At 41.6% G+C, this 124,440-nt stretch overlaps 4 protein-coding genes across 11 annotated transcripts in view; 2 read left to right on the top strand and 2 right to left on the bottom strand.

Moving 5' to 3' along the window:
- Positions 1-6,157, bottom strand: part of UBR1 (ubiquitin protein ligase E3 component n-recognin 1) — a 165,138-nt gene extending 158,981 nt beyond the window's left edge. For both annotated transcript variants that reach the window (XM_082834706.1, XM_082834705.1), the window contains exon 1: positions 6,022-6,157. In XM_082834706.1, coding sequence (XP_082690832.1) covers positions 6,022-6,102 — 81 coding nt within the window. In that variant the 5' untranslated portion in view covers positions 6,103-6,157. The remainder of the gene's footprint in view (positions 1-6,021) is intronic.
- Positions 6,158-50,295: 44,138 nt separating this feature from the next.
- TMEM62 (transmembrane protein 62) lies at positions 50,296-83,077 on the top strand. 6 transcript variants are annotated; one of them, XM_082840371.1, is made up of 14 exons: positions 50,296-50,626; positions 50,900-51,011; positions 52,178-52,315; positions 54,555-54,600; positions 57,965-58,106; positions 60,596-60,720; positions 60,868-60,990; positions 64,141-64,296; positions 67,163-67,322; positions 71,842-71,955; positions 74,385-74,469; positions 77,664-77,768; positions 79,803-79,921; positions 82,271-83,077. In XM_082840371.1, the coding sequence occupies exons 1-14, from the start codon at positions 50,447-50,449 to the stop codon at positions 82,595-82,597; spliced, it is 1,932 nt and encodes a 643-aa protein (XP_082696497.1). In that variant the 5' UTR covers positions 50,296-50,446; the 3' UTR covers positions 82,598-83,077. The 6 variants fall into 6 exon arrangements, with proteins under 6 accessions (XP_082696497.1, XP_082696498.1, XP_082696501.1 ...); XM_082840372.1 differs by lacking the exon at positions 77,664-77,768; XM_082840375.1 differs by lacking the exon at positions 50,900-51,011 and having other exon boundaries at positions 50,350-50,626.
- A 202-nt stretch (positions 83,078-83,279) lies between these two features.
- CCNDBP1 (cyclin D1 binding protein 1) lies at positions 83,280-100,652 on the top strand. 2 transcript variants are annotated; one of them, XM_082854240.1, is made up of 11 exons: positions 83,280-83,445; positions 83,614-83,673; positions 83,967-84,046; positions 86,730-86,811; positions 87,747-87,843; positions 88,016-88,083; positions 88,670-88,746; positions 89,091-89,371; positions 90,503-90,563; positions 99,660-99,706; positions 99,962-100,652. In XM_082854240.1, exons 1-11 carry the CDS (start codon positions 83,337-83,339, stop codon positions 100,074-100,076), a joined length of 1,077 nt encoding a protein of 358 aa, XP_082710366.1. In that variant the 5' UTR covers positions 83,280-83,336; the 3' UTR covers positions 100,077-100,652. The 2 variants fall into 2 exon arrangements, with proteins under 2 accessions (XP_082710366.1, XP_082710365.1); XM_082854239.1 differs by lacking the exons at positions 99,660-99,706; positions 99,962-100,652 and adding an exon at positions 91,539-91,901.
- Positions 100,653-102,635: 1,983 nt separating this feature from the next.
- EPB42 (erythrocyte membrane protein band 4.2) lies at positions 102,636-120,279 on the bottom strand (the record flags this gene model as incomplete). Its single annotated transcript, XM_082834200.1, is given in 14 exon segments — positions 102,636-102,798; positions 104,627-104,760; positions 105,896-106,050; positions 109,013-109,312; positions 110,358-110,600; positions 111,460-111,563; positions 111,851-111,989; positions 112,584-112,761; positions 113,618-113,722; positions 114,648-114,766; positions 117,591-117,821; positions 118,783-118,968; positions 120,181-120,183; positions 120,186-120,279. Coding segments are annotated over 14 exon segments (2,154 nt in total).
- Between the last annotated feature and the right edge of the window lie 4,161 nt (positions 120,280-124,440).

Genomic DNA, 124,440 nt, shown 5'->3' on the forward strand with positions numbered 1-124,440 from the left:
TTAAGCCTTGTGTTGTTTCGTACATAAGTCTACTATGTCCTCATGGCATTGATAAAATTAGCCAGAATCAAATATAGAGTAGTGTGACAAATAAGGCCCCTCTCTCTTCTTTCCTGTTGAGATAATATATATATATTCATGCTGTCAGAATTTAGTTTTCGAAAGCATACCATCCCTTCTAAGCCTTTCTCTTCCTTTTCTGCTCTGACCATAGGCTCATGCTCCAATTTTCTAAGCTCTCCTTTAAGTCTCTGGATGAATGAAATCTGGTTTCCTACACTATGGGGTACATATCTCATATTCTCTTTCTACTGTATTGAATAAATATTTCCAATACAACTAAAATTCTTTCTTAGATTGCAAGGCAGAGTATGTATATATAAAAACATAAATGCATAAATTTACAGATTTTTCCCCCTGTGGCTAAAGTCATTTCTAGCTTATCCAACAATATCAAAAGTTCAAAGGACTTTTAAAAGGTAGTCCATAAAAACACATTAAGTGGTTATAGCCCCACTCCTCCAAACAAGTCAAACAGACTTCGTTCTGAAGAATAGCATCAAGTAAACTATTAGAAGGAGAATTACATTCAAGTGATCAAAAACAAACTCCATTCTGGACAGGGCCTATGTCATTCCTGAATATCAAGTAGGCACTTATGGAAGCACAATAACTCTTCTGGGGTCTTTCAATAGCATTATTTAGTAGAGCGTATTTCCATAAGCACTTAGCTTACTACAGGGTGTAACAACATTAAAAAAAAAAAAAAGCTGTACCAAATGCTTTAAAAAAACAAACTCATGAAATAACTTTTGTTTCTTCAACAGGAGGCATGTTAACCAGAATATCTTAGAAGAACACATAGGAGTTCACAGAAATCACTCAGGACTAAAGAGGTCTTAATAGTTTGTTTTAAGCCATCTGAGTTAAAAGCTTAAAGAAAATTGTTTCACAGAACACAACATATGATTAACACCTTCAAAGAAATCTGAGGTAACCCTCAAAGCCAGCACACACGAAGAAAGGACGGGCAGGATACTGCATTGGTTCATCCTACATCACTGATTTATATAATATCTACCCAGACAGACACCCTATGCAGTACTGAGGACAAAAACCTCTTTATTTGCAAGACAATGTCTGCTATTAAACATAAGCAGTCAGGCTCAAGCACCAGCTCATCTAGATAAATTACTAGATAAATTACTAGTAGGACTGAAGCTGTCACTCTTTTTTAATTTTTATTTTTTATTTTAATTTATTTATTTATTTTTGGCTGTGTTGGGTCTTCGTTTCTGTGCGAGGGCTTTCTCTAGTTGCGGCAAGCTGGGGCCACTCTTCATCACAGTGCGCGGGCCTCTCACTATCGCGGCCTCTCTTTTTGCGGAGCACAGGCTCCAGACGCGCAGGCTCAGTAGTTGTGTCTCATGGGCCTAGTTGCTCCACAGCACGTGGGATCTTCCCAGACCAGGGCTTGAACCTGTGTCCCCTGCATTGGCAGGCAGATTCTCAACCACGGCGCCACCAGGGAAGCCCGAAGCTGTCACTCTTGACTTGCAGTTTTAAAACTTAACTTCATCAGACTCTACAGAATTTGGTACTGAAAATCAGAATTTTCCCTAGCTGCCTACAATAGAAATTAGGAGATGCTGATGAAAAAACAACTGTCACTAGGTTCTGCTATGGAATCCGCCTGCCAATGCAGGGGACACGGGTTCAATCCCGGGTCCAGGAAGATCCCACGTGCCGCGGAGCAACTAAGCCCGTGTGCCACAACTACTGAGCCCACGTGCCACAACTACTGAGCCCGTGTGCCACAACTACTGAGCCCGCGTGCCACAACTACTGCAGCCCGCATGCCTAGTCAATAAGAGAAGCCACCACAATGAGAAGCCTGCACACCGCAACCAAGAGTAGCCCCCACTCACTGCAACTAGAGAAAGCCTGCACGCAGCAACAAAGACCCAATGCAGCCAAAACTAAATAAATAAATTTATTTATTTTTTAAAAAGAGAGACTTTGGTTTTCATCCTCGTTTTCTCACTCTAAGTATGTTCTTACTACAGAAAGCTGTGCTCTGGCCTAAAATAAGAGATACAGATTTCTAAGGAAAATCACCTCCACTGAAAATAGCATATAACGTCTCATTCCTTCCTCTATATCTCAATATTTTAAAGTCCACTATAAAAAGACTATGTTATCTCTTAAAGATCCCCTATACACATGAGATTGTAGATAATTTTTCCTTGACATGATCAGGAAATGATCATGATCAAGTCAGACATGATCCTTGCCTTCACGGAACTTACATTCTGGTAGGAGAAACAGACATTTAAATAAATAAAGACAATACAGTAATCACAGATTGTAATAAGTGCAGTGGAGGAAATAAACAGGGTGCTTTGACAGAGAATGGTAAAAGGAACCCATCTTTTAGACAAGGTAAGTATCAAGAAAAAACAGAGGAAAAACACTGTATGAAAAAGAACAGCAAGCAAAGGCACAGGCCCTGAAGTAAGACAGAGCTTCGACTTATTTTGGAAGCTAGGGAGGCTAAAAGTAAATGAAGAGAAAGTAACAGAAAATGAGGGGAGATGGAGGGGCTGGATCAGGCCAGATCTTGAAGAACATGTAATGAGTTTAGATTTTTTTCCAAGTAGATGGGAAACCACTGAAGGATTTAGGCAAGAGATTGACAATGATCTGATTTAGTCTTACAAAGATTTCTCTGGCTGCTCTGTGGAGAATGGACTGGAAGAGGGCAAAAACAGAAGCTAAGAGACCAGTTAAAAGGCCACTGCAGTTGCCTAGGCAACAGATGGTGGCTAGGACTAAAGAGATGGAGTGGAGACAGACAGAGTTGTTTGTATTCAAGAGCTATTATGGAAGTGTCATCTACTGAGACAGGGATAACAAAACTTGATGTCTCCCTTCTTTGCCCTCCCAAAACCTGGTCTTTCCTCTCAGTATATGACACAGCCACAATCATGAATACTTAAGTCAAAAACTGGGGATCCAGATGTCATCTGTTTCTTCCCTTTTCCCTCATGCCTAAACCATAAACAAATCTTTCTACTTCTACCATACTTCCAAAATCTCTCCCCAATCCATCCACTTCTCTTCATCTCCAGTGATATCGCTTTAGTACAAGCCACCAGCAACTATGGCTTGATTACTGTAGTAGCTTCCTAATTGCTTCTCCGTTTGAAACACTTTTCAGACATCCAAGTGGATATGTCAAGTAGGCACACGGACTTGTGACTGTGGAGCTCAAAAGTGAGATGACCCTGAGATACAAATTTGGGAACTGAACGAATACAGATGGTATTTAAAGCCACAGAACTGGATGAAATCACATGGGCAGAGGATGTAGACAGGGAAAAGAAAAGAGTTTAGTACCATACCAGGAGGCATCTTTTGAGATGGACTTAATGAAGAAAATCCAGTTAATGAAGACAGAAGGCAGAAGTTCTGTCAGACCACTCCACATACTATGAATTCTCAATTTTTCTCACTCTTCACCTCCCTAGACCCAATAAACTACCCTCTCCTAGAAACTACACCCTATGACACTGCACTACTCTCACCTCCTACCTGCTTGTCTGCTCCCTTTCTAGCTCCTTCCTCCACTGTCTATCCCTGAAATTCAATCATTCCTGTCTTCCTCGCTTCTCCCTCTCTTCCTCCCTCCCTCTCTGTGTGACCGTCTCTTTCTCTCTGTGTATGTATAAACACACACACAAACACAGATTTTCCCCTCAAAGATCTTATCCATCCCCACAACCTCAACTTTCAACTCTATACTGAGAACTTCTAAATGTCTCTGGCTAAATCTTACTCTGTGGCCCACAGACCAGGACTTCATTTGCAGTGCATGCTTGTGAAAATGCAAATTCTCAGATCCCACCCTAGACCTACAGAATCAACTCCCCTAATTATTCTTAAGCAATGGCTCTTCTAATAAATGTCCAATAATTCATACCTATTACTTCACTCTAATTGCATGTTATGTGATGTCAGGAATTTGAGAGACTTCATGCCTGTTGATTGCAACATGACAGTAAAAAAAGACCTGGGCTCTAAGAAGGAAGTTTGATTTAAGAATAACAGAAACTATATAATACCCAGGGACAAGACTCTAATGGAATTGGTAAGATTTCTTAGACCTCTGTAACTGTTCCATATTTACTATTTTGTTTTCCCCTGCCTCCCAATGGTGATTTAAGATTCAAATCATTCAAATGTTAAAGAATCTCTGAGATCACTTCACTTAATCGAGAAGAAGAAGTAAACTGGAAAAGCCAGTGTCTTACTCCATTGTCAGGATAAAATTGAAGGTGGTATTTTTAAAAAGAATAGGAAACTAGGAAGATGTCTGGAGTTCTAAAATAGAGAGAGCCAAGCCAAAAAAGTGATCAGGAGGCTCACCAGTCACAAGTCTTCATTCACTTACATCACCCTATCTTGTATTAAAATTTGAGCACTTGTCCTACCTGTGTCTCTAGAGTGTGAGTTACCTGAGGCTTTTACACTTCTCTTGTCATCTACCTACTATCTTGCAAAACCCAAAACCTTGCCCAAAGAAATCTAATATTGAAGAGTTTGCAACATAATTCTAGCTGAATTCCTGTACCATTATCTCCAATCTCAAATAAGTAAGATCCAGATTGATGAGGTTTTTTGGTACCACCTGGAAGGAATTAATATATCAAAGCTTTAAATAAACACTAGTCATCTTTAGCAATACAAAATTACGATAACACTTCTGACCACAGCACAGTTTCTCCACTCCTTAGAAAATGTAAGAAGCACAGCTTTACATTAAGACCAGATGTTTCAGCTGCTTCTAAAGTTTCCCTGTCTTCTCATTTCTTATCATCTCAAACACATGCTTCCCCCTTCAATACGTGAAATGAGGTTGAACTGCTACTTGGGGTAGAGGATGGTTGCAAGCACTGCCCTAGTTGATGGCCAAACCCTTAGTCCAACTCCTTCCCCACCTGATTTCTGTCTCCCAGCCAGTCTCTTCAGTCCCTGAGGTGGACTCTTTTCTGGAGCTCACTCTGTTCTCTCATAAAACAATGCTCAAGTGTCTGCAGGGTTAAAATACTTCAAAAATGATTTTATTAAAACTACAAACCAAAGAAACTTCAGAAAGAGGTGTAATCCCACACCTTTCTATATGCACCAATAAAGATAAATTAATAAAACTCTTCACAGCATGCAGTGACCAATATTTGAATATTTTCTATATACCTCCCCACTAGGTGCCTGGGGACATCCAGAACATTCCCTAATGTTGCCCCCCTACCTCTTATCCTCCTCAGTCAGCTTTCTCCCTGTAGTCAGACTATTGACTCAAATTTACTCACTATCTCTGCCTTCCCTTTTTTTTTTTTTTTGGTTTTCAAAATACAAGGGCAAAGTATAGATTCCGATATTAATTAATGGTATCGCTCTGACTTGAAATGTCTGAAAGTCTGTTCTTCACCTGTAAAAAGCAACGACAGATGATAGGTTTCTCCACGGAGGATTCGGCCTGGGTTCTCAAGATGCTACAACGAAGGACTACAACTCCTACACCCTATATCTTGACGTGAGTTGACAGAGGCAGCATTCCCTGTCACTATGAAGCCCCACCCAGCCAGCTATGCAATACAACACTAGGTGCTGCGTCCTGGACGTCTATCGTCTAGGAGGGGTTAACACTACGTCTGTCGGAAAATGGCTCTTCCTCCAAACCCCTACACCAGACCATCTAATAACATTACCAGTTCTTTCTATTTCAGGATAGAGACAAGCTTGAACTCGTCACGGCTAATAAATGACAGTCATTATACACCGGAGACTTGGCCAGCAGGAATGTGGGTGATGACTAACTTTATTCTGTGGCTTCCTTTCTGATCAATCCATACGACTCCCGCTCCCCAGAGCCACCGTAAGGGGTGAAGCCCCACATCCTCCTGAACGCGGTAGGGAAGGACTCGGGGGGACAAAAGCAACTAGCCTACACGGACTTACAGAGGCCAGTCGTTGTGGAGTCTGAGGCAACTCCGTGCTGACTTCCATCCTCTCTGCGTCCCCAGCCTCCTCCTCCGCCATCTTGAGGAAAACTGACACCCGCAGATCCACACGCCCCGCCGGAGGCGCGTGGGACCCTGTGTCCGGTCCCAGAGACGAAGGGCGACAGTTTTACGACGGCCCCTGAAGTCGGATTTGACGCAGAATCAAACAGCGGTTTCCGGTCCGCTTCCGGAAGCAGGCGTCACGGCCGGTGCGGCTGTTTCTTCCACTTGTTTTTTAGTCACAGTGCTTGGTGGCCGAGTGGTTGTATAGCTGGTTTCGGTGCTGGGAACTGTTGCATCTACGAGGTGAAAAACAAGTTCAGCGTCCATTATGAAAGGAAGAAAACTGTCGGGGCTAAGTGAGAACCTGCTCTGAGTCTCTTTCTGGTCGGGCGGTTGTTGGGTGTGTTTTGCCTTCCTAAGTACCTGCATTGGTTCCCCAGAGCCAACAAAATGAAAAAATACTCAAATATAAGCTCTCTTTAAGAGCGTAGCTTGTGGGAACTTGCACATGCGCGCAAGAAAGCTTGGGCCCCAGCAGCTCTTGGGAGAGGTGGTGAAGAAGTAATGAGAAATGGGAAACCTAGTCATTCAGCGGCAGAGGAAAGACGAAATAAACGTGGTACATCTGCATTATGGAACATCGTGTAGCTCTTAAAGAGAACAAAATAGCTCTGTGTGAAAAGATAAAGATAAATTAAGTGGGAGGAAAATGCAATCAAGTTGCCACAAACTATGGTTTGGCACTTACCTACCTTTTAAATGCGAAAGTAACAGTCTTGAAAGGGAACAGAGCAAACTATTAATAGTTAGCTCTGAGGTACAGGAGAGGAGGGAGGTGGTCTAGAGCTACTTTACCTTCTGTATTGTTGTAAATTGTTTACAAAAGAAGTAATTTTAAAACGTATTTTTTAATAAAAGGAAAAAAGCTAACGTTCTGGAAAGAGTTAATAGTAGTTAACTATTTGGGGAAAGATTAAGTTAGGTCTTTACCTCAAATAGTATATAAAAATAATGAATTGAGGCATTAACTGCTTTAAAAAAGTAAAGGAATAAGTAAATGTATTTGTATAATATTGGGGTGGAGAAGGCTTTTTAAAGCATGACAGAAAAGGCAGAAAATATAAAATATAGAAAATATTAAATGTCAGAAATATAGACAGATAATATAAAAAGACTGATAGGTAATTTCATCAAAATTAAAAACTTACATATAAAAATAAGTTACACAAAGTTAAAAAGTAAACAAAAACTGGGTAGAAATTTCTGTAACACTCACTCATGACAGACCAAAGGATAAAATCCCAAAGAAGACTCTTCCGATTTTAAAAATGGACAAAATACATAAATACGCATCAATTTGGGGGACTTCCCTGGTGGCACAGTAGTTAAGAATCCTCCTGCCAATGCATTGACACGGGTTTGATCCCTGGTCCTGGATGATCCCACATGCCGCGGAGCAACTAAGCCCGTGAGCCACAACTACTGAGCCCGTGAGCCACAACTACTGAAGCCTGCGTGCCTAGAGCCCATGCTCCACAACAAGAGAAGCCACCACAATGAGAAGGCTGCGCATCGCAACGAACAGTAGCCCCCGCTAACCACAACTAGAGAAAGCCCACGCTCAGCAACAAAGACCCAACACAGCCAAAAATAAATAAATAAATAAATTTATTAAAAAACAAAATACTCATCATTTTTTATAAATATATGAAAAAAACCTAACTAGTAAGCAAATAAGTGCAAATTAAAGAAAAATGGATTCCATTTATTGCCTGTAAATTTGGTGAGGTTTTTTTGTTTGTTTTCTTAAAGATAATCCCTGTTGTTGATAAGCTGGAAGGATACTCATATATTGTTATGTAAAATGCAAGTGTAAATTGGTAAACCTGCAGGAAAGCAATGTGGCAACCTTCCGGATCCTTTTTTTTTTTTTTTAATGCATACACTTTGGCCTAGCAATTCCATTTTTAAGACTGTATCCTAGAGAAATAATTCAGGGTGCAAGTGAAGTTTTAACTACATCATTACTGGCAATGGAGAAAAATTAGAAACAACTCAAATGCCCGCAATAAAGGACACTGGCTAAATAAACTGTGGTCACACATACAGTGTAGTACTCTGTAGCCTTTAAAAATATTTTAGAACATTGGTTCTTAAAGTGTGGCCCACAGACCCCATGAGAGTTCCCAAGATTCGGAAAGTTCGTGAGGTAAAAACTTTTTATGGTAATGGCAAAGAAGTTACGTGTCTTTTTAAACAACCATGTTGGTATTTGTAATTACTGCTGCAGAGGCAATGGTGGATGAAACTGCTGGCTGCAGCACAAAATAAAGGCAGTGGCACCAAAAACAACTAGGCACCAAAGTCACTGGTAATTTCTTCACCACCATTCCCTTGCACTTGAAAAAGTCAGGGGGCCGGGGCGGGGGGGGGGCCTGTTTCTCTTAACAATGTTCTTGATGAAACAGTAAAAATTATTAATTTTATTAAATCTCAACCTGTGAGTCTTTTAAATATTCTGTATGATGAAATGGGAAGCACACATAAAACTTTTCTGCTGTATCCAAAGTATGATTGTTGACTTGAAGAGAAACACTTCTGTGATGGAGTTGCTAGCTGAACCAGCCACCATTTTCATGGAACACCATATTTACTTAAAACAACTGACAGATATTCTAGGGTTATGAGATTCTGGAGCAAGTAAAAGATAGAATGAGAAGGCAGGCATTTTCTCAAATATGAACAAATAAGCCATTCTCATCAAAGAAAACAACAGTTTTTGTCTACAATAAAATTCAAGCTTTCAAGTGAATGTTTTGTGGAGAACTTGTATCTGCCACTGTGAGTTTGACAAAGTCCCAGTGAATTTGGTAGGATATTAAAACATGTGGTTTTGGGGGGTATTGTGTAATGAAAAGTATTGACATTTGGAAGATCTGTATAAGTCAATGAACCAATATTTTCCAAATGACAAATGCAGGATGTTATGAAATCCAGCATGGGTAAAAGATCTGTTCACATTGCTAAATAGACCAGTAGAATTTAATGTTATGGAGTACAAAAATTTCAGATTCCGTATTGAATTGATTTTTAAGATTTTACTATTGGCCCAGTTCTGATGTAAATTCAAAGAATAATATCCACAGTTATCTGAAAACACTTAAAATACTCCCTTTTCCAACTAGGTATCTGTGTGAGGCCAGAGTTTCTTCATATACTTGAACCAAAACAACATATCACTGTAGATGGAATGAAGAAAGAGACACGAGGGCTTCCCTGGGCTTCCCTGGTGGCGCAGTGGTTGAGAGTCCGCCTGCCGATGCAGGGGACGCGGGTTCGTGCCCCGGTCTGGGAAGATCCCATATGCCGCGGAGCGGCTGGGCCCGTGAGCCATGGCCGCTGAGCCTGCGCGTCTGGAGCCTGTGCTCCGCAATGGGAGAGGCCACAACAGTGAGAGGCCCACATACCGCAAAAAAAAAAAAAAAAAAAAAAAAAAAAAAGAAAGAGACACGAGAACCCAGCTGTCTTCTGTTAAAGAAATTGGCAAAAATGTAAAACATTGCCACACTTTTTGTTTGTTTTGGATAATCTATTTTTCACTTACAATTTTATTTATTTTAACATGTATTGGGTTGGTAATTGTTATTTTAGACAAATTGATATTTTTAAATTTTCCTCCGTTTTAGTTTCTAATACAATAAATATAATAGATATAACCCACATAAACAGAAGAACTTGGAGTTCCCTAATTTTTTTTTTCTTTTTAAAAATTTATTTATTTATTTATTTGGCTGCGTCGGGTCTTAGTTGCAGCATGTGGGATCTTTTGTTGTGGCACACAGGCTCTTCGTTGTGGCACGCAGGCTCCAGAACACCGGCTCAGTAGTTACAGCACGCAGGCTCCAGACAGCGTGGGCTCAGTAGTTGTGGCACACGGACTTAGTTGCCCCTGTGGCATGTGGGATCTTAGTTCCCCCCATGGCGTGTGGGATCTTAGTTCCCCGACTAGGGATCAAACCCACGTCTCCTGCATTGGAAGGCAGATTCTTAACCACTGGACCACCAGGGAAGTCCCAAGAAAAATGGCTTTAATCTTTGCCTGGCAAAGGGGAAAACACAGCAGGCTAGCACCTCAAGAATCAAGTTCCCTAATTTTTAAGAGTGTAAAAGGACCTTGGACTTCCCTGGCAGTCCAGTGGTTAAGACTCTGCGCTTCCACTGCAGGGGGCACAGGTTCAATCCCTTGTTGGGGAACTAAGATCTGGCACACTACGTGGCTCAGCTTAAAAAAAAAAAAAAAAGGTATAAAAGGATCTCGAGATGACAATTTGAGAACTGCTGTCGTAGAGGCATTCTTATTGACTTAGGAAGATTTTTTTTTCAGTATTTATTTATTTATTTATTTGGCTGTGCCAGGTCTCAGTTGCGGCAGGCAGGCTCCTTAGTTGTGGCATGCGAACTCTTAGTTGCGGCATGCATGTGGGATCTAGTTCTCTGACCAGGGATCGATCCCAGGCCCCCTGCATTGGGAGCACATCTTAACCACCGCACCACCAGGGAAGTCCCAGAAACTTTTATTTTCTACTTTGTGTATTTTCTAGTTTTTCTTACAATTAATATTTCTTACTTGTTTAAAAAATATTTTAATCTACCTCTTTTTTAAGATAGAAAAAATACTGAATACCCAGCTAGATAGATAGTAGATGGATACCCAATCTATCCAGATCAAAAAGCTTCCTTGATAATGTCTTTCCTGATCTAGCCAGTTGTGGTGGATCTTTCCCTCCCCTTGGAGGAACTAGTAGCTATACAGCTCTAATATGTTAGTTCCTTAAGTGCAGGAACCAAGACACATACATAGAAATGTCAACTACTGCGTGAAAGGTTTTAGATGCATGTTAAAGTATGTTAAAATAACTCTCAAAACAATCCCATGATGTTGTTCTCATTATCACCATTGTACAGACAAGGAAATTAAAGTTTGAACAAGTGAGGTTGCTTGTTCAAACCTGCAATTACTAAGTAATAAAACCTGTATTCAAAACCTAGTTCTGACTAGCTTCAAAATTTGTGCCTTTAGCCACTGCACTCTCCTACCTCCTATTTTTTTAAAAAAAGAAACTTAAGTCTCTTTTACCATTTTATATAATATAAATGTCTTCATCAGGTATCTGGCAAACATTTAACATCCTAGCACATTTATATTAGACATTTTACAGGGCATGAACCAGATAAAATAGATACAAACTTATGATTTATCATTGCTCTTTTCTTATCTAGACCAAGGTGTGGTTTGGCCTAGTTTAGAATAAGATTATTAATTTCTTTGATTCTTATGCAAAGACACACTTTTTTCAATTAACATCAGTTCACAGTAACTTTTGTGAGTAAGTAAGCTACAAGGTCATTTTTCAGGTGCCATTTTACTGTTTGACACATTAACAACTGACACTTTCTGGATGCCCCAGGATGACACAGTCAGTTGGGACAGCCATGCTCAGAACTGTTTTCCTTAGAATACTCATATATGGGTTATGCTGTAGGCTTTCAACCCTGGTTAAACATTAGGATCACCTGGGATCTTTTTAAAACTTCCAATGCCAGGCCTCATTCTAGTGATTCTGATTTAATTAGAAAGGGGTGAGACCTGAATTTTCATTTTTTTAAACCTCCCCCACGTGATCCTAATGAGCAATCAGAGTTAAGAACCCCTGGGTGATTCCATTTTAACTGATCTCATTCGCTGGGATTATTTTCGTATATAGGATGATAGTAGGGCCTACATAATTCCTCCTGCCTGGTACAAACCCTTGATATTCCTCATCGAGATTAGGGAAGAGCAGCCTTCCTAGTTGGTCTCCTTATTTCCTCTCTCTTGCTCATATCATCCTCTGTCCTCCTGCCAGAATTATTAAGAATAAATCTGATCATGTGACTCTTACCTAAATGTATTAGACAACTGCTCTAGGATAAAACTTAACCCTTAAGCATGGCATTCAAAGCCCTTCTCAACCTAGCTTGAAATGATTTTTGCTAGTCTTATCTCCCTTGCCACCCCTCTTCTTAAACTATCCACACTGTGTTTTCCACACACCATGCCATCTCATAGTTCTGTGCTTTCACATAGGTTAGTCCCTTGGCCTAGAGTGCCCACCTCCTTCACCACAACTCTTTCTATAAAGAGATTTTGACTGCTTCTTTAGGGATCAGCTTATATATGACCCCCTCTGAGTTTTCTGATTCTCTCATTCTCCAACAGGTGGAATTGTTCTGTGTTTTCATGGCACTTTAAATGCCTCTGGCCCTGCACTTATCATGTGATGGAGTTATTTCAATGCCTGTTAACCCTACTAGGCTGTGAGCTTCTTGAGAGCAGGAAGTCTGTCTCAGCTTTGTATACATAGCACAGAGTGGCTGCCTGCCATATCATGGACGCTTAAAATTTATGGAAAAAACTCAGAAAAGACTAAAATACTACACGATACAAATTATTGTATTTGAAATTTATAAATGGTTCTTAAAATACAATCTTAAAAAATCAAGTCACAAAATATTCATTGGTCCCACAATAATTTAGAAATCCAGGTTAGAAACTAGCACTTATATTTATTTCATAATCAGAGGCTTCTTTCTAGGGATCTTAGAGTTTTCAGCCTGAGGCCTTCTTAAAATGCAAGTTATATTTGAGGAGGATAACTTCCTATCAGATTACCTTGTAGTAGGGATTAGTTTAACAGATGCCTGAAATCCAAGTTCTATGAATTGTACATGGTGTTAGAGGTTGGGTTTCAAATGAAACTGACTGAAGCAGAGTTTAGCATACAGGTTTATTAGGGAGATTTCTTGGGATCAATACCTGTAGGAAGGGGAAAGAATGGGAAAGAAACATCACTAGGCTGAGGGAGAAGCTGAGCTGCAATGCAATCTGAATGAAGGACTCAGCCAACTCCCTGGGGATTTCTGAAGCTGGACTCACTCTTCAGAATTGGGACCAGGGTGGCTAGGCCTTTATATCCTCACATTGATCAGTCCTTAGATGTGGCAGCCATGGCAAGAGGGGTCACCTTGAACAAGGCAGGCCTCTTCAGCAGAGGCAATTATTCCCTTCCAGCTGAGGGAATGCAGCCAGCAGCACTGCCAGCAGCTAGGGAAGTAAGTCCTTCATTCCTGAAGGGGGATTTGGGCTGCACATCATGGTTTCCAACACAGATAGGAATGGTGAGAAACAAAGGGCTGGAAAAAGGCAGCTAAAAAAGCCCAAAGACAAATCTTATCTTCTTCAGTTTAGCCTATGCTCTTGGGAGGCTGTGTGACACGTGGAGACTATGGAACTCCGAATGCCAGCGATTTGAATCCTGATTTCACCACTTCCTACCTGCAAAGTATTAGGTAAGTCTCATAGAGTCTCTCAGCCTTAATTTTCTCATCTATAACTGTGATGAAAAAATTTCCCTGATTAGGTAGTTGCAAGAATTAAACAAGAAAGTATATGTGAAACTACTTTGTCGATTATCAAGTGCCATACAAATACATGGTGTTGTTACAAATATTTGATTTATTGATTAAGTTAACTAGTTCAAAAATTAAGTATATGTTTAAGTTCTCTGTTCAAAAACTAGCAGGTAACAGAGAGGGAGTACAACTCTTTTGTATTGTTTCCTCTTTAGCTCTTGCTCGGTATGCTCCATTGATCCAAGAGGCTGCCAAGATGCCTACCTTAAAATTTCTTTTACTTTTAAAAAAAATTTTATTTTTTGCTGCATTGGGTCTTAGTTGCTGTGTGCAGGCTTTCTCTAGTTGCGGCGAGCAAGAGCTAGTCTTAGTTGTGGTGCGCGGGCTTCTCATTGTGCTGGCTTCTCTTGTTGCAGAGCACGGGTTCTAGGTGCATGGGCTTCAGTATTTGTTTCACGCGGGCTCAGTAGTTGTGGTTCACGGGCTCTAGTGCACAGGCTCAGTAGTTGTGGCACAGAGGCTTAGTTGCTCCGCAGCATGTGGGATCTTCCCGGACCAGGCCTTGAACCCGTGTCCCCTGCGGATTCTTAACCACTGTGCCACTGTAGGCAGATTCTTAACCACTGTGCCACCAGGGAAGCCCTACTATTTTTTTTTAACTTTTTAAAAACCATATTTCAATGCAATAACTTCCTTACCTAACAATGCATGTGGATTTGGTAGTATTGTCTTGGGCCAGCGAAATTGTAATTGAATTATATGTGAGCTATTTCTATATTAACATGTTCCAAGGATATAATTTATGGCCTTTATACATGAAGCTCTAAAGGTGGGGACTGATGATCTCAGAACAGAAGGCAGCTCAGGAACTCAGGAGGAGAATGGCAGAGGATAGAGATACAGAGGAGCTTAAGCTTTTGAGAGATGTGGGGAATGACAACGCTGAGCTGCTGATGATTGAAAGGGCTTAGGCAGTGAGCCCATGAGAAAATCCATTAACCCCAAATGTATTATATCATTTACTCCTTAAAACAGTTTTGTGAAGCAAAGACTGCTATAGTTCTCATTTTAGAGGTAAGATAACAGTGGGTCAAAGAGGTTACAAGATTTGCCTAGTCACACAGCTAAAAAGTGACAGAGCTGGCTTCAACACAGATACGTCTGAGGTTCTTAGCCGCAACAGTATATTGCCTGAAAAGTGTGGTTTCAGCCTGAAACCAATGGGTACTCCTGGAGAAGAGATAATGACAAAGGGAGGGTAGTAGAAGTGGGAAAATAAGTCTATGAATAAAGTAATAAAGAATAGTGACCTAAAAAGACCTGGCTAGGTGGGGATAATCATGTGGATAAAAAAACAGGGAGACCCAAAAAAGGCTGCGTGGGATTGAATGGATGTGCTATCTTTACCTAAAATTTCCAAAACTGCCTTATTGTTTCATTAAGGCCACAACTGAAGGTAGAGAGTGAAAAAGAGGAGAACACAATAATTGTGACTTTGGGGGAAGAAAAAAGAAGAAAGGGAGAATTGAGTGAAAGAAATGGAGACAAGGCATGAAGAAGGCAAGGACTTGTGACCTCTGTGGAAGGGCAAGTGGAGTTGGGTTATAGAAGAGTCTAATGACCTTCCAGGCACGAGACAAAATAAGAAGAAGGGGAAATGAGCAGACAAGAGTGAAAGGAAAAAGGGGATGAAGGAAAATTAGTGGAAACAGAGAAGATAAGCTCTTAACATGATGAGGAAGAAAAAAGGAATATTACATTAATTTATTTTCAGAGTGATAAAAGGGTGACAGAATTGAGTAAATTTACTGAAAGGTCCTGTTCTTGTCATAAATACACACATACATACACTTTTTGTCACACTAATAAAAAGGCAGCAAAACTAAAACAAATTAAGTGACATAGTTTAACAATCCCAGGAACTACTTTAACCAGAACCTATAAAGGCAAGGATATTGTAATAATTTATCTTACACCATGTCACTTAAGTTATACAAGTTTTTCCTAGGCATCCAATTTCCCAAGAAAAAAACATATATGAAAATCTTTCTTTGAGAGTACAAAGATGCTTTAAAATTAAAGATAATTTGTCTTGAATGTAATGCTTTCATTCCATATCTTATTAACATATATCAGGGTTGTTTTGTCGGATTTTTTTTTTGTTATTTTATTTGTATTAGTTGGCTATGTCAACATTTTCAGTAGCTATTAAGGGTAAACTGTTAAGTTTATGTGTGTGTGTGTGTGTTGTTGTTGTTGTTTTTCTATTTTCACTGTACATTTTTCCTGAATGGATCTTGTAGTGTTTGAATAATTAGGTCCCAAAATATTGCACTTCAGATATGGGCTTTATGTTTTGAAGTTCAAAATAATTTATCTTTGAATATAACCACCTCCATGTAATGAAAGATACTTTTTTGTTCATAGAGATTCACAGTAATTTGATGAGATAAAGCGATCTAAGGCAATAATCTGCTAATAGCTTTTACTAGTAGTCAGCAAACTATGGTTGTCCCAGTGCTTGTTTGTATCACTCTGACCTAAGAATGGTTTTTACATTTTTAAGTGGTCATAAAAATCAAGAATAATAATATTTTGTGACATGTGAAAGTTATTTGAAATTAATATTTCAGTGTCCATAAAGTATTATTGGAACTTTGCCACTTGTCTCTGGCTACTTTCATGTTGCCACAGCAGAGCTGAGTACTTGCTACAGAGACCAGATAGCCCACAAAACCTGAAACATATATTATCTGGTCCTTTACAGAAAGTGTGTCTACCCCTGTCCTAGAAAATGATACAGCTCTGCTCCGAGTAGAAATTACATAGTTACACTGAGGTCAACCCTGAATACTGACTTAACCAAAATTGTGATACAACTGTTTTGGGAGGAGGGGTCTGGGTATGAATTAAGGTAGTCCTTGTGGTGGTTGTGAAAGAGGGTTTGTTCCTAGGTGGGAGTCAGTAGGATATCACTTAATCCTGAGAGCCCAAAACTATCATGATTGGCATGTCAAGAGAGATATGGAGGTTGATAAAAAAGAGTGAGCTCCAGAATTGAAAGTCTCCTCTGGAATTGTGAATGGGGAACACTTGGGACCCAACATTTTCTTGGTAGTAAATGCCATTTTCTTAGTCACAAATCTGTTGAAATATTGCTTCCTTAAACTGAGAGCATGTATAATTTTGAGTAAAATAAAAATTATATTAGAAAATAGTGCCATGAAGGGAATCAGTATATAACACCCCAAAATATGCCATTTTAGCATAAGGATTATTTTGAGCTAAAGGCAATTCATAATCAACAGATATAGGAAGGGTTCTCTGCCTTTCTCTCTCCAAAATCACGGCATATATTTCCTTTTGTGAAGGTGACATACATTTCCTCCCTCCCTCTCCTGGACCAGGACGAGGAGAGAGACCTTATCACCAGAGACAGAGCCAGCACCAAGATGAGCCTGCATAAACAAATCTTACTAAAATAAAGTAGCCCCTTATCTTCTATTAGTTCTCCCATATATTTCCTAGTTACTTCCCCACAAATGATCTCCCTTGAAGCCCAAGCCCTTTCTTCGTTAAGAAAGGTATATAAATTCCCAAGCCTAATGGCTTCTGTGAGTTACCTCTTTTCTGTGAACTCCTATGCATGTAAAAAATATTAATAAACTTGTATTCCTTTTCTCCTGTCAGTCTGTCTTTTTTCAGTTGAATTCACAGGCTCCCAAATACCAAACTTAAGAGGGTAGATGAAGTTTTCCTCCCAGTCCCTCCACACCAGGTGGCTTAGTCCCATTAACAGTATTCCTGACAGGAGAGCTCAGGTGTCTCTTCACATACCTCCAAAGCCTCGGTTGGGCAGGAAGGGCTATTATTATTTTTTAAATTTATTTATTTTATTTATTTATTTTTGGCTGTGTTGGGTCTTCGTTGCTGCACGCGGACCCTCTGTAGTTGCGGTGAGCGGGGGCCACTCTTCATTGCAGTGAGCGGGCTTCTCACCATGGTGGCCTCTCTCGTTGTGGAGCACGGGCTCCAGGCACACGGGTCTCAGCAGTTGCAGCACTCGGGCTCACAGGCTCTAGAGCACAGGCTCAGCACTTGTGGCGCACGAGCCTCGTTGCCCCACGCATGTGGGATCTTCCCGGACCAGAGCTCGAACCCGTGTCTTCTGCATGGTCAGGCGGATTCTTAACCACTGCGCCACCAGGGAAGCCCAGGAAGGGCTATTATTTTTATCCAGAGCTCCCAAAGTACCTAAATAGAGAAAATATGAAGAAGTTTGGCCTGTACTGCGTCCCCCCAGGTCCTTGGTCTTCCCCTAGTCCTGGCTCTGTCCCTTCTGCCCTACTCAACTCCCAACTCCTTCCCTAAGTATTAGTGTTTAACCCCCAACAGTCCTTGGCGCCTGGGGAATTTGGCTTGAGGTCCTTTAATTTGGAACTCCACCTCTCTTTGGGTAGGCCACCCAGGACCACTCCCACCCCAGGCACCGACTTCAGACCCCATTGCTCGAACTCCGGCTCACCAGCACTGGCTCCTCACACTCTGGTTTCCAATGCTCAGGGGATATCATCATATCATGGGTATGACACGGGTAACTGAAGTGACAAAGGAAAAAACTTGGCGCTGTTTATCGTCCCCATGGAAACCGCAGCCTCCCACCACCGATTGGGCGGGGCTTTAAGGGGCACGGCCAGCGGCAGAGGGGCGGGTTCCACTCGGAACGCCCCGCCCCGCCCCCATAACGTCACTGAAGGGCTGGAGCTTTTGCCAGGAAGCGCTTCCCTAGGAGGCAGAGCAAATTGGTTAATACTGCCTAGTGTCCCTCTTGTGGCTCAAACTCCTGATCACCGTGGGCAGGTCGTGTTGAATGAGGGCTGTCCCCTGGCTGCACATTCAGGGCTTGACTAGACTGTCAAGATTTGAACGTACCTAAAGGAGAATCATGGCCAGGTTCCAAATTCTTGGGTAATAAGATGAATTGTCCTAGATTATGGGAAAAATATATTTTGTGTTTTAAGAAAAGACTACTTCTGGGACTTCCCTGGTGGTCTAGTGGTTAGGACTGTGCGCTTCCACTGCAGGAGGCACGGGTTCGATCCGGATCCCTGGTTCCGGAACAAAGATCCTGCATGCCACGCGGCGGGGTGCGGTGGGGGGAACCTGGGGGGATTCAGTAGAGGCCAAACTTCTTCATATTTTCTCTGTTCAGGTACGTTGGGAGCTCTGGATAAAAATAATAGCCCTCCCTTCCCAGCCGAGGCTTTGGAGATATGTGACGAGACACCTGAGCTCTCCTGTCAGGAATACTGTTATTGGGACTAAGCCATCTGGTGTGGAGGGAGTGTGTGTTGGGGGGGAGCAACTTCGGAAAGTTGGGAAAACAAAAAAATCATGTGCAGGCAGAACTTGAATAAATATAAAGGATGTAAAGCTAATATATATGTTTATGTATGTACAAATTAAGCATCTACATTGAATTGAACGTTTCCATTGTAAAAATTGTCAAATTATTTTTGCTATTCTAGTAAGATTATCCCAGCTTCCTGTTAGTCTGTAATTTACATGAGTGGTTATTCTTAGCCTTTTATTTGTCTTGTTCATTGACTAGAGTTCCTGGATTGTCTCAGTTGGGTCATCATGTTCCTTGTCAAGAAATATTTCCTTACTTTTTAACATTAGGGACTGTTTTCTTTCTTTCTTTCTTTTTTTTCTTTTTGGCTGCACCTCGCAGCATGTGGGATCTTAGTTCCCAGACAAGGGATCAAACCTGTCCTCTGCAGTGGAAGCAAAGAGTCTTAACCACTGGACCACCAGGGAAGTCTGGGACCAGGCATGATTTCTTAAATGCCAGCAATTTGAATGTTGCAGAGTTGGAACACAGGTGTAAAAATGAAACATGTATGGAAGCAAATCCCGTATACCCTCTGCAAATTTGAAAAGGCATTTATTTACGTATGGTGAATGCTTAGTGGTTTGAATGATGATTATTTGCTCTGGGGTGGAAAAGTTAGCCTGTCTTCAGAGAGGGGGACTCGTCTTATCTCATGATCAGTTTAGAAAACAAAACAATATGAACCTAAGCTGAGTCTTGTGTGTTGTAGTTTCTTAGGACAGGGCCGAAAGTAAGCTCATCACAGGAGATGAACTGTGCCGAAGCACAGCAGGAGAGGGCTGCCGCTCGCTCAGGCAAAACAGCGCCGTCTGTCTTGCTGTGGTAGCTTTTATTAAAGCATTATCTAGATTTACACTTTAAGACTTGTTTCCTTAACATTTCAGAAGTGCCAAAGCAGCAACCTATGTTTTTATTAATTATACAAGCAATAATTGGCTTTCGTGAGCACCTGCCGTGCTTCGTCCTTGAGCGCAAGAACAGCATAAAGTTCCCACCATTATTTTGATTATACTGAAGTAGCACAAGGACATTTCCTTGCGTTCCCACCACTCTGATTATACTGAGGACATCTCATGGATCAGTGCCCAAAGCACTCAATGCTTCTTTTGCAGGCCCCCGGTTTGCCGGGGGGGCGCTCGAAGCATTCAGAACTGTTCACAACTCTGGCTTATTCGCATGCCCCCGGTTTGCCGGGGGGGGGGGGGGGGGGGGGGGTGGGGGGGGGTGGGGGGGGTGGGGGGTGGGGGGGGTGGGCGCTCAAAGCAATCAGGACTGTTTGCAGTTCAGCCCCCAGTTTGCTGGGGGGGGGGCTCATGGGTCACGTCTCCTTTCCATGTCCTCAGTTATCCCACTACATTTCCCCCTTTTTGTTTTACAATTTTTGTAGCATCAAGGAGAACACGGCAGCATTACTCTCGGTACTAAACTACATGGAATTATTTTGCAGCTTGTGCAGCATCAAGGAAAACACAGCAGCTTGTTGCGATGTTGCATAGCGGGTAGCTTTCACTCGTCGTCGAACTACAATTAAACATATGATTATTATTATAATGAGCATTAACAATCCTGCAGTAGAACCAAATAAAGCATGTAATTTAGACATGGGATTTAGATTATTAAGTCCTTGAATAATTCCAGTCCATACTTATTGCGAATTAAGTCGTTTTAATTTCTTCTGGAAAGTTTGTTGAATTTTCCCTTGTAAATTTACAGTTTCTTCTGTCAAATTTTTGTGATGTAATAAATGCTTTTTTATTGTTGTCCAGGGGAATGCAGACTGATTATATGGAACTGAAGTGACACAAAAGGCACTTTGATTCCAGTCACAACATAGCTTCATTTGTCTTTGTAAATTTACAAGTTGGTCCCCCAACATAACCACAGCTTGTTGTAAGTCCGCTATTTCCGAATATATTTCCGAATCAATTTGTCGTTGATAGGACCAAAGCATTCCAGAATTTTTATGCCAGTCAGTTATATAGTCAACGGTCTGAATAGATTGTTCTAAAGCAACTCCAGCAACTGCAGCAGTAGCTGTTATGGCTATACTACCCATGACAGCTGCAATCAACATTCCTACAAATCTTTTACTTCTTTTTAATGCATCAACTAAATATTGCAAAACAGCCATAGGAAGAGATTCTTGCCATTCCCTTCCAAGATTGACAGGAAGCCAAAGACCTGTCCGAGCTCGTAAGATATACAAACTTTCAGTAGATATGTTAAAAGGTATACTAGAGTTAATACAGGTATACAGAGAGCAATTTTTACACATTATAATACCTTGAGTCTCATTCCATACAGCTGGTCCCTTTAACAATATATAAGGTAATTTCACACAACTACGAGTATACCGAGTAACATCTTTATGAAAAATCAAACTATGATTTTCAGATTTATTAACCATATGTCCTACCCAGGCATTAATCTTTCTCAGAGCTGCCGTAAGCTTCCACAAGTCCTTTTGGATAGGATATCCATTTAAATGAGGACCAGGAGGAGAAAACCCTCCAGCATGCCATACTATGGTATCATTAATAGTATCGCTATAAATAGTGTTATCTTCTTTATGCCAGTATAAATCCTTCAAATCCTTTTTTCCTTGGGTGGAGCCAAAAGGGCTCCAATCAATGACGCTTCCCCAAGAAGTATTAACAAGAACCCGAGCCATTTCTCCTCGGCATCGTGTCCAGTGGACCCAATCTGATAATCGATCCACAAGAGGCACCTGGCATGGAGGCAACTAAGGTGCAGAAACATTTTCATTAAGAGTGGAATTAAAACTTTTAAAACTATAAACACTCAAAAGATATAACCCATGATATCTGCTTTCATTTTTGACAACACTGAACCATGCCTGATAATTCATTTTAAGGCAATGATCTCCCTTTCCCATACAAATAGGAGGTCCATTAACACCCACAGTGTAATTTTCTATTATCCTTCCTTCTTCTTCTGGCTTCAAAGGGCCTCTATCATCAAAAGGACCAGGCAACCATCCAGACTCATTTACGTATACAAGAATTGGGGCATCCCACCAGCTAACCCCCATATTAAGAGGAGGGTTAGGAATATAAGTCCAATAAGTATGGTTAGTACAATTTATCTCATTGGCTGATATGCTTATTACCTGTGCAGACAACATTGCCAACATAGCTACAAAAAGATTGGTGCTAGTGAGGGGTTTACCCTGTGAAATGACAAGATTTTCAGCAGTGCCTGCAAACTTTTTCATTTGCGCCCAAGTCAATGGAGACGCCTTCTTTGTTTGATCCAATGGCACATGGAATGCTCTCTTGCTCAAATCCATCTCCGCACATCCCTTCGTCATTCCATCACATCAAGGCTACGCTTAGTTGCCATCCCGAAGCTTTATCTTCTTAGCCGGCACCCAATAGGATTCAGCTCCTGCAAAAACAAAAGCATATCCTCGGCCCCAACGAAGAGCCTCGCCAGGTTCCCAAGTGTTAGTATTTTCGTTTAATATAAAAACAGGCTGTCTAAGTTCTTGTGTACTTGTTTTTGTCCAATGTCTGTCAGCTGCACTAAGATCATCTTCTCCATGATTCAAAAAATTAAGAGTAAATAAAGCAATATGTATTCTTTTCCTAGGACTTTGTACCTCATCTCCACCTTTTTGTTTTATAAGCATGTCCTTCAAAGTGCGGTTTTGTCGTTCAATAACCGCTTGTCCCGTACTGTTTCCTGGGATACCTGTAACATGCTGTATATTATGTGTGGCAAAAAAAGTCTGACATTTTTGAGAATGATATGCAGAAGCATTATCAGTTTTTATGCTGTCGGGAATTCCCATAACAGCAAAAGCTTCTAATAAATGAGTTATTACAGCATCAGCTTTTTCAGAAGATAATGGAGTTGCCCATGAGAAATGAGAGTAGGTATCTACAGAATGATGAATATATTTTAACTTCCCAAAGCCAGGATATTGAGTTACATCCATTTGCCAGATAGTATTAGCAGATAAGCCTTTAGGGTTAACTCCAATATTCAAACAAGGTTGATTAATAGCAGCACATTGCGGGCATGTACGGAGAATAGTTTTTGCTTGTTTCCATGTAAGATTAAATTTATTTTTCAATCTTCTGGCATTAGTATGATATCTATGATGTTCTGTTGTAGCTAATTGTACAGTACCCATTAAAGTATCAATAAAATAATTTCCATCTACCAATGGATCGGGTAAATGAGTATGAGCACGAATATGAGTAATATAAAGTGGTGTAGTACATAGTCTAATTATATGTTGTATTTGTAAAAATAAAGAATGTAGTTCTGATCCATTATCTGGGATAAAAGCGGTTTTAATATTTTTAGCTGTAAATTCCACATACTGAGAGTCTGTAATTATATTAAGAGCAATTGGATAATCTTGTAACATTAGTATTACAGCAAATAGTTCTGCTTTTTTTTTTTTTTGATTTTTAAAATTTATTTATTTTTTGAACTTATTTATTTTATGTATTTATTTTTTTGGCTGCACTGGGTCTTCATTGCTGTGCACAGGCTTTCTCTAGTTGCGGCTAGCGGGGGCTACTCTTGGTTGCGGTGTGCGGGCTTCTCATTGCGGTGGCTTCTCTTGTTGCAGAGCACGGGCTTTAGGTGCGTGGGCTTCAGTAGTTGTGGCTCACGGGCTCTAGAATGCAGGCTCAGTAGTTGTGGCACATGGGCTTAGTTGCTCCACGGCATGTGGGATCTTCCCAGACCAGGGCTCGAACCCGTGTCCCCTGCATTGGCAGGCAGATTCTTAACCACTGCGCCACCAGGGAAGCCCCGAGTTCTGCTTTTTGAACTGAAACATATGGAGATTGTAACACCTTATGATCATGACTGTTAGTATATCCTGCTCTTCCCGTTTTATTGGCATCAGTAAAAAAAGTTGGTCCTATAACAGGATCTGATTGAACTATTTTTTTCAAAATCCAATTAATCTTTTTCAAAAACTGTAAACGTTTATCAGAAGGATAATGATTGTGTATTTTACCTATATAATGAGCACAGGCAATTTGCCAGTTATCCTCTAGTTGAAAAAAGAGTTTGTATTTCTTTGTTTGAAAAAGGGACTATAAGTTCATGTGGGTCCTAACCACATAGTTGCCTTAATCATAACCTACCTTTAATAATAATATCAGCTATTTTTTGTACATAAGATTGCAATTTCTTTTGAGCTTTATGAGCTAAAAATATCCATTCTATGAGATTATCTTGTTGTTGTAGTAAACCAGTAGGAGAATGAGGAGTATGAAATACAATAAGTCGTAAATGATCGAGAGATTCAATTCGATCCAATTGTGCATCATGTATATGTTTTTCTATCCATTTAAGTTCTTGTTCAGCCTGGGGAGAAAGTTCACGGTAACTATTCAATGCTGGATTGCCCTGCAAGGTGTGAAATAAATTCTGTAACTTATAAGTAGGAATTCCTAAACTAGGACGTAACCAATTAATATCTCCTAATAATTTTTGAAAATCATTTAATGTTACAAGAGAATCTCGTTTAATTTTTACTTTCTGAGGAATAATCTGAGTATTGGTTACAATTTGTCCAAGATATTGCCAGGGAGCACATTTTTGAATTTTTTCAGGAGCTATCTGTAAACCCCATTCTTTAAATTTTAACTCTGCTTGTTGTAACATCTGCTGTAATGTTTGCTGATGAGGATGAGCAAATAAAATGTCATCCATATAATGAATAATACGTGCCTCAGGATACATGTGACGTAATTCCTCCAGAGGCTGATTAACAAAAAATTGACACATAGTTGGACTATTTAACATCCCCTGAGGGAGAACTTTCCATTGAAATCTCTGAGCTGGATGTTCTTGATTTAAGGCTGGTACAGTAAATGCAAATCTTTCACAATCTTGAGATTGTAATGGTATAGTATAAAAAAGTCTTTTAAATCTATAATTATAAGTTCCCAATTGCGAGGGAGCATTGCAGCAGATGGAATTCCAGGTTGCAATGCCCCCATAGGTTGAATAATCTCATTAATTTTTCGTAAATCTGTCAACATTCTCCATTTACCTGATTTTTTCTTAATTACAAAAACAGGTGAATTCCAAGGGCTAGTGGATACTTCAATATGCCCTGCTATTAATTGTTCTTGTATTAATTGGTGTAATGCTTGTAATTTTTCTTGAGTTAAGGGCCACTGCTCTGTCCATATAGGGGTATCTTTCAACCATTTTAATGGTAATGCAAATTTTCGAGCAGTGGCCCCTACACTAAATTTGGATATCCAAGCCCAGTATAATCTTTCCCCGTTTTAGTTACATATTGGGGTTCAGTAGCATTTAATTGTGAATAATCACATTCCTTATTTGACATCATTTGCATTGCTTCAGGGGAAATTGTTGGTATGGAGATAGAGGTTCCCCATTGTTGTAGTATATCTCTTCCCCATAAATTAATTTCAATATTGGCCACATATGGTTGCAACATAGTTTTTTGTCCTTCCGGGCCTTTACACCCCAATAATTCCTTACTGTGCCAAATCATATGCAATGTTCCTATTCCTGTAAAAGTAACTTCCACCTTTTCTAAAGGCCAATATGAAGGCCATTCAGATTGTTTTATTATAGACACATCAGCTCCCGTATCAACAAGGCCCGTAAATTTCACATTATTGTTAAAAGTAATCGTTAATTGAGGACGTTGGTCATTGAGAAAGGATTGCCAAAAAACATTTTTTCCCGTGCTGCCGAACCCCCCTGTACGCTTTACAGGGGCGGCTGCTTGTTTTACATATGGTAACAATAACAATTGAGCAATTCTTTGTCCCTTATTAAATTGTATAGATTTTGAAACAGAAATCATAATAGAAATTTCTCCAATATAATCCTCATCAATAACTCCAGTATGAACTGTTACACCCTGCAGAGTCAAACTACTTTGTCCTAATAATAGTCCCACAGTTCCTGCAGGTATAGGGCCATAAACTCCTGTAGCTAATTTGTGTATTCCTCCTGCTGGCGTAAGGATACAATCTCGAGGAGCAATTAAGTCAACGGCAGCACTGCCGCTGGTAGCATGCATGAGATCAGTAACTAAGAGCCGAGGTTGAGACTGTCCTGTAATGTCTGATAAAAGCTGTCATTGCTTACTGGATACTGTTGAGAGTTTACTGTCACTTTTCCCGTATTGTTTTTGCGGCCCCGGGTTGGGCCTAGCTTCCCGTTTCCCGAGACATCATCTCGTGGAGGCAAAAGATTTCCTAACTTATCCCTTTTTGAACGGCATTTATTAGCCCAGTGTCGTCCTTTACCACACCGTCGACACATACCAGGTAGCTGCTCATTCTTAATCTGTTTTGATATCTGGCCTTGCCCTTTTCGACAATCTCGCATCACATGTCCATACTTTCCACAATTGTAACATTTAATACGATTATCTTTCAACCCTTCATTTATGGCAGCTGCAAGTAAATTGGCCTGATAAGTAGGAGATCCAATATCATGGAAAGCTTTTGTATACTCCTCAAGTGGTGCGTTTACAGCCCGTAAAGGCCGCAATGCCTTCTGGCATTCAGAATTTGCATTCTCAAAAGCCAAAGATTGTAATAATAAATCTTGCACGTCTATTTGTGCTACAGCTCTTTGAATGGCTGCACGCAGTCTAGACAAGAAATCAGTGTAAGGGTCACCAGGCCCTTGCATTAACTTAGTAAAAGATTGTGCTGTTTTTCCAGGGGGTTCCACTCGTAACCATGCTCGTAAACAACACATACGTATTTGAATGATTCGTAAATCATCAAATTGAGCTTGAGCTTGTAGATTACTAAATGCACCTGCTCCTATTAATTCATCTAAAAGTGGCCCTGGAGGATTGCGGGCCGCATTAGTCCTTGCCATGGTTTCAGCTTCCTCTCTCCACCAAGTTTTAAACTGCATATATTGTCCAGGTTCAAGAACAGTTTTGGCAATCGCTTCCCAATCATGAGGAATTAACATGTTTTCAGTAGCATACCCAGACAAAAGTCCTTGAACATAATTAGAATGCATCCCATACGCATTGATGGCTTCTTTTAACATTTAAAAAATTTTTATATCATGATGGTTATAATCAACATTTACATATCCATTCGGAAATTGATCATTAGCAGGCATAGCTTGTCTAACAATAGGGAAAGCAAAAAAGGATTCAGAATATTGCTTTCCTTGTTTATTCATCTCTTCTTCCAACAATATTCTATTAGATTCAGGTTTTAGAGGAAAGCGAAACTGACGAGAGGCTCCAACAGGATAAGCTGCTAATTCTAAAGGAGGAGCCGAAGGAATAGTAGGACATGGCTCCTGATATGAAGGAGTAGTAGTATTGCTTTTATTTTCTTCCAGTTTAGTCATTAAATTTTTTAACTTTGAAAGTATATCAGAAATCTCATTCTGTTGAGAAAGTGGCATTTCATTTTGTTTGCTAACCTGCTCCTGATCTTCATTACCATCAGAAAAAGCCCCTTCATCACTGGAATCCGAAAAATCCTCTCCTATCTCAGACACAAGGGGAGGAGGGGGCGGAGGAAGGTCCTCTATAGGAGACTCACGAAACAAAGTACGAAAAGCAGCAGATTGATCGGGAGCAGAATTCGGACGCTGAGGACGCGCCCCATTGTCACTTTCCGTTTCAGATTGTAATGGTTCCAGGGCAAGGGAAATTAATTTACAAAGAGACCAAACACGGACAGATATAGGGTCTCCATGCTGATGAGCTCTTCTTAAGGCTCGCATAACCGGTTTCCAAACTTTTAAATTTAGCTGGTTATGACCAGTAGGTTGAAACCAGTAACAATGTTTACGTACCAGCGCAAACAATTCATCAAAAGATTCCTGTTTCACTTTTACTCCTGAACTCCATAATAACTGTTTCAGGAGTTTACTATATTGAAATTCTACTGAATGGGAATTCCCCATTACAGTTACTCTACTGTTGCCGAAGGTTTCGCTTACTCTGAGCGGACCAATTTCCCCTTCGGTCCCGCGATCACGCGATTACTTACCTTCAGGTCCCTGTTCGGGCGCCAAATGTTGTAGTTTCTTATGACAGGGCCGAAAGTAAGCTCATCACAGGAGATGAATTGTGCCGAAGCACAGCAGTAGAGGGCTGCCGCTCGCTCAGGCAAAACAGCGCCGTCTGTCTTGCTGTGGTAGCTTTTATTAAAGCATTATCTAGATTTACACTTTAAGACTTGTTTTCTTAACATTTCAGAAGTGCCAAAGCAGCAACCTATGTTTTTATTAATTATACAAGCAATAATTGGCTTTCGTGAGCACCTGCCGTGCTTCGTCCTTGAGCGCAAGAACAGCATAAAGTTCCCACCATTATTTTGATTATACTGAAGTAGCACAAGGACATTTCCTTGCGTTCCCACCACTCTGATTATACTGAGGACATCTCATGGATCAGTGCCCAAAGCACTCAATGCTTCTTTTGCAGGCCCCCGGTTTGCCGGGGGGGCGCTCGAAGCATTCAGAACTGTTCACAACTCTGGCTTATTCGCATGCCCCCGGTTTGCCGGGGGGGGGGGGGGGGGGGGGGGGGTGGGGGGGGTGGGGGGGGTGGGCGCTCAAAGCAATCAGGACTGTTTGCAGTTCTGGCTTATTCGCCAGCCTCCAATTTTCTGTGGGGGGGGGGGCTCATGGGTCACATCTCCTTTCCATGTCCTCAGTTATCCCACTACATTGTGCTTACTAAAGGAAATACAAATTTTAAAGAAGAAGCAAAGAAAGAAAGAAAATTATAGAATGGTACCACTGTCCTCATTTTCTGATTCAGTTTCTTCGCAGCTTCTACTCCTGCTACCTCCCAAGAGTGCTGATTTCTGAGCTGAGAAAAGTGGGGCAGGGGAGGGGGGGTGGCTATCTGTCCTCTCAGGGAGGCTGTGGACCATAGCAAACCGATTTGGGGGCAGATTCACTTGAAGAAAGAGGTTCCCATATTAAGCTAAGAAGCAGGGGTCATTGAGGTCAATAGGGTCAAAGGATGTGGAGAGGGTGGTCCACTGTAGTCTTTAGTCTTGGACTAAGATCATTCCCACAGCTGGGATCAACCCTCTGTTAGAACCAGGAAAGTCCTGAGAATGTGGAGAAGTAATCAGGGTTGGAGACATCAGCACCAATTTTGGAAGAATCAGTCCTCAGATCAGAAATTTCATTTCTGAGTTTGGCTTGGCTTGTCAGGGTTAGCTTCATTTTAGAGATAAGGATTTCCACACTCAGGGAATCATTCCTGGAGTGAAACTCAGATTGCTTGTTCAAATTGAGTCAGACATAGGTTAGGGGGCATAAATAGACCTGGATCTTGGTTTTACTCTAAGCCCTGGATCTAAGCCCTGGATCATTTAGGGCACTGCTGGTCAGAGGATGCTGGCACTGCAGGTGATGAAACACAAGAGCATTTCAGCCATAGTGGAGGGGAAAGGGTGTGGAAAAAGAGGATCAGACAAATAAAGAATTTGCCAAAGGTAACACAACTAGGAAGAAATAGAGTCAGGATGTGAATCAAGATCCATAAGACTCTAGGGAATGTGCTCTTCACAGAGGCTCCTGGGCATGGAGATGTGGAAGTGATTGGGAAGGAATGAGACTAAATGCTCAATGGAAATAACTTTGTTAAGACATGCAGGAAATAGCTCAGTCTACCAGGAGAATAAAGTCTAGTTTGGAGGACTTCCCTGGTGGTGCAGTGGTTAGGAATCTTCCTGCTAAGGCAGGGGACATGGGTTCGAGCCCTGGTCCAGGAAGATCCCACATGCCGTGGAGCAATGAAGCCCGTGAGCCACAACTACTGAGCCTGCACTCTAGAGCCCACAAACCACAACTACTGAGCCCTCATGCCACAACTACTGAAGCCCATGTACCTGGAGCCCGTGCTACGCAACAAGAGAAGCCACCGCAATGAGAAGCCCTCACGCCGCAACCAGAGAAAGTCCGTGCATAGCAACGAAGACCCAACACAGCCAAAAATAAAATATAAATTTTTTTAAAAATCTAGTTTTTTGGAAGGAGTTATATGCCCTAGTTTGCAGATGACTACTTCAATCCTGGGGTTCAAGTGGTTTGGTGAACACATTAAATAGACATGAGCAAATTTCTTTGTCCAGGATCTGAGTAAATTCTAGGAAGAGGACCCACATGGGACCCATGATGGACCCACGATGGTTTGAGAACCTGTCGATGCAGCTTGCCAACCAACTATATATTCTATACAGGCATCTTTTCCCTTAAAATGTGGCAGTGTTCCAATAAAACTTTATGTGTGGTAGGACTTCCCGGGTGGTCCAGTGGTAAAGAATCCACCTTCCAATTCAGGGGATGCGGGTTCAATCACTAGTCAGGGAAGTAAGATCCCACGTGCCATGGGGCAACTAAGTACATGTCAAAGCTACTGAGCCCGCACACCTCAACTAGAGAGCCCGCGTGCAACAAACTGCAGAGCCCATGTGCTCTGGAGCCTGCACGCCAAAACTAGAGAGAAGCCCGCACGCCCCATTGAAGATCTTGTGCACCGCAATGGAAGATCCTGCCTGCCGCAACTAAGACATGATGCAGCCAAAAATTAATTAATTAATTAATTTAATTTAATTTAAAAAACTTTCTATGTGGACACTGAAACTTGAAAAAATGGAGGTGAGCTGAGTATAAGCAATACATGGAGCACTGTATTACTAACAGAGATAAAAGGCAAAAGAAATCCCTAGGCACAGAGTGAAAGCAGATACCCAGACAACAGCTGTGTACCAGACATGGTGAACAAACAGGCCAGGTTAGAAGTTAGAAAGCTCTGGGAGACGCTGCTTCTGAAAAATCAGACTGACACAATACTTGAAGTGTTTAAAAATGCCAAGTAGAAGGTCAGACAATTAGTGCTAAGAACTTGAAAAACAAAACATATAGAAAAACCAAGATAATTCATCACTGTAGGAAAAGGAGTTGTGCAAGATAAGAATAGTTGTCCTAGAGCAGGGGTTAGCAAAATGTGGCCCCCAATCCACCTGCTGCCTGTTTTTGTACAGCCTTCAGGCTAACAATAGTTTTTACATTTCAGATGGTTGAAAAATAAATCAAAAGAAGAATATTTCATAATACATGAAAAATACATGAACTTCAAATTTCAGTGTCCATATGTAAAGTTTTATTGGAACGCTGCCACTTCATTAATTTATGTATTGACTCTGGCTTCTTTTGGGTAGAGTTGAATAATTGCAAAAGAGACAATCTGGTCCATTAAACCTGAAACATTTACTCTCAGGTCCTTTATAGAAAAAATTTGCTAACCCAAAACAAAACAAATTTTTTTTTCTCTTTACATGGTCATTGTTAACAACTCAGAAAATATGTATAAGCAAAGAGAAGAAAATATAAATAACCTATAATTTCATAAAATCTCACTATCCCAAGATAAGCATTATTGACAGTTTGCTATACATGTTTCCAGGCTTTTTTCTGTGTGTGTGTGTGTGTGTGTGTATGTGTGTAAAATGACATTATACTGTACAGCTTTATAAAATACTCATGTTATTAACATATTTTCATAACATTAATATTTTTCTTCAAAATTGTTTTAAGATTATTACATGTAATTCCCTTATATGGCTGTGACATTTTATTTTTAAGACTCTTATTGTGGAACATTTACTGTAGTTTGTTTCTAGTTTTCTCCTATTATAAATTTTGCTTTATTTTTAAGTTTTAAAAATTATTTATTTATTTATTTATTGGCCACGGAACTTCCAGGGATCTTAGTTCCCTGACCAGGGGTTGATCCCTGCCCCCAGCAGTGAGAGTGCCAAGTTCTAACCACTGGACCACCAGGGAATTCCCAAATTTTGCTTTAATAAACATACTTACTGGTAAATTTCTATAAACATCCATATTTTTCCGTAGGATAAGTTGTAAGTAGAAATACTTAGGATAAGTTGTAAGCTGAATGTACATTTTAATATTTTTTATACTTTGATGGATAAAGTATGAATTTATTATATTTTTATTAAATGTATCTCATAAGAATTTTGTGTTAAATATTTTATACTACTAAAGATTACATGTAACATGTGTACAAGTTAAAGAATAACGGTAGAGGGCTTCCCAGGTGGCGCAGTGGTTGGGAGTCTGCCTGCCGATGCAGGGGACACGGGTTCACGCCCCAGTCTGGGAAGATCCCACATGCCGTGGAGCGGCTGGGCGCGTGAGCCATGGCCGCTGAGCCTGCGCGTCTGGAGCCTGTGCTCCGCAACGGGAGAGGCCACAAAAGTGAGAGGCCCGCATACCGCAAAAAAAAAAAAAAGAATAACGGTAGAATGAATACCAGTGTATCCACCACCAGAAGAAATAAAGGCTAATTTTTAAAATTATTTATTTATTTATTTGGCAGCACTGAGTCTCAGTTGCAGCACGTGGGATCTTTGTTGTGACATGTGGGCTCTTTAGTTGCAGCATGTGGGATCTTTCATTGCAGCATGCGATCTCTTAGTTGCGGCATGTAGGAGCTAGTTCCCTGACCAGGGATCGAGCCCGGGCCCCCTGCATTGGGAGCTCAGAGTGTTAGCCACTGGGCCACCAGGGAAGTCCCAAAGGCTAATTTTTAAATATTAAAAATAAATAATAATAATGTGACCAAAATATTTTTCTGGTAGTATTTAGTTTTAATGACTGATTTTGGTGCTTTTTCTGACTTTTGATGAAGCCATTAGTCCTCTGCATTTTTTTTTTTTTAATTTAAAGCTTGTGGATTCATGCTTCATTGAAGGGATGGCAGAGTGGCATTTGTATCACAGGAAAGTGAAAGCTGACAATCTTATGATTGTTTGTAAATCTGTTTCATACATTTAAATAGATGTAAAGAATAGATTTGAAGTTAACTAAACTTGCCTTGATTGACTCATTCCAAAGTGGCTATCTGGTCATTGTCTCTTTTACTCAACCGTAAAATGACTTATGAATGGTGATCATTTTAATAGTGACCTAGGTTCAAGCCTCCCACCTCTATTTTTTTTTAGTTTACTACTTATTCTTATTTTAGGAATTGTGGTAAAATATAAATAACACAAAATTTACTATTTTAATTTTTAAAGTGTACATTGTGTACATTTTTTGTTGTCGACCCCAAGTCTGTGCACCTGACAAACGGTGATGCCAAACAAACAGAAATGTCAGAGTTCTGAGGAGAGAAAGGTTTATCGCAAGGGCCAAGCAAGAAGTAAAGGTGGCTCATACTCAAGAGACCTGAACTCCCTGATGGTCTTCAGAGAAGGGTTTTTAAAGGCAAATTTTGGGGGAAGGGCTGCAGGATGTGTGAATTTCTTCTGATTGTTTGGTGGTGAGGTAACAGGGTGGTGTTTCAGGAATCACAATACTCAGTCTTCTGGTTTCAGCCAGTCTGGGCTCTATGTGCTTGTGCTTGGTATGTAGTCACCATCCTCTACCTAGGTGGGGACCTTAGTTCCTGTAGAAGAGCTCAAAGATATGTATCAGATTGTTATCTATATCCCTTCAGGAGAAATGAGGACTGCTTTATCACCTCACTATTGTTTCTTGACTTCTTTTCCTTTGTTTCTTCATCCTCTCACTTCCCTAATTAGTAACGGTTTGAATATGCCCTTTGGAGCTCAGGGAAGGTCTAGGCCTGCAGGGACCTACTTAGTTTTAATCCCCCCTTTTCTTTGATACTCCTCAATCTTTTTTTCTTTTTTTTTCCTGTTACTTTATTTTTAATCTCTTTTAACATTTTTATTAGAGTATAATTGCTTTACAATGTTTTGTTAGTTTCTGCTGTATAACAAAGTGAATCAGCTATACATATACATATATCCACATATCTCCTCCCTCTTGCATCTCCCTCACAACCTCCGTATCCCACCCCTCTAGGTGGTCACAAAGCACAGAGCTGAACTCTCTGTTCTATGCAGCTGCTTCCTACTAGCTATGTATTTCACATTTGGTAGTGTATATATGTCCCTGCCACTCACTCACTTTGTCCCAGCTCATCCTTCCCCCTCCCTGTGTCCTCAAGTCCATTCTTTACGTCTGGGTCTTTATTGCTGTCCTGCCCCTAGATTCTCTAGAACCATTTTAATTTTTTTAGATTCCATATATATGTGTGAGCGTATAGTATTTGTCTGTCTATTTCTGACTTACTTCACTGTGTATGACAGTCTCTAGGTCAATCCACCTCACTACAAATAACTCAATTTCATTTCTTTTTATGGCTGAGTAATATTCCATTGTATGTATGTGCCACATCTTTATCAATTCATCTGTCGATGGACACTTAGGTTGCTTCCATTTCCTGGCTATTGTAAATAGACCTGCAATGAATATTGTAGTACATGACTCTTTTTGAATTATGGTTTTCTCAGGGTATATGCCCAGTAGTGGGATTGCTGGGTTGTATGGTAGTTCTATTTTTAGTTTTTTAATGAAGCTCCATACTGTTCTCCATAGCGGCTGTATCAATTTACATTCCCACCAACAGTGAAAGAGGGTCCCCTTTTCTCCACATCCTCTCCAGCATTTATTGTTTGTAGATTTTCTGATGATGGCCATTCTGACCGGTGTGAGGTGATACTTCATTGTAGTTTTGATTTGAATTTCTCTGATAATTAGTGCTGTTGAGCATCTTTTCATGTGCCTATTGGCCATCTGTATGTCTTCTTTGCTGAAATGTTTATTTAGATCTTCTGCCCATTTTTTGATTGGGTTGTTTGTTTTTTTGATATTCAGCTGCATGAGTTGTTTGTATAATTTGGAGATTAATCCATTGTCTGTTGCTTCATTTGCAAATATTTTCTCCCATTCTGAGGGTTGCCTTTCATCTTGTTTATGATTTCCCTTGTGCTGTAAAATCTTTTAAGTTTCACTGGGTCCCATTTGTTTATTTTTGTTTTTATTTCCATTTCTCTAGGAGGTGGGCCAAAAAGGATCTTGCTGTGATTTATGTCATAGTGTGTTCTGCCTACGTTTTCTCCTAAGCATTTTATATTGTCTGGCCTTAACATTTAGGTCTTTAATCCATTTTGAGTTATTTTTGTGTATGGTGTTAGGGAGTGTTCTAATTTCATTCTTTTAAATGTAACTGTCCAGTTTTTCCAGCACCACTTATTGAAGAGACTGTCTTTTTTCCATTGTATATTCTTGCCTCCTTTATCAAAGATAAGGTGACCATATGTGCGTGGGTTTATCTCTGGGCTTTCTATCCTGTTCCATTGATCTATATTTCTGTTTTTGTGCCAGTTCCATATTATCTTGATTACTGTAACTTTGTAGTATAGTCTGAAGTCAGGGAGCCTGATTCCTCCAGCTCCGTTTTTCTTTCTCAAGATTGCTTTGACTATTCGGGGTGTTTTGTGTTTCCATACAAATTGTGAAATGTTTTGTTCTAGTTCTGTGAAAAATGCCATTGGTGTCTATGCCAATAGATTGCTTTGGGTAGTATAGTAATTTTCACAATGTTGATTCTTCCAATTGAAGTACATGATATATCTTTCCATCTGTTTTTGTATCATCTTTAATTTCTTTCATCAGTGTCTTATAGTTTTCTGCATACAGGTATTTTGTCTACTTAGGTAGGTTTATTCCTAGGTACTGTATCTTTTTGTTGCAATGATAAATGGGAGTATTTCCTTAATTTCTCTTTCAGATTTTTCATCATTAGTGTAAAGGAATACAAGAGATTTCTGTGCATTAATTTTGTATCCTGCAACTTTACCAAATTCATTGATTAGCTCTAGTAGTTTTCTGGTGGCATCTTTAGGATTCTCTATCTATGGTGTCATGTCATCTGCAAACAGTGACAATTTTACTTCTTCTTTTCCATTTTGTATCCTTTTATTTCTTTTTCTTCTCTGATTACTGTGGCTAGGACTTCCAAATCTATGTTGAATAATGGTGGCAAGAGTGGACATCCTCATCTTGTTCCTGATCTTAGAGGAAATGCTTTCAGTTTTTCACCATTGAGAGTGATGTTTGCTGTGGGTTTCTCATCTATGGCCTTTATTATGTTGAGGAAAGTACTCTCCATGCCTACTTTCTGGAGGGTTTTTTATCATAAATGGGTGTTTAATTTTGTCAAAAGCTTTTTCTGCATCTATTGAGATGATCATATGGTTTTTATTCTTCAGTTTGTTAATATGGTGTATCACATTGAATGATTTAAATATATTGAAGAATCCTTGCATTCCTGGGATAAACTCCACTTGATAATGGTCTATGATCCTTTTAATGTGCTATTGGATTCTGTTTGCTAGTATTTTGCTGGGATTTTTGCATCTATGTTCATCAGTGATATTGGCCTGTAGTTTTCTTTCTTTGTGACATCTTTGTCTGGTTTTGGTATCAGGGTGATGGTGGCCTCATAGAATGAGTTTGGGAGTGTTCCTCCCTCTGCTATATTTTGGAAGAGTTTGAGAAGAATAGGTGTTAGCTCTTCTCTAAATGTTTGATAGAATTCACCTGTGAAGCCATCTGGTCCTGGGTTTTTGATTATTGGAAGATTTTTAATCACAGTCTCAATTTCAGTGCTTGCGATTGGTCTGTTTTTATTTTCTATTTCTTCCTAGTTCAGTCTCAGAAGGTTGTGCTTTTCTAAGAATTTGTCCATTTCTTCCAGGTTGTCCATTTTATTGGCATATAGTTGCTTGTAGTAATCTCTTATGATCCTTTGTATTTCTGCAGTGTCAGTTGTTACTTTTCCTTTTTCATTTCTAATTCTGTTGATCTGAGTCTTCTCCCTTTTTTTCTTGATGAGTCTGGCTAATGGTTTATCAATTTTGTTTATCTTCTGAAAAAGTCAGCTTTTATTTTATTTTATTTTATTTTATTTTATTTTTGTGGTACGCGGGCCTCTCACTGTTGTGGCCTCTCCCATTGTGGAGCACAGGCTCCGGACGTGCAGGCTCAGTAGCCATGGCTCACAGGCCCAGCTGCTCTGTGGCATGTGGGTTCTTCCCGGACCGGTGCACAAACCCATGTCCCCTGCATCAGCAGGTGGACTCTCAACCACTGCGCCACCAGGGAAGCCCCAAAACCAGCTTTTAGTTTTATTGATCCTTGCTATCGTTTCCTTCATTTCTTTCTGATCTGATCTTTATAATTTCTTTCCTTCTGCTAACTTTGGGATTTTCTTGTTCTTCTTTCTCTAATTGCTTTAGGTGTAAGGTTAGGTTGTCTATTTGAGATGTTTCTTGTTTCTTGAGGTAGGATTGTATTGCTGTAAACTTCCCTCTTAGAACTGTTTATGCTGCATCCCATAGGTTTTGAAGTGTCGTGTTTTCAGTGTCATTTGTTTCTAGGTATTTTTTGGTTTCCTCTTTGATTTCTTCAGTGATCTCTTGGTTATTTAGCAGTGTTGTTTAGCCTCCATGTGTTTGTATATTTTACAGATTTTTTTCTTGTAATTGATATCTAGTCTCATGGCATTGTAGTCAGAAAAGATACCTGATACAATTTCAGTTTTCTTAAATTTACCAGTGCTTGGTTTGTGACCCAAGATATGATGTGGCCTCGAGAATGTTGCATGAGCACTTGAGAAGAAAGTGTATTCTGCTGTTTTGGGATGGAATGTCCTATAAATATCAATTAAGTCTATCTTGTTTAATGTATCATTTAAAGCTTGTTTTTCCCTTGCTGCTTTTTATAATTTTTCTTTGTATTTAATTTTTGATTGTTTGATTAATATGTGTCTTGGTGTGTTTCTCCTTGGATTTATCCTGTATGGGACTCTCTGCTTTTCCTGGATTTGATTGACTCTTTCCTTCCCCATATTCGGGAAGTTTCCAACTATAATCTCTTCCAATATTTTCTCAGTCCCTTCTTTTTGTCTTCTTTTTCTGGGACCCCTATAATTTGAATGTTTGCGCATTTAATGTTGTCCCACAGGTGTCTGAGACTGTCCTCAATTCTTTTCATTCTTTTTTCTTTATTCTTCTCTGCAGTAGTTATTTCCATTATTTTATCTTCCAGGTCACTTAACCATTCTTCTGCCTCAGTTATTCTGTTATTGATTCCTTGTAGAGAATTTTTAATTTCACTTATTGTGTTGTTCATCATTGTTTGTTTGCTCTTTAATTCTTTTAGGTTCTTGTTAAGGGTTTCTTGTATTTTCTCCATTCTCTTTCCAAGATTTTGGATCATCTTTACTATCATTACTCTGAATTCTTTTTCAGGTAGACTGCCCATTTCATCTTCATTTGTTTGGTCTGCTTGGTTTTTACCTTGCTCCTTCATCTGCTGTGTATTTCTCTGTCTTCTCATTTTGCTTAAGTTACTGTGTTTGGGGTCTCTTTTTCGCAGGCTGCAGGTTTATAGTTCCCATTTTTTTTGGCGTCTTCTCCCAGTGGCTAAGGTTGGTCAAGTGAGTTGTGTAGGCTTCCTGGTGGAGGGTACTAGTGCCTGTGTTCTGGTGGATGAGGCTGGATCTTGTCTTTCTGGTGGGTAGGACCACATCTGGTGGTGTGTTTTGTCGTGTCTTTGAACTTATTATGATTTTAGGCTGCCTCTCTGCTAATGGGTGGGGTTGTGTTCCTGTCTTGCTAATTGTTTGACATAGGGTGTCCAGCCCTGTAGATTGCTGGTCGTTGGGTATAGCTGGGTCTTAGCATTGAGATGGAGATCTCTGGGAGAGCTTTTGTCATTTGATATTATGTGGAGCCAGGAGGTCTCTCATGGACCAATGTCCTGAACTTGGCCCTCCCACCTCAGAGGCTCAGGCCTGACACCCAGCTAGAGCAAGACCGTGTCAGCCACATGGCTCAGAATAAAAGGGAAAAAAAAGAAAGAAAGGAAATAAAATAAAGTTATTAAAATAAAATAATTATTTAAAATAAAAAATTAAAAGGTAATAAAAAAGAAAGAGAGCAACCAAACCAACAAACAAATCCACCAGTGACAACAAGTGCTAAAAACTATACTAAAAAAAGAAGCAAAAAACGGACACACAGAATCCTAGGACAAATGGCAAAATGAATGCTGTACAGACAAAATCACACAAAGAAGCATACACATACACACACACAAAAAGAGAAAAAGGAAAAAAGTATATATATGTATAAAAAAGGAAGAGGGCACCAAATCAATAAACAAATCTGCCAATGATAATAAGCTCTAAATCCTAAACTAAGATAAACATAAAACCAGAAACAAATTAGATGCAGAAATCAAACCCCAAGTCTACAGTTGCTCCCAAAGCCCACCACCTCAATTTTGGGATGATTCATTGTCTGTTCAGGTATTCCACAGATGCAGGGTACATGAAGTTGACTGTGGAGATTTAATCTGCTGCTCCTGATGCTGCACAGAGAGATTTTCCTTTCTCTTCTTTGTTCGTGCAGGTCCTGGGGTTCAGCTTTGGATTTGGCCCTGCCTCTGCGTGTAGGTTGCCCTCTGGCATCTGTTCTTCACCCAGACAGCAGGGGGTTAAAGGAGCCGCTGATTAGGGGGCTCTGGCTCACTCAGGCCGGGGGAAGGGAGGGGTACGGAATGTGGGGCAAACCTGCGGTGGCAGAGGCCTGTGTGACATTGGACCAGCCTGAGGCGTGCTGTGTGATATCCCGGGGAAGTTGTCTCTGGATCACGGGACCCTGGCAGTGGCGGGCTGCACAGGCTTCCAGGAGAGAAGTTGTGGATAGTGACCTGTGCTTGCACACAGGCTTCTTGGTGGCTGCAGCAGCAGCCTTAGCATTTCCTGCCTGTCTCTGGTGTCTGCGCTGATAGCCACGGTTTGCACCCATCTCTGGAGCTCATTTAAGTGGTGCTCTGAATCCCCTCTCCTCACGCACCCCGAAACAATGGTCTCTTGCCTCTTAGGCAGTTCCAGACTTTTCCCCGGACTCTCTCCCGGCTACCTGTGGCACACCAGCCCGCTTCAGGCTGTGTTTGTGCAGCCAACCCCAGTCCTCTCCCTGGGATCTGACCTCCAAAGCCCAAGCCTCAGTTCCCAGCCCCCACCCGCCCCGTCGGGTGAGCAGACAAGCCTCTCAGGCTGGTGAGTGCTGGTCGGCCCCAATCCTCTGTGCGGGCATGTCTCCACTTTGCCCTCTGCACCCTGTTTCTGTGCTCTCTTCTGTGGCTCTGAAGCTTCCCCCACTGCCACTCCCTGTCTCCTCCTGTGAAGGGGCTTCCTAGTGTGTGGAAACTTTTCCTCCTTCACAGCTCCCTCCCAGAGGTGCAGGTCCCATCCCTGTATTTTGTCTCTGTTTTTTCTTTTTTCTTTTGCCCTACCCAGGTGCACAGGGAGTTTCTTGCCTTTTGGGAAGTCTGAGGTCTTCTACCAGCATTCAGTAGGTGTTTGGTAGGAGTTGTTCCACATGTAGATATAGTTTTGATGCATTTGTGGGGAGGAAGGTGATCTCCACATCTCACTCCTCTGCCATCTTGAAGGCGCCTCTCCTGATGCTCCTCAATCTTGAGAGAGAACAAGTGTGGGACAGACAGGGCATAAAGTTTTGGATAGAGAGGTTAATTATAAACTCTGCAGAAGAACTTGGCTTTAGGGGAACTCAGTTTGATTTTTAAGTGTACATTGTGGGCATGCACATTTTAAGTGTACAATGGCATTAAATACATTCACATTGTTTTGCAACCATCACTATACCATGCATCTCAAAGACTTTTTTCATCTTGCAAAACTGAAAATCTGTACCTCTTAAACATTATTTCCTCATTTCCCCCTCTCCCCAGCCCCTGGCAACCACCATTCTACTTTCTGTCTCTGTGGATTTTAGTAGTCTTGGTGCCTCACATAAATGGAATTGAAACCTGGACCTGTGGGGCCCTCCTGGGCACAAAAGTCTTTCTGTGTCCCTGTTTCTTTCTTTTTTTGTTTTTAATTGAATTTTAAATACACCCACTTCAATCCGCTCATTTAACACTTACATTTTAAAAAATTAATTAATTAGTTAATTTATTTTTGGCTCTGTTGGGTTTTCATTGCTGTGCATAGACTTACTCTAGCTGCCGCAAGCAGGGGCTACTCTTTATTGTGGTGCACGGGCTCTTCATTGCCGTGGCTTCTCTTGTTGCGGAGCACAGGCTCTAGGTGCACGGGCTTCAGTAGTTGCGGATCCCGGGCTCTAGAGCGCAGGCTCAGTAGTTGTGGTGCACAGGTCCACATGCTCCACGGCATGTGGGATGTTCCCGGACCAGGGCTTGAACCCTGTCCCCTGCATTGGCAGGCAGATTCTTAACCACTGCACCACCGGGAAGTCCCCTCCCTGTTTCTTGCTTGTAGGAAATAGGCTTCATTTAGCCTCCTTGACCTTCCCTGAGTTCCACAGGGCAGATTCAAACAGTTGCTAATCAGGGAATGGAGGGGTTGCAGAAACAAGGGAGGAGCAGTCAGGAAACAATAGTTCAGTCTTAGGGCAGGGTCCTGGTTCCTTCTGAGGAAGTATACATAACAATATCTTTGAGTTCTGCAGGAACTAAGGCCCCCCCACCAAGGTGGAGGATGGTAACTTCAGGCAGAGCACCAGATTACTGGAGCACCACCGTGTTATGTCACCACTAACCAATCAGGAGAAGTCACATACTCTGCAGCCCTTACCCCAAATTCTTCCTGTAAAAGCTTCTCCCCTAAAACCACTGGGGAGTTTGGGCTTTTGGGGCATGAGCCACCTGTTCTCCTTGCTTGGCCCTGCAATAAACCTTTCTCTGCTACAAATTCCAATGTTTCAGTTTGTTTGGCTTCACTGTGAGTCAGGGACACGAACTTTTGTTTGGTAACAGAATCATTCAGTATTTGTCTTTTGTGACTGGCTTAATTTACTGGCATAATGTCCTCAAGCTTCATCCATATTGTAGTATGCATCAGAATTTCTTTGATCTCTGACATTACTTTTGCAGGTGTTTCAGGTTCCTTATACAGAGCCTTAACTACCTAGATAAAATTCCCCTCAAATTTCTGTTTCCTAAGGAGTTAAAGGAGTGCTCCTTGTGCATCTGTCAATCCCAATTTATTCTCCCGACCATGCACACTATCATATATAAAATGGATAAGCAACAAGGACTTACTGTACCTCACAGGAAATTAAATTTAATATCTTGTAATAAACTATTGTGAAATAAAATTCATATTTTATGGCAAGATAAGAAAAATTTAAACATAGAAATTTTTCTTTTAAACATAAAATTTTTTCTATGTCCTTTGGCCTCCTCTTTCCCTGCACTGTGCATTGTTTAACTGCATTATGCATCGACCAAACCTCCCCCATCAGAAATGCTTGCTCGATCGTCAAGAGCAACATTGTCCTACCATCAATAAGATGACTCCTTAAAGATAATATTCCTTCTTGATAAGGGGTCCCATGGCACTTAGATCTGGATTGTGTAAACTGTCAATAATATGTAATTTAATGTACAGCCCTCTTTCTCGAAAAACTTACATAACTGTGCCTTGACTTCTAATGGGCAGAAGAGTTCTCAGAGCTTTTGGAGATGCTTTCCCAGGTTATTATCCTCAAATTTGGCTTGAATAAAAATTTCTGTTTCTTTCTTAGATGAACTGATTAATTTTTTGTCAACAGTATAATGGAAGAGAATTAGAAATAGAATATATATATTCATATGTGTGTGTGTAACCGAATCACTTTGCTGTACACCTGAAACTAACACAATATTGTAAATCGACTAGACTTCAATTTTTTTAAAAAAGGAGTGTTCCTTAAAAAGCTTTAAAAATATCCGGTACAGGACTTCCCTGGTGGCGCAGTGGTCAAGAATCCGCCTGCCAATGCAGGGGACACGGGTTCGAGCCCTGGGCTGGGAAGATCCCACATGCGGCAGAGCAGCTAAGCCCGTGCACCACAACTACTGAGCCCGTGTGCTGCAACTACTGAAGCCTATGCACCTAGAGCCCATGCTCCGCAACAAGAGAAGCCACTGCAATGTGAAGGCTGTGCACCGCAACAAAGAGTAGCCTCCTCTCACCCCAACTAGAGAAAGCCCACACGCAGCAATGAAGACCCAAAGCAGCCATAAATAAATAAATAAATTTATATATAAAAAAATACCTGGTACATAATGATGTTTAGCAGCATTATTCACAATAGCCCAAAGGTGGAAAGAATCCACATGTCCATTGACAGATGGATGATTAAAGAAAATGTGCTATATTCACATAATGAAATATTATTCATCCTTAAAAAGAAAGGAAATTCTGACATATGCCACAACATGGATGAACCTTGAAAACATTATGTTAAGTGAAATAAGCCAGACACAAAATGACAAATATTGTATGATTCCACTAATATGAGGTACCTAGAATAATCAAATTCATAAAGACATAAAGTAGAATAGTGGTTACTAGTGGCTCGGGGTAGGGAGGGAAGAATAGGGAATTAATGTTTAATGGTTACACATTTCAGTTTTGAATGCTGAAGAGTTCTGGAGATGGAAAGAGGTGATGGTTGCACAACAAAGTGAATGTATTTAATGCCACTGAATTGTACACTTAAACATTGTTAAGATGTGTAAAACAAGGAATGTTGCCATCCATTCCAGTTCTTCAAGGATTAAGTTGCAACCCACTGCAGTCACCCACCCTGAGGAAAATTCAGGATGGAACAAGAAGCATTCTGTGCTTTGGATATAAGGGCACCTAGATAGTTAAGATGCATATCTAAGGAAAAATTTCTATGACCCCAGATTCTTGCATCTTCCCATATAGAGAAAAGTGCTAAAATCATTCACTTGAAATATCTGTTCTTTGTGATTAGCAGTAATCTTTTTATGCCTGACTACATGTTTTTCCCTACAGCAAACTACAGCAAAACATTCACATATATCCTGGCTCCTTCCCTGCCTCTTCACAGCAGTTCCTTAGAGCTATCTGAGAGGCTGTCTCCTGGGCTATAGTTCTCAGTCAGGTCTGTAAATAAAATTGAAACATACTGCTCTTAGGTTGTGTGGGTTTTTCAGTTAATAGATATATAACACGTTATATGTATTTTATCATGATTTTGAAAAATAATTTTTAAAAACATTTATATACACGTAAAAGTCTTTTGATTATACTACTTTAGCTTTCTATGGAAATTGAAGCCATGCTCCATAGCGTTAACAGAAGCTGGTAACTAATGAAAATTGTTGAGCTTGTCTTACAGAACAACAGGTGTGGGAACGGCTTGTTAAAACCCCTCTGCCTGTAAATGGCCTTCATTGATTAAGGTTTTCTTCCTTCCTTCCTTCCTTCCCTTCCTTCCTTCCTTCCTTCCTTCCTTCCTTCCTTCCTTCCTTCCCTTCCATCCGTCCTTTCTTCCCTCCCTTCTTCCTTCCTTCCTTTCTCTCTCTCTCTCTCTCTCTCTTTCTTTCTTTCTTTCTTTTTTCTTTCCACACCTTCCCATCTTCACACAGTCCAGTTGTTTCACAGAAACTTGCAGTTAGCTCTTGCCCAGTGCAAGCTGGCTGGGGCTGTGTGACCTTTAAAACTGGGCCAGGGCAGGTGTCTGATGAATAGCCTCTTGATGTGAGACAGCTGGAAAACTCCACCCTCTAATCATGCTAAGCAGTTCCATTTTCAATATGCAGAAACATGTAACCCACATGCACCTGCACAGAACACCGATTACCTCAGCTTTTCCCCTACCTCCAATCACCTTTCCCCATGCCTAAGACCACCCTGCTTATCCCATAAATATCCCACCCCCGTCGCCTTTGGGGAGGCAGATCTGAGACTTGTTCTCTCATTTCCTTGTCTGGCTGCCTTGTGAATAAACTCTTTCTCAGCCATAATCCTCAGAGTCTCAGCGTTTGGCTTACTGTGTGTCGAGCAAATGGACCTCACTGGGTAACAAAATGACTTCACAGAACAATGATTTAATAATACAGTTTCAGATTTTAAAATAACGTTAGTATAGAAATAGTGATCTGATGGCAATTGCTATCATAAAGATAGCAAGCAGCAATTTACCATGAAAGCAAACTTTCCTAGAATTAAAGGCAAGGGAGGGGCTTCCCTGGTGATGCAGTAGTTAGGAATCCGGCTGCCAACACAGGGGACACGGGTTCAAGCCCTGGTCCGGGAAGATCCTACATGCCACGGAGCAACTAAGCCTGTGTGCCACAACTACTGAGCCCACACGCCATAACTACTGAAGCCCGCATGCCTAGAGCCCGTGCTCTGCCACAAGAGAAGCCACCGCTCTGCAATGAAGAGTAGCCCCCACTCGCCGCAACTAGAGAAAGTCCGTGTGCAGCAACAAAGACTCAACGCAGCCAAAAAAAAATAAAATAATTTAAAAAAAAGTGAAGGGAGAATCTTTCACTTGGACATTTCACAATACAATGTACATTGTCATCAATACTCATGTTTATGAGTCATATAGTTCAATTTATGAGTCTTGATGACAATGTACATTGTATTGTGAAATGTCCAAGTGATAGATTCTCCCTTCACTTTAATTCTAGGAAAGTTTGCTTTCATGGTGAATTGCTGCTTGCTATCTTTATGAGATTACAAGAAATCTACCTTTCTCCTTTGACTGTCAGGAACTGAGAACCAGCTTTTATATTAATTTGTAGTGATTAGCTGGTCAAACCAGTATTTCTCTGGAGAATCATTAACCATCATGACATAAATAAATTCCTGTTTCTACTCACTTTTGTTACTGAACAAATTTCGTGTGCCCGATGCACAGTGAGGCCAAGTAGATCAAAATGTTGAAGCCTGGAGCAGAGAAAGGTTTACTGCAGGGCCAAGCAAGGAGAACAGGTGGCTCATGCTCAAAAACCCTGGACTCCCTGATGGTTTTGGGGGAAAAGTTTTTATAGGCAAAATTTGGGATGCGGGCTGTATGGTGTGTGGCTTTCTTTTGATTGGTCGGTGGTGAGGTAACAGGGCGGTGTTCCAGGAATCTTGTGCTCAGTCTGAAGTTACCATCCTCCACCTGGGTGGGGGCCTTAGTTCCTGCAGAACTCAAGGTATTGTTATGTATATATTCCTTCCTGAGGAACCAGGACCCTGCCCCAAGGCTGCACTATTGTTTCTTGGTGGCTCCTCCCTTGTCTCTGTATCCCTTCACTTCCCTGATTAGCAACTGTTTGAACCTGCCCTTTGGAACTTAGGGAAGTTTAAGGAGGCTGAATGAAGCCCATCTCCTACAAACAAGAGATGGGGGACACAGAAAGGAGGGATGGCCCCATAGGGTTCTGATCTGTTTCACTTTGAGCACCTTGGGTGAAGCAGCTTGGTTACAATTCAGTGTCTGAAATTCAAACTGCTGGCCTTTGTGACGTTAAACCATGTTTCTCTGTCCAAGATGTCTTTACAGCAAGTCTGTTCCTATCATCTATCACATGGCTTCTTGTTGTATTCCATTTCTGGAAAATGATTTTCATATCTTTGAGGTAGGTTCCTCCAAAACCTCTTCAAATGCATTTTTTTATATGCTACATTGCCTGTGTTTTAAATCAGATTATCTCAACCATATCTTCCAAATTTGCTTTAAAGATATTCATCCAGATGTTTTTTAGTGGCACAGTATTAGACAAAACCAAAAACTTTATTCATGTGGACAGTGGTCTCTACACATACACTATAGCCCTAGTTTTTTTATCACTAGAGTTCCAAATTTTATACTAACTTTCAGCTATCTTTTGTTCTTCCTTCAAATATCCAATCAGCTGTCAAATTCTGTAGTCTCTGTCTTTACAATCCTTCCTTTCTAATCTCAATGTCACAGTCTTCCACCTTCCTACTTCAGGCCTTTGTAATTACCCACCACCTGGATATCTTAGTCCATTCAGGCTGCTATAACAGAATATCACAGACTGGGTGGTTTGTAAATAACAGAAATTTATTTCTCACTGTTCTGTAGGCTGGAAGTGTAAGATCAGGGTGCCAGTGTGGTCAGGTTCTGGTGAAGACACTCTTCCAGGTTGCAGACTGCTGACTTCTTGCTGTGTCCTTGATCTTGGGTGGCCTAGGCCTGTAGTGGCTTGAAGCAGGATTTTGTTTCCTCATCCAGAGACTGAAGTCAGGCCCTGTCAGTTAGAGTGCTGAATCCTAGCCAATAGACCACCAGGGACAGTGTCCATTTCAGCTGTTGCTGAAATGTCGGCTTCCCTGTGCACTGATGCTGAACAGAAATATGGAGACAGGGATTTTGGAGAAAGAGAGAGATGGCTTTATTTTTCTGCCAGGCTGAAGGGAAGACACAGCAGGCTAGTGTCTCAAGAACTGTGTCCCCCCACTCCTTGGGAATCAGGTAAGATTTTATATGTGGGGCTCGCAGTCCGCGGGTAATTGAGGTCCTGCAGGCTGGTAATTGTGTCTGTTTGCCTCTGGTTTATTGGCCGGTGACCTTGTTTCTGAAATGCAAAAACTACAGGGAGTGATTTGTTACCAGGGGCATATAGAATGTAAGTGCTTGGAGGTAATAAGGTTAGGGGGTGACAGGCATCCTGTGTGAGGATGTAACTCACACAGAGTTAGGGGTGATAGGTGTCAAATGTAAATTACATAGTGTCAGGGAGTGAGATTAGCTTTGTAAAGTACAAATCTAGTTACTACAAATTAGTGACAGTTAAAGTAAAACAAGGAGTGATTAACTCTTTCAGGCCAGGTTATGTTTCTTCTCTAGCTTGTTTGCTGTTCCCTTTGTTTTCCTTGCTCTCAGGAGAAGAAGAAAGAAAACTCTCACTGCTATTTACATTGCAACATAGTGACAAGGCCCTGGCCCTTGGCTTTGTAGAAATCAATTTCCCCAGGAGACAGAAAGTAGTGAAACAAGTAAAGTGTTTATTAGGAGGAAAAAGAGTACCTGTGAATAGACACACATGGGTGGTCGCAGAGAGAGAGTTGTGCCCTCGTGGTAGTTTGAATCACTTATATGGGGCATTTGTTCTGGGTTTCCTCTGGCCAATCATCTTGCTCTGCCTGGTTCTGAGTCCCTATTTGGTTTATCTCAGGGTCCTCCCATGTGTGCACACATGCACATCTCTTAGCCAAGATGGATTCTAGCGAAGAGGCCTATGGGTAGGTTGACGTCACTCCCTTTTTGACCTCCAAGGAGCCTTTCTGCACATGTGTAGTTGGGAAGGTCTCCTTGACTTCGAGAATGAGAAATATGTGGTCTCTTTATCTTTTATCTTGGCAGGGCTCAGCTCCTCTCTGCTACTGTCCCCCCACAGGGGACAAACTCCAGCTGCTCAGCCTGGGGTACACCTATCTCCTGCCTCATCCTCACATGGTGGAAGGGGCCAGGGATCTTTCTAGGGTCTCTTTCATAAAGGCACTAATCCCATTCAGGAGGTTGGAGCCCAAAGCCCCCACCTCCAAATACTATCAACATATGAATTTTGTGGGGACATATTCAGATCGTAACACAGGATTAGTGCAGTATTCTTTTAACAGGACTCTCTGCCACATCCCTCTGTTTAATTGGTTCCCTATGCCATTGCCAGATCTATCTTCACTCTTGGCATTTATAGAGGCTTTCTGTTGCAGGAAAAAAAAAAAAGGGGGCACAAGAAGAGGGTCATGTCCCAGGTCTTGAGTGAGTCTGTGGGACTGGCCGCCAAGTGAGGGTCCTTGGCTTTGCACAGGAAAGAATTCAAGAGTGAGCCATAGAAAAGTGAAAGCAGGTTTATTTAGAGAGATACACGTTCCATAGACAGAATGGGGTCCATATCAGAAGGTGAGAGTGGCCATGGGAGAAACACACTCCAAAGACAGAATGAAATGTAGTCCCTCTCAGAAAGTGGGAGTGGCCCCGAAATACGGCATGGTTAGTTTTTTATGGGCTGGGTAATTTCATAGGCTAATGAGTGGGAGGATTATTTCAACTATTTTGGGGGAAAGGCAGGGATTTCCAGGAATTGGGCCTCTGCCCACTTTTTGGCCTTTTATGGTCAGCCTCGGAACTGTCATGGCGCCTGTGGGTGTGGTGTGTCATTTAGCATGCTAATGTATTACAATGAGCATATAATGAGGCTCAAGGTCTACTGGAAGTTAAATCTCCCGCCATCTTGGACCTAGGTGGTTCTAACCAGTTTTTGTTGTATCCTCAACATCTATGTCATTCTTTTAAAGGTTGTGCCCTGCCACCTTCCCTCCTGTTTCAGTTCCAGGAGTCTGTCCCCACCTTCCACCCCCCACCACCCAACTGCCAAAACCACTGGGTGCCCAAGTCCCAAATTTGGCCCTCTGTATCTGCAGCTTCCACACCCCCATGGGTTGGTTGAATCCACAGATGCCCAACCCCTGGATAAGGAAGACTCTCACTGTCTCTTCAACATGACCTGCGTTTTCTCACCTTAATGCTCTGGTTCATGTTGTTAGGTCCTGGTGGAAAGTGCTTCTCCCCATCCTGCCCCCAATCTCTGCCACTCAGAAATACTATCCATCCTTTATATGCCACCTCCTTAATTAAACTTTTCCAGAGTCTCTCCAAAGAAGTGATCTCTCAGGTTTTAACCTTCCTCTAGCATTTTATATCTCAATGTCACTTGTAGCAAAATGGCATGTTCTTCTCAACCTCATTTATGTATTTCTCTCTGCTACATAAACTTCTAAGATAGTGAACTTTTTAGCTACTTACCATTATGTTTCTTTATGTTTTCTGCTTAGATCAATGTCTTGAATTCCAAAGGTACTAAAAAAATTTAATGAATTGAAATAGGCATAACTTAAATACTGGCAACACAGCCCAATAAAATAACTCAAAAAGGGGTTAAGAAGGGGGCTGTATTCATATAAAATTGTTTATTGAGAACAGAAATATGTTTACCCAGAATATTTTTCAAAACATGTTTATTCAAAAATGTTTATTCAGAACATAATAAACAATCCAAAAGTTCAACAATAAGGGAATGGTTAGATAAATTAAGGGCAGGGCCCTAATGTAATTCTTCTCTTGTACCTGGCCCATAGGAAGTATTTAAAAATGTATTAAATGAATGACACACCACCGTATTAGACTATTATGCAACCAAGTGCGCATGAAATCAGTTTTAGGAAAAAACAACTTTCACAAAACATACGGATTAAATCTATAGAAAACCTACGGAGCGACTTTGTTAATAATCAGAAGGAACCAGAGAAAGCCACCTGCCACATGTGTGCAGCAATTTTAAAAGGCGTCCTCATACATACTTTGATTCTCACAACAACCCTGTGAAGTACGCTCGGTAGGTATTAACTCTGGTTTGCAAGGAAACCGATCACCGAGGTCCGGCATGGTTGACTAAGGCGGAGTCAGGACGCTAGCCTCCGCCTCCCAGACCCGGGCTCCTTCCCTGCCACCCCAAGGCTACTGCGAGTGGCGCTGGGGGCGGGGGGGGGGGTGTCAAGGTTTTTTTTTTACCCCGCATTGCATTAGCAAACCGAGCCCAGAGCCGCGGGCGGCTTGCAGGTACACAGCCAGGCGCAGGTGCCAGCGCCGGCTGGCCAGACCGGCGCCGTAGGCCCCGCGACCATAGAGTCCGGAAGTGCGGTCAAAGCAGCTCCCGGTGGGCACCGCTCGGTCCCGGTGCCGGTCCCTGACCCGGCCCCGCACTCGCGTGCCGCGCCCCGGCGGGCGGAATGGTCTTAGCGCTGGCCGTCCGGGTGGTCGCCGGGCTGGCGGCCGCGGCCTTGGCGGCAGTGCTCTTGGAGCACTACGGCCTGGCTGGGCCGCCCTCGCCACTGCCCCAGCCCCGCAGCCCCCGGAGCCCGCACCCTGCGCCGGGCCTCGGAGCCAGCAACATCTTCTGGGGTCTGCAGGTGACGCAGCGGGAGCTCAGGCGGGGGCTGGGTGGGTGCAGAGCTGGCGCCGCGCGGTGAGACGCCAGCAGTTAACGCGGGGTCGCGACCCGCTCCTGTTTGGGCCCACACTCTGGGCTGGGGGAGAGGGGGTTGGTGCTCCGTCCTTCCCTGGGGGTTTCGTTGATGCACTGCGTCTTTGCCTTTTACTTCCGCCGGAGAGAGCCGCTGGGTCTCTGTTCGTGCTGCCTCCTCCTGACTCAGATATCTCTGTTTAACACCTGCTTTCGGCAGATATCCGACATTCACCTGAGCAGGTTTCGCGATCCAGGCAGAGCTGTAGACTTAGAGAAGTTCTGTTCTGAAACTATTGACATCATTCAACCAGCTCTCGTCCTAGCAACAGGTAGGGAGGATTGCCGTGCTGTCATGTTGTTCTGTGGTCCGGATGGTAGAATGAAAACAGGGCTGCAGCCTTTTAATTTGGGGACGTTAGGAGAACTTTAGCTACAGCCTCAGGTGAGTCCTCCTCCTGTAGAGGAGATAGGATATTATAATTTCCTTTGTCTATGGATAACTGAGTCAAGATCCGGGCTAAATGACTTGCCATAGCAAGGTTTTGGCCAAGCGGTGGAAGCAAGGCTCATGATTCTCGCGTTAGTGTTCCGTCTGCCGTCTGTTATCTGTTTTTTGTTGTCGTTGTTCTTGCAGCTCTGGATTTGAGAGAGACTTAGAGAAAGCCCTTTAACCAGAAATGAAAAGTTCTGCTCCTCCTCCTCTTCCTCTTCTTCTTTTTTTTTTCCTTAACTTTTCCATTTTCCTTACAGTATTAATCTTATATTGTCAGTTGTTTGAGGCTTCAGGTAACTCAGGACACTTTTTTTTTTTTTCCATCCTTTGGTACTTCTGTGACTTGGTTCCCTAGAGTGTTCAAACCCCAAACCCTTTGCTCCCAACTGTGTTGGAGAAGAAGCTAAAGGAGCATCTATCCCGGCTCTTGGGGGATTCATCTTTCACTCACCTTACTGAAACACCTCTGCTGATATGATGGAGTCCTCATTTTATGGACAATCTCAGTTTCAAATGTCTGTCTAGTTTCCCAGAAATTTTGGTATTTCATTTTCCAAACTACACCTTCCAGATTGTTTCTTGCCGTAAAAATAATATTTGGTCAGATCACATATCCTGATTTGGGGTTTGGAAAATAAGGTTACCATAGATATTTACACCTTCCCAAAGTGTTGGAATTTCTTATTAAAGAGTTTTCATTTCATCAGAGTCTCAAGATGCATTTTGTACTGCTCCCTTTAAAGATACATTTTTCACAACCTATTTCTAATATCACAGGAAGTTAAATAGGCACTTGCTAACCTATAAGAAACAAATAAAGCCCGTGCTGAGAATCTTATTTTCAATGGCTTGCTTTGGACAGAGATGGATTCATAAGTGGTTATGCTAATACATGTTGAGTACTTTAAATATCTTTGTTCTTCAGTGTGCATTTAAAAAAAAATTGAACCCCCAGCCCAGCTTTATTTTGCATTGTTATTCAATTCTTATGTAAACCTACAGGAGACCTGACAGACGCCAAAACAAAGGAAAATTTGGGATCTAGGCAGCAGGAGGCAGAATGGCAAACTTACCAGGGTATTCTGAAGAAGACAAGGGTCATGGAAAAAACCAAGTGGCTCGATATCAAAGGAAATCATGGTAAGAGTCAAGTCGCAGTTATAATTAAGACTAGATTTTTTTCCTTCAGGAGCCTAGATTCTCCAACTTAAATTGTAAAGTTACAAAATGGGACATTGTAACATAAGCTTAGGTATACTAAAGGCCACAACTGTGAAATTCAATGATAATATGTGATTTTAAAACTTCAGATGTCACTGTTAGACCTTGAGGGGGAAACTGGTATGGTTTCTTTCTTCCTTACATGGAAGAAAAGCATATAGCAAAATCCATGCAGATGGACGTTTAAAAAGATATAATTTTGCTAAGTGAAAGAAGCCAAACCCATAAGTCTACATTACTGTATAATTCCATTTATATGACATTCAAGAAAAGGCAAAACTATAGACAGAGAACAATCTGTGGTTGCAAAGGGTTGAAGATGGAGGGAGAGGCTGACTAAAAAGAGGCATCATGAGATAATTTTGCGGGGTAATAGAACTGTTCTGTATGTTGATTGTGGTGGTAGATACATGACTATGCATTTGTCAAAATCCATAGAACTGTACATCACAAAGATTGAATTTTGCTCTATATGTATTTAAAAATTAAAATTACAAATATATTCCAATATGCATGGAGAGAGAAATGGATAACCCCTTCCCATTTTTTAGACTATGATTGTTGTGTTAATAAGGAATTGAACTGTTTTCCAAGAGTCCTGATGGTAGATCTGTTTGTTTCATAAAGGTTGACTTTCTTATTGGTTACTTAAGTATTTCATTTGCTTGCTTCACTTGATTATTCATTGCTGATGAGTACCTATTTATATATTTTTTAAAAAGCTATCTTTTAAAATTCTATCTGGTGAAATACACAGCTATTGGTTAGATCGAACAATCCCTCTTTATAAAAACAGTTGACCCTTGAAGAACGTGGGGGTTAGAGGCACTGACCCCCAAGCAGTCAAAAATTCGGATATAACTTTACAGTCGGCCCTATGCATCTGCAGATTCAACCAGCCAAGGATCTATGTAGTACTATAGTATGTATGTATTGAAAAAAATCTGCATATAAGTGGATTGACGTAGTTCAAACCTGTGTTGTTCAAGGGTCAACTATAGTTCTTACAAAGCAGCTAGAAATTATAAATTAAAAATAGGATTCTGGCTTACAACTTTCTCTGGTATGTTTACATTCCCTTTTTTCCCTGATCTTAATTAAGGGTACAAGTCAAATTCTTTTGCAATAAAAGCAAATCTGTGTATATTAAAAAAGTGTTCCAAGCCAAACTACTGATATATTTAAAGTAACAAATATCAAATGGAGTTTTGTGATTAAATAATTTGGATAGTCCTTTGGAGTTCATAATCATTTAATTTGACTTGTATAGGCATAAATGCTTATGGTATATATGTGTGTGTGTGTACGTGTATATATATATATATATATAAATCTTTATTAAGATTTAACTATAATAGGGAGTTCTTTGGTGGTCTAAATGTTAGTATTCGGCACTTCACTGCCGTGGCCTGGATTCAATCCCTGATTCAGAAACTGAGATCCCACAAGCCATGCAGTGTAGCCAAAAAAAAGAAGAAGATTTAACTCTAACAGAATTGTTCTCTTAGCAAGAGGATTATATATACAATAATATTTCTTTTGGCCTAAATTGAGCTTTCAGCTTACTTTCTAAGGTTATTAGAAATGTTGTGGATTCTTGGAAGTCAAAGCTGATAAACAATTTTAGCCTATTGCAACCGAGCAATCAAGCTCTATGAAATTATTATATTTCCAGATAAGTATTCTATGATGTCCTTAACCTTTTCCCTTACCATTATATAACTTCTTTGTTACTGAATCTTTTTTAAGATTTAAAAAGAGGGGCTTTGGCCCTGTTATCAAAGTCATCTGCTGTTTAGAAGCCCATGACATGGATCCATATATCAGACATGAATCCAGTCCTTCCTGGCTTCCAGAATCACACAATTAAAACAGCAGCAACAGTGGTCCAGTCTTATAACTTCAAATTGATTTACTCTGAGTAGTACATAATTCAAAATATTTATTGTTCTTCAGTATACTATGTGCTTTAGATAAGTTTCCAGATAACCTGAATTCTATTATCAAGTTTTAAAAATTAAAATTAAATGCCAATCTAATTAATTGGCATCTCTCATCTAAAGTGTTATTGAAAGAATTGTCATTTTTCTTTAGTCATTAATATGTTTGCATTTTTCTTTTTAATATAGATGATGTTTGCTCTTTTCTTTTTAATTAGATGCATTCAACATTCCAAGTCTGGAGAGTGTTGAGAATTATTACAGGTACTGTAATGAACAGACGGCAGACCACCATGTAGAGTCTGTTACAGGGAGGGTGCAGTCAATTCACTGAATGGGTGAAAACATTTTTTAACAGAGAAAAGAACCTCTGGTAATTTAGAAAAGGAGCCTTTTAGTTTATTATTATTATTTTGGTGATTCATTTTTTGTTTGTTTGCTTGGGCCTCTTCTTTCTTTTTATACTTTTTAAAAAAAATATTTATTTATTTTTGGCTGCATTGGGTCTTCTTTGCTGCCTGAGGGCTCTCTCTAGTTGCAGTGAGCAGGGGCTACTCATCATTGCGATACGTGGGCTTCTCATTGCAGTGGCCTCTCTTGTTGTGGAGCATGGGCTCTAGACACACGGGCTTCAGTAGTTGTGGTATGCAGGCTCAGCAGTTGTGGCTCACGGGCTCAGCAGTTGTGGCTCATGGGCTCTAGAGTGCAGGCTCAGTAGCTGTGGTGCACAGGCTTAGTTGCTCCACAGCATGTGGGATCTTCCTGGACCAGGGATCTAACCCGTGTCCCCTGCATTGGCAGGCGTATTCTTAACCACTGCGCCACCGTGGAAGTCCCTTTTATTCTTTTTTTTTTTTTTTTTTTTTTTGCAGTACACGGGCCTCTCACTGTTGTGGCCTCTCCTGTTGCGGAGCACAGGCTCTGGACGCGCAGGCTCAGTGGCCATGGCTCACGGGCCCAGCCGCTCCGTGGCATGTGGGATCTTCCCAGACCGGGGCACGAACCCATGTCCCCTGCATTGGCAGGCGGACTCTCAACCACTGCGCCACCAGGGAAGCCCTAGATTATTTATTACACTTAATTATCACTATGAGAAATCAGAAAAGACAGAGGTTAGCATGGGGTGAACATAGAGCAGACTTTATTTTTTATTGAGATATAATTGAAATATAACATTGTGTAAGTTTAAGGTATACAGTGTGTTCATGTGATACATTTATATATTGCAATATGACTGTCACCATAGGGTTAGCTAATAACCCTATCACAAGTGACACAGTTACTGTTTCTTTTTTTGTGGTGAGAACAATTAAGGTCTGGTCTGTTAGCAACTTTGAAGTTTATAATACAGTATTGTTGACTTTAAGTACTATACTGTGCTTTAGATCTCTAGAACTTACTTATCTACTAGCTGCAAGTTAGAGAAGACTTTGTAAAAGTGAAAATTGTGTCCAGTCTTAAAAAAGACGGGTAGCATTTGGAGAAGTAAGAAATTCTGAGGGGTATATTTTGAAAGGATTAGTATAAACAGAGCTTTAGTTGCATGCCACAACTAAAAGATCCTGCATGTTGCAACTGAAAGATCCCACATGCTGCAACGAAGATCCTGCGTGCCACAATGAAGACCCAATGCAGCCAAATAAATAAATTTTAAAAAATTTAAAAATACATTAAGAAAGCTGGAATGAGCTTTTGGGGGGCAGTAAGGAAACTGCTATCACCAGAATAAAGGTTCATATTGAGGATTGGTGTGACTGGGTAGATAGTGTAGAGCCAATTTATGGAGGTGTCAGGTGACAAGTGACACCACAAAAATTTAGATGTGATGGGTAATAGTTTATAATCCAGTATAGGTTCCTAAGGAGATAAGTAACAATGAAAATAGTATTTTATAAAGGGCAGACACACAACAAAATAGGGATAGGGATAAAAAGAAAAAGAGAGAGATTAGAGTTGTGTAGACCAAATAGAAGAATCCTGCAGCAGTCTAACCATCATAAGGTAAAGGCCTGAAATGAATATAAGACATACCTGTCTGAAAAAGGGTCATGGATATGGGGATGGTGACATGAATTTGAGGATGGTAGGTCAAAAAGCATTGGTTAACATATAACTAGAGTCACCTTAACTTGGAAGAGGAGGTTGTCCTCTTTTGTTAATGTGAGGAAGGAAAAGGACAGAGATGAAAATCTTTCACTTCTTATTAACTGTTTGTATCTTTGATGGCGACTGTGGGAATGGGCTTAACAGACATTTTCAAAGAATCAGTAGGACTTAGGGACTGATTAGTTATTGGGAAGGTAAAATTATTAGTCACTTTAAAGTTTCTTACCTTTATATTTTTGTTTCTAACCACCTAAACTTTATCCGGATTTAATATGTGACATTTTGCTAGAGATGTAGACATTACAGAAATATCAACTGGAAGGAAAAAAAGCTTAAGGTTAAATCTTGATCTCTACAATGACTCAGAGATGCCAAAATCCAGAATTCAAAAACTATTGTATATTTTAACCTCTGCTTTCAAGTAGTTGGATTTTATTTTAGATAGTTGGATTTTAATATGTCAAAAATGTAGGAAAGAAAACAACATATGTAAGATTATAAGATCCTGAAGAATAACTCTGAAAACAAACTAAGCAGGAAAAATATAAATACAAATCTTAATGAGGAAAAAATCCTGAAATAGAAATTCAAAATATACCAAGAGGAGCTAATTGACTATTAATTGTAATATCTATGATAATATATTTATTTATGATATATTTGTTGGCTGTTGCTTAAAAATAGCTCCCTGATAGCACATTAAATTTCAGAAGTTTATTTGTATTTTTTTCATATGTGCTCTTAGGTAAAACATCATATAAGACACTTAGATATTTTCTTAATGTTCTGACATTTGAATAATAAAGGTATGCTCCAAATATAATCTATCCTTTCTTTCACATTTATTCAACAAATACTTAATGAGTGCCGACGCTGTGTACTCTGTTACCCATCTTTACTCTCCAACTTTCTGGACACTTGAATACTGTTGATTCTTAAGGTGGTGAGGACTTTCATTACTGGATGTGGACCCTGTGTATGTTTTCAATATATTTTTAGGAACCGATAAAAGATTTACTGGCCCAGACCTAACATTTTTATCCTGGCTTGATGACTTCATCTCTGCAAGGCTTTATTGTGACTTAAGCCTCTGCAGTCCTGTTTCAAGAAGTAAACAGTTGTATCTCACTACACCAAGAATTCTGCTAGGTACTTAGAAGGCCCTCACTAAAATTTTTGATGATTGATAAATACCATTTCCCTGGATTCTGACTAATCTCTTTTAAAATGTTTAGTGGACCACCTAAATTAGCCACGTACTTCTCTGCTTTGCTTGGTGACCTTGTGCTTGGTTACTGATGAATATGTTTGCCTGAATCTTTGGAGACAATGGGAGAAAATCTTTAAAATTTCTTTTAATCGTTGTATCCATTGTGGATCTAGTTTTGTGTATTTCTCTGTCAGATCATGGAAATTTCCTTTTCAAAGGGAGGCAAAATATAGTGTGATATTAGGGCAGGAATTTAAACTCATTCTGTTATTTTATGATTACACTAAAACTTTCCTGTCTTGTATTTTTTAGGAAATATTCTGCTGTACGTAGGGATGGCTCTTTCCATTACGTCCACAGTACTCCCTTTGGCAACTATTCTTTCATCTCTTTGGATGCCACCGTAAATCCAGGGCCTAAGAGACCTTTTAATTTCTTTGGAATTTTAGATCAGGTACGGTAAAAAATCTCACTTCCCTTTGCAGCTAACCTATTTTATCTTTTCCCAGATACATGCGGCTCACTTAAAGTTATACTAGATAAACAAGTTCTTATATAGAAATGCTTGAGGAAAATTCTGCTGTGGTTACAGGTATGGCTAGAAGAAATTATTGACTACTTGAACCCTATTATTGTTATCCCTGTCCTTGTTCCAAAATCTGGGAAAGCAGTACCTCACATTTTACATTAATTCAGTAAACAGTTGTTAAATATGTACAGGGACTTCCTTGGTGGTCCAGTGGTTAAGACTCCTTGCTCCCAATGTGGGAGACCAGGGTTTGATTCCTGGTCAGGGAACTAGATCCCGCATGCCACAACTAAGAGCCCGCATACTGCAACTAAAAGAGTCCTTATACTAAAACGAAGATCCTGCATGCCGCAACTAACCCAGCGCAGCCAAATAAATATTTTTAAAAAATAAAATAAATATGTACTAAGTGCAGCATGCACTTTGCAAGGTGCAGGGCATACAGCTTTGTATACTATATGGTATATTCCTAAATCCCCACAGTTGCCATTTCTAACTAATGGTCTATATTTTTTTGGTACGAGAAGGGCAACCATTGAAGTAAATGAGTTTTCTTTTTTTTTTTTTTCTTCATTTATTTTTTGTCTGCGTTGGGTCTTCATTGCTGCATGCGGGCTTTCTATAGTTGTGATGAGCGGGGGCTACTCTTCTTGTGGTGCACTTGCTACTCTTCCTTGCGGTGCACGGGCTTCTCATTGCAGTGGCTTCTCTTGTTGCGGGGTACGGGCTCTAGGTGTGTGGGCTTCAGTAGTTGTGGCACGTGGGCTCTATAGTTGTGGCTCGTGGGCTCTAGAGCCCAGGCTCAGTACTTGTGGCGCACGGGCTTAGTTGCTCCACGGCATGTGGCATCTTCCCATATCAGGGATCGAACCTGTGTCCCCTGCATTGGCAGGCAGATTCTTAACCACTGCGCCACCAAGGAAGTCCTAAATAAGTTTCTTTTAAAGTATTTTTCATTAAGCTCGGTGAAAATTGTTGCTGGATTAAAACTGTATGGAAAGTCACATCTGAGAACCTCTAATTATTTCTTGGTGCAGCAAATGTCAACTCATTATTGAGCACGTGCCCAAATGCAAGACATATGTGTCCATATATAAGAATACAAGGGTGATAAGATCAAGTGCTTGGCCTCTTAGAATATTTAATGTACTGGTGGGGCTTAAGACCTATACAGAAATAACTATAATAAAAGGCAGAATTTGCTAAGTGCTGAAAGATTTAAAGTGATATGAGGGTTCAAAGAAACTTGAGCAGAATATTGTTAAATGCTTTGGGTTTATTAGGCATTTTATTTAAGGAAGGTATATTTTGTTTCCTGTCTACTGAGTGTCTTTAGACAGAGTTGATCAGCTTATTATTTTAAAGCCTACCCCTTAGAATAGTGTTTTTTAAGGTATGATTTGATAATCTGCATGAAAAGCAGCTGTTTTGTAAAATGCAGATTCCTAGGCTTTGTCTGAGACTTAACAAATTAGGAACTCTGAAAGTAGGGCCCAGGAATTCATTGCTTAAGCACTTTGGAGATAATATTAATGTATATATTTATATATACAAGTTATTTTAGAAATCATCTTTATGAGGGATGGTTTACAGACAATAAAATGCACTCATTTTGAGTATTTGAAGAGCTTTGACAAATGTATATACTGGTGTAACTGTCAGCACAATCAAGACAGAACATTTCCATTACCCCAGAAAGTTCTCTTGTGTTGTTAGTCTTCACCTGCAGTCCCAGGGAACCACTGATGGGTTTTCTGTCAGTATAGATTAGTGCTGTTTGTTCTAGAATTTTACATAAATGAAATCATACAGTAGGTACTCTTGTGTCTGGCCTCTTCTGCTTAGTATGTTTTTGAGATTCATCCCTATTACTGTGTATATCCTTTTTATTGCTGAGTAGTATTCCATTGTATGGGTATGGATATACTGCAATTTTTTGGTGGTTTCTAGTTTTTGTCTGTTATGAGTAGAATGTTGTAAATATTCAGGTACAAGGCTTTCTGTGGACATATGTTCATCTTGTTTTAGAAGTTTCGTTTCAATATCCTCTTCATTAATTGCACTGTGGTATACAGGGCTGAAAAGATTAGTGGTTCTTCTTCATTGCTGCAAAGAAATTTATAAATAAAGAAAAAAATTTATGTAATTTAAAGATTGTTTATTTCTGTTTCTTTATCTATCAAATGGGAATAATCCCTGTCCTAGTTAGTGCAGAGTTATTTTTAGGATCAAATGAATTGTATGTTTAAACAGTTTGAAACTTATGGAGGTCCATACAGGTCACTGGTTAGTAGGGTTTAAGCTTTAGATGTAATATACTTATTATAAAACCTCAAGGGAGTTGTGTAACCTCTTGACATTAGATTTCAGCCTGAGCCCTAATTAAAGCTCCTTCTGTTTTTCTCTGATTTCAGAAACAGATGGAGGATCTTTTATTACTGGCCAAGGAAAGTAGTCGGAGCAACCACAGTATTTGGTTTGGACACTTCACAACATCCACTATCCTTTCTCCATCCCCAGGAATTCGGTCCATAATGAGGTGAGGCAAGCTTCCAAAATCAAAATTAATTGCTTTTAATTCTTTTATGTTGTTCTACCTATCTTGCTTTTCTGAAGAGATATTTTTATTAGTTTGGCATCACAAGTTATCTTTGTTCATTTATTTCATTTATTTTTCATTGGTTAGTTCGGCTACAGCTTATTTGTGTGGGCACCTCCACACACTTGGTGGACTGATGCCTGTTTTGCACACTCGTCACTTCCAGGGCACTTTGGAACTTGAGGTGGGAGACTGGAAGGATAACAGAAGGTAAGGGAACTACCCCACAGAATACAACTTATACGTGTAAGTTTTGCTAAAGCAATGATAGTTTTCTGATCACTATCATGAGTGAGTGATCCCAGTTAAGGAAAAACATGTGATATCTCTATGTTTTTGAAGGAATATATGTATCTGGCAGTCTTTATCCTTATGCAAAAATCTTGTTGCAGCAATTATGTTTGCCATCACTATGTTATGTTGGCTTTTCAAATGCATCCTCTAGGAAATAGTTCTCAAAATCTAGTATACACGAGATCTATGGAGGAGCTTATGAAAAATAAAAATTACCAGGCCCTGTCTCTAGAGATTTTGGCTGTGTTGGTCTGGGTTAGGACACAAGAAACTGCTTTTTTTTAAAAAGTCCACCAGATGCTCAATGGACCATACTTTGAGAAACACTAGGGCTAGAAATATGTCATCTTTTTCCCTGAATTTGATATTTGCCTTTCTAGTTATTGCTACAACATGTTAGTGATTTAAGTTCTTCAAACAGATTATAGTTGGTTTTATTAAGGTTAAAGTCTTTTAAAAATTATTATTATTAAACACTTTTTTAATTGAAGTATAGTTATACAATATTATGTAAGTTACAGTTGTACAGTATAGTGATTCACAATTTTTAAAGGTTATACTCCATTTATAGATATTATAAAATATTGGCTGTATTCCTTGTGCTGTTCAATATATCCTTGTAGCTTATTTTATATGTAATAGTTTGTACCTCTTAACCCCTACCTCTGTCTTGCCCCTCCTCCCTTCCTTCTCCCCACTGGTAACCACTAGTTTGTTCTCTATATCTGTAAGTCTGTTTCTTTTTTGTTATATTCCCTAGTTTGTTGTATTTCTTAGATTCCACATGTTAGTGGTATCGTACAACATTTGTCTTTCTCTGTCTGACTTATTCACTTAGCATGATACCCTCCAAGTCCATCACTGTTGCAACTGGCAAAATTTCATTCTTTTTTTATGGCTGAGTAGTATTACATTGTATATGTACCACATCTTGTTTATCCATTCTTCTGTTGATGGACACTTAGGTTGCTTCCATATCTTGACAATTGTAAATAATTCTGCTATGAACATTGGGGTGCATGTATCTTTTCAAATTGGATATATACCCAGGAGTGGAAATGCTGGGTCATATGGTAGATCTAAGGTTAAAGTCTTCTGAAGAGAAAACATAACTTATTTATCAAAAGGATACAGGATAGTTAAATATATATTTATTGAGAAGAACGAAATATATATAATTGAGAATAACTATTTAAGTGCAAGTTTAAATATAAATAAGTGTCACCTCATTGTTTTTTATCAATTGCTCTTTAACTTAGTCAAACCCAGTGCTATGAAGATATTAGGTACTTAGTGAATATTTGTTGAGCTGAATATGTTATCTTTCTAATAACTACAGTTGATCTTTGAGCAACACAGTTTGAACTGTGCAGGTCAACATATACTCAGATGTTTTTCACAAAATACTACAGTACCACACAATCTGTGGTTAGTTGAATCTGTGGATGTGGAACTGAGGATACAGAGGGCTGATTGGGAAATTATACTCGGATTTTCCACTGCTTGGGGGTCGGTTTCCCAACATCCTCATTGTTCAAGGGTCAACTGTACTCCCATTCATTAAAAAGCAGCTTTATATCTTGGAAGGAACTTATTCATTTCAGTTGGCTTTTCTAGAAACTGTATAAGAGCTATGCTTGAAGCCTGTGATTAGTTGGCAACTGTAATTAGTTTGAACTAAGACCTGTCTGTTCATGACTGTGAAGCTGTGGGCTGGGCTGGAATTGCCTTTACCAGGTAGCCTTCCTAACCCTTGATCAGCTTCTTTATTTCTTATAAATGCTACAGTTACAAGTTAAGTGATGTTAATTATGGAGCTATTTCCTTTCTTTCTCTTCCCACCTGCTCTCCTGTATTCCAACCCTGGGGTTTTATTTGGAGTTTGTTTTACTGAAAGGACCTAAACTTTACCTGCCCTTATAAACGTTTAAATTAAATTAGTACAATAGAAGAGGTTTTTTTTTTTTTTTTGGCTGTGTCTAGTTCCCCAACTGGGGATAGAACCCCGGCCCTCAGCAGTGAGAGCGTGGAGTCCTAACCATTGGACTGCCAGGGAATTCCCTAGGAGAGTTTTTAAAAACAGTTAGTATATTAGTAATGTTAGACTAGGCTTTGTTGTGGATGCAAATAAATCTAGAAATATCAATGGCTTAACACAACAGATGTTTATTTTGTCATTTATGTAAATCAGTATAAGTCAGGGAAATTCTCCTCCATGGGGTAACTCAGGGATTCAGACTTCCTCCATCTTATAATGTGACTATTTCAACACCTCAATTCCAGGGCAGGCAAGAGATCACAGAGAACTCATACCCATTCTTAAGTACTTTGGACCAGAAGTGTGATACGTGTCACTTCTGTTCACAGCCCATTGGCCAGAACTAGTCACATGGCCCCAACCTAATACCAGGGAGACTGGGAAATGCAGGGGAGCACGTGGAGTATTTGGTGAGCACTATTGTTTCTGCCATAGCTAATAATTTCTCTCCTTAGTTCTAAAAATTAGAAAATACAAAACTTTGGTTACTTTTTAGTGAATAGTTTTACCTTTCATTGTGCATTTAGAAAATCAAAACCACTTAACTTTTGCTGTTTTCTTTGAAATTATAGAAATAAAAGTTTAAAAGAAGAATTAAAGGTTTCTAAGTGTGTTTATTTTAATATTTTATGTAGCATTGTTGATGGGATGAAGAATGTCAGATATTATTAGACTTATGATGAATGTTTTAGGTTCAAAATAGTCTTAAAGTATAGAAATCAAATGACTTAATTCAACAAACATTTATTTAAAAATTAAAGAGTACATGCTATGTACCAGGCATTGTTCTAGGACACAGTGAAAATTCATTGCTTCAGTCAGATCCCAGTTGTGACACGTCACATGTGCCAAAATGTATAAAGTGATAAGGGTAAGGGAAGAAAGAGGAACAATATTATTTACTCTGCATTCAAATTCATGATCTCAGAAAGTATAGTTTTATCATTTTACATTTGTTCTGTATATATCCTTCAGGCTGTCTTATAATATGAAGTAACTAAATTACCTTATTGTCCTCTGGTGTCTAGGTACCGGATCTTTGCTTTTGATCATGACCTCTTTAGCTTTGCAGATTTGATCTTTGGCGAGTGGCCTGTGGTTCTTATCACTAATCCTAAATCACTCCTCTATAGTTCTGCTAAACATGAACCACTAGAAAGACTCCTTCACTCAACACACATCAGGTATGTAGCAGTTTTTCAGAATTTACTTTCAGTTTGATATTGATGAAGAGTAAGTCATTGTGATTGCATTCTTATGTGAAAGCTATGAGATGCTCTACTTTAGTTTTCTCAGCAATCTAAACATTATATAAATTGCCTACTGTTTCATTCCTATTCAGTTAAAAAGTATATAATTTTTAAGCTGCTGAAATAAAAAAAAATCTAGAAACCCATAATCCTACCATTATTATTTTTGTATTTTATTCTCGCTTTTTTATATGCATGGTTTTACATTGCTGTAATCATAATGTACCTATTCATTTGTATCCTACTTTAAAAAATTTACATCATATATCAGAAGTATATATTTTTTTGTTTTGCTACATAGCCTTTCAAAAAAGCAAAAGCTATGTAAACCTTCTGGAATTGAAAAATCATTTGGCATATGAATTTGACAGTGCATATAAATAGAATCTTTTTTTAAATTTATTTTTTATTGAAGTATTGTTGAATTACAATGTATTAATTACTGCTGAGAGCAAAGTGACTCAGTTATACATGTATACATTCTTTTTCATATTCTTTTCCATTATGGTTTATCACAGGATATTGAATATAGTTCCCTGTGCTGTACTGTAGGACCTTGCTGTTTACCCATCCCATATATAACAGTTTGCATCTGCTAATCCCAAACTCCCAGTCCTTCCCTCCCCCACCCCCTCCCCCTTGGCAACCACCAGTCTATTTTCTATGTCCCTGATTCTGTTGCTGTTTCATGGATAGGTTAATTTGTGTCATATTTTAGATTCCATATATAAGTGATACTATATGGTATTTGTCTTTCTAACTTCACTTAGTATGGTAATCTCTAGTTGAATCCATGTTGCCGCAGATGGCATTATTTCGTTCTTTTTTATGGCTGAGTAGTATTGAATAGAATCTTAATGAGACATTAACATTCCTTTTGCAAAGAGACATAACCTTTTGCAAACATAAGGGCACTTGTTTTAATATACTCTTTTAAATTTTATTTTGAAAAGCAGTACAACATAACTTTTGGAAAATAGAGTAATGGGATTATATGTGTATCCCTGTCCCACTCCCCCCCCCCATACCCCAATAGAACTATTATTAACATGAGTTTTCCTTCTCAGGCATTCTCTTTCAGGCCTGTATTTACACAGTCGTAATCATAGGGCACAGTGTATTCTAATTGCTATTTTTTTTCTGTCAACAGAGAGAATGGACCACAGTTTAACCATTTTCCTATCTTATTGGTGAACTTTCAGATTTTTTTCTAATTTGAGGATGAACATCTGATGCATATAGATTCTTCCTTCATTTGAATAATTGCTTTAGATAGAGTTCTGGAAATAGGATTCTAGGTGAAATAGTTTGAATTCCTTTGTGACTGTTGATAAAGATTGCCTGATTACTTTTTTTTTTGCCACTAAAATCATTATTCTTTTTCAGAAAATTGTGGTAAAATATACAGAACATAAAATTTACCATGTTAAGCATTTTTAGTGGCAATAAGTACCTTTATATTGTTGTGCAACCATCATCACCATTTTTTTCAGCTTCCAAAACTGCAACTCTCTACCCATTGAACACTAACTCCGTATTCCCCCTCCCGCCAGCCCCTGGCAACCACCAATTCTACTTTCTGTCTCTATGAATTTGACAACTCTAGGTACCTCATAGGAGAATCATACAGTATTTGTCCTTTTGTGACTGGCTTTCTTTCACTTAGCATAATGTCCTCATCCATTTTGAAGCATGTTTCAGAATTTCCTTGCTTTTTAAGGCTGAGTATTCACTGTTTCATTGCATATGTACACTACATTTTGTTTATCCATTCATCTGTTGATAGACATTTTTGCTTCTGCCTTTTCACTACTGTAAATAATGCTGCTATGAACATGGGTGTACAAATATGTGTTCCAGTCCCTGCTTTCAGTTCTTTGGGTATATATTCAGAAGTGGGATTGCTAGATCATGTGGTAATTCTATGTTTAATTTTCTGAGGAACCTCCACATTGTTTTCCACAGTGGCTGCACCATTTCACATTCCCACCAGCAGTGCACAAGGTACCTGATTACTTTTTAAAACAGATACTAATTTATAATGTTACCAAGCAATATGAGTGCCAGTTTCACAGCACTCTTATCATTATTGGATATTGTACTTTTAAAAAAATTTACTAATTATTCTGGAAAAAAAGGGTACCAATATGCTTTAATTTATTTCTTTTGATCACTAGGTAAGTGGAACATACATCTCTTGGTCAGGTTTCTTGATAGGAGCTGGATATCAGATTTAGATTTAGAATAGTTTCTGATTTCTCACCAATTCAGGTTGGCTGAATTATACAACTCCAGAAGCCACCATTTAGAAAGAAACCAGATCATATGAAGAGTGCCATATGAACATTTGTACAATGTAATGTGGTCTGCCTTACCGTTGTCCCTCGGTATCTCTGGGGGATTGGTTCCAGGACCCCCTGGGAATACCAAAGTGTACAGATGCTCAAGTCCTTTATATAAACTGGTGTAGTATTTGCATATAACCTATGCACATCCTCCCTATACTTTAAATCATATCTAGATCACTTATAATACCTAACACAATGTAACTGCTATGTAAATAGTTGCTGGCAAGAGGCAAATTAAAGTTTTGCTTTTGGGAACTTTCTTGAAATTTTTCTTTTCTGAATATTTTCGATCCATGGTTGGTAGAAACCACAGGTTCCACATCCCAGTAACTCGCAGATCAACCAACGGAAGGCCAACTGTACTTACATCTTTTCAGGTTATAATAGGGTTATTCTTCTTTATAAAAACAATGCCAAATACCTAAAACCATGCATTTATGCTCTCATTTTAGAGTCTTGGTGTTTTCCTTATCTTCTGTTACTTCAGTCGCAGTTAAGATTGATGGAGTTCATTTAGGGCAAGCTAGTCATTTGTCTGGTCCTATTTTCATACTAAAGTGGAATCCAAGAAACTACAATAATAGGACACATAACGTAGAAGTAATCGTCCAGGTAAGTTAGTAATTTTCAACTTGCTATGTGAATGATTAGGCTGTAACCACGTTGAACTCCGATTTGTTTTTTGTTTTGTTTTGTTTTTGTCAATTGATAAGATGAAACTAAGTTAATAAAAAATTTGAATACACTGGATTTAGTATGTTCTGAAAATGGACACTCAGGAATAATTCTACTTTTAGACTAAAAACTGGGCAGAGGACATGAGTGTGCAACTACTGGCTATAGTCCCCTCTTTTATCCCCAGGGAATCATTGTTCTGGTTTCTTCCAGCTTTGGCCAGAATCTTTTAATAATGGGAGCACATTCCCCAATATTCCTGAAGATAATAGAATAAGTCAGAAAACATAATATTTATGTATCCACGCCTTTGATTGCTGTCTCCAAGTATAGGAAATTGTGTCACTATTTTTTGTTTTTGTTTTTGTTTTTGTTTTTTTGCGGTACGCGGGCCTCTCACTGCCACGGCCTCTCCCGTTGCAGAGCACAGGCTCCGGACGTGCAGGCTCAGCGGCCATGGCTCACAGGCCCAGCCACTCCGCGGCATGTGGGATCTTCCCGGACTGGGGCACGAACCCATGTCCCCTGCATTGGCAGGCGGACTCGCAACCACCGTGCCACCAGGGAAGCCCTGTGTCACTATTTTGAAAGCTCTAGGATAAATAATTTTTAAGGCATCCATCAAAGGGATTTTTTGTTTGGGGAGTGGGCATTGATAGCACATGCAGTAACTGTCTGCTTGTCCCTTTTCTGATTCAGCTTGAGGAGCATTTAATTCACTAGACCTGCCAGAGTAGAAAGTGATCATCATCACCAAAATAGAGCAGTTTCATCAACAATTTGAAACACTTTAGGGGATAGACTGTGCTAAAAAATTAGTTTCTGGAAAAAAAAATCTGTCAATTTCTACAACTTTATGATTTGATGAAGTTTTAAACTAATCTTTTAATGTTAAGTCTTGGTTTGAAGATTATCAAGTAATCCTTCAGAAAACTCATGTGATTATTTTCATTATCTTTTTTGTATGTGTCACAGAGAAGGATTTAGAGCAGGAAGGAGCTATTTACTGAGCTTCTTCTAAGGAGATGCCAGACACTTAGAATTTTTTACGAAATCTGTATAACAATCTTATGTGGTGGGTAGTTTTATCCCAATTCATAGATGAGGAAACGAGAGAAGGCACTTTGCAGTACCACCCATCTTTTTTTTTTTTGGTGGGGTACGCGGGCCTCTCACTGTTGTGGCCTCTCCCGTTGTGGAGCACAGGCTCCGGACGCGCAGGCCCTGCGGCCATGGCTCACAGGGCCCAGCTGTTCCGCGGCATGTGGGATCTTCCCGGACCCAGGCACGAACCCATGTTCCCTGCATCGGCAGGCGGACTTTCAACCACTGCACCACCAGGGAAGCCCGATACCACCCATCTTTGAAGTGTTCTGCTTAGGAGGAAGAAGACACTCATGGGTAGAAAGTGGAAGGAGGGACTCCTGGGGATGAACTCCTTAATGTCTTTCATATTAGAAGTTGGCTCATTTTAAAAAGACTTGAAGGGCTTCCCTGGTGGCGCAGTGAGAGGCCCGCATACCGCAAAAAAAAAAAAAAAGACTTGAAGATACAAGTGCACATAGAATAAATTGTTCCCTATCTTTACAGTCATGGGGAAGAAGTAGGAGCAACCGTAGGAGACCTGCTCACTGTTGGAATGGGGAACTTCCAAATCTTTGGATTGCTTCCGAACCTCAGCTTCTGTAGTTTTATGAGGAAGAAACCATAGCTCACATTTCTTGAACCTTTCTGCCTGCTTAGTTGAATCCTTAGTAAAAATGTGAAATCACATATACTTTTTATATGTTTAACATTTCTTACGTTATTGAGGTAGAATTTATATTAAAAAACTCCATATATTTAAAAAGTACAATTTTGTGTGTTTTGACTTTCTTATACATCCTTAAAACCATTTCTACAATCAATATGATCTATCACCCTCAAAAGTTTTCTTATGTCCCTTTGCAACTGCCTTCCCTCCACCCTCATTTCCAGGCAACCACTGATCTGTTTTATGTCTATGAGTATAACTTTAAAAAATTAGTCTACTGAATATTAAACAGGGAACCTGTCCCCTCATTCATCAGTGAGAAAGTTCTGTCCTTTTAAATACAGTATACCATAGATAAGTCTGAAAGAAAAATTCATGGGAGAAGACATCGATTTATTATCTTATATTTTACCTATTCACTGTATTTATTGAATATCTGTAAAGTTCTGGGCAGCCTAGTACCAACTAGACCTTTAGATCAGTTCTCAGTGTGGTTTCTGAAGTAGTAGCATCAGCATCACCTAGGAACTTGTTAGAAATCCCATCCCACACCTATGTATCAGAAACTCTGGAGATGGAACCCAGCCATCTGTTTTGACAGTCCCTCCAGGTGATTCTGATGTGCATTAAAGTTTGAGAACCAGAATTTAAGATTATTGTGCCTCCTTTGCCAATTTAAAGAGCAAACTCTAGAAATCTCTATATCTCAAAATTAAAGAAAATCTCTGCTTTAAAACAAGAACTTAAAAAAAAAACCCTAAGAACCTGTCATTCAGAGTAAGAACATTTGAGCAATAAAAGTTTGATAAACACCAGTACAAGTTCTTTTTGCTATTTTAAAACTTTTTATGATGAGGAATTTTTAAAATATATGAAAGAGATAATGCTATAATAAATCTCCATGTATCCTTCACCCAACTTCAAAGATTATCAACTTTTGACCAGTCTTGTTTCATCTGTACTCCATCCACTTCTCTCCTCCCTGTACCACGATGTCATTTCATCTGTGTAAATATGACAGTATATATCTCTAAAAGATAAGAGCTATTTTAAAAAAAACGTCACCATAGTACCATATCACACCTGAAAAATTAACAGTAATTCCTTAATATCAGACTATCCAGCTAGTGTTCAGTTTTCTTATTTTGTCACATATAATTGCGTTTGGTTAGTTCAAATAAGAATCCAAACAAGGCTCAAATATTGCATTTAGGTGATTGTCTCTTCAGTGTCTTTTAACCTATAGGTTCTCTCTCCACCCTCCTTTTTTTCCCCCTCTCAATTTGTTTTGCTTTGGAAACTGGATCTTTTATCCTGTACTGTTTCTGTATTCTGGATTTTTGCTGTTTATATCTATGTGTTATCATATAGCATGTTCCTCTACCCCATCTAGTTTCTATTACTGTAGTTAGATTGGAGGTTAGATCAGATCTGAGTCTGTTTTTTGGCAGGAATACTTCATTTGGTGTTTTATGCTTTTATCAGAAGCCTATAGTATCTGGTTGTCTCTCTTTTAATAATGTTAAGATTGATCAGTGTATGCAGATATTGTTGACCCTACCCAGTGGTATGCTGGTAAATATTTAACAACCAGCTTGGGGCAGGTTTGAAGGGAGGACCCTGATTTGTAGCATCTCCCTGATTTATACCAATTTCCATAGTATAAATATTTCTCCTGTAGCTGGTTTTAAGCTACTAACACATCAGCTGGTCTGCAAAATTCCTGAATATGTAGCAGTTGGCCCTTGTGGGTCAGTCAAGCCAGTACCAGCACACTGCAGGCTTATCCTCCATTCAGCTTTTCAGTACTCAACCAGCTTTTCACTGAGGGATTAGCACTTACTGATAATCGCAGTCTAGATCCATTATTTCATCAGAGTTATAAACTGGTGATATTCAAATTACACTCCTAATTATAGGAGTATTAATTAGAATAGTCCCACAAAGAAAACATTTGCCTCATCTATTTGGTACCGAGATATAGAGTTCATACAGGAAAGGCAAGATAAGTCTTCATTCTTCCTCCACCTTTCCTGTTCTAAACCAGTTTTCAAAGTAATGAGTTACTTCTCTAGCTTCTGCCAAAGGTAACTAAATGAGTCTTCTAGTATCATTATTAATTCATAGTTAAAAATATATATATATTTGATATGTTTCAATCCATTGCATTTATTCTTTTTGATGCTCAGTTGTTTGACTAGTGGGAGCCTCTCCAAGTTGGCCACTAAGTCCTTTGATACAATCCCTGTAGTCCTTGTTAGTTTTCTTGCTTTCTGGTAGAAGATGTTTCAAGTTCTTTTGCATTTCTTACTCAAGAACTGGAATCACCTATTTCTCTAAAGAGCACTGGTTTCTTGTAGTGATAAGTTTTATTTTGAGACCAAAATCTGGGCACTAGCCCAGCTAGCTCATTGTTGTTGAGTTCATTATTATTTTTAGGGCTTTTCAGTAAACAGAGGGAAATACAGATTTCTGTTTTTTAAAAGAGAGAATACATTGTAATACATGCTGATATTTCCAGTTCAAATCTAGAATTACAGGGTTTAAAAGAAGTTTTATTTAAAGTGCTTATAGGAAGAATCAAAAGTAAATGAAAAAAATATTGCTTATTCCGAGGTAACTGACAAGTTATTGGAAACTTAATCTTGGAACATTGTACGTATTTGTACATGAGGGTTGCTTCTCTGCTGTGCTTATAACTAGGACTCTGCTGGAAGAAGTAAGAGTGTTCACCACGTATTTTCTGCTCGAGAGGACATTCACCTCAGGTTTGATCCTCTGGCATCATTTATTCTCCTTACTGACCATTGTACTGTGGTGAGTAAATTCAACTAAGTGTTATGTGTGTTTTTAATTTGGTAGGTCCAAAGTCATAAATAATATAATAATCATGTGATGAGAAAGTGGAACCTTATAAAATTAAAAGTTTAGTTGCTTGTCTAGAAGAATACAGTGATTTTGAAGTGGAGGCATGGACATATAGTACCTGTTTTGGGACCTAGTTCTACCTAGTGCCATAAAACAAGGATAACTAAGGGAATTATAGGGACTGTGCTAAATTGGATTGGGATCTTTCAAAAATAATATTTCTTCCTACATAAATAATACATGCTTAATATAGAACACTTGGAAAATTTAGAAATAAAGTACAATCAGCTCCACATCATTCTTTTATCACACTAGCCATTATAGCCATTGTATTTCTCATTATGATACTCTCTATTTATTTTTCTCTTATTTACATTAAGATATGAGTTTTTAATATAAAATGGTAATATACTTTTCATTCTCTTTTTTCTGTCTGATTTTTTCCACTGAGGAATTTGACTGTTTTCTCACATCACATTTATTTTATAAATGATGCTTATTGGCTGCATTATATTATCATAGATACATCTTAATTTATTTTACTATTTCCCTTTTGTTGGACATTTGTTTCCAATTTTTCCCTCTACTATAAAAATACTGCTTATAACTAAGTTTTTGCACATACTAGTTTTTTTTCTTAAACTTTTTATTTTATATTGGAGTATAGTTGACAATGTTGTGATAGTTTCAAGTATACAGCAAAGTGATTCAGTTATACATATGCATGTATCTATCCTTTTTCAAATTCTTTTCCCATTTAGGTTGTTACATAATATTGAGCAGAGTTCCCTGTGCTATATAGTAGAGGTCCTTTTTGGTTATCCATTTTATTTTATTTCTTTTAATATTTATTTATTTATTTAATTTATTTATTTGGTTGCACTGGGACTTAGTTGCAGCAGGTGGCCTCCTTAGTTATGGCTCGTCGGCTCCTTAGTTGTGGCATGTGAACTCTTAGTTGCAGCATTGCATGTGGGATCTAGTTCCCTGACCAGGGATTGAACCCTGGCCCCCTGCATTGGGAGCGTGGAGTCTTAACCACTGCGCCACCAGGGAAGTCCCTGGTTATCCATTTTAAATATAGCAGTGTGTACATGTCAATTGCAAACTCTCTAACTATCCCTTCCCCCCACCCTTTGCCCCTGGTTTGTTTTCTAAGTCTGTGAGTCGTACATATTAGTTTTTTTGGAAATTTCTGGAAATGAATTGTTGGATCAAATAGTGGACACATTATTCTATATACTTCATTTATTATATAATTACCCAAATTTTTAAATTATTTATTATATTCATTGTTTTTGGTCTGTCCCTCCTCATTAAAATATAAGCCCCATGAGGGCAGAGATCTTTGTCTTTTTGATATGCCTAACACAAGTAGGCCCTCAAATAAATATTTCTTGAATGAATAAATGGTTTTTTTTTTTTTAATATACACTGTCAAACTGTCTTTCAGAGAAGCTCTGGCAATTTACACTTTATTTTCCTCAGATCTCCCTATCCTGGGCATTGACATAAAATATGCTACAATGTTCAGAAGAAAATTTAAACCCCCTTTAATTTCATCTTCCAGAGATACCTTAGTATATATCCTCACATACTTAAAATGTGAATTCCTTATTATTTTAATTTACTTTTATTACTTGTGTGATTGAACTTTTAAAAAATATGACTAATGGGCATTTGCATCTCATTTTTACAAATCTTTTTGTGTCATTTATTTTTCTTTTGGGAATTTTTAATGGTCACCTAGATCAGGCTTTGGAAACTTTGGTGTACTTATGAATCACCTGGGAATGTTAATAAGAGGCAGATTCTGATTAGTAGGGCTGAGATGGGGCCTGAGATTCTGCATTCCCAACAGGCTGAAGGTGATTCCAATGATGATCTGGGACCCATACTTTGAGAAACAAGAACCTAGATAAAATGTCTCTTTACTGTGAATTAATCTCCAAGTGAGTGACTTCTTGATAGAGAAAGCATAAGGAAATGCAGTCTCTGTTCACTCAGCCTGCAGTGTACTGTGTACTGTTGTGTTTTTTTCACTCCTATACAACTTTAAATAAAACAGTACAAATTATACTTATCCTAGTACAGTGAAAGTAGACTATTTTAATTTGATCACTTTATATAAGTGTATGAAATCACTTAGTTTCAACATTGGTCCAGGTATCATATCCAAATCTTGAAAGAATAATGCTGAGGCAACTTACAATTATCTTTTTTGGTGGGTCAGATGTTCAGTTCTCTTTGACTGTATATTTTTCTCATATAGTCATTTCTGCTAATGATGTCATTTCCATTTTTGTTAATTAGGCCATTTAATAAAACTGAAGCTGTATCCATGTATGTACGTCACATGAATATCTATTTCTCTGCAGGCCCGGGTCCTTTTTGTGATGATTGTGCTGATCCAGCTCATCATTCTTATTACTTTTCGTTATCGAGCATATCCAGAGCATAAAGGTTAGTCACCATGGTTCCTTAATCTTAGAAGACTTTACTTTAGTGTATCCCATAATGTCCTCACTATTACCAAGTGATAAATATCAATGCAAATTATCTTTGCCTGAGCTCTGTGAGGTGCATACTTCAAGCTACCATGCTCACCTCAAACCCTCTTTTCCATACCATTTTCTCCAGCCATTCTAGGTCATAATGAGCGCTTGCTTCTCTGAATCCCAACAGTCCTTCCTGAGGATTAATTCTGTATTTAACTAGCCGATGACCTTGTTTTACATTACCACTTCAAATGTATATACATTTTCTCTTCAATCAGACTGTAATTTCCTCAATATAGGAGCTCTTGTTTTCTACTTCTTTTCTCTTTTCCACGGCACCCAGTTTGTGCATTACAGACAATAAATACTTGTTGAATTAAATGTTCATTATCCCTTCTTGGCTTGGATGAAGTCCCTGGGATCAGGAACTGATTGTGGGGCAAGTGAGTACTGTAGTAAAGGTTAAACAGTAAAATGATGAACTGAATAGGTAGTATACATATCCTACTGAATGTTTGTCTGCTTATATATATATTTTTAAATTCTATGAAAAAGTTCAAGAAGCATTATTGCACACATATATTTTCTTACCCACAGTATAAATAAATAAATATTTGAGGGAGGCCCCAGCTTCATGTGGGGATACCAGTATTTTTGTATAGTTGTTTAAAATTTACAACATATTTTTACCTACATTATCTCACTTAATCCTTACAACAATCCTGTGAGGTAGGTATTATTGTCCCCATTTTAAAGATTAGAAGACTAAGGACTGCAGGGGTTATGTAGGCTGTCCAATGTCTCATAGCTAATAAGAGACTGACCCCAGGTTAGTTTTTTTCTTTAAACAACACTTATCAACTTTGACTACACCTTAGAATCTCCTGGGGAACTTTTTAACATTTCAGTGTCTACACAACACCCTCAATGTTTACATAGAATCTCTGGGGGTAGGACCTAAGCATCAGTATTTTTTAAAGCACCCCAGATGATTCCAATGTGCAGTCAGGGCTGAGAAGCACGGCTCTGTCTAAAGCAGTATTTTCAGTCCTGCTGCCTAGAATCAGCTGGGTTGCTGTCCCAGCTCCCCTCTTCCCCAGGCCAATTAAGTCAGAATCTCTGGAGGGTGAGACCTGGGCATGAGTATTTACTAAAAGTTCCCTCAGGTTATTCTAATGTGTAGCCAAAGTAGAGAATCATTGCTTAAAGTTTAAAGCAAAGCTGCCTCTAAGGCTAAAGAATGATGTATTTATAATAAATAATAATTACTATAGGTGGATATGTAGATTAATACTTTGAGAGGTACCAGACTAGAACAAGAAAGAAGCTGAGAGATGAATGAGTAGCAAGTATGAAACACACAAAGTAAGAAAGGCCATGCGTTATCAGGCTTTGTCTGAAATTAACTGTCAGGCTGAACAGTGTTATGAGTATAAAATGAATATGCTGGCCTATTAGGGAAGACGTGCTATTTAACTTACATCAGGCTGTCTTTCACTGGAGCCAGTCCTTTAAACCTTTAAATAGTTCACCTCTAGCATTGCTCAGTGTGTACTGAGCTTGCCATCATAGTCTTCTGCTAACCAGTGTATGATCGGCTGCAGATGAGTGAAATGGCTGGCTGGGGTTGAGGAACTGTGATGCTTTAGTCTGTGGCTGCAGAATGAAGCCCTTATGCTTGGGCTTTCTGGCATTGTATTGTGTGTGTGTGTTTGCCGCACCACACAGCTTGTGGGATCTTAGTTTTCTGACCAGGGAATGAACCTGGGCCCTCGTCAGTGATAGTGCAGAGTCCTAACCACTGGACCACCAGGGAATTCCCTTTAAGAGATGCTAATTTGGAGTTTTGCGGATCCCTTTCAGTTGGAGTAAGAGGATAGCTGTGAGTTAAGAGCTGTATCATATATGGGAAAGGAATATTTGGACAGATACTCATAGTTAAGATTAAATTTTTTTCTTTTTTTTTTTTTTTTTGCGGTACGCGGGCCTCTCACTGTTGTGGCCTCTCCCATTGCGGAGCACAGGCTCCGGACGCGCAGGCTCAGCGGTCATGGCTCACGGGCGCAGCCGCTCCGCGGCATGTGGGATCTTCCCGGACTGGGGCACGAACCTGTGTCCCCTGCATCGGCAGGTGGACTCTCAACCACTGCGCCACCAGGGAAGCCCAAGATTAAATTTTGATATTTGTTTGATATGCCTTTGATATATATAGTATATATAGTACTATATATATATAGTTTTTAGAAAATTTTATTGGAGTATAGTTGATTTACAATATTGTGTTAGTTTCAGGTGTACAGCAAAGTGATTCAGTTATACATATATGTATATTCATTCTTTCTCAGATTCTTTTCTCATATAGGTTTTACAGAATATTGAGTAGAGTTCCTTGTGCTATACAGTAGGCCCTTGTTGGTTATCTGTCTTATATATAGTAGTGTGTGTATGTTAATCCCAAACTCCTGATTTATCCCTCACCCCCACGTTTCCCCTTTGGTAACCATAAATTTGTTTTCAATATCTGTAAGTCTGTTTCTGTTTTGTAAATAAGTTCATTTGTATCATTTTTTAAAAATTAGATTGCACATGTGAGTGATAACATATGATATTTGTCTTTTTCTGTCTGAATTACTTCACTTAGTATGATAATCTCTAGGTCCATCCATGTTGCTGCAAACGGTATTATTTCGTTCTTTTTTATGGCTGAGTAATATTCCATTATATATGTACCACATCTTTATCCATTCCTCTGTCAGTGGACGTTTAGGTTGCTTCTATGTCTTGGCCATTGTGAATGGTGCTGCAATGAACATTGTGGTGGCCTTTGATATATTTTGATGCAACTTTTGGAAGTTTGTACATTTGGATACTAAATCTCATGGAAAACAGGGATTTGATCATCCTTTGAGCACAGAGTATATGTGTGTTTGTGTGTGTGTGTCACAACTACACCATTGCTTTGCCTTCCTACCCTCTGTAATTCTAAGTGAGTTGGTTTATCAGAATTCCTGCCAACTTCTGAATTTAAAGTGGTATCATCCATATAACAAATGATTTGCTGAAAATGTAGTAGATGCCCATGGAAGTCGTCTAGAAAATATTATAAAAAACTTGAACTTTGCATGTGTTCACTGGATTTTTCAAATTTATTCTGTTTAGGACCTCCAGGATTTGTAAATTTGACCTCATTTTCCCTTCATGTCTTGAGCAAAATAAGCATCTTCTACTATTCTATGTTGTTGCTGACACTCTATACAGTGCTGGGTAAGTCAATTAGGAAACCTGAGATAGTGGAGAATTCTGCTGAAGAATATACTGAGAATTTTAACAGTAGTCATTTAGGTTCTTGAGAGCATAATGACCAGCACACCACTCTTTCATAGGTCATTTCCTGTGACATGATCTTGGGAAATAAAGTTCTTTCCTAACTTAAAGGACATTTAGTCAACACCAAGTTAACTTAAGGGTGCTGAGAGGACCATGACAATTAGTATTTGTGTACAAACCTAATAGAAGATAGAAGTTCAGCTTCAATGCCATCTCCTCAGAGCAGCCTTCTTTGACCACCTTAAAGCTTTATCCTCTATTTCACCATACTTTTTATTTCCTTCATTACTTTATCAGAATTTATGATTATCTTCTGTATATATCATCTCTCCCCTCATTAGAATATCCATTGATGTCCTGTCTATCTTGTTCCCCTCTATGCCCAGCATTAAGCACAATGCCTAGTATGTAGTTGAGTGACTATTTACTACCATGTGACTCCTAAAAACTCAGCTCAAAAAAGAGAGAAACTGAGATGAGCAGTGAGTTCAGGCATTTGAGCTCTTGTCTTATATTTATTATACCCAATACTGACAAAATCACTTAGTCACTTATGGAAGCAGAAAGCACTGTTCTTTCAAGATTTAAAGCTTTTTACTAATGTTCCTTACTAAGAGTCATTTAGGAGTAGATTAGACTATTTGTTGCTTAGTCTATGTTTTCTACTTTTAGTCCATCTTTGGACTTTTCTTTCCTCATTAGTAACTCCCACCAGAGAACAGAAAGTAGTTAAAGAAATAATATGACCCTTTACAATTCTGTATAACAAGCTATGCCAGATTCCCCTTTTGAGATTGGTTTTCTTGTTAGAAGATAGGTTGAAGCTGTTTTACACACTAGTCTTCCACTAGGAGGCAAAGCAGGTGATTTGGTTCCTGGCTGTAAAGGAAAACATTAGAAGGGGAGAAGTTGTTTCATTTTTAAAGGTTGAAACTTAAAGGGGAAACACTTTTTAAAACTAATATGTATCTAATGGAGTATATATAATATATATCTGAGAAAATTACCTATGACTTTTTAAAGTTGAACTCTACTCTTTTTTTTTTTTTTTTAATATTTATTTATTTGGCTGCACCGGGTCTTAGTTGCAGCACTTGGGATCTTCGTTGTGGCATGTGGGATCTTTTAGTTGTGGCATGCAGGATCTAGTTCCCTGACCAGGGATTGAACCCGGGTCCCCTGCATTGGGAGCATGGAGTCTTAACCACTGGACCACCAGGGAAGTCCCAGTTGAAATCTACCCTTACCAGCAAATGATGGTATTACATTTTGAGAAGGGAAATCCGACTGTCCCTTAATCACTCTTGACAATATAGTAGTTCTAGAAGCCTGAACATTGAGAAGGGGCAGTAAATAATAATACGGGGTAGAGAAAAGTCATTCTGGCATTGCAGATGAAAAATTAAAATAAAGAAGTGGGTTAAACTTTGTACATGTTAACCCTGAATATGTAGTTGATGTACAAAGTAATGACTGTGGGTCAGCCAGAAAAGGTTAAAACACATTCATTAATATTTATAAGAAAGAAGTGTGTTTTAGAATGATTAAAGTGGTTGAAGTCTTATTGCTTAAAGGAGTAAATCTCAGTTATCTGGAAAATTAACTGTGGTATCTATGGAGTACCTTTTTGCTTCTTAAAGGAAATGTTAATGCTTTATATTAAGGTTACTACTGTAATAGAAACTTCTAAAATTTGTGAATGTACTCCTATCTGTTTCTGGAATCTATTCCAGGTATAGCACGTACTCAGGCAATTTTATAATCTAGAGAAATATGGAGCAAAGGAGCAAATAATTGGTTAGCTAGGATATTGAGTGCAACACAGAGATTAGCAAAGAAGAAAAGCTATACAAATACATGCTTATAGATGACTAGTCTCATATTTTTTCATTATTTCTGTAAATGCATGTCATGATGTATGTAATCAGTCATAGTTATTTAACTTCCTTTCTTGTTCATTGCCTCTTTCAGGACCATGGTTTGTTGGTGAAATCACTAAAGGCAAATTGGGTTGCTGCTTTTCCTTTGGGATCTTTGTTGATGGACATTTCCTACAAGGCAGTGTAACGTTTATAGTTGGAATTCTCCAGGTAAGAAGTCAAAAACACAATTTAAGAACATCTTGGCCTTGTTGGGCTAATTGCATAATAGTTATGAATTAAATCCCAAATCCCAAATTTATCACCATAGATCATGTTTTCTAATTTACTGGCAGGGCAGTCTTTAGTATCTGGTGTTTTGTTTGCTTTTAGAGTGCTTCCTAAGCTCTTTGTTCCACCACTCTTGTAAACATCTAAAATACATTTTTGGCAGGAAGTTTTATAAGAGGTGAAAGAGCTTTTTGTTTTTGTTGTTTGTTTCACTGTGCTTTTTCATCGATAAACAGTGAAAGAAGAGACTTATGGTAGAATAAATGAGACTTCTGGGTAAAACAAAATTGGTTATGATAATGAAGAAGGAAATTGTTTCAGAGGGAGGAAAAGAAAAATAGACACACAAGAAAAGTGGGTCAGTTACCCAGTGGAAGCTTTCTAGTGATGTCCTAGCAATACACTTGTTTATGAAACACTGATATGTTAGGTTTACATTTGGATTGACATTCCTTTAGAACAAACACCAATAAAAAACCCAGACCTATAGCAAATTTCTATAAATGGGTTTGAAAACTATTTACCTAACAATTTTTCTCTTATACTCATCTGATGGGACTAATGAATCAAAATCTGAGGTGATGATCTAGAGTTGTATAAGAGATCCAAAAACATTGTTTGAAATGAGTTCACAGCCTCATAAGAGGGCAGTAAAACATGATCAGCAGGATTAGAGACAGACAAGTAGGGAAGATCTTTGCCTAGTGAACACTGACCACAGACCAGAATATTCTCTGTTTAGCAGCATTTTATATGTGACTAGATCTGGGTCTAGTTCAGTTTTCTATTATGTAGATGGAGGCTGTCTCTCAGGAGCACTCTTATTCCAAGTAAAACCTGACCCTTACCAAAAGGTGGGCTTATAGTCATATTTTAATAAATAGTACACTAAGAATGGATTTTATGTATCATCAGGCCCATGGCCCCTAAATCTATAATATCTCTGACCTAGACCTCTTCTCTGCACCTCAGGTGCCTATATATCCAACCGCCATTTTGCATCTTCCTTAGATATCTAACAGGAATCTCAACTTAATATACCTCTAACAGGACCTTTAATTTCTATCCCTGAACCTGTTCCTCCCCTAGTTCTTTCCAATTTCAATAAATTATCCAGGATGTATCTTCTCCAGGGTGTATCTTCAATTTTTCTCCTTCCCTTATACTTTATATCTAGTTCATCAGCAAGTAGTACTGTATTTGATCTACCTCCAATACATGTGCTGAATCCACCACTATTACTGTTACCACCACCTTTGTCTAAATAATAATTATTTCTTGCCTGGACTACTGCAGTAACCCCCTAACTGGTTTCCCACTGCTGCTCTTGCCTCCCTATTGTCAGTTTGCCACAGAGGATGCACTGTGGTCCTTTTAAAATCTTAATCAGCTCACTCACTTCTCAGCTTAAAACCCTTTAAGCAAATCAGTGACGTGATCTGGGTCATGCTGACTGCTCCAGTTTCCACCTTGCTTACCATGTTCCAGCTAACCTCTCCCACCTCTGGGCTTTTCATTTGTTTCTTCTGCCTGGAATGCACTTCCTTCCACTGACTCATTTCTGTCCTTCAGGCCTCAGAGGGCCCATCTCCCAGTTACCTCCTGTGACCCAGTTATTTTCTTCATTGAATTCATCACAATCTATAGTTATCTTCCCCCTCCTTTTTTTTTTTTTCTTTTTGGTTTCTCTTCTCTCTACTAGAATGTAAGCTCTATGATGCATCTTTTCCAACTTGGTCACCCATGTGTGTATCCCTTGTCTAGAGCCTTGCACAGTACCTGCCACATAATGGGTGTTCAATAATTATTTGGTGAATGAGTGACTCATATAGTAGTTAAACTTGGATTATTACTTAAATCTTCTAATTTATATTGCAGTATTCATTATGCCACTTCACATAAAAATGCAGGGAGAAGAAAAAATACTGATACCCAAGTCCCCCCCACTCTGCCAAAAATAAAAAACAAAAAACAGAGTCCTGTACCTATGTGTGTGTGTCTGTACACCCACATATTCAGTTCATTTCTACCTTAAACATTATTTGAGGGCTTCAACATAAATGAAATGACACTTGCCTTTAAGATGAACAAAAGGATACAGGAAAATAAACAACTAACTACAAGTCAACTATTGTGAGTGTTATAAGCAAGTGTGATTGAAGCATAAAGAATCAGTTAACCCCCAAGAGGGAAAGCAACATATTTTTAAGAGCCACCAATAATATGTTAGTGAGACCTGACCCTTCCAGGGCTTGCTAATAAGCTAATGGTCCTGTTCGCTCTTTCCAGCTGGTGTTTTTTAACATCCCCTTGATGGTTTACCTGTGTTGGAGCTTGCTACAGCGGTGCTTTGGTCACAGCTTCAGGTCTCATCTCCATCAAGGAAAATACTTGAAAATTGTACCTGTTCACCTACTTATGTTACTACTGTACATCTGGCAGATTTATTCCTGCTACTTTCTTCATATGACATATGGTACTCTAGCTTTATTATTCTCCCCTCTGCGGACCTGGTTGACACTGGTGACGCCTGTTCTCATTCGTTGTGTGTGGACACTGAACTCTGCCGAGCTTGGAACCTTCATAGTGCAGTTAAAAAGCCACCTGAGCTCCTGAAGGCCATGTCTCATCATCCACCTGTGTTGCCCAGGCCTCTACCCCAGCAGCAGACGGAAGGCCAATATTGGTGGGCAAGCCTTGGACGTTCCTTGGACGCCTGGGAGTTGAGGGGATTATCCACTACTGATTCCTGCAGAATGGACTGCAGAAAATTCTCTAAATAATGCCATGATTCCTTCCTTCCCCAAGAAGGCAAAGGGTTGATTTACTTTTGTGAAGAGAAAGCCCTAATCTAGGAGATCCACAGGCCAGGGGCTGGTGGGTATGGGAGTATCTGCGGCCCACCCAGTGTGTTTTTTACGTTACCTCATGTAAAGTACCTAGCACAGTGTCTGGAACTCAGCAGCCTATAAGGGCGCCACTTTAGGAGCAGGGAACCAGTGCAAACTTGGGCCTGACCCTGACTACCCTTGATTAGTTCCGAGCCCTCTTTTCCAGCAGGGTTATGGGCTGTCTGCTTCCTCAGTCGGGGGTGTTTTCGAGTAATTAAATATCAATAAATGAATGATCATAACTCGGTCTGGGACTTGCCTGTGTCGCCGTGGCGGGGCAGGGCGGGGCGAGAGGAGGTGTAGCCGCGCATTGGAGCGCGGAAGGAGGCGCGGCTGGGCCTCTGGGCAGGGGCGGGGCGGGGCGGGTTGTTGCCGGAAGCGAATCCGCGGCCCGGAAGTGGGGCCGTCACGGCAGTGCGGCTCCCGCAGCGGCTTAGTCCGTGGACTCCTCGCGTCCTGCTGAGATGGCGAGCGCAGCTGCACCTGCAGCCGCAGACTCCACCCTGCCTCCGGCTTTGGAGCAGCTCCGGCACCTAGCAGGGGAGCTGCGGTTCCTCCTTCCTGGAGTGCGGGGTGAGCTGACGTAGTGGGGACGGGCGACGGCCGGGGCGGGCTTGGGTGGGAAGGGGCGAGGCCGTGGCGGCGGTGGGGTCCGGGCGGAGGAGGTGGGGTCTGGAAGTGACTCCGCTTACCTGTGCTCTTTACTTTGCGGCCGCCCGGCCCGCACGCCGCGCCCACTAGTCGGCGAAGCCCGGGAGACCACCAAGGAGTTTGATCGGGAAACCTTTTGGAGGAGACTCCGTGAGTGCCTCTCCTGTTTCAGGCTGCCATCTCTCATCTCTTGCAGCGTCCCTACCCCTTTCTTTCCTGCTTTCCCCCGCCCCATCCTGTCTGTGGGGATACCTCGCCTTACCCATCCTCAGCACCTCTGAGATTGAGATAGAAAACACTGATTTGGGGTTGTTTTTTTGAGACGTCTTAGCCGGCAAGGGTGGAGAGGGAACGCGTTATCTTCAAAGTCCATGCAGCCGCTGGAGCCTTATCCTTTTGGCACTAACATATTGGCTCCCGCCGCCTCCTCTATCACCTCCCAGGTGAGGCAGCTATGGCAGTGTCAAGGGCAGCCACGACTCTGACCGAAGTCTTCTCTCGACTTCCACTGCCGTCACCACAGGTGGGCTTCACTTTCCTACAGTTCTTGTGATGCCTTGTTATTCCTTAGGAATCCTCTCATTTTCTTTCCACGTTTTACATTCAAAGCAGGGGATTTAATTTCCTCATCTGTAAAGTAAGATGGTGGTTCTCACATTACAGGATTGTTCTGAAGATCAAATTGCCAAATGCAGTAGCTGTCATGGGTTGGGCAACTCTTCTAAATATTGGTTCATTCTGAAGTTCATCCTGGTTATTTCCCTTCTGATAATTTTTTTTAAAAAGCACTTGCTATTTGCTAGGTGTTTTCACATACATGATCCCCATCTGACAGATGGTAAGCAGGCTCAGACGCTCAGGTTAAGGTGGATAAGTAGTGGAGCTAGGATTTAAATTAGGTTCTATCTAATGTCTAAGCTACACCTTTTTTGTTATATTACATAATACTCTTTTACATTGAATTATTTTTTACATTAGTAATAATGTAGACAGTATAAAATTCAAAAGATATCAAAGTTAAATGTGCTAAAAAGTTTATATCTCCTGCCCCTTGTTCCTTTTGTATTATTCCATATACATGCTATGCATATACACACTTACGTATATATACCTGCTTCTTTTTACACAAATGATAGGATACCATAAACACTTTTCTGGACCTTTTTAAAAAAAACTAACAACATAGCTTGCAAATTGATTTTTGGGAGCATATATAAAGTTGCTCAGTTTTTTGTAATGGCAGCATGGTATTCAACAGAGTGGACATAACCATAATTTATCTAACCAGTACTGTGTGGACATTTAAGTTGTTTCCAGTTTGTAACTATTATATTATAAACAGTACTGTGGTAGATTGCCTAATACAGTCTTTTTGTATATCTATATAATCGGTAAAAATTCCCAGAAGTGGAATTGCTAGAACAAAGAATTTGTGCTTTATTATAAAACTTTATTATAAAATACTTGAAAGTAAATGTTGTTGGCTGTGGCCAGGTATGCTCTATGCTCAGTTTTTCTAGAGCTAGGTATACTTAATTTGGGAGTAAGTTTGTTTTAAAATGACATATTCATTGCCTTATTTTATTTTCATAGTCAATACTTTCATTCTCTTTCTCAATTATATATCTAGATGTTTTGAAATGAAAAAATCTTCTCTTGCTGCACCTACAGTAGTAAACTCTCTCCACTTACATACCTCAGAGATCTGAGATGAGGAAACAAGAGAATTTTATGAAAGTACTTTAAAAGTTTGTTGAAGAAAGTCAATCTTTATTTCAAAGGGAGTAGTAATGTTACCTTATTTTTCTTATGTGCTGACTCCTTTCTTCCAAATACACTTAGGACTTGTGGCTAAAATTCACAGCTAGTAAGATACCATGAGGAGCAAGAATAGAACTATTTTTCTGTACATGCTCAGGACAGTGGTTTTTTACTCATTGATGAAAAATTAGAATATGGTTTTATTTGAATTATATATATTTGAATCACAATTGCTTTCTTAGGATCTCAGCACATTAGTTCTATTAAAGAATGTTTGGGGTTTTTATTGTTTTGTTTTATTTTAATTCCAGTTCTTATGGCTTGGTATTTTTATGAAATTATATGTTTGAATGTTGAAACAATGTCAAATTGGCATAAAAGTTTCTAAGTGCTCTCAGTCATTGTATTTATCCATCCCAGACTGGTAACAGACCATTTATGGACTGGCACCAATCTGTGGACCACATTTTGCATAATGCTGGCTTAGAATTGAGCAGAGAAGTGAGGACAAAGAAGGTAAGAGAAAGCCAGTGACTGTTTCGAAGAAAAATAGTCAACATTGAGCATTGTAGAGTCCATGCTAATTACTTTTAGATATACTGAGATTCTGTTAGAAAGAGACAGAGACACACACAGAGGCAGAGAGACAGACAACTGGTTAATGGCCTAAGATAGAGTTGGCAAACTTTTTCTGTAAAGGGCCAGATAGTATACATTTTAGGCTTTGCAGACCTCAACTCTGCCCCTGTAGTGTGAACACAACTGTAGACAATATGTAAACCAAGAGTGTTGGGACTTCCCTGGTGGTGCAGTGGTTAAGAATCCGCCTACCAATGCAGGTTCGAGCCCTGGTCCGGGAAGATCCCACATGCCACGGAGCAACTAAGCCCGTGCGCCACAACTACTGAGCCTGCGAACCTAGAGCCCATGCTCCGCAACAAGAGAAGCCACCGCAATGAGAAGCCCACTCACCACAATGAAGAGTAGCCCCCACTCGCCACAACTAGAGAAAACCCGCACGCAGCAATGAAGACCCAATGTAGCCAAAAAAAAAAAAAGTGTGGCTGTGTCCCAGTAACACTTTATTTACAAAACCTGGCATTGGGCCTGATTGGGCCCTTGGGCCCTAGTTTGCCAACTCCTGGTCTAAGGTATGGTGAATACCTCAAAACAGATCACAAATATCTTGGGATATAGAGTATCAGGAATAAGTTTTTCCTGCTGTTTCTTCATGTCTTAATCAGTTGTCTGCTCAGTATCTGGTATCCAGCTAACTCCTCTCTGGTATGTTATGAGAATAGCACAGGGCCTAACACATAATAAGACTTCAGAAAATGTTTGATGATGCTGTACAGATGTCTGCTCTCTTCCACAGTAGATGGGTTGACCACATTGATCTAATCCATTTCCTTTTTTCTTTCTGAAATTGGCTTATCACCTCATAGGAAACCCAGAAGTTCTCTGAACAAGTCCATGCTTCCATCAAGGCAATTATTGCAGTATACTATTCGCTTCCCAAGGATCAGGGTAAGCCACTCCCTACACGTAAGCATTCGGTTTATGGAATAGATCTTTGCTACTATGACAGCTTCTATCCTGAAATTTTTACCTTTTCCTCATTTTGAGCATGTAATGTAACTTTCTCCCATAAAGTGCAGTCAAAGGTAGTTATGTAATATATGTGACCTCCATAAGTAAGCCTTTGTGCTAAGGTTCAGATGCTGTGTTCCCATCTCCCCTGCCTTGCCTCTTTTTTTTTTTTAATAAATTTATTTTATTTATTTATTTTTGGCTGCATTGGGTCTTTGTTGCTGAGCGTGGGCTTTCTCTACCTGCAGTGAGCGGGGGCCACTCCTCGTTACGGTGCACGGGCTTCTCATTGCAGTGGCTTCTCTTTTTGTGAAGCACAGGCTCTAGGCATGCGGGCTTCAGTAGTTGTGGCTCACGGGCTCTAGAGCATAGGTTCAGTAGTTGTGGCACGTGGGCTTAGTTGCTCCGCGGCACGTGGGATCTTCCCGGACCAGGGTTCGAACCTGTGTCCCCTGCGCTGGCAGGCAGATTCTTAACCACTGTGCCACCAGGGAAGCCCTTGCTTGACTCTTAACATTTTTAATTCTCCCTGGCTCCTCCCTCTCTCTAACATTATAACTGCCACAGATGCTGGTTGGATATCAGCCCCATCCCCAGGCCCAGGCAGTCCCCAGGCTCCTCCACCCATATTACATCACATGCTGTTCCTGAGCTCCCTTATAGGTTAAGTGGCCTCCAGCCCTGCTTGTATATTCATGCCTTGATTATAATCATGCTATAATTATAAATGAGTACATGTCTCATGGATCTTCAGGGCTACTCATGTGGTTTAAACTTAAAGTGTTTTATCCACAGTTGTCAAGAAGCCACTGGTTTTTTTAAATTTATTTTTGGTGACGACCAGGCTGCTTAGTCTTTGGGTTTGGCTACAGGAATCACCCTGCGAAAGCTGGTACGGAGTGCCACTCTGGACATCGTGGATGGCATGGCTCAGCTTGTGGAAGTGCTTTATATCACTCCAACTCAGAGGTAGTGACACCACAGTTGGGGTTATTGGTTAATGGGGTTCCTTGCTTCTGGGAGGGAGGAAAAACTCATTTTAACAGCAAAGTTACTGATAACTGAGAATAATGACCAGCAGGAAGGACCTTTTAGGAAACAGGAACCTAGGTTATTGATACATCCTTATTCCTTTCTGCAGCCCTGAGAACCTTATTTCCTACAACAGTGTCTGGGAGGCGTGCCAGCAGGTGCCTCGGATCCCAAGAGGTGGGTGAGAGTGCAAAGTGGACATCGACTCTGATGGCCAAAACAGATAGACCTCTCATATCTAGCTGCCGTTTTTGTAGTATATATGTATTTTTACTTAGATAAAGAGCTTAGTGAAATAGATCTGGTTTATCACCAACATGAAAAGACAGGTATTAATACTTTTTGCCAGTCTTTTTAGTTCTCATAACTTCTAAATTCAAACACTCTCTGGCTGTGGCTCTGTCTCTTGTTGAAAGACATGGTTTCCTCTTCTGGTCCTGCCCCAGGGGCAGTATTTTGAGGACACTGAAGCAGTTATGAGGTAGAGCCTGCTAGGCCAAAAGCAGTGGTCATCCAAGAGGACCATGATGAGAAACATCATATGACCGTTTTATTTCTTCCTGTGGTGAATGACAAAAAGCTTTTCAGCCCCTGTCTGAGTACCCAGAGGATGTATGTGAGAAGAATTTTACATTAAACTGCTGCCCTTGTTGACTGTCCTCGGCACTCCTTTCAAATGCTTTTTGCAGTCTGCTTTTTGCAGACTTAAGAGAATTGTTGGGTTTCTTCTCTAATTGTAGTACTTCCAATTCTTCACTCATAGATAACAAAGCTGCAGCCCTTTCAGTGCTGACAAAGAGTGTGGATCTTGTGAAGGATGCACATGAGGAAATGGAGCAGGTGAGGGGACCTCTGTCTTTGATGGTCATCAGAAGGCAACTCTGTGTCTAGATGAAGATTGGTTATAAAGAGAGAAGATGTGCTGAGCGTCGACCAAATAGGTCCCATCCTCACTCCTGTCCTCCATCTCCTATCTCCCACCCCGTGCTGGTGTGTGATTTAGTACCGTTCCCCTCTGTTCCACTGCTGCACTAGGAGAGTCAGAAGAGGGTTTATGAAGTAATTCAACTCTGTAGCCATTAGGGAAGTAGCAGGCTAAAGTTTGGGGACAACTCGGACATGATGCTGAAAGTACAACACCTTTTTATTTTTTTGGCATTCACATGTATCATGGTGTGCCTTAGGCTGTGGAAGAATGTGACCCTTACTATGGCCTCTTGAGTGACATTGAGGAGGACAACTCTGACAACCACGGTGATGAGGAGGATATATTGGGATGTCCAAGCAATCGGGACTCATATTGGTCAGAGGAAGATCAGGAGCTCATAATCCCGTGCCTTGCACTGGTGAGAGCATCCAAAGCCTGCCTGAAGAAAATCCGGCTCTCAGTGGCAGAGAATGGGAAGAAGGATCAGGTGGCTCAGTTGGATGACATTGTGGACATTTCTGATGAGATCAGCCCTAGGTAAGCGTGATCTCCACTCAAAACCTCTGAGCAGCAGCATTCTGATGTCAACTTGTGCCGTCAACCCAAGGTTTTTCCCCACCTTTTCATTTTGAAAATTTTCAAACCTACAGGAAGGTTGAAAAAGTATTGCAGTGAGTACCTATACCTCCATCTAGATTCACCTATTGTTCACAATTTTTTCTCTATTGGTTTATTTCTCTATAATTAGAGGTAGCTTTTTAAAAATTGAAGTAGATGTGCCATTTTTATCCCTGAACCATTTGAGAGTAAGTTGCAGACTTTAATGACATTTCACCCCTAAATATTTCAGTGTGTATCTCCTAAGAACAAACATTCTTACTCTTAGTATTACATTTAAGAAATTTATAATAACGTTATCTAATATTCAGATTTCCCCAGTTGTCTCTACAATGTCTTTATAGCTTTTTTTTTTAAATTCAGGGTTCTGTCAAGGTGTCATACCACATTTGGTTGTCTTCTCTTTGGTGTCTTGCAACTACAACAGTCCCTGTCCTTTTTAGCTTCTTTTGACATTGACTATTTTTTTTAATGTATTTTTTTAACATTGACATTTTTAAAGAATCCGGGTCAGTTGCCATGTAGAATATCCAACAATCTGGATTTATGTGATTGTTTTCTCATAATTATATTCAGGTTAAACACTTTTTGGCAAGAATATCACATAGTTGAGTGTTTTGTGCTTTTCATTGTATCATATCATATTGGGGAGGCACATGGTGTTAGTTTGTCCCATTATTGGTGGTATAGTAATAACTTGATTGCTTGGTTAAAGTGGTGCCCACTTTAGTGGCATTCAGGGATGAACCCTGCCTGTGTTAGTTATTAAATTTATGGTTTCAGATCCTCACATTTTTAACTAAATTAATTATGTCCCATCCTACTGGTCAAGGGAGGTTTTCCCCCCAGCTTCCTAGTGAAACAGGGTATGTATGTATTCCATAAATACCAGTTGAATTGGTTATTTATTGGTTGCCCAATTTAAGGAACTGATACACATTTCTGGGAGTCATTTTTTCACTAGTCACATCCTTACTTGTGTACTGGAAACCACCTAGCTGAGCTTTCTTCCTTCTTTGTTAATGGTTATTTTTGCTTTCTCCCCTTAAGTGTGGATGATTTGGCTCTGAGCATATACCCACCCGTGTGCCATCCGACTGTGCGAATCAATGTAAGTACCGGCTTTGAGGGAATAGCTACAGACCTAATTGGTAGAATTTCAGTAATCACTAGTATTTCCTTTAAGCTATAGGGAATATGTTTATTTGTTACACTTGGATGCAAGTACAACAGTAATGTCACAATGTGTTTGTGCTTGATCTTTATCAAGCTGAATTTGAATTCTAATAGCCACGAGCTCTGGTAGTACTCTCTTCCATAACCACTTGGGTAATCATTTAGAAAAACCCAAAGACTGTGGAAAATCCTGCTTTGAAAAGAAAGTCTTAATTACTACAGTGTTTTAGGATTCTTTCAACCTGAAGTCACAAGTTTCTAATTTCCTATATAGGCCAAAATAGGTGTTTCAGAAACATACTCTGTTTTAATATCAACACATTGTGTAATTTAACCACAAGGGTTAAGCTCTTTATAAAAATCTGTTTTTATTGTATTCTTTCAAGTCCTGGGTCCTGTGCTAGAGTTCTATTCTCTTATTTTTATAAACTTCAAGTTCTTATGTCTCATTTTATTGGAAAGAGAAGCAAAACTGCCAGTGGCTTATATTTTACCATCAGATGTATCAATCCTAATAATATTTGGTAAATTAGATAGTGGAAATTAGAGTTATCAAATGTATCTTCACAATGTGCAAACACCTTGGAGTACAATAGGATCCTTTCGGGCATTAACTTTTTTTTTTTCCACATACACTTTTTTAAAAGTTGACTTCGTAAGAAATAAACATCTTTAGCAATATGCCTTGTCAGTTACCCCAAATAAAATTTTAAGGAATGCACAGTGTATTGGAAGTATACATACATCCTCATGTTATCTTGTTATTGGTATTCCTAAAATTCTGTAAGTAAATTAAAAAAAAAAAAATCCAGGGGCTTCCCTGATGGTGCAGTGGTTAAGAATCCACCTGCCGGAAGTCGGAGGAAGATGGCGGAAGAGTAAGACGTGGAGATCACCTTCTTCCCCACAGATACACCAGAAATACATCTACACGTGGAACAACTCCTACAGAACACCTACTGAATGCTGGCAGAAGACCTCAGACCTCCCAAAAGGCAAGAAACACCCCACGTACCTGGGTAGGGCAAAAGAAAAAAGAATAAACAGAGACAAAAGAATAGGGATGGGACCTGCACCAGTGGGAGGGAGCCGTGAAGGAGGAAAGGTTTCCACACACTAGAAGCCCCTTCGCGGATGGAGACTGCAGGTGGCAGAGGCGGGGAGCTTCGGAGCCACGGAGGAGAGCGCAGCAACAGGGGTGCGGAGGGCGAAGCAGAGAGATTCCCGCACAGGGGATCGGTGCCGACCGGCACTCACCAGCCTGAGAGGCTTCTCTGCTCACCTGCCAGGGCAGGCGGGGCTGGGAGCTGAGGCTCGGGCTTTGGTCAGATCTCAGGGAGAGGAGTGGGGGCGTGAGCACAGCCTGAAGGGGTCAGTGCACCACGGCTGGCCAGGAGGGAGTCTGGGGAAAACTCTGGACCTGCCGAAGAGGCAAGAGACTTTTTCTTCCCTCTTTGTTTCCTGGTGCGCGAGGAGAGGGGATTACCAGCGCTGCTTAAAGGAGCTCCAGAGACAGGTGAGAGCCGCGGCTATCAGCGGGGACCCCAAAGACGGGCATGAGATGCTAAGGCTGCTGCTGCCGCCACCAAGAAGCCTGTGTGTGAGCACAGGTCACTCTCCACACCTCCCTTCCAGGGAGCCTGTGCAGCCCGCCACTGCCAGGGTGCCGGGATCCAGGGACAACTTCCCCAGGAGAACGTACGGTGCGCCTCAGGCTGGTGCAACGTCACGCCGGCCTCTGCCACCTCAGGGTCGCCCCGCATCCGTACCTCTCCCTCCCCCCGGCCTGAGTGAGCCGGAGCCCCCGAATCAGCGGCTCCTTTACCCCTGTCCTGTCTGAGCAAAGAACAGACGCCCTCCAGGGACCTACACGCAGAGGCGGGGCCAAATCCAAAGCTGAGCCCCAGGAGCTGTGCGAACAAAGAAGAGAAAGGGAAATCTCTCCCAGCAGCCTCAGGAGCAGCGGATTAAATCTCCGCAATCAACTCGATGTACCCTGCATCTGTGGAATACATGAATAGACTACGAATCATCCCAAATTGAGGAGGTGGACTTTGAGAGCAAGATTTATTATTTTTTCCCCTTTTCCTCTTTTTGCGAGTGTGTATGTGTATACTCCTATGTGAGATTTTGTCTGTATAGCTTTGCTTTCACCATTTGTCCTAGGGTTCTATCCGTCCATTTTTTTGTTGTTTGTATTGTTACTTTTTTAAAAAATTTTTTTCTTAATTATTTTTTATTTTAATTATTTTATTTTATCTTTATTTTATTTTACCGTCTTTCTTTCTTTCTTTCTTTTCTTTTCTTTTCTTTTCTCTTCTTTCTTACTTTTTCTCCCTTTTATTCTGAGCCATGTAGATGACAGGCTCTTGGTGCTTCAGCCAGGAGTCAGTGCTGTGCCTCCGAGGTGGGAGAGCCAATTTCAGGACACTGGTCCACAAGAGACCTCCCAGCTCCACATAATATCAAACGGCAAAAATCTCCCAGAGATCTCCATCTCAACACCAGCACCCAGCTTCACTCAACGACCAGCAAGCTACAGTGCTGGACACCCTATGCCAAACAACTAGCAAACAGGAACACAACCCCACCCATTAGCAGAGAGTCTGCCTAAAATCATAATAAGTCCACAGACACCCCAAAACACACCACCAGACATGGACCTGCCCACCAGAAAGGCAAGATCTAGCCTCATCCACCAGAACACAGGCAGTAGTCCCCTCCACCAGGAAGCACACACAAGCCACTGAACCAACTTTAGCCACTGGGGACAGACACCAAAAACAATGGGAACTATGAACCTGCAGCCTGCAGAAAGGAGACCCCAAACACAGTAAGATAAGCAAAATAAGAAGACAGAAAAACACACCACAGATGAAGGAGCAAGATAAAAACCCACCAGACCTAACAAATGAAGAGGAAATAGGCAATCTACCTGAAAAAGAATTCAGAATAATGATAGTAAAAATGATCCACAATCTTGGAAATAGAATAGAGAAAATGCAAGAAACATTCAACAAGGACCTACAAGAAGTAAAGATGAAACAAGCAACGATGAACAACACAATAAATGAAATGAAAAATACTCTAGATGGGATCAATAGCAGAATAACTGAGGCAGAAGAACGGATAAGTGACCTGGAAGATAAAATAGTGGAAATAACTACTGCAGAGCAGAATAAAGAAAAAAGAATGAAAAGAACTGAGAACAGTCTCAGAGACCTCTGGGACAACATTAAACGCACCAACATTCGAATTATAGGGGTTCCAGAAGAAGAAGAGAAAAAGAAAGGGACTGAGAAAATATTTGAAGAGATTATAGTTGAAAACTTCCCTAATATGGGAAAGGAAATAGTTAATCAAGTCCAGGAATCACAGAGAGTCCCATACAGGATAAATCCAAGGAGAAATACGCCAAGACACATATTAATCAAACTGTCAAAAATTAAATACAAAGAAAACATATTAAAAGCAGTAAGGGAAAATAAATAACACACAAGGGAATCCCCATAAGGTTAACAGCTGATCTTTCAGCAGAAACTCTGCAAGCCAGAAGGGACTGGCAGGAAATATTTAAAGTGATGAAGGAGAAAAACCTGCAACCAAGATTACTCTACCCAGCAAGGATCTCATTCAGATTTGATGGAGAAATTAAAACCTTTACAAACAAGCAAAAGCTGAGAGAGTTCAGCACCACCAAACCAGCTTTACAACAAATGCTAAAGGAACTTCTCTATGCAAGAAACACAAGAGAAGGAAAAGACCTACAATAACGAACCCAAAACAATTAAGAAAATGGGAATAGGAACATACATATCGATAATTACCTTAAATGTAAATGGACTAAATGCTCCCACCAAAAGACACAGATTGGCTAAATGGATACAAAAACAAGACCATATATATGCTGTCTACAAGAGACTCACTTCAGACCTAGAGACATATACAGACAAAGTAAGGGGATGGAAAAAGATATTCCATGCAAATGGAAACCAAAAGAAAGCTGAAGTAGCAATTCTCGTATCAGACAAAATAGACTTTAAAGCAAAGACTATTATAAGAGAGAAAGAAGAACAGTACATAATGATCAAGGGATTGATCCAAGAAGATATAACAATTGTAAATATTTATGCACCCAACATAGGAGCACCTCAATACATAAGGCAAATATTAACAGCCATAAAAGGGGAAATTGACAGTAACACATTCATAGTAGGGGACTTTAACACCCCACTTTCACCAATGGACAGATCATCCAAAATGAAAGTAAATAAGGAAACACAAGCTTTAAATGATACATTAAACAAGATGGACTTAATTGATATTTATAGGACACTCCATCCAAAAACAACAGAATACACGTTTTTCTCAAGTGCTCATGGAACGTTCTCCAGAATAGATAATATCTTGGGTCACAAATCAACCCTTGGTAAATTTAAGAAAATTGAAACTGTATCAAGTATCTTTTCTGACCACAATGCCATGAGACTAGATATCAATTACAGGAAAAGAACTGTAAAAAATACAAACACATGGAGACTAAACAATACACTGCTTAATAATGAAGTGATCACTGGAGATATCAAAGAGGAAAGCAAAAAATACCTAGAAACAAATGACAATGGAGACACGACAACCCAAAACCTATGGGATGCAGCAAAAGCAGTTCAAAGAGGGAAGTTTATAGCAATACAATCCTACCTTAAGAAACAGGAAACATCTCGAATAAACAACCTAACCTTGCACCTAAAGCAATTAGAGAAAGAAGAATAAAAACCCCCCAAAGTTAGCAGAAGGAAAGAAATCATAAAGATCAGATCAGAAATAAATGAAAAAGAAATGAAGGAAACGAAGCAAAGATCAATAAAACTAAAAGCTGGTTCTTTGAGAACATAAACAAAATTGATAAACCATTAGCCAGACTCATCAAGAAAAAAAGGGAGAAGACTCAAATCAATAGCGTTAGAAATGAAAAAGGAAAAGTAACATATGACACTGCAGAAATACAAAAGATCATGAGAGATTACTACAAGCAACTCTATGCCAATAAAATGGACAACCTGGAAGAAATGGACAAATTCTTAGAAATGCACAACCTGCCAAGACTGAATCAGGAAGAAATAGAAAATATGAACAGGCCAATCACAAGCACTGAAATTGCAACTGTGATTAAAAATCTTCAACAAACAAAAGCCCAGGACCAGATGGCTTCACAGGCGAATTCTATCAAACATTTAGAGAAGAGCTAACACCTATCCTTCTCAAACTCTTCCAAAATATAGCAGAGGGAGGAACACTCCCAAACTCTTTCTAGGAGGCCACCATCACCCTGATACCAAAACCAGACAAGGATGTCACAAAGAAAGAAAACTACAGGCCAGTGTCACTGATGAACATAGATGCAAGAATCCTCAACAAAATACTAGCAACCAGAATCCAACAGCACATTAAAAGGATCATAGACCATTATAAACTGAGGTTTATCCTAGGAATGCAAGTATTCTTCAATATACGCAAATCATTCAACGTGATACACCATATTAACAAATTGAAGGATAAAATCCATATGATCATCTCAATAGATGCAGAGAAAGCTTTCGACAAAATTCAACACCCATTTATGATAAAAACCCTGCAGAAAGTAGGCATAGAGGGAACTTTCCTCAACATAGTAAAGGCCATATATGACAGACCCACAGCCAACATCGTCCTCAGTGGTGAAAAACTGAAACCATTTCCACTAAGATCAGGAACAAGACAAGGTTGCCCACTCTCACCACTCTTATTCAACATAGTTTTGGAATCAGAGAAGAAAAGGAAATAAAAGGAATCCAAATCGAATCCAAATCAAAAAAGAAGTAAAGCATGTCACTGTTTGCAGATGACATGATTCTATACATAGAGAATCCTAAAGATGCTACCAGAAAACTACTAGAGCTAATCAATGAATTTGGTAAAGTAGCAGGATACAAAATTAGTGCACAGAAATCTCTGGCATTCCTATACACTAATGATGAAAAACCTGAAAGTGAAATCAAGAAAACACTACCATTTACCATTGCAACAAAAAGAATAAAATATCTATGAATAAACCTACCTAAGAAGACAAAAAACCTGTATGCAGAAAATTATAAAACACGGATAAAAGAAATTAAAGATGATACAAACAGATGGCGAGATATACCATGTTCTTGGATTGGAAGAATCAACATTGTGAAAATGACTCTACTACCCAAAGCAATCTACAGATTCAATGCAATCCCTATCAAACTACCACTGGCATTTTTCACGGAACTAGAACAAAAAATTTCACAATTTGTATGGAAACACAAAAGACCCCGAATAGCCAAAGCAATCTTGACAACGAAAAACGAGCTGGAGGAATCAGGCTCCCTGACTTCAGGGTATACTACAAAGCTACAGTAATCAAGACAGTATGGTACTGGCACAAAAACAGAAATATAGTTCAGTGGAACAGGATAGAAAGCCCAGAGATAAACCCACGCACATATGGTCACCTTATCTTTGATAAAGGAGGCAGGAATGTACAGTGGAGAAAGGACAGCCTCTTCAATAAGTGGTGCTGGGAAAACTGGACAGGTACATATAAAAGCATGAGATTAGAACAATCCCTAACACCATACACAAAAATAAGCTCAAGATGGATTAAAGACATAAATGTAAGGCCAGAAACTATCAAACTCTTAGAGGAAAACATAGGCAGAACACTCTATGACACAAATCACAGCAAGATCCTTTTTGACCCACCTCCTAGAGAAATGGAAATAAAAACAAAAATAAACAAATGGGACCTAATGAAACTTCAAAGCTTTTGCACAGCAAAGGAAGCCATAAACAAGACCAAAAGACAACCCTCAGAATGGGAGAAGATATTTGCAAATGAAGCAACTGACAAAGGATTAATCTCCAAAATTTACAAGCAGCTCATGCAGCTCAATAACAAAAAAAAAACCCAATCCAAAAATGGGCAGAAGACCTAAATAGACATTTCTCCAAAGAAGATATACAGTTTGCCAACAAACACATGAAACTGCTCAACATCACTAATTATCAGAGAAATGCAAATCAAAACTACAATGAGATATCATCTCACACCAGTCAGAATGGCCATCATCAAAAAATCTAGAAACAAATGCTGGAGAGGGTGTGGAGAAAAGGGAACGCTCTTGCACTGCTGGTGGGAATGTGAATTGGTACAGCCACTGTGGAGAACAGTATGGAGGTCCTTAAAAAACTACAAATAGGGGCTTTCCTGGTGGCGCAGTGGTTGAGAATCTTCCTGCTAATGCAGGGAACGTGGGTTCAAGCCCTGGTCTGGGAAGATCCGACATGTCACGGAGCAACTGGGCCCATGAGCCACAACTACTAAGCCTGCGCATCTGGAGCCTGTGCTCCGCAACAAGAGAGGCCACGATAGTGAGAGGCCCACGCATCGCGATGAAGAGTGGCCCCTGCTTACCACAATTAGAGAAAGCCCTCCCACAGAAACGAAGACCCAACACAGCAAAAATTAATTAATTAATTAATTTTAAAAACTACAAATAGAACTACCATATGACCCAGCAATCCCACTATTGGGCATATACCCTGAGAAAACCATAATTCAAAAAGAGTCATGTACCAAAATGTTCATTGCAGCTCTATTTACAATAGCCAGGAGATGGAAACAACCTAAGTGTCCATCGTCGAATGAATGGATAAAGAAGATGTGGCATATATATACAATGGAATATTACTCAGCCTTAAAAAGAAACGAAATTGAGGTATTTGTGTTGAGGTGGATGGACCTAGAGTCTGTCATACAGTGTGAAGTCAGAAAGAGAAAGACAAATACCATATGCTAACACATATATATGGAATCCAAGAAAAAAAAAATGTCATGAAGAACCTAGGGGTAAGACAGGAATAAAGACACAGACCTACTGCTAGAGAACGGACTTGATGATATGGGGAGGGGGGAGGGTAAGCTGTGACAAAGTGAGAGTGCAATGGTCATATATACATTACCAACCATAAAATAGATAGGTAGTGGGAAGCAGCCACATAGCACAGGGAAATCAGCTTGGTGCTTTGTGACCACCTGAAGCCCACGCACCTGGAGTCCATGCTCCACAACAAGAGAAGCCACTGCAGTGAGAAACCTGCGCACCACAGTGAAGAGTATCCCCTGCTCACCGCAACTAAAGAAAGCCTGTGCAGCAAGGAAGACCCAATGCAGACAAAAAAAAAAAAAAAAATCCAGTTGTTGCTGCTATTATATATCCTGAGCTATCAGCAATTGGGAGAAATTCAGGTTATATTCTTCCTTTTTCTGTTTTCTTTAATTAAAAAATATTTTAAATATAGAAAAACTTACAACGATGTTATAGCTGGCTTCCCTGGTGGTGCAGTGGTTAAGAATCCACCTGCGAATGCAGGGGACACGGGTTCAAGCCCTGGTCTGGGAACATCCCACATGCCGCAGAGCAACTAAGCCCGAGTGCCACAACTACTGAGCCTGCGCCCTAGAGCCTGTGAGCCACAACTACTGAGCTCACATGCCACAACTACTGAAGCCTGCGTGCCTAGAGCCCGTGCTCTACAACAAGAGAAGCCACTGCAATGAGAAGACTGCACACCACAATGAAGACTAGCCCCTGCTCACCTCAACTAGAGAAAGCCGGCGCAGCAACGGAAGACCCAATGCAGCCAAAAGTAAATAAATAAATAAGTTTATTTTTTAAAAAAAAGATGTTATACCAACAGTATTAATAAGATTTTGCTAAATAGAGAAGAATCCATGATCCCACCACCCTAATCTAATCAACATTTTTGTTTTTCCCTGTTTTCTCCAATGGATTTTTTATTACTTGAGTATTAAGTAATAATACTTAATGACTTTTTAACAATGACTTTTTATTACTTGAGTATTAAAATATTTTAGCTCTCCTTCCCCCCCACTCCCTATTTTTCCCTCCTTTCCTTTTTATGGTGGGGCTCAGGGTGAGTAACTTCTCTTGTTTTTTTCTAGTGTGCAAAACTTGTATCCGTTTTAAAGAAGGCACTTGAAATTACAAAGTGAGTATGAAGACTTATCCCCAAATAGCTTTTTGAGAATAAACCTATATAGCCATTCTCAACTCCCAAACCCCCATTTCGAGGAGTAGAAGGTGAGTGTAGTGTTTTCTTTCAACTTTACCTGTGGAGCAGCTGTATTTCTGCAGAGAAACTTGCCTTTTCTTACTGTAATTTTCCCTGTGCTCCCTTTTGAGGATAGGTTTTTCCTTGACAGTATGATAAATTTAACTTCTGGTTTTCCCATTCCATTTGCAGAGCAAGTCATGTGACCCCACAGCCAGAAGATAGTTGGATCCCTTTACTTATTAATGCTGTTGATCATTGCATGAACAGAATCAAGGAGCTCACTCAGCATGAAGTTGAATTATGAATTTTCAGGCTCATTTGTACTCGCCTCTCTCCCTTTCTGTCGCAGCCAAGCTCTGATGTCTGCTTTTAGAATGGGGCTAGGATACTTTCTGGATCGAAAGGGAGGTCCTATCTATACTTATCAAGAGACACTATTACCAAAGTTTGTTGATTAGGCCAAACTGGCAATTATTTATAAACCATATGAATATGATATGTTTTTCTGTGCCAGATATAAAAGATAACTATGAGTTTTTGTTCTTGAGTTGCCTCTCAGAGATTCCTGGGGAAGCTGCCTTATTCCCTATTTGCAATAACGTGTGTCGTTTCATTGTTAAAGATGTTGATAGTCTCAATAAAATGCTAACCTGCTAGTGGTTAAATGAGTACCTTTCCAAAGTCTTTTCGACCAGAAATATGTGGGTTGAGACTAACAACATTGCTTTTGTTTAGGTTTATAGGTCTAAAGATCTGATTCTGCTCAGAAATATATTTAGAAGAAAAAGACTTGACTTTTTTTAGAGCAGATGTCTCCAGAACCCCTCTTAGTACTTCAGCATGTTATAGAATATAATTATTCTTACCAGAAGGTTCTTCTGAATATTATTCCAGTTTACTCCATGCCTCTATTGGTATTGAGCTTGTGAAAATTAATAAAGGGGAACCTTCTTTAAAATGGAGTTGAGAGGCCAGAAAGGGTGGGGGGGGGCGGCTCTCATGCAGTACCACTCTAGGTCAATAACAGGAAGGACTGTCAGTTACAGACAGGAATGATATATATTGCCTCTCCTAGGAGAAACTGACTACCCCAGCTACTAAGCCAGTGAGAACCCCTCATCACCCTGAATTCTTGCTTTCCTCCATGGAATATTGTTCAGAACTCCAGCTTCCTCCTTTTTACTCCTTCATTTGTGGGACTTGCCTGTGGCTTTTACTATAGCCTGTTTGACCCGAATTGCAGCTCTTTGTTATTCCTGAATAAACCCATCTTGCTGGTAAAATAAGTGGCTGTTTTTTTAGGTTAACAAGCTCAGTTGTTAGGTTTGTTCACCTTATTGAACAGGGTTGTTTTCCTTATACATACTTGTATTGTTGTTCTCTATTTTGTATTATGTATCCCCAAATGTAAGTACAAAATTTTTATAAATCAAAAAATTTTAAATGTATAAGAGAGTTTATATAATATTAAGGGCCTCTTCAGTTAATCCTTTTGCAAAACCATCGCCAGTTAATTATATTTTTGCATCAGTCTGGAAAATCACATCTTGGAAAGCATGGTAAACCTGGAAGGTCATATCTTAGAGAGCAAGGTACACAGTGATGTATATTCTGGTGACCTGACTTAGGCCTTATGTATGTACTACAGGTCTCCACACTTCTATTGCTGGTCCTTTGTCTTGTATAGATGTACTTCATCACATCTGCCCTTCTGATGTCCCCATGGTCTCTTTAGGTATAATCAGCAACAGCAGCTATCCATTTTTTTAATTCCCACCACCCTTCTTTGTTATCTTCAGTAGTTTGTTGTATTTTTTAGATTCCACATATAAGTGATATCATACAGTATTTATAGTTCTCTGTCTGACTTATTTCACTTAGCATAGTACCCTCCAAGTCCAGCAGCCATTCTTTTGAGAGACTAGTGTGTACTTGGGGTCGAAATTCCTTGAGTCAAGAGTTTTATTTTATTTTATTTTTTTAAGAGTTTTAATTTACTTTTATAAAGTGCCATTCTGTACTTTTAAAAAGTGTTATAAGGAAAAGGAACTAAAATCAAACAGTATCAAAACAACAAAATATAAGCAAACAAAAAAACTTGTAACTTTGTACAAAAGGAGTCCAGTTCTTTTATCTTTCTTTATAGGTCCTATTTTCTTTTTCTTTTTTTTAATAGGTCCTATTTTCTTTATACTTAATAATTGTGTATTTCTCTACTGGACCAAATTTATGTTATTAACATCAGACTTAATTGTGGGATATTTAATATTTAATAATATTTAACTCTAATAAGGACTTATCTGTAGCTGAATCTAGAATATCATTCTGTGCTCAGGTCTCATGCTGTGTGTTTTATAACTTTCTTCAGTCATCTTTGGATCTTTAAGTTTAATGGTCAGGGATGGCACTGGTCAGTGTAATCTTAGGATTACCTAAAAATCATATTTTTAGCTAATATTGTCCCATTTCATTAGAAATACAAGAATGATTTAAATGTTAGGTTCTTTTCCTTTATAAATTAATGTATGAGTGAACAGTAAATGGTTATGAAGAACCCTGGACTCAAAAAATCTGAATTTACTTATCAGAGTACCTTTACAAAGGCTTCTTTTTATTCCTCAAGCCCAGTAGTTTCCGTTCTAAGACAGCTAGTCTTCATGGGTGCCTTGAGCTGGGGTGACAGAAATGAATGAATGTCTTTTCTATTGATTTCTGGGAATCTAGTTTTGTTCTTGGTCACTCTTCTGGTCAACCTGAACAGAGATCTACTTGTCTGATAAGCAGAGTTTCTCTTCCCAGCACATTCGGTTTTAGATTGTAGATTCAAGGGGTGGTTGGGGAGAGTGATGCTGGAGCTGGAAGTTTAAGCTGGAGTTTCAGGGGCTACCACAGTGATACTTCTGAAGTTGGTTAGGTTCTGGAACATGTTGCAGTCCATTTCCACAGTGAGCCTCTGGAGCCCCACCTGCATTGGTGTGAACTCGAGTTGGGTGCGCAAGGTGTTTCTGGACTGCACCGAACTTAATCTGAAATAAAGGAAAAGGCAGGTGCTAGTTCTATCCCAGGGTCATTGCTTTGCTGGTCCCAGTGACTCTGATCCTTACCTGCTTAAAGAAGTGGACTCTGAAGAAATAAACATCCAAGTACCTTGCTGTTAAAACAGGAGGTTTGAAGGGGATGGAAGGCAGGAGCCTCCTATGGTGAGCAGTTGTATGTTTGAGAAGAGAAACATCCTATTCTAAGGGCTTCCAAGTTACACCTGTTGTTTCGTTTATCACCTGCGACTTCAGTCTGGTCTCGTTCTTAGTATGTTTGGGAAGGCTGTTTTGGAACCCTCGTTGCTAACTGCAGTGGGTCCAGTGGGCATATTGAGATGTCAGTATGTCAACAGGTGGTGTTTTGCAGCCCTATTAGCAACCTTCTAGTCTGCCTGTGGACCTTCTTATGTTGACTGAGGGAATGGTGCAGATATTTTTGAGGAGCTTTGCCCCACAGTTGAGCTGGGAGAACACAGAAGTCTGGTTAAATGTTGGTAGTCCCTCTTCTCAACTTACGGGCAAGACTGACCCACTGAGTTTCTTGAGGTTGAGGCAGTGGCTCAAAAACAGACAACCTGTGAGGGACCTCATGGGTGGTAGGAGTAGGCATCGTGAACTCTAAACTGTATGTATGTATTCAGAAGATGCCGTGGACTTCATGAGAGAAGGAGCAATAATGAACGAAGATACAACATCTAAAACCAACAAGGCACTAATCTAGACTATACAGGGTTTGTGTATACACATACACACACACACACACACACACACACACACAAATCAACAAGGAAAAAAGGCAGGAACACCAAAAGAAAAGTGGGCAAAGTTAAAAACAAACTATACAGAGGAGGAAATGGAAAAGGCTAATAAACATATGAAGAGTTACAAATTAAAACAATAATGAGATATTACCTTATCCTGTTAGACTGGAAAAAAAGACAAAGCTGGGTATTGCCAAGAGTGGAGGAATCGTAGGAAGATAGAAACTGTCAAGTACTGCTGGAGGGAGTTGTAGACTCTTGCAGCCATTATGCAAGCCAATCTGATAGCACGTGGTCAAACCAGGTCATATCCTATGTCTCAGCTACTCCATTCCTGTCCATATTTCCCCCCACCTCCCACAGATTTTCAAGCGAGTATGTAAGGGGACGTATATCTGTAGTGTCTGAGAGTTGGAGGTGCTGTGGAGTGGCGTGGTAGGAAGTCGGGGGTGTACACGATGGAGTAATATGTAGCAGAAGCAATGGACTTGACATGTGGATGAATCGTAAAAACATAGTTCTGAGTGAAAAGAAAAAGAATTAGACGTAACACCATTTACGTAAGTTAAGAATACAGTACTCATGAAGCAACAGTACTCATACATACTAAAAAAGGTATATGAAGGGTGGTAGTGGGAATGGGGGTAGGGAATAGGAGTAAAAGAGAATGTAGAAATAAACAGAATTCTGTATTGTGTTGTCACTAGTAGAATGCAGCTCTCTCGCTTCACTGAGAGGCAGCCTACCCTCCCTGTGGCATTCCCTCCCACCCAGCCCTAACCCCCTCACCTGCATTCACCAGCAATACCCAGGCTCTCCCTGTGTGACCAGAGCCGTGGCCAGCGTCAGGTGCCCGAGAGGCACAGAGCCTCCTCCGTCACTCCTGCACCCACATTGGTGGCCCCAGGATGAGAGAGACCCTAATCCTTTAGTTCAACTCTGGCAGGTATTTCTGTCTCCATAGACAAAGCAAAAAGACAGTCATCGATCTTGGGTTCCTGCCTTTCTGACCAGTTGAGATGTTTTTGTGGGTTGAGAAGCTTGCGGTCTCTTACCTGTAGCTCTTCTCTCTGTGAATGAGTCCCCTTCCGAAGATGGAGATCACACAGCCCTTCATGGGAGCATCTAAGGAGTTATGGATGCTGACTGAGGCCGTAAGGGGCTGATGTTGCTCTGCTGTCTCTGGCATCTGTGGGAGATGCCAAGAGCACAGAGCTGCAGTCACTCCTTCCCCTCCTGGCCACCCTCCCTGAAGCCTCCTCAGTTACTCTCCTAGCTCTGCCATCCTCACCCAAACTCCACAGCTGACTTCTCTACCCCTCTACCTGCTCTTCCTGCATTTACTCTCACCCTTGACCCATCACTGACAACCTCTGATGGTGCCTTTCCCTCACTTAGAAACTTTGGAGGGTTTCCCATTGTCCTCAGAATCCAGCTTCGGTTGGCATTCAGAGCCCTTCCTGATCTGCTCCCAATCTACCTGCAGGCTCATCTGTTCCTCCCCTGACTGCAAGACATGCCAACCTCTTCGGGCACCTTTGGAGCCTCAATGCACCCCCAGGCTCCCCTCCTTTGGGCCTCTTTACTCAGCCTTCTCTCTGCAACGGCCTTCCCCCACCTCTGCACTGAAAGCTTACCCATTTTTCAAGGCCCAACACAAATGCCACATCCTCCATGAAGTCTTCCCCAAACCCACCAGCTGGAATTAATCCCCTTTACTTCACTTGTCCCAGAGCGACTTTGTACCTCTCCTAAAGCTCTGACATAAAAGACCACACGTTGTGTCTCCCTTGCCCAACTGTAATAACCTCTTCCAGAGCAGAGACCAGGTCACATTCGTTTTGTTCTGGGTAGACATGTGGAAAGAGTACTGGACCAGGAGCCCTAAGCCTCTAAAATGTCCTATTTTTATGATCGTGGGCATGATGCTCTCTGGGACTGTTTCCTCCTCTGAACAATGGGAACAATTCCACCTCCCAGGGCTTTTGTATTAAAAGAAGTAAAAGAGGTGAAAATACATTGGCACATGTACAAAGTGCTAAATAAACATAGGCTGTTATTATCTCTGTAAGTATGGAGGCAGCAACTGGGAAGACCCCAATTTTAGAAAACTTGACTTAATCTGAACTAAAGTTGGAAGATTTAAACTTTAATAGCATGTATAAGAAACCATCTCTTTCAAGAGAAGGAGCTCTCAACCCAGCATTTCCTGGTAGTTCTTCAGCACCGTCACCTGCTCTGAAGCTGGAGAGGCTCGGTGCCTTCTGAAACGGGGACCTGAGTAGCGGCAAACGCCAGTGATATGGGGAAGGACTGGTGCCTACCTCGATGGCAAGGTGTGGTCTGCAAATGGCGATGTCTTGCTGAGCAAAGCAGGTAGGGCTGGAGTGTGTTGCCATAGCGGTGAGTCTGAGGAAACTATTCTCTGGCGGGTTTTGTTTAAAATTGGAGAAGGACAGGAAGGTGGAGATTTTCTCAGCTGAAACATATGACAGGTGGAGTCAGCACCCAGGGGTGAGTGCATGCGCCCTGGAAACAACCAGTAGTTTCACACACAACGCAAAGGAGTCGGGACCTCACTGAAGCCAGAAAGATGCCTCATTCCTCACAGCAATTTCAGAATTGAACTCAGTCAAGAACCCACCCGTGACCGCCATCACTGCCGCCACTAACACTCTTGATGGACCACCTCCACAGGGCTGGGGAAAGGGCCCCTGTGAACTAGAACAAGTGAAGCTCTTAGAGCCTGTTTCCTTGTCTAATAACAATGCCTACCTGGAGGGACGGCTTGTGGTTCACGAGACAGTCATTAAGTGCTGGTCTCAGACCTGCCACCCAGCTGTGACTGAATATATGTATGCTTAGTCCCCTTCCCTTCTCTGCTTCTGCTCTTTCCCTTTTGCAGAGAAAATGAAGCCATCCTTCGTCCTTGAGGAAGCCTCTCGAGCTCATGTTCTCATTCGCAACCTACAGACATAGACATCTACCCCTGCTGTTAACCCCCCCGGAGGGTGAGGCATCCCCCCTGTCCAAGTCCAGTCCTTTGCTTTTCAAATCAGTGCCCCACCCTGACCCCACCACTGCTTAGCTGTGTAACTTCGGGCAAATTATTTAATTCTCTGTGTCTTGGTCTCCTCATCTGTAAAGTGGGATAATAATGGTTCCTGCCTCATAAGGTCGTTATGAAGATAAATGAGATGATGCATATAGAACATTTAACACCATGTTTGCCAAAAATAAGTGCTCGATAAATGTGAGCTATAATTATTCTAGTTGCCTCTCATTTCCCCAAGGATTGCACCATCAATTATAACCCATCTCTCCTGAGGTTTCCGTCCTTTTCTCTCTGCTGATTCTTCCTCAGCATGTAAGTGGATTCTGCTGTCTCTCATCTTAAAAGAAAACAAAGAACACCCTCCTCCCCAGTGTCCCTGGCTGACTACCACCAGGTCTCCCTTCTTTTTCCATCCATCCTTCCAGGAAGGACTGCACACCTTGTCTCACTTCCTCAACTCTCAATCTGTTTAAGCCCCAGGAACCTGGTCTTTGCCATTGCTTCTCTGTCAGACCACTCTGTCAGTGGACACTTTTCAGCCCTGACCTCTCATGGCCTCTCTGCTGACCTTGCTTCGTGCCCCCATCCTCTCTTTCACTTCTCAGTCTCTCACTCTGCTCTTTCCCTGACTGCCCCCTGCACCCCAACATGCTGGTGCTGCCTGGGTTTCCTCCTCACCCTCTCACAGTCCTCTCCCACTCCCCCCACCCCCAAACAGGCCTTTATCTTGAATACCAGGTTTAGGTTTCCAGCTGCCTACTGGCTGTCACAGCTTGGATGTCTTATGGGCTTTCAAATCCAACATGCCACAAACAGAACTCAAGATCTTTCTCCCCAAACCTGCTCTTCCCCATTTGCCCTATTCTGGAGGCTCACCCAAGCTGGAAGCACCATCTCCCCACATACACGAGTTCAATCTAGCCTACCTCTTCAATATGACTTCATTTGAAAAGTGCAGCTAGTTTAGTTTGTCCTTTATTTCTTGGCTTGATTATTACAAAACCTTCCAACCTCCAATCCAGTGGTTGTCGACATTGGATGTACATTAGAATCATATGGAAAGCTTTATAAAACAATCCCAGTGCCAGGCCACACCCCAAATCAATTATAACAGACTCTGACGGTGAGGCCCAAGCATCAGTATTTTTTAAATTCCCCAGGTGATTCAACGTGCAGCCAAGGTTGAGAACCACGACTCTAATACGACCCCTTCCATTCCATTCTGCCCATGAATTTCTGATCACATTGACTCCCCTGGTTAAAACCTCCCACCAGCTCCCCACTGCCCGGAGAACAAAACCCAAACTCCTCAGCAGGACCTACAAGCCCCTTCATGATCTGGCCTTGTCCAGCTCTCACACCACTCCCGCACTCCATCCCTCCCTCCCTTGGAAAGGGAACAGGGTGGAGGGACTGGAGGCAGGCGGACCCATCAGGAGGCTGCTGCAATCATGTAGACAAGGACTATTCCACTGAGTCTCTTGCCTGCACATTGGAATCACCCAAGGACTTAAAACTTTTTTTGATGTTTGGGCCAAACCATAGAGTTTCTGATTTAATTGGTGTGGGGTGCAGGCTGAGCATCAAACTTCCCCCAGGTGGTTCTGATATGCAGCAAAGTTGGAGAACAACTGCTCTAGTCCAGGGAATTTCAACCCTAGAATAACCCAGGGAGCTCTGAAAAAATACCAGTGCCTGGATCCCATCCCAACTCAATTAAATAAGTATCTGAAGGAGGAGGAAGAACCTGAGCATATGTCCCTTCTTCCTGGAATGCCCTTGACCCACTTTTTTTTTTTTTTTTTTTTTTTGCGGTACGCGGGCCTCTCACCGCTGTGGCATCTCCCGTTGCAGAGCACAGGCTCTGGACGCGCAGGCCCAGCGGCCATGGCTCACGGGCCCAGCCACTCTGCGGCATGTGGGATCTTCCTGGACCGGGGCACGAACCCACGTCCCCTGCATCGGCAGGCGGACTCTCAACCACTGCGCCACCAGGGAAGCCTGCCCTTGACTCACTTTACTGTCTGACACTGTCCTACTCAACCTTCAAGACCGAGGGCAGCCCGATTTACCTGGGGGCAGCCTGCTCCAGCCTGGGTAAGATTCTAACCTGCCATTGTACTCTGTTAACCTTATCAAACACTTCTTACACTGTCTGTTTGCTTATATAACTGCAATCAGAATTGTGGGGTTTTTTCCCTGTGTGAAGCTCAATAAATATGTGTTGAATGATAAAGAGAGAGAGAAAAAGAGAGAGAGAGAGAGGGCACACCAGGGGCTAGATGCTATCTCTTCAGATCTGCAGGGGGTGCTGTATGGCTGCTGCCTGCCCAGGGCGGGAGCTGGGTGTGTGGAGTGTCTGGGGAGGGGGGCCGTAGAGAGTTACCTGAGTTGGCCCTGAGTGTAAGGACAAGCTTCTTCGTCCAGAGCTTGGCAGCAAGGACACCATTGTAGTACACTGCCTGCAGCCCAACAGCCAGCTGCACCTCTTTATCATGGTCACTAGGGTTTAACAAGTTCACAGAGAACCGGGCGTCCCCTCCCAGGGCTAGGGAGCTGGGTGCTTCCAAGAAGAAATGTAAAGGATCATCAGTCTCGAGACTGGGAGGATGGATGCCATCGTCTTTCCCATGTTTCATTCTGTTTTCCTGGACCTTCTCCAGCACCTCTTTTTCTTGAAGAGATCCTGAAGAATGGAATAAACAAAGCAGACCTCTTACCCAGCAGCTGTAGACCCTTCTAATAGCAGCCCAGGATTAAGGTTCATTTCCCCGCTGCTGTTCAAATGCCAAAGCCACATGAGCTTTGCAAACCTCTAGGTCCATATTTAGCTAAAAAAAGATCTGTGTTAGACCCACCACAGATACAGTGTATCTCTTCCAAGCCACTCACGGGATCAAGTTCTTCAAGTGCTATGAATTTGCCCCTTGAACGGTGAGAGAGCTAGTTTTTGTACAAGTTGCAGGCACTTGAATCTTCCTAAGTGAAGAAGTTTGGACTTATTCCAAGGGCAATGGAGGCCATGGAATATTCTGGAACAGGAATATTCTGTAACATAATTATATTTGTGTCTTGTGAAGCTCATTCTGGAAACTGTAAGTTGAAAATAGAGTAATGATGGGGAGACTGGAGGCGGGGGTCTAGTTAGGAGGCTGCTGCAATACTTTAGACGAGAGATGATGAGGCCCTGGATGACCTACAGGCAATGGGGAAGGAGATGAGGAGATGGGTGTGAGAGTACAGTGGGGTGGTGATGGGGGAGACTCAAGGACAGTGCAGGGCTTCTTGTTTGGACAAATGGGTGGACACTGCAGTGGTGGGCTCCAAATCAGCTTGGGGGGGTGTTGAAGGAGAGCAGAAGAGAGAGAACATCTCTTGGCAGCTGGGCTTGGTATTAACTGTGCTGTTGTATAGCAGTGGTTCTTAACTGGGGGCAATTGTGCCCCCAGGGGACATCTGGAAATGTTGGGAGACATTTCTGGTTGTCACAACTGGTGGCAGTGGTTGAGGGGGAGCCGGCATCTAGTGGATAGAGGCCAGGAATGCTGCTGAATGTCCTATGGTGCACAGCCCTCCACAACGAAGTTAGCCAGTCCAGAATGTGAATAATGTCAAACAGGGCTGAGAAATCCTGTTTTATATGATGGGGAAAGGACCTCTCTTTGGCCTGCGTGTGTCTGGCCCATTCTTTTCCTCCTGTTGCTGTTTCAGGGCCCTCCTCTGCCCAGTACCTTCAGGATACTTGTAGTTCTGAGTGATGTCCTCACAGCGGTCACAGTCCACACCCTTGGTGCTGATGTTGTTGCCAACATACTTAGTGTTGGAGTCGGTCAGCTCCAGTGTGCCATCCTCATGGCACTTCCAGACCACACATAAGGCATTTATCGAGGCAAAAATGTCTGATACTGCAGGGGTCAGCCCCAGCGTCCCCTCCTTGACTGCTTTGACTGGGACCAGATCACAGGCCTCCAGGACTGAGGGAGAGAAAGGGAGAAAGGTCGGTGAGCGAGAGGAACCACGCCCAGACCTCAGCTTGGGTCAGAGCTCACAACAGCAGTCCCCATCCTATGCCCTATTGTGCCTCCCCTGGGATCAAGGTCAGAGGTGGGCACTAGGCAAGGTTTCTGAGAGGGCACTGCTGAGGTGAAACTCACTATTTAGCGACAACACTTTTGTCATGGCCTATGGCAGGAGCCCTCTCAGAAACTGGACAGGTAATACCCTCAGAGGTACAGAGTACACGGGAGTTCCTAAGCCAGCTTGACTACAGACATGATAGAGATAGGTTGCCTTTGCTGAGCACTTCCTATGTGCCAGGCTCTGTGACAGTTCTGTTCCTGGGAAAGGAAGAGCCATCCTTTTATAACTCCTGAAGATTCCTTTTCTGAGCTTGAGCCTATCCTGATATCCTCTTCATCCATATCCAGAACCCCGGAAGTCCCACTCTACAAGCTGTCTTAAGACCCTCTGCCCTTCCATGAGACTCAGCTCCCTCACCTGTTGCTCTGAGTGGGGCTAGTCTCCCTGAGACCTTGGGGCCAAGAACCCCGGAAGTCCCACTCTACAAGCTGTCTTAAGACCCTCTGCCCTTCCATGAGACTCAGCTCCCTCACCTGTTGCTCTGAGTGGGGCTAGTCTCCCTGAGACCTTGGAGCCTGCGGGCATCAGGTCAGCATTCTGCTGGTCACTATCATTCCTGGCGCTTCTCCTGTTTTAGGGGATGCAGACCCCCTTTGGACCACCTGCTACCCCTCTTTCCTCTCCAAAGGACTCCTTGTCCTCATGCAGCTCTGTGCAGCCCAGGGAAGTCCTGGGCCCATGCCCAGGCTTTACCTCCACCTCCATTAGGGGCACTTGGGTACAGAATCTGCCATCCGTCATAACCCTGGGGCAGAGCAGGCCGAGCCATCCAGCACTCCGTGGAAGTCTGGAAGATCCTGAAGGTAGCAAAGGAAGCAACTCAAATGGGGATAAAAAGAGTCCTGAAGTGGTCCTAGAAATGACAGAGCTGTTACTAGGGGAATAGGAGGATGCTGCATAAAAGTGGTTGCAACACTCCTGGGAAGGGGCATGCACTCCACAACTCACCCTGACCATCAGCATGCTGCTGTCAAGAGTCTTGAAGGCCTACTCTCAGCAGGGCCCCTTGGGGTTCCCATGGGTGACACCCCGCGGGCTTGGAGCCCTTCCAGGTCTGGGACCTCATCCCCTTCGGGCTTCTCACCAGATTCTGCCTCTGTGGCCTTCTCCATTCTGAAGCCCCTCCTCACTGTAGTACTCATCTACGAGCAGGCCCCCGCCAGTGCCCTGGGCTGAGGTGAACGTGGTAACGACGCGGGCAGGGATTCCCAGGCCTCGCAGCACTGCATGGAAGGGGGCAGGGGGTCAGGGCACCAGAGAGGCCTGGGATGTGGAGGGCAGGGTACATGGCTAGCGTTTTCAGGGTCTCCTCTGGACACCGGGCACTTTCACTATCTTAAATGCCAGGTGACATTGTGGAAAGAGAAGGGGCACAGGCACCAGAAAGTTAGAATTGACACCAGCCAGACCCAGGCCATATGAGGGCCCAGAAACGAGGAACAAACCAGTTACACAGCAGGCAGACTACACAGCGGAGGGAGGCTTACGGGATACACAGCAGGGCTTGCTTTCCTGGGGCAGGGCCAGGGGAAGCTTTGGGGAAAAGTGAGTTTGGGAGCAGAGCTTGCCAGATGGGCCCAAGTTTGCTGAAGGGGCAAAAGGAGCAGCAGCTGGTTGGGAGGAGTTGCTCGGGATAAGTAGCTGGTTTCTTGGCCAGAGGGAAGCAGAAGCAGTTATAACTGCACCGGAAGCAGTTATGGGTGTGATTGGAGGCCGGGAAGTGCTGCGGGTGGAGGAGGGGCAACCCAAGAAGCAGAGCAGACATTGCGCCATCGCCAAGGGGACGTTTGGATGCATCAGGCAAGGCTGCTCTGTACCTGTGCAAGCAACGGCGGCCAACACCCAGGCCTGACCATCATACACGGGCCTCCCCTGGCCCTTGACCCACTGCCGCAGGATGGGCGCGCTGCCCCGGCGCTTGTTCAGCAAGGCCTTTTCCTCGGTGGTCTGGATCTGAGGGGTGGGCAGGACACTCTTCTCCTTGAGGGCGTGCAGCTGTTTGGGGAAATGTGGATGGGCAAGGAGGGCTCATCACAGTTCTCCAAGGGGGCGTGAACAGACCACCTGCATGGCAATCACCTGGAACTTGTTAAACCTGCCTGTCCCTGGGCAGTGAAAGCACTGAGTCCTAACCACTGGACCGCCAGGGAATTCCTGGGAATCCTCCTTTTTAACAAGTCCTCCAGAAGCAGGGCTTCATGGACCATCGTGAAAAACAAAACTCAGGACACAAGAGCGGCAGGAGGGCTGCCCCTTGGCCTGCCTGGCTCCCATTCCTTGTAAGTGTTTGCACCTGGGGCCTCGAGGCCCACGCATCCCAAGCTTCCTCCCCCTCGCAGGCTGGCCCTGTCCCTCACCAGTTCTTCAGAGGCGTGGACGGAGCCACATGAGGAAATGCGGGACACGTTATTCCTGTGAGAGAACGTTTAAGGACAACAGGAAAGCACAAAGCTACCTTCATGGGAATAATTTAGAAATGAGAACAAATGCCTTTGACCACCTTAGCAGCAAACACTGGGTAAGATGGACGTGACCCCCTTCCTCCCAGGGACCTAAGCCCCCAGGTTGGGCTGGGGGTGGGGAGGAAGGGAGGGGCCAAGGAAATCCGGGCCAGTTTTAGTCCTTGCTGGCTTGTGTCCTGAGGGATGACACCTCCCTGTGCTTTTCTCTCCCCTGTGGATGCTACTGTCCTTCCCTCCTCACTCAGAACCTTCTTCAAGGACTGTCCCCCACACCCTGGGAGGAGGGGACCACTTGTGATTTGAAGATCGCCAGGGCCGTAGAGGTGGGGCAGCTCTGTCAGAGGGCTGCCGTCTCGTCACCTCCCCCTCCCGACCCTGTCCTCACTCACCAATGCACCCAAGACACGGGCCACATGCACGGGGTTGCCCCACTTCTCCACCCGCTTGTCCACGCTCAGTAAGTCCAGGCTGAGGTCGATGACATCCTCCTCGAACTATAAGGACCACACAGGGCCATGATGGTGGGTGTGCAGGTCAGGCATTCTTCCCACAAGTCAACCCCGTCCCCTCGTCCTTCTCCAGACTCAGGCTCCACTCCTTCCTGCCTTGCCCCCTCGGGAGTTCTGGCTTTTCCCTCTGCCCCCAGGGCTGCCTGGTCCCTGTGCCCGACACTCCAGCCCTTTGCCTCTTCTGTCGTCTGACTCCTGATAGCGTGAGCTCTTGAGCGCCAGGGCCGTGTCGAGTCCTCTCATTTCTATCGTTTTCTGTGTCATTTGCTCCCACTGCCCCTGACAGGGCAGTCCTGTGTGGGGGCAGATAAGACGGCAGCTCCTGCTCTTGAGGAGCCCGGGGTTAGGAGTGAGGGGGACATGTGGCTGCTTAGGCTACAGATCTCAGCAACATGGCCAGGGCTCTAGGAGAGATGCCCACCCAGAGAGCACAGTGGAGAGAGTCACTCTGCCTCTGGGGGCTGGGGAAGGCTTTCAGAGGGCCTTAAAAGATGGGTAGGAGTTTTCCAGGGGATAAGGGAGGGAAGGTATTCCTGGCTGAGGGAACATTCAGCCTGCACATTCAAGGGATGGCCAGGGGCTGGAGCATGGAGTGGCTCTTGGGGAAAGGAAAGCAGTGGCCCGGCTGTGAAGAGCCTTGCATGTCAAGCCTGGGGATTTGTGTTTTATCCTGTAGATGGTGGGAATTTAACAGAGGTTTGATTTGTGTCGTCTTTAGGAAGATAACTCTGGAAGCTGTGGAGGATGGTCTAGTGTGGCTCTGAGGGAGGAGAGGTACCACGGGGCTGAAACTGCATAAAGAAATGGCCTCATGACCAGGGGATTTTGGACCTGCTCAGTCTGTTTGACCTGAGTACTGAAGGTTATGGGACACTCACTGTCCCCGAGGCTTCCCCGGAGGCCCCTGTACCTGGCCAAAGTCCCAGGGCTCAGCCTGGATGCAGTCAGCTGTGCCCAGGAAGATGAGGCCGTTCTGGTTCAGCAAGTACTCCCTGCGTTGAGCTTCATTCGCCAGGAACACAGCATCCTCTGGAGAGAAGCAGGCAAGAATGAGGCTCTGGGGGATACTGGGCTTGCCCTCCACCTCCAGGCCTCTGCCCTCCATGCTCAGCTGGGATTCAGCTGCAGGCCTTCTCTTCAGCTCCAGGTCTGATGGGGACTGAGGAGGAACCCCCTCTTTTCACCCCACACTGGGATCCAGGCTCCTCTCTGGTGAGAGTGGGGAAGGGTGTCAGAGTCCCTGGGTCAGCCATGGTGGCCTTCATGGTCAGCCAGCCAACAGGAACAAGTCAACCTTAAAAGGCCTGCTGGTTCCCGAAGATACTTGCAGCCAGAGTGCCACTGAACCAAGAGAATTTGGCAACAGCCCAGGGAGCGTCCCAGGGGGCCTGTTATGTCTCTCTCACAAGTTCAACCAAAAAAAAAAAAGTGATTCCGAAAAACCAATCAAACGTGTTGACAGGTATGAGCAGAAGGGAATTTGAGCAGGTATGTGTAGAGCGGTAGCCAGAGCATTAGTTTCCACCCAGGGTGTCCAAGTGGGTCTGGGACTCCTATGGTCTCTCCCCGCTGCCTCTCCTGCTGTCTTCATCCGAGGGTTGGGCTGGGGATCATGAGGAGGGTGGGGGCTTTAAGGAGGCCATCATCCACTCTAGGAAGCTGGGAGCAGCAGAGGGACCTGCTCTGCTTGCCAAGTGTCTCCCTCTGCCTGGTGCTAGGGGTGAAGTGGGGGGTGGTAGACTAGTTCCTGGGGACTAGAAAGAGAAGAGGATTTCCAAACCATCCCCCAGGCATCCAACTGGGATGAGGGTACTCAAAGTGAAAGAAGGATGGCATATTAGAAATCAGGAATCCTTGAAAAACCTGGGACAGAAGATCACAGAACCATGGGCCCAAGGAGCCCTGGGCCCCTGCCCCTCCATCCTTAGTACTGTCTGTGAAGTCAGCTGGACATCACTTCTTTGGAAATCACTTTAAACCGAGGTGTTTGGCCCCAGGCCCTGCAGGCTCTGGGAAGTACATTTTCAGAGCATAGGTAGCAGCCCCTCCTCTTCTCTGCTTGGGTGTAGCCCCTCCCCCCTTTATAAAGTCCCTGCTTATGAATAGGATTCTTTCATTACAGGGTGCAAAATTTCCTTTTGAATCCAGGAGAGCCCCATCTCCAAGTATGCTAAGATGAGACTGAGTCCCAGATAACCTCTGAAAATCTCTTACCTCCCAGGTGAGCAGTGCCAACAACTCACTCCTGGCCAGACAGACCCTGCCCCCCTCCACGCCTCCCTCACCCCCATAGAGAGGCCTTCCCTACACAGGTCCCTACAAGTCAGGCATGGAGGCAAGAATCCTGGCACTGAGTCAAGACTGTGAGCTCCCTCTGAACCAAGCACTGTCCCAGAACTGTCTTTGCTGTGTCTTTGCTCTGGCCATCAGGGTCTAGCTCTGGATGTGGGCTCAAAGTCAGCGAGGCAGGTACACTAAACCCCCAGTTTTGGAGGGAATGGCTTGAGGGTCTTTCAGTGTACGGAGAGCCATGGGGCCTCTCCCAGCTGAAGGGGCCCTGAATCCACACTCACCCACATGGGGCAAGGGTACCTCAATGGACACTAGTTCTCATCCATTGTTCAACCTGCCAAACCCCTTGGAGCAGAAGCAAAGGGCCTGAACTGAGGAGAGACAGGGCCACCTGAAAGAGGGGATACTGCAGAACCCCAGCCTGGGCAAAAGAAGTGGAGATAGGGAGCTCACTGGGATTCAGGTGCCATATAGAAAGGGCATCAGGTACTGGGGTGCAGGAACCTGGTAAGATTTCTTCTACTTCCCCTTATTCCCAGCCCTGCCTCGTAATGAGGCCATGAAAGGAAAAGGCTTGTCTGGCGTAGCAGGGACAGGCAAGCAGGAGGAAGCTTTTCCTGTCCCCCAAACAACCGTTCAGGGAACACAAAGGTTTAAGGTGGGGGGTGGCAGATTCTAAAGGGAAGACAGATTCAGTCTTCAGAATGGGCAGGAAGAGGAAATGTTCTCTTAGCTCCCGTTTGGAGCACGTCAGCCATGTCTGATGACTTTTCTAGATGAAATAGTCCCGACAGCTAGAGCTGAGCTTTGCCAGAGGTTGCCACTGGAGGCCACCTGACCCCAGGAAGTCCACTCAGAGGCTGCTGAGCTAGGGAGGCTGGCTGTTTGATTTGTTGCTCCAGGCAGATATTGGGATAGGTCGGTGTGGAGAGAACCCAGCAGTCTGTAGTAAGGACAGAACTAACAAGTGGAGAAAAGCAGAGAGCTCAGAAAGGAAGATTTACTGTGAAGTTGAAGCTGCAGCTTTGGGCCCCCCACCAGTACAGACCCCTATAAGCCCAGGGAGGAGCCTTAGCAATTCACAATTCTGTGTTCTTTTTCTGAAAGAGGGTCCCCCAAATTATATAAACTTCAGGTCCCACAAAACCTGGATTCACCCTGGAGACAAACTATGGGAGCCCAGGGAGGGAACAGAGAAGCCCGTCCCTCAGGTCGCCTCTTTTCCTGAAGCGCTTTCCAGCTCTTGGCCCCTGTCCTGTTATAAAAGAGGGTAGTTCTCCTAGGGTCATCTCAGTGAGTCTCAGCTCCTGTGACCAAATAGCCTGAGCCAGCACCAGACAAGCCTCTGCTCTCAGTGGGAAGCCCTGGGCTGCTTCTTCCAAGATGACCCCAAGAGAGGACCCTTGGTCTGAGAGGCCATTCATCCGGAAGGCAGGCACCACAGGAGCTGAGTGCTAGTGCCGCCCTAGAGGGAGCTGGGTCCTGAGGCCTGGAGCAGTTGCACCCCAGCTCCGGGGCCTTGAGTCCTTTGTAGCCCAGGCTGGCCAAGGTCCAAACTCACCTCGACCCCAGGGGTTAAAGAGCAGCGTGAACTGGCCCAGGCATTGCTTCCTGCCTGAAACCTGCAGCAGGAGTGAGTAGTGGCCAATGACAGCGTCTGCGGGTGTGGTCACAGAGATAGTCCAGGACTGGTCATCTCTCTCCTCCACCATTGCACTCCACCACTTCCGGTCTCCAAGACTGGAAATTGAGAACGTGGCTTGGGTCTGGTTGGCCTTGGAAGGCTGCTCTCCTGCAGTCATACAGAGATGAATTGGTCATTTGGATCTCTTTGCCACAACTCAGAGTAACAAAGTGAAGTATCCCAAAGATGGAGCAAGTGAAAATTAGATTAGGAGGAGAATGAAAGCAGCCCATCCAGGAATGGGAGGCAGTAAAGGGTGATGGGAGAGCACAGGTCCTCAGCGCTCATGGACCTAAATCTAGAAAAGGTTCATAGTGTATAACATGGGTGTAGTAATGATACCTTTTTCATAGGGCCAACGTGAGGTGTTTTTTTTTTAATACATTTATTTATTTTATTTATGTATTTTTGGCTGCATTGGGTCTTTGTTGTGGTGCGCGGGCTTCTCATTGCAGTGGCTTCTCTTGTTGCAGAGCGTGGGCTGTAAGCACGCAGGCTTCAGTAGTTGTGGCACATGGGCTCAGTAGTTGTGGCTCACAGGCTCAGTAGTTGTGGCCTGCAGACTGTAGAGTGCAGGTTCAGTAGTTGTGGCACACGGGCTTAGTTGCTCTGCAGCATGTGGGATCTTCCTGGACTAGGGCTCGAACCCGTGTCCCCTTCATTGGCAGGAGGATTCTTAACCACTGCACCACGAGGGAAGCCCCCAATGTGAGGTTTTAATGAGATATTGCATGTAAAGCCCTTGGCTCAATATCTGACATGTAGTACAGATTCAGCAAGTAGTAGCAATTAAATGTTATATTTAGCCTAGGTTAAATCCCATTCAGACTTTTCTACAAAACTGATATTATATATGCAACAAAGGAACCCCTTAGTGATAATGCGGCTGAGAAACTTCTGAATCATAATAAATGCTACGTATTATGCATATTATCTCATCCTCACAGGCCCTGCCAGTGAGCAGGACTTCTGGAGGCCCAGGTGCAGTGTGAGCCACGTGCCCCTTGGTGGGCAAGAGAAAGAAACCCCCAGTCCTGCTGCCAAAGAGGTCGAGGCCTGCCCCACTCACCAGTTTGTGCAATGAGGACTACCTTCTTCAGGGTATGCAAAAATGTGCGGATTGGAGCCCAGAAGTTCAGGCTGATGGTGAAGGGCTGCCCCCTCCTCACAATGAGGCGCTGGGAGCTGATGTCATTGGTGTGGTGCTCTACATTGTTTCTTGCTGCCTGGAAGTCGCAGCTCTTGATCCCCAGGCCTATTGTGAAAAGAAAGAAATCATGGAGACTAGGCAAATATGACAACGTCAGTAAATGCAGAGACGCTGGAGTCAGAGACCAGGGTTTAAATCTTTGGCTCAACTCACTTACTAGCTGTGCGATCTCAGGCAAGTAACTTAACTACTCTGAGCCTCAGTTTCCTCTTCCTTAGAACAATCATCCCTCCTTGCAGGGTTGTGGAAAGCAAATGAGGTAATGTATATAATACGCTTGGCACCATGTCAGACACATAGTAAGTCCCATTAAGTAGGACTGTTACTATTATTAATAAGAGTGAAGCTTGTTCTCATTGTCAACCCCACTTTCTGGTCCCAATCCAGAAGCAATGAATAAAATCCAGAATTTTGCTCACCCCTACTCATTTTTTTTCTAAGAACACAATCAGACAACTTTTAGAGCTGGTTTTGAAATCACTGAGTCCAACTGTTTTGTTTTATAGGTGAGAAGAGTGAGGCCCAGAGAGCAGAAGCAACTCACTCGAGATTGCACGTGGCTCTTTCACCTAAAGGCTCATTAAACCCTTGGTACCATGCAGCCCAGAAAAACGCTACAAGAAGGGGGCCTGTGAGTATCATGACATCCTCTCAGGCAGTTCTCACTTTACATCGAGAACTTGTAAATGTAAATGTGCTAACAGAGGCCCCTGAGATTTCTGCATTCTCTGCTGCTGCCTGTTTCCCGGCTTGGTGTCTGCCTCTGCCCCTTTTAGTTGGATTCCCTGGCTCCTCCTTCCTTCTCTCCCATTTAGCTTTGATGTACCACAACCCAGTGAGAAGAGCCATGTTAGGATGATCCTGGGATAAAGAATATAAATCCGTTTAACCACCATCATCATCTTACCACCATCATCATGACGATGACCAATTTACCACCAACAAACTACCCTATTGCCACTCCATAGCCACGCTCCCAGGACCATCGCTACCACAGCACCCATCACCACTTCCCACCATAATCCACCTCCGTCATCTCCACTGCTGCCAGCACCGACTACTACCCTTCCCACCAGAGCCACACAACCATTACCTCCAGTACCACCAGTACCCACGGCCAGCCCCCACACCTCAGCCCCTCCACCAGCAGCAGCACCCATTTACTATCCCCCCACCATAGCCCTACCGCCATCACCTCCACCACCATTAGCACCCACTACCACCTCGCCGTCACGGTCACATCATCGTCACCTCCACCACCATCCTGCTTCTTTTAATGAAAACATGTAAGGATGGAGGAGCTACTGAGAGCCCAGTAAGCCCTGTGGAGAGCAGGCTTGGCTCACCTTGTCCCATGGCTGCAGGCTGCTCTTATCCACTTGGCTGTAGGAAATGCCTGTCTTGAACTGTTGCTCTGAGCTTCCTCTCTGAATCTGTCTTCCAGACAGAAAATGATGAAGGCACTTCTGTTGGCTTAAGAATCTGTAAATACTGGAGTTTCCTTCTGCTTCCCCACATGTTTGTCTCTCCTGCTCCTTCCCCTCTGGTATCTCTTGGACCAGCTGCTAGGAGTTCCCCTTTCTCGTTTTATCTCTTGTGCCAGGAGGCCCAGACAGGGGTATGTCTGACAGGCTGGAGCGGGGGGAGGAGGGGGGCAAGATCTGACAGTTGGAGAAGCCCAGGTAAGCTTCTAAGCCTCTTGCTTCGGTGGCCTCAAGAGACCCTCAGAGATGTTACCTGGATGACACTGAAAGACTCTGGAAGGAGGCCCATATCCAACTCCAAATTCAGGGCCTAAACATATCATGAGCTGCAAGCTGTTAGATGTTCATGGGCCATTTTGATAGTATAAAGAGAGAACATGTGTGTCTGCGATTCATCTGTGTGAAAGAGATTAGCGGGTGGAATTTGTTGGTGAAAAATAAATGTCCTAAAAGCAGAAGCAAGAGCTCTGCCTCTTCCAAGCCTGATGGGTTTGAGACACTCTACCAGAAGGTTTGGAACTCTGTTGGGACTTAGGGCTTATGTCTTCCCTATTTCTACTTGTTTAGTCAACAAGGACACGACACAGAGGAGGATCTCCTATTTGGCCCTCTTTGGCCTCCTGGGTTTTATCTGGGCTTCTGAGACTGTGTCACCAGAAGCTCTCTCAGGTGCAGCTGGACTGGCCTGCATATATATGGCATATCTATAGAAGGATATAAAAGAAACTACAAAGACCATTGGTTGCCTGTGGGGAGGGGAGCTAGGGAATGGGGTAAGAATGTGATTTTTCTGCTGTTTACTGTTTTGTTTTGTTTTTAAACATCTTTATTGGAGTATAATTGCTTTACAATGGTGTGTTGGTTTCTGCTGTATAACAAAGTGAATCAGCTATACATATACAGATATCCCCGTATCCCCTCCCTCTTGCGTCTCCCCTCCCACCCTCCCTATCCCACCCCTCTAGGTGGTCACAAAGCACTGAGCTGATCTCCCTGTGCTATGCGGCTGCTTCCCACTAGCTAGCTATTTTACATTTGGTAGTATATATTAGTCCATACCACTCTCTCATTTCGTCCCAGCTTACCCTTCCCCCTCCCTGTGTCCTCAAGTCCATTCTCTACATCTTTATTCCAGTCCTGCCCCTCGGTTCTTCAGAACCTTTTTTTTTTTTTCTAGATTCCATATATTTGTGTTAGCATACGGTATTTGTTTTTCTCTTTTTGACTTACTTCACCCTGTATGACAGTCTCTAGGTCCATCTACCTCACTACAAATAACTCAGTTTCGTTTCTTTTTATGGCTGAGTAATATTCCATTGTATGTATGTGCCACATCTTCTTTATCCATTCATCTGTCGATGGACACCTTGGTTACTTCCATGTCCTGGCTATTGTAAATAGAGCTGCAATGAACACTGTGGTATATGTCTCTTTCTGAATTATGGTTTTCTTAGGGTATATGCCCAGTAGTGGGATTGCTGGGTCATATGGTAGTTCTATTTTTAGTTTTTTAAGGAACCTCCATACTGTTCTCCACAGTGGCTGTATCAATTTACATTCCCACCAACAGTGCAAGAGGGTCCCCTTTTCTCCACACCCTCTCCAGCATTTGTTGTTTGTAGATTTTTTGATGGTGGCCATTCTGACTGGTGTGAGGTGATACTTCATTGTAGTTTTGATTTGCATTTCTCTAATGATTAGTGATGCTGAGCATCCTTTCATGTGTTTGTTGGCAATCTGTATATTTCTTTGGAGAAATGTCTATTTAGGTCTTCTGCCCATTTTTGGATTGGGTTGTTTGTTTTTTTGATATTGAGCTGCATGAGCTGTCCAAGCTATACTGTTAAATGAAATAAGCAAGGTATAGAACAGTGTGAACAGTATGTACCTTTGTATAAAGGTGTGTGTGTGTGAGAATATATATAAATTTGCTTGTGTTTACATAGAATGTTTCTGGAAGGTTACTGCTTCTATATAGGAAAATTCAGTGCCTGGGAGTAAGGCTTTTTTCTTTATGTCCTTTAGTGTCTTTGTACCACAGGAATATATTATGTGTTAGTATTAAAAAAACAAAAAAAAATCCCAAAACTTGTAGGCATAAGAAAAGGCTGACCAGAAGACTGTTTTCACCACTGTGAGCCCCCTACCTGGGAGGACAATGGGGGAGTTGTGGGTTGGCTCCCCTTTTGGGGTTCCACTTCCGGCACTAGCAAAGAGAATCTTCTCTTTCCTGATACAGTTTCCATAGAGCTTCACAAATATCCATTCTCTGGCAGTATTTCCATTGGGCCACTTTTAGAGAAGCCTGTGATGAGACAGATACTACTGTGTTTTGGGGGAGCTGGGGAAAGGCCAGTGGGAGATGTGAGGAGGATGTAGGGAGGAGTGACCAGAAAGGTCTGTCCTGCTTCCTCGTGCACCCACACCTTTCAATGCCCCAGCCTCTGACAGAACAACAAACTTTCAGCTAGTGTGCACCCAAGAAGGATTCATTTATTCACGTGACACAAATATTTATTGAGCACTGTTGTGATTCTGGAACTGTATTAGGCACTGACTGGTAATATAGTAATAAATTAGCTGGGTGTGTACTTGCCACCAAGGAGCTTATATTCCAGCAGAGGCAAACAGACAGTATTAAGTGCTTACACCATTAATTATTTACTTGCTGTTGTGACAAGTGCTATAAAAGATAAGTTCTGAGTTCTAGGACCTAGATGTGGAGGTCAAGGAAAGCTTCCCTGAGAAAGTGATATTTAAGCTGAGAAACTGGAAGAGTAAACAGTGAGCTAGGCAATGGTACAAGGGATGGGGTGGGAGGAGAGAGAACAGCCTGTGAAAAGGCCCTAAGGCAGTAAGCAATTGAAGGAATGCCATGGGACTGGAGCACAGATTATAATGGGGAGAAGTAAGGGAAGGGCTCCTCTTGCAGAGTTGAGTTAAGGATTTTTAATTTTATCCTTAGATCATTGGGGAGCTATTGAATGGTATTTTAAGCAACAGTGTCACACAAGCAGATTTTCATTTTAAAAATACCACACTGGTGGGCTTCCCTGGTGGCGCAGTGGTTGAGAGTCTGCCTGCCGATTCAGGGGACGCGGGTTCGTGCCCCGGTTCGGGAAGATCCCACATGGCGTGGAGCGGCTGGGCCCGTAAGCCATGGCCGCTGAGCCTGCGCGTTTGGAGCCTGTGCTCCGCAACGGGAGAGGCCACAACAGTGAGAGGCCCACGTACCGCAAAAACAAAAAAATAAAAACAACCCACACTGGCTAAAATAGGGATAATAAGTTATATAAAGGGGGCAAAAGTGGAAGAGAGAGGACCAATAAGGAACAACTGTAATGGTTCAAGTGAGAATGACAGTGGCCTGGTCAGAGGAGTGTTGGTGAAGATAGAGGTGGACAGATTTTTTTTTTTTTTTAATATTTATTGACTTATTTGGCTGTGCCAGGTCTTAGCTGCGGCACGCGGGATCTTTAGTTGCTGGCACGTGGGCTTTTAGTGTGGCATGTGGGATCTAGTTCCCTGATCAGGGATCAAACCCGGGCTCCCTGCGTTGGGAGCACAAAGTCTTAACCACTGGACCACCAGGGAAGTCCCAGAGGTGGACAGATTTGACGGAAATGTAGGAGGTTAAATTGGCAAGACATGCTAATGGCCAGGATATGGAGGGCAAAGAAGAAAAGATATTCAACGTGACTCCCAGCTTCAAATAAACTAATCATGCCAGTACATTGCTTTACAAAGCACTTTCACATACATTATCTCATATCATCTGACCTCAATCTTGTAAACGCAGTAAGGAATCAATATTCCAATTTTATTGGTGAGAAAACAGGTTAAGGGAGTAAGCATGTTTATTTTAATGAATGAATTAATGAATAAATCGATTACCATACTGCCTTGTTCCAGAAAGAATTTAAGATGACTAACAACGAAACATGATGTGTCAGAAGAGCATATATTAAAACAATGCAAAAGATGAAAGATGAATAGAGACGGAGACAAAACAGAGCAAAGATGAGGCTAAAAA

The sequence above is a fragment of the Leucopleurus acutus genome (genome assembly GCF_964270905.1).
Source record: "Leucopleurus acutus genome assembly, chromosome: 1".
NCBI classification, from domain to species: domain Eukaryota; kingdom Metazoa; phylum Chordata; class Mammalia; order Artiodactyla; family Delphinidae; genus Leucopleurus; species Leucopleurus acutus.

What these genes read in the sequence shown, in the direction of transcription:
- TMEM62 (XM_082840371.1), top strand. Translation starts at nt 50,447, where the DNA reads ATGGTCTTAGCGCTGGCCGTCCGGGTGGTCGCCGGGCTGGCGGCCGCG. An exon ending in AGCTCTCGTCCTAGCAACAG is followed by an intron (nt 51,012 to 52,177) that starts GTAGGGAGGATT and finishes GTAAACCTACAG; the next exon opens with GAGACCTGACAGACGCCAAA. An exon ending in TTATAGTTGGAATTCTCCAG is followed by an intron (nt 79,922 to 82,270) that starts GTAAGAAGTCAA and finishes CGCTCTTTCCAG; the next exon opens with CTGGTGTTTTTTAACATCCC.
- CCNDBP1 (XM_082854239.1), top strand. Translation starts at nt 83,337, where the DNA reads ATGGCGAGCGCAGCTGCACCTGCAGCCGCAGACTCCACCCTGCCTCCG. An exon ending in TTCGCTTCCCAAGGATCAGG is followed by an intron (nt 86,812 to 87,746) that starts GTAAGCCACTCC and finishes GTTTGGCTACAG; the next exon opens with GAATCACCCTGCGAAAGCTG. An exon ending in CACATGAGGAAATGGAGCAG is followed by an intron (nt 88,747 to 89,090) that starts GTGAGGGGACCT and finishes GGTGTGCCTTAG; the next exon opens with GCTGTGGAAGAATGTGACCC.